We start from the raw sequence: 144,179 nt of genomic DNA, 5'->3' as shown, positions 1-144,179 counted from the left end.
TTCCATTCAACAAAAAATGACTGAATGCCCACTATGACAATGCAGTTAAAATAAAAAGAGAGATGGCCACTCCTCTCGTAGAACTCACAGGGAGTTTGACACAGCAAATAATCACCATTAAGCTCAGTGCTCTAATGAAAAGAGATATAATTCTCTGAGGGTATATGACAAAGGAAAATGGTTTAGACTATGCATTTCTCATTTCAGAGATGAGACTATAGAGGTTAAGTAACTTGATCAAGATTACACAGCCAAGGTGTCCTGGAGGTAGGATTCCTTCCCAATCCTGCCTGACTCCAGAGCCCTTGCTCTTTTCCTTGTTTCTCTCAATCTCATTAAGACAACTGCATGAGAAACAGCAAGCCAGAAAGATTCTTTACAGTGAATTATACTTCCCTTTCTTCCAGCCCTTCTAGTTTAATATTTCCTAAAAACGTCCCTCTAAGTTTGAGGAAAAGGTTTGCAAATCCTTGCAGTATTAATTAATTCTGCTTTTATTTAGATACCTTGCACCTCTCTGGCTCCATGCTGGGACTTGATGTGGCTAGCTGAGTCAGTCCACAAAACCTTGGTCAGTAGTTATCATGTGTATTATAAACACCAGGCAGGGGATAATGATGAAAATAGTCCTGAGACCTAGAGCAACTGCAGGTCTTATGGTAGAGAGCGTAGCTACTACCCTTTTGTGTAAATTAACATTAGAATTTAACATTCAGTTGATTCCACACTTCCTATATTAGTATTGGAGGTAGAACATATTGACCAACTTTTTCACATCTTGGTATGTCACCATTAAGGTGACCGACTGGTCCAACTTTTCCTGGAACTTCCCTGATTTTAAAACTGGAAGTCCTGATCTTGAGAAACTCAGGCCCAGGCAAACAAGGATGGTTGGTCACCCTAGTCACTGTGCTACTCAGGGATTAGAGAGCTATATATTTACTTGACCATTTATTTTGAAAATACAGGCAAATATATACTTATTTGGTGATATTGCATTAAAGTACATGGGGTGCTCAATGCATACATGAAAGTTCAAAGCATTGCCCCTCATTAGCAATGCATATCTCACTACAGTATGCAAAATAGCAATGAATGTAGTACATTAAATGCAGGATTTCCATCAATCCCTGCGTACACGTACACATACATATCTGTAATGCGTTGCCTCAGACGATTTGTACCTTTGCTATTTATTTTAAATAAAACTGTGCCTTTTGCCTACCCTGGAAGAAATAACTATGAGCTTCACGTCTGAGGAGCATGCATCCCACTGCACACAGCCACATATTCCAGTACAGTTTTGACAGACGTCATCCCACCAGTCCCTTAAACAACTCCAGGGAACTTTCCCCCAGCAGCAGCAACTTTCACCCAGCAGAAAAGCAGGAACTTTTCCCCAATGCAGTAATTACTGCGTGTCTTGATAAGAGTCAAACGTGGTGTGCTTCTAAACTTCATAGCTACACTATAAAGTTTACCAATTGGCAGGTAAAGTTTTTTGTTTGTTTTTATATTTTCCTAGAGAAAACAAAGTTAAAGGGTCAAAATTGGTACACATTTAATTCATGATTCTCTGCTTAGTTCAGTTTTACCAATATAAAAAGCTGCAAAAATGTTGAATACCAAAGCCAAATTGTTACGTTAGTGGAATTCTACAGCTTTGACAAACTGAGAATCGTATTATCAGTTTCTTCCAGAGCAAACAAATTACAATTATGACAGCAGGAGCTCTAACAGATGAAAGGGCATGTACGTGAGTACATGCAGTCATGCTATAGTCCACCATGTGAGTCAGCATCTATTTTCCAATAGGCACAATTTCCAGATTCAACTGGTGTATTATGTTATGGGCAAAATACAGCCTTTTGGAATCTTAGCACACCTCTAAGATAATCAAAGGAAATTGTACACAATCAAAAACAGATTTGGGACAAAAGTAAATAATTATTCCAGGGTGTTACAGGAAAAAAACCCATGGCCTGAAAAACATGTTCAACATGATTATTATAAGTGATTAAGATATTTTTCTCTCTTCCTTATGAAAAAAAAGTATAACTATGTCAACAACACAATGTTATTTTCTTAGTGTTGTTACTTTTGATATTTGATGTAAGTGAAAAACAATATTTAATAACTCTTGCTATTAAAAATAGACTCAAGTACCCATCTTTACATCCAGCTTCATCAGTCAGAGAGAAAGTCAGTCAAGCCAGAAGCATCCTAGAAGGAAGAGCCAGCTTGTTTTGCTGTCAGTATTACTCTTCCTCTCAATGCAACTTACCAAAGGTCCTTTGAGGATTCATGTTCAGCACACTTCTAGGCAAGCAGAGCATATAGTGTTGGTTTTGTTACTAATTCAACAGCTACCAATTATGGAATACTTAATGGGTACTTAGTGGCTTTGTCTCAGGCAAGCTGCATAAACTGTCATAAATCCTTACAACTATGAATGGTAGGAATTATTTTCTTTTAATTTTACAGATAGGGAAACAGACACAGAGGGTTGATTAACTCTGCAAAGATCACCCAGGAGGAAGCAGCAGCAACTGGATCAGAGCATGAATCTGTGGGATTCTGTCCATATATCCATGTATAAAGCACGATGCTTTAAAGTGTTAAAACACAGCATAAATTAATATTTTGCTTCTCTCAGACTTCTCTTTAGAAAACAGAAAAGTTCTAAATTTTATAAAACACTGGTTTTTGTTTTATTTTGTTTTATTTTTTAAGTGCGGCATGAATCAGTCATCCAGGCTATTTTTTCCTGTGATATTTGAAATATTTTCAACACTCGACACTACACTAAAAACATAAATAATACATAACATAAATTGACATAATTTATGTCATAAAAATAAAATCATTTTGTTTGGATGCATCCTAATGTCTATGAAAAATCTTAGGAGTTGGAGGTTTACAGCATTCTTTCTTGTTACTGTTTTGTTTTCATTATTCTCATCTCCTTCTAAAAACCACTTGAAGGTGATCAGAATGTTAAAGTCCAAATAAAATAAGATAGCTAATTTTTTACAATTGTAAAATGACTCGAAATAGATGTGTTAAGTATCTAGAATAAGATGATTATGGAAGTTAAGCACTAAATTTAGTTTTAAGTTTCTATCAGTTATAGAAAATAGGTAAACAAGTGAGAATATAATTCTCATCATTCATTCTATTAAAAAGCAAACAAGTTCCTCAGAAGAGTCAAATATTTTTCTGACAGTAACTCTTGAAAGAGATTTTTTTAAAATTACTACTATTTAGTGAGTGTCCACTCTGTGTTAGGCCCTGGCCTTGGCAGAACACATTTATTTCCTTTTAAGAAGAACAAACATTATTTCAATCTTTCTAATAGGCTTATGGAATAAAATATCTTTGACTACAGTTTTTTAATTGAGTCATTCTTCAAATGAGTATTTTTTAATCTGCCTTCTATTTAAAAAAAAAGACAATATAGCATTAACTATTTATTAATGCAGGAACAGCATTTCTGGAAATTGAGACAAATAAAAGATGATACAGCCTGGCAAGGTCTGATTTCTGAGGAGCTGGCTTAGTGCACGAATAGAATGAAAGAAACGACAGAAAGGAAGAAAGCTAATCCTTTCACGAGCTCTGTGAAATATCAAACACCTTAGGTAAGCCTTTGACATTTGCAAGACTACAGTCAGTTTATAGATGAATTCCTTAATATGTTCCTGCTTCATGGTGCTCTTTGTTGCCAAAAAAATCCCTGATATGCAAAAACTAATGTTAGAATTCGGTAGTATTGCTAAAAATTCTCATGGGTAGAGTCTGTCATCCTGCTTTTGTTTTAAATAAGCTGATGCCTATTTTGTAACTTTAAATAGGTAACATTCACTTTAGAACTTGAAAATATATACTGTTTTTAAAGTGGGAAATATGATTACTTAGGATGCAGTTTATATCGTTGCTGTAGGTAAACTTAGAAATTTGCCCTTGTATTTTATACTCCCCTCCGGTTTTGTTTTCAGTATTTAAGATAAGCAAAACCTACTTTCTGTGATTCTTTATTTCTTTGTGCTTTTTTAAATGAAATGAAGCAATTACTAATAAGGCATTTTCACTTTTATATTTTTGGTATTATAACATTTTTATGTTTAGACCTACTCGGTCATCCATTACAATACTTGAAGGAACGCAGAGTTTTTGAAGACCACAAATGGATTATATAGAAATAAATGGAAAATATACTATCCTAGAATATTAAATATATACATTTACGAAGCAGTTAACTTATGCTATATTTACATATATTATGAATGTGATTCAGAGGGTCTAGTTTCTGGTGAGAACCAAGACAACATCTTTGCTCTTGGGCCTCTGGACTCCTCCTTTTCTGGGTTCTGTAAATGTTTTCCTGCTGTGTGGCTCAGTTCTGAACTTGCATGTTTTGATCTTGTATTAGGATGCTTATTACAACAGACAAAAAACACTTAGCTTTTCATGAATTTGCTCAAAGCTCATTTGGAGTCATTATCTGTAATTGATTTGGGGAACAGTTTACATTGTCCAGAAATCACACTCAAATACCTCCCACTGCTTATTCAGAACCAAGGTGGGCCATTTTCTCTTTAAATGGAAAACAATGAATCCTCCCCATGTGTTGTATTTTGGGGACCAAGGAAACAGTCCCTCCAAGATCTCTTCCAGGTGGAGTCTGAGCTGACACTGGCTTCTCTCTTTCCAGGAACACGGAATCTTAACATGTCCAGGTAACCCAGTTAATTCCACTCCTCAACTGGTCTTCAGCTCAGGGCCTCTCTACTGTAAGCTATTCCACATCTGTCCGCTGGAGAAGTATGCTCCTTACGTTGCACTGAGCTCCTCTTCTGTGAGTCCCATAACTGAATTCTACTGCATTACTTTCAATTTATCTGAAATATCAAACGGCTGGTTTGAGAGGACTGAACACTATCCCACAGCAGTGCCATGTCCGTGAGCTCATGTCTTCATGTTCACAAGCTCATTCCCATTGGTCAGTGTTTCTCAAAGAGTAGTCCACATATCAGAATCTCCTTGTGAGTTCTTTAAAAATGCAGACCCGGCTTCCCTGGTGGCGCAGTGGTTGAGAGGCCGCCTGCCGATGCAGGGGACATGGGTTCGTGTCCCGGTCCGGGAAGATCCCACATGCAGCGGAGCGGCTGGGCCCGTGAGCCATGGCCGCTGAGCCTGCGCGTCCGGAGCCTGTGCTCCACAACGGGAGAGGCCACAACAGTGAGAGGCCCGTGTACCGCAAAAAAAAAAAAAAAATGCAGACCTCCAGGCCCCACTTCTTAAAATCTTTCACTAGTAGGAATAAATCTAGGTGTGTATTTTGTTTTGTTTTTTTAATTTCCTGGGATGAATCCCAGTTTATCCGTTTACGGTGTGTCTTCAGGAAAGTTACCTAATCCCTCTCAGTCTCCCTGAGCCTTAGTCTTTTCAACTGCAAAATGGGAAGACTAAAAACTATCATTCAGGCCTATTTGGTGTAACCTTAGTAGGCAGTTCATGTTCAGTTCAATAAATGATAGATTTTTGCTTTTGTTTTTGTTTTTTTTGCTGGATTGCTATTGGGTTTGGGGGTTTCAGAGGGCTTCCTGGTGACTATGGGCAGTTCATACTCAGCAGCCTTTGCTGCCTGGGAACTGAAATTAAAAGAACAAGGCCAACAGTTGTTCTAAATCCCTCTATGCACAATAAATTGTTTTAATTAAATTTAACTTATTTGGGGGCTTCCCTGGTGGCGCAGTGGTTGAGAATCTGCCTGCCAATGCAGGGGACACGGGTTCGAGCCCTGGTCTGGGAGGATCCCGCGTGCCGCGGAGCAACTGGCCCCGTGAGCCACAATTACTGAGCCTGCGCGTCTGGAGCCTGTGCTCCACAACAAGAGAGGCCGCGATAGTGAGAGGCCCACGCACCACAATGAGGAGTGGCCCCCACTTGCTGCAACTGGAGAAAGCCCTCGCACAGAAACGAAGACCCAACACAGCCATAAATAAATAAATAAAAATTAAAAAAAAATTTAACTTATTTGTTTTTTACTTATTTTTTAAAAAACCAAGAAGCACAGGGCTTCCCTGGTGGCACAGTGGTTAAGAATCCACCTGCCAATGCAGGGAACACAGGCTTGAGCCCTGGTCCGGAAAGATCCCACATGCCACGGAGCAACTAAGCCCGTGCACCACAACTACTGAGCCTGCGCTGTAGAGCCCCGGAGCCACAACTACTGAGCCTGGGAGCCACAACCACTGAAGCTCGTGTGCCTAGAGCCTGTGCTACACCACAAGAGAAGCCACAGCAATGAGAAGCCCACGCACTTCAATGAAGAGTAGCCCCCGCTCGCTGCAACTAGAGAAAGCCTGCGTGCAGCAATGAAGACCCAACGCAGCCATAAATAAATGAATAAATAAATCTAAAAAAAAAAAAAAACCAAGAAGCACAGTGGGTTGCTGATTTAAACTCCAAAATGAGCTAAATAAGAGTCACCAGTAAACAGCAAGTACTGGCCTACACAAAGGGGGTTGATTAAGATATTAGCTTTTAACTTTATGCATCAACTTAACTGGGCCACAGGGTGCCCAGATATTTGGTCAAACATTATTCTGGCTGTCTTGGGATGAGATTAACATTCAAATCAATGCACTTTGAGTAGATGCCCTCCACAACGTGAGTGGTCTCCTCCAACCATCAGAATACGACAAAAAGACCAGCGTCCTCTGAGCAAGAGAGAATTCTCCAGCACACTGCCTTCAGACTTCATCAGCAACGACGGCTCTTCCTACAGCATTCTACAGCAGAATGTGTTCAGATTCAAACTGGAACATCTGCTCTCCTGGGTCTCCAGACTGCCAGTCTTCCCACTGGAATTGCAGCAATGGCAGCCTGCTGGCCCACCCTGCAGGTTTTAGACTTGCCAGCTTCCATTAATATGTAAGCCAATTCCATGGAATAAATCATATATATATATATAATATATACAGTCATAATCATATACACACACATATCCTATTGGTTCTGTTTCTCTGGAAAATACTGACAAATACAGAGGCCTTAAATAACAGGCCAGGTCACAGAGCCTTTCTTCTGTAGGTGACAGGAAGATTTTAAAGACTTCTGAGTCCAGGAGTGGCATGACGAGGGCCGAGCTAGACTGCAGGAGTCTGAGAGTGGAAAACGGGATCCTTTAGAAAGGAGAAACCAGAAGCAGGACGGTCAGTTAGGAAGTTACTATGAGAGTTTAGTGTGCTGGCATTAAGGAAAGAGGGAGATCGATGGAAATTTTTAGAAACAACAGAACTTGGTGACTAATTAGAGGTGACATCTGAGCAAGAGTGAGGGCACAGGTGTGAGGACAGGCATCCTGAGAAACAGTGATGTCCTTAACCTGAACAGAAGTGCCAAGAAAAAGAGTTGGTTTGTTGGGAAGCGTTTATGAGTTCAGGTTGGAAATATCGAATTTGATTTGCCAGTGAGACATCTAGGACATCTGGAAAATTGAGAGTAGTATTAAAAGAGAAACAATAGTAAACATTTATTAATGAATTGCTGTATGCTAGGCACAGGCACAACACTTTACAAGCCTAATCCATTGTAATCTTCCCAAGCAACGTGAGACGAAAAATCTCAACTGTACAAATATCTCCTTTGTACAGTGGAAACAGAAGGAGCTTCAGGAGGTTAAGCTGCGTAGGAGACAGTCAGTCAGAGGAGCAGCAAGGCGGCCAGTGAAGCTGGAGAGCTGAGAGCAAGAGGTGACAGGGGTAGAAAACGAGACTGAAGACGTGCCGGGAGCCAGGTCAGGGAGGGCCTCTGCAAGGTATCTGCCTTGATTCTAAAGGAGACGAGAAGTCGCTGGAGGAGCAAAGGACTTAGGCTCTTTTCTTTTTTTTTTTTTGATTTTGTTCAACTTAAAATTTATTAACCAAATCATGTTACTTAAATTGTCAGGACTTAGGTTCTTAATGTAATTTAATGTTTCAGAAGAATCACTCTGGCTGCCGTGTGGGAACAGACTGTAGACAGCAAGAGAGGCAAAACGCCAAGGAAGAAGGCTCTTGGGGGAACCCAGGCCAGAGAAGAGGATGCTCTGGACCAGAGTAGGGGAGATAGGGTTGGGGTGGGGATACATTTTGAAATTAGAGCCCCCAGGCTTTATTCAGGAACTCAGTGTGGGGTAATAGAGAAAGAAAGAAATCAGGGATGATTCCAGGATCTCTTGACTCAGCAAGCTGGTGCCTGGCAGTACCATTTACCAATGGGGCGGGGGGGGGGGTGCAATAGGGAGGGGAAACCATGAGTTCTGTTTTAGACATGTGGAAGTTGTCAGTATAATTTAGTAAAAATAACAATATCCTACATTGTTACAGGGGCTGAGCATAGGCTGACAGGGTAGAATTTGAAATACTGAAAGGTGCTCTAGACGAATACTCTCTATTGTTACCCCTGAATGGTCATCACTTTGGGGGCTGAATCACTTTTATGTGTGTATCATAAACCTAACCTGACCCTCACTATCCCACAAACTGTAAACCAAACAGAACTGCCTAATATGTTATATTCAAGCCCTAAACAAAATCTTGGAGGCATGCAAATGATGGATGAGAGGCTAACCTTTCCCTCCTGGAGAGGGAGAAGCCAATGGAGGCTCTAGAATAACAGCATGGACCAATATTTAATGGGGACTTACTGTGCTAAATCTTTACCTGAAAGTTTCATTTAACCATATGGTAGTATTCTGGTCCTCACTCTGTGGCGAATTCAACCAAGCAACATACTGCAAAGATTTATTTGGTTGTAGTATGCTAAACAGAGTAAGGAAAGAAAGTTGAAACCAGGTAACCAGTTAGAAGTCTAGCTACAATAGCTCACATTTATTAATGAGGGATGGCAGTGATAGTGAAGAAAATGGAAACAGCATGGGAGAGATACTGATTAGAATGTAAGCCCCAGGAGGGCAGGAACCTCATCTGTCTTGATCACATCCGTCTTGTTGCACTCTGAGTGGGAACAATGACTGGAATACAGTAAACACCCAATAAATATGTGAGAAAGAATGAAAGGAAGAGAGAGAAGAAGAAAGGGAGGGAAGGAAAGAAGGAGAAAGGTAAGGGGATAAAACTGTTCTTTTAATGTGTGTATTTCGGAAGAAATTACACACTGGGAATTTTTACTGCCCGACTTCTCAAATTTTCTGAACATCTGTCTCATTCTCCTTATGTAAGCTCCAGTTTCTCCATTTAAACTTGCCACCTAGTATCATGTTTATTTTTTCAGTATTACAATCAAATAGGTGTTGGCAATTCAATATAATTACCATTAGAAGTTCCCCAATTTCTTCCTCCTTCCTCAGAAGCGCCCTAAATGTCTGAAGGCTTAATGCAGAGGTAAAACACCCAAACCAATTTTCCCCACAATTGTAAAATTTTTTATTGTTGCTCATATAATAGCTTTACTACAGCTCTCCATAGTTTTTCAAAAAGATTTATAATTATATACGTGTTTGATAATAAATAGGAATTATGAATGAATAGAATCCTCTGCCTGGAGACCTAATATTTTTTATTCAACATGTTTACCATACAAATAATTTATTTTTTAAGGACATAGGTAACTACTTTTGCCCTAAGGACAAGTATCTGGATATGCAAATACATAACTTAAAATTAAAGGATGTACTAATAGAAAAAATTCTCTGGGAATTCAAATATCTCAGTCAAAACTGTTCACAATATGCATTGAATTCAAGTGAGTTGTGTTAAAATAAATCTGACATATGTTGTTTTTCTACTCTGTCTTTTCAAGATCTCATTCTGTTGTTTCCATTTTTTTCTTTGTTTAAATTTTTCTCTTCTAACTGTCACTTATATGTGAGTTTAGGACTCACGATCTCAGTATCATCACTCTAGAGAATCCTTAGCACAAAGGAAAGTACTAGTCTTCCTGGGATATTGTCTTCACTGATGGCGCCAACAATGGACAAACAGGTTGTCATAGATATTCTCACTTTAAATGAAAGAAAACAATGTTTCCAAAAAAATTGCCTTTGAGAACTTTGGGTATTCTACACTCTACAGAATATAAATTTCATTGTTAGCAAAAGTTAAGATCAGAGATGATGCGGTGTTTCGGCAGCAACATGGAATACTGGTTAATGCATAGAATACTGGCCCTGGAATCAGGCTGCCCAGGTTCATGTTCAGGCTCAACTACCTGTAATTCCTCTGTGCCTCAGTTTCCTCTCTATAAAGCAGGGGTACTGGTGGTAATGGTGGTGCCTAACTCCTAAGACTGTTGTGAGGATTAAACGGGCTAATTTATGTAAAGCATGGGGACACCTGAACTTACTATCATTTCTTCCAGAAATACACACTGCTGGCAGGCAAGCCACTTTCAAGAAATCAAAAAGGTAAGAATCTTTACTGATCTGGGATTTAACAGGCATGGAGATTCTCACCCAGAGAAGCTTTCTGCATTTTCTGACTAGGATGAGAATTGTTTGCTGCTATGATATATAAAGTTCCAGGAAAAAAATTAAAAATTTTAAAAATGAAAGATCATCTGGGTTTGTTTTGGCAAATTTTAGAAGGCTTAGCAAATAAGTTAGCCTTTATTTACTTTAATGTCATACTTTTTAAATAATATGCCCCAGCTATTTTCTTGTCCTGCCCCAATAAAACTTTTTTTAAAGTTTTCCTTTGCTAAGTGTCCTCTGATTGTTTCCTGTCCTCAACTGAACGAAAAGTTCACTGAGACCTGAAGTCGTCTTAGGCTCCTCTCATCTCTCCTCTAGAGCCAAGCAACATATTTCAGGCTCTCAAAAATCTATGTTGATTGACTGCTAACAAGGCCTTAAATTTGTATAGTGCTTCATAATTTACAAAGTACTCCAGCATACAGCATTTCATTTCATCCTCACACACGAAAAAAATAAGGATCATTTTCCAGTTTAGGAAACTGGGGTTGAGAAAAATTAAATAATTTGCCCAAAGTCATAAAAGCTAGTAAGTATGAAAAGCCGAACTTTGAGTTTTGGTCCTCAGAGCAAGTCCAGTGCTCTTCACTCTATGCATTTCCCCACAGCTGACTCCCCATCCTCAATCCCAGCAAGTGGGAACTCCCATGTACACCAAGACCCTCGGTTTCACATATTTTGGGGTAAAATGGCTCGCCCCAGACCAAGGTTTGGAATTCAGGGTCCTGACTCCCAGTCCAGTGCTCTTTCCAGAGATGAGAAAGTGCATTCGCTGGATATGGAAGGGAAAGGACAACCAATCGGGAAGTAAGTCAATGACGCCCTCCCCATTCACACCTAAAACTTGCCCAAAATGATTGCAAACCCCTAGAATTTAAAAGTATGTACATTCTGTATAAGAAACTCTGACTAGGGTTTTGGAATCCTGAGTTTTTATAGAAAAACAAACCCTATATATTTACTTACGCTTTTTCCTTCTCTTCTCCCTTAATACATGAAATTAATACAATTCCTACTTTGGTCGGGGCTTACTCAAACATTTGCCTCTGGTGTGACAGATCAATGTTTTCCCCTCAAATCAATTAGCCATGAATTAATTCTAGTGTAGCAGATATGAATCTCAGTCCACAAGCTCAGGTGTTCAAGAAAGATTGCTGTTTTATTGCCTTTTAATCAACTTAATATGGCACCAAGCCTGCATTTCATCCCAGTCATGAAGAGCACCCCTTCCATTCCCAGGCTGCACCAGATCGATGGGGTCACTTGGAATGCAGAGAAGGCAGGAAGAGCTTTGGGTGAATGTCCTCCAAGCCCGGAGTGGTCCTGCAAGGGCAGGAGCCTTGGCCTCCGTGCCATACGTGGGCACTGGGGATCTTTACCTGGACTGGCAACCCTCATGCTTATTGTCTCTTCTCCCTGAGGTGCCGTTTTTCTGGGTCTTCCCAACTCAGCTACTACCCCCTACTAAGCAATGCATTTATTCCCCCATGAGACCTCAAACCTCTTACTTATGAGTTTGGGGAGACTCTTCTGCCTTGATTTCTCCAAGCCCTTAAAGGCCTTATCTATTTCCCTTTTCCTCATAGGACATTACCATTAGCTCTTTTTTCATTGAAATATAGTTGATTTACAATATTATATTAGTTTCAGGTGTACAACATAGTGATTCAATATTTTTATAGATTATATTCTATTTATCGTTATTACAAAATAATAGTTATATTTCCCTGTTCTGGCCATTAGCTAAGGAAGAAAGGAAGGAGGAAAGAAGGAAGGAAGGAAACATTGCTTCTCCTTTCTATCCAACAAAAATCTCTGAGCCAAAAAACAAAAACAACAACAACAAAAAACTAGACCAGGCTATATTCCTCAAATAGAGAAGAGGGGAAATAACAGGAGAAAATAATCAGCTAATATTTCAGTAAATTATCCCGTCACACTTTTTTGCTCCTAGGTCTTTGACGTAAGTAAGGCATTGATGCTAAACTATTTCACATGAAACAAGATTTAACAAGACTGGTTCCTCAAAACTATGACAGTGAGCATTGTTGAAAGCACTCATTAAGAAGCATCATGGAAATACAAACTTCCAACACGCCCTGCGGACGTGGTGCAAAGCTGTCAGAAAAACATGACCTCTTTTGGGAGGGACACAGGCCAGAGGCAATGTTGGCTGAGACCTTGCTTAACAAGAGTGCAAACCCCTGACACACCGACTGCCGCCTTCTCCCAGATCCTCTCCTGATCTCTTTCACACCTTCAAATACACCCATCTTTTCTAGGGCTGTCCAAAAGGGAAACAGAAATAAACTTTGGAGAATAACACGTATCTTTCATTTTTCCAAAAATATTTTCTTTAGCTAAAGGAAGAGTTGGTGAATAACCATAAAATAATACTCTGGTTGGGGGGCGTGGTGTTGGATGGGGAGAGTAGGGGACGGAGAGAAAGAGGAGGAATGACACTGTCAAAGTCTACTCTGACACCAGAAAAACACAACTACTCCAGCCTCATTTTTCTAAGTGAAAGGAAAAAATAAAGACTCTAAATGATCAGCCAAAACACTGTATTAAAGGATTGCGAACTTAAAAATCACTTAAACGTGAAAAAACTTCAAGTTTTTCAAAGTAGAAAGTTATTGGCGTTGTTTTTATAGTTTTTTGTTTGTTTGTTTGTTTGCAGTACGCGGGCCTCACTGCTGTGGCCCCTCCCGTCGCGGAGCACAGGCTCCGGACGCGCAGGCTCAGCGGCCATGGCTCACGGGCCCAGCTGCTCCCTGACATGTGGGATCTTCCCGGACCGGGGCACGAACCCGTGTCCCCTGCATCGGCAGGCAGACTCCCAACCACTGCGCCACCAGGGAAGCCCAATATTAATAATTTTTAAAACAGCAGTATAAAAGGCAACCCTATAAAATAAGAGACTATTATTATCCCCACCTTACAAAAGAGAAACTGAGGCTCAGAGATCTTAAGTAATTTTTCAAAAAGAGTGATTTGAACCCTTAGCTACAGGGGTCCAAGGCAAGTATAAATTTTACACACTGTTGCCACTAGTGTCCAACAGAAAAAACTGGAGAAAAGCCAAACTCGATGGTTGCATTGCACTGAAATGAAAAATCTGATATTCTACTAAAGCAGACTATTACAAGGCAGAAATGTAATATGTAATACGTGTAAAATGTAATATGAGCCAAAACATAGTCATTTAATATTATTCTATCTGGACATATATCAGATCTTACCCATTATCAAAGAGCAAGGAGATGCAGAAAAACACCAAATAAATGTCTACAAAGAGCGGGCTTCCCTGGTGGCACAGTGGTTAAGAATCCGCCTGCCAATGCAGGGGACACGGGTCCGAGACCTGATCCGGGAAGATCCCACATGCCACGGAGCAACTAAGCCTGTGCGCCACAACTACTGAGCCTGCGCTCTAGAGCCCACAAGCCACAACTACTGAGCCCACATGCCACAACTACTGAAGCCCATGTGCCTAGAGCCCATGCTCCACAACAAGAGATGCCACCACAATGAGAAGCCCACGCACTGCAACAAAGAGTAGCCCCAGCTCGCCACAACCAGAGAAAAGGCCACGTGCAGCAACAAAGACCCAACTCAGCCAAAAAAATAATAATAATAATAAAATAAATAAATTTATTTAAAAAAGAAGAAAAAAAGAATTCACCTGCCAATGCAGGGGGCACGGGTTCAACCCCTGAAAAATGTATCTACAAAGAGCAAAAATAACTTTGAGGACTAAAGTGAAGCAAGACTAATACTGCTAATCCAGGCATTACCACCTGGCTCCATGTCTCCAAATTTCAATAGGTCAAAAGTGACCAATTTGAATTTTCTCTCCTATTCCTCAACTTCTTCTACCTGTCCCTTTTTTTTTTTTTTTTTTTGTGGTATGCGGGTCTCTCACTGTTGTGGCCTCTCCCGTTGCGGGGCACAGGCTCCGGACGCGCAGGCTCAGTGGCCATGGCTCACGGGCCCAGCCACTCTGTGGCAGTGGGATCTTCCCGGACTGGGGCACGAACCCGCGTCCCCTGCATCGGCAGGCGGACTCTCAACCACTGCGCCACCAGGGAAGCCCTACCTGTCCCATTTTTAAAAGCTCCCCTTAAAACCCCTGGATTGCAGAGGTGAACTGAACCAACAGGGCAGAGCTGTAAATAGTGATTTTGGAAATTTTACAATTCCAAGTCAAATCTAAATCCCCCTGCTCTGAGTAGGAATTGTCCACAGTCCCCTGGCAGAGAAGCTTGTAGAGAAGAGGGGATGGGAGAGGGAGGGTGTGTTCAACCTTCATTTTCTCAGCCCCTCAGTGCACACTGGACCAGCCAAGCAGCTCTGAAAGAGGGATGCTTGGCAGAGAGGAATTCTAGTTCTACTCTCGCACTTGGGATTCCTGCTTTCCTGTGCACTTTCCCAAAGCCCACAGGCAATCTAAATCCTCCTGGTTAGAATCTCACCTCAGAAGACTGGAGTAGAAGGGCCTACCCCTTCCCCACTTCCCTCCTACATCTGCCTCACTACGATGTGTTCTCACTCTGATCTTGCCTGGTTCAGTCACCTTGTCTCCCACCCATCGTGCACCTATGTGTCACTTCACTTTGGATCCAGAGGATTTGGAATCTCAACTTTATTTCTAAGTCTACCCAGTTCTCAATGCTGCTCACTAATTGTTCTCCCTACCAGCCAAGTATAAGTGCTTTTAGAACCATTTAATATATATATATGTATGTATGTATATGTATGATTGCACGGGGTCTTGGTTGCAGCTCGGGCTCCTTAGCTGGGGCATGCGAACTCTCAGTTGTGGCAGGCACAAGGGATCCAGTTCCCCAACCAGGGATGAAACCCCAGCCCACTGCATTGGGAGCATGGAGTCCCATCCCCTGCACCACCAGGGAAGTCCCAGAACCATTTTAAAATAAGTCACTAACTCAGAATTGAATCCTTCAGGAAATATCCCTATGAAAAGACAGAGAACAGATTTCCAACAGCAGCTGTGCACTAAAATCACCTATTAAATCCTGAGGCCCAGGCCGTGATCAGGACCAATTAACTTAGAAGCCCTGGGAGAGACACTCAGGCACTGACATTTCTAAATATTCCCTCAGTGGTCCCAGTCGATGGCCACATTTGAGAACCACTGTGTGGAGACTCAGAACCTGCTGGTAGAAGCTAAGCAAGGTAGACATTCATTTCTACTTTGTTTCTGGAAAAAAAAAAACCACCAATGATGTGAAGCAAAAAGCCATTTTGGCTGCATTTGTAACACTCTTCTATAACACCTGGGGTTTTCCGCTCATGTCCCTTATGGGTAACTCTAGATAAAAAAAACCCAGAATTTGGCAAAGGCATGGCTGCAGGTTGTCGTGTCTAAGGATAGTGCTGGAGAAGAGATCCAAGGGTGAGAACTACTTCTGTGGAAGGAGGAGTACCCAGAGTCCTTTAAAAGAATGAAGGTGTACTTAGGACCTCCCTCTCTCTCTCTCTTTCTTTCTCTATCTCTCTCTCTGAAAGAAGTCACACCTGAGAGCAAAGATTGTACCCAGACAATGTCTATTAGAGGACTGCATCCCTCCCAAATCCAAAGATTTTAATAGTTTGGTCTTTTCACAGTTTTCTTTTGTAATCATTCCCTCTGTGGCAGAGATTGCTAACTATTCCTCAATATTCATTCTCCTCTTTTCATAGTAATAGAACCTTTGAGTTTCAGCTGGCTACTTGGCCACCCAGAATACAGACAGCATTCCCCAGCCTCCCTTGAAGCTAGGCAGGACCATGTGACTAAGTTCTGGCCAACAGGATGGTTGTGAAAGTGATGTGTGCAACTTCCAGGCCATTCCTTAAAAAGACTATTAGGATATAGACATGATGATGCACCACACTGGACCTTACATGCAGCTGCCTTACGATGGCATGGCAACAAGGTAGAAGTCTGGGCCCCTGTCCCTGTCATGAAGGAGAGCAACCCTAACAGTTCAGACTTTCATACGGTAGAGAAACTCCCGCCATACTTAAGCCATTACTAATGGTGGGTCTCTGTTTCTATGATTAAACCTACATCCAAACTAAGAAAACCTCCAGTTTATTCCTTCAGTAATGTTTCGTGTTGGTGATATAGTAAAGAATTAAGTAACAGAGCAGGAAAAGATACTGTGTCCTTCTCCACACCACCATTCAGCTGAAGCCAGCACAATGGCAGCAGCGTCATATCATGAGGGCAATGGTTGTAGTGTCCAAACAGTGACCACCCCTGAAATAAGCAGAACCTCAGGGCCAAGATGAAAGAAGTGAGCAGGAACGTGTGCTACAGAGAAATAACTCAGGGGAAACATGAGATAAAACCACCTATCTCTAAATATACTAAAGGAAGAGAAGTCTTCGAGAGAAATTGACACTTAGGTTATATTTCGTTTTGAACAAATTGGGATGGAAGCAGATGGGTTAGTGCACAGACTTTTGTGAGGGAGAGACTTGAGATCTGTTGCTGACAAGCTGTATGACTTTGGGCAAGTGACTTGACCTCCCTCACCTGAGTGTCCTCTCTGGATTTAGTAATAGCTATTTCATAGGGCAATAAGATGGATGAAGTTAAATGATGCACCTTAATACTTGACACAATGCCTGGCATGTAGTAAGTGCTCAATGAATAACCTTAGAAAAGAAAAATTAAAAACTCCAGCCAGGAAAAAATCATTACATTACCTCAAAAACAGATATTATTAATTCCAGCTTTGGGTCACAACACACCTCCACTTCTAAAGGAAACTCTTCTTCCCCTCCCTGCAATTCAAGTCCAAACAGAATCCTACCTTCCTCATCAGGCCTTAGCTGACCATCCTCTCCCTTCTCTGAAATATATGTAGATGTATCATCTTGTCTGTATCACTCACTGCCACTTAATTCCACACTGGTTTTCATTATAACTTAAGACTTTCATGTTCGGCAGGTCTGTCTTCCATTAGAGTCTAAATATCAGAGTCCTTTTCCTTTAGTTCACATATTCTATTTAGCCCAACATGGTGTGCTCCTAAAATACTCATTAAAGGGATAAATGACACCCTTCAAACAAATGTGCATGTGCAGCTTACAGAGAGCCAAGTAGAATAAATGCCATTCTATTCATATACTGAGTAAACAAATGGCAGAATACCTTAAACTTTAAAACACAAATTAATGGAATTTTGACATTTGCAATCATCCATGAAGCCAATACCATGTACTTTAAATTTTTCCTTGACAGGAATAGATGTTTTCCTTGACTTACCTCCCTAACAGCAGGTAAGTTCTAGCTGAAAACTCAGCTCCCCACACAGCTGTTTCCCCTGCCATTTCAAAGCCCATCATGATCCTATACTTTACTGGGCTCTAATGAAATAATATTCATTAATTTATTTCTCAAACATTTGTATGCCAAATAATAACTTGGGATATCAAAAATAAATAATCCTAGGAATTTCCAATCTAGTATAGTTTGCTACTCCCTTCTCGGTGAATTTTAATATTTGTGCCTTATATCCCAAGAGCAAACCCAGGAGAGGACAAGAGACACCTGCATCTATTGTTGGTCTAACTTCATGAGACGGTATAAAGTGTTACTCAGCACAGGAATTGACTGGAATTAATGTTTTGAGTGCCTAAGTCAATCTGTGTAAATCACTTTAAAAAATCCCTGGCAACATAGTAAGTACTTGACAAGTGTTAGCTACTATTAGTAGTAGTATTCATATTATTAGTGTTATTTACATTTAAAATCACAATATTCAATGTAATGTCAAAAATAATTCAATCCCAGCTATAAGTATTGACAATATTTGAAACCTAGAAAAGTGTGGAGGTAAAAAGCAAGAGTGTGATGAGCCTGATGCAGTTGTCCATAACTGGGAACTTATCAATTCAACTTGCAGGATCCAAAATTCATTAGGAACACAAAAATTAAAGTGTAATGAATTTATTATGTAAAAATATTCCTTATATGTGTTTTCAATTCTATCAAAAAACAGCAAAAAGGAAACAAGAATGTTCCAGTAGGATATATTTAATGATTGATACATGGAGCTCTATACATTTATGAAACATCAGAAATATAAAAAGAAATAAATGTATTCAGATTATTTAGCTCAAAACCTTGGAGATTTTAAAAGGATAGACAAATGGTTAAGATGGTAAGTTGTATGCTATGCGTATTTTATGAGAAAAAAACTTTAAGTGTACGTAAAACAATGCAATGTTCTCAAAAAAAGGCAACAAGCATGCTGATACCTATACATTTTTGTAACTTCTATATAAATAAAGTTTATGCAAAAGTGTTAGGAGTCCACCACAAGAGGAACTGATTTTTAAGCAAAATAGGATTAGGAAAATTGACCTGCTGACAAGCCTAAAAGGAGAGAAATTTACAGGTACACAATCAAGATTTCCTCGGCTTTAAAAGGAAGACCTACCCTAGATGTATAGTTAACTAGACTCTTCTGTTCAAGAAAAAGGGTACTGAGTGGAATTTGAAGAGATATGAAATATGATGTCATAATATGAAAATACCAGCTATTCCAAAGCAATGTCTGTTCACTAGTGAGACGAGTGGTGTGTACCTTAAGCACCACAGGAGTGTGGCCGGAGGGAGATGGTGCTGGAGGTCAGGGAGGCTTTTTGAAGAGGCAGGCTATGAGCCGTGTCTTTCGGGACCACAGAAGGCAGGAATAAGAGATGACACTGTACTTCAGGGAAAGGAGACGGAAGATGCAAGATTTTGAGGGACACTGAGCGCGCAGAGAATGAACAGATTAAAGTCTCACAATGGAGCGGCTGAATTTATCCATCCCCTTTCCCTTCAATTTCCCTTTCCATTTCTGGTGGTTTTAGTCACGTCCATGCGGTCCTGGGAGAGATACCAGTGTCTCAAGATTTCCACCCTGGCTCAACCCCTCAACTGACCCAGAGAACAAAAGAGGCTGAGAGACAAAAGCAAGAGCACAAAGTGACTCTACACATGGGATACCTGCCAAGTCTTACAAACCCAAACGGCGCTCATTGCTTCAATCAGTACTTGATTTATATTACTATTAAAAGAATTAAAAATTGCATTACCGAAGTAACCACAGTAGAGTGATACACCTTAACAGCAAAGTGAGTCACTGAGGAAGACAAGAGGTGCTTTTTCGTATTTTGATTGCTGGTGACTAAGCTATGGCTCCAGAGTTACTGTCTCATGCCTGGTGATGGCTCCCAGCTCCTCCAGGCAGCCAGCTCCAGGAGTCCTCTCTGTTTCCCCTTCCATCACAGTCCTGCTGGACTCTAGTTACAAATCTCTTTACATTTCTGTCCCCCCAACTAGGCTAGGAGCTTAGGGCAGGGACCCTGGGAAGGCCCGGGTTCTGGAGCCAGAACGCCTAAGTTTGAATCCTGTCACTGCTATTCTCTAGCAGTGTAACTTCAGGTTAAATCACCTAATCTCTCTGGACCTCCCTTTCTGATTTATCAGGGGAGGCTGTGAGTCTATGAGTTAACTCATAGAAAGCACTTTAAACAGTCAGTGTCTGTCCACAGTGAGCATTCAAAACGTTAGCTGTTTGATTCATCCAGAGCCTAGCACGGTACCTGGCAATATAGTGTGTGCTCAGGAAATACTTGTGGAAGGAAGGAGGGAGGGAGAAAAAAATTTATTTACTGGGTGGAAAGACACTTGTATTCTTCTTTGCACCTCTCCCAGAACCTAGCAGTGATTCGTAGATCTGTATTCAAAGAAAGACTGCAGGCAAAGATTCTACCTAAAATGAGGAAACAAAGCCATTGGGTGGCATTCCAGATGCCCACGAGATTTTTTTTTTTTTTTTGATCAGAGATCTTACCTTCAAGACGCTCTATTCAGGCATTTTTTTTTTTTTGGCTGCGTTGGCTCTTCGTTGCTGCACGCGGGCTTTCTCTGGTTGCAGCGGGCAGGGTTTACCCTTTGTTGAAGTGCATGGGCTTCTCATTGCGGTGGCTTCCCTTGTTGAGGAGCATGGGCTCTAGGTGCGTGGGTTTCAGTAGTTGTGGCACATGGGCTCAGTAGTTGTGGCTCACAGGCTCTAGAGCACAGGCTCACGGGCTTAGTTGCTCCGTGGCATGTGGGATCTTCCCGGGCCTGAGCTCGAACCCGTGTCCCCTGCATTGGCAGGCAGATTATTAACCACTGCGCCACCAGGGAAGCCTCATTGTTATTTTTTTAAAACCAAAACACTAGTTTTTTTTTTCCTTCACAGTAAATATCTGTAATTACATATGATTTGTTTACTTGTTTATTATTTATTTCTGCCACTAAACATGCATTCCATGAGGTCAGGGATTTTGTTCTTGTTGTCATATACTCAGCAGTACCTAGTAAAGTGCCTGGAGTATATTACATGCTCAATAAATATTTGTTTCGTAAAAGAATGAATGAAAAACCAGTCATGTCATAAAGAACCAGCCTAAGTGAAGAGAAACTAATGAGATGGCTTAGAAGTAATGAGACTAAAAATGAATTAGTGAAGATTTTAGACTCAAATTCTTGGTTAGTGTTAGTCTGTATTTGTTGTTTATTCAGAGGTATAAGAAAGCAAACGTTTCACCATATATCCATTATTTTGTTCAATTCTTATAAAAACAACTTTTCCAAGTACATATTATCCTCATTTTACAGATACGTAAACTGAGGCTCAGGGAAGACACTGGCTCAGATGGTGAGTGACACAGGCTGTTGCGCTGTGTTGTGTTTTGCCTTAACCACTTCCTCCCTGTAGGCTGATCATGAAGATTCCAGGAATAGTGGAGGAGAGAAAGCGGGAGGAGAGAGATCAAGGCACCAGAGTTCTTGCAGAGTAAGGAGATAAGAGCTGACAAAACACAGTAAACATTCACCTCCCCAAAGATCCGGAAGCACTGAGGCAGGATCCTCATCGTTCCCTACGTGATGAAACGCAGGCTTGCTCAGGGCAAGTGATTTGTCCAAAGTACTTGCACTCTGCGTTTCTCTACAGGTCAGCAGTGATTCTCGAGTCCAGACAATACCCTCTCTCTCTAGCTCTCTTTCTCTGCTTTTCGTCTGGTCTTTTCGTCGTTCTCGGTAAGAAAGCTGTTTAAAAGGCACAAAGACCAAGCAAGAAGAGACAGTGTCGCTGCACTGACAGAAACAGGGTTTGGCCTTCAATACAGCCTGAGCTGGGTGCTTTACAATCAGGTTTTCGTGGGTGTGTATTAACCCCCCCCCCGCCCCGCTTTGGAGAACTGACCTCTGGCCCAGAAGACTGCAGGAAATCAATTTGTTGCAATTTTTTGCGGAAAGCCACAGCCCTCCCCTTTGGCAAAACAGAAACTTCAGACTGAGGCAGTTTGCAAAAACTTCTCTAATGGTGTGCGAGCGCCATCTGACGCCCAGAGGCAGGGGTGGCTTCAATCTCTAGTTTCAGGCTTGACATCCTAATCACAAAATTTGGTTATCAAAATAAGCAGCCACGCACCCAGATTCCATGGATTTTCTTGTCAATAATGCATAGCCAGTAATAGCCATTATAACCACTAAAAACCTCAGCTGTAAATTTGGTATTCATATTTTTCTTTATATGAATTTCATTCTATATTTGTGACCTGAGTCTTATCAAGGCATAGCTCATATACTTATAAGTATATTATGTCACCTCCAATTTCACTGATTCAACTAATATTTGGTAAGCACCGACTGTGTGTGACACCCCATTCTTGGTACTTCAAAGGAAACAAAAATGAGTAGGGAGAAAAATGTCTTGCCCCTAGGAATTTCCACTCCTGCAGTAGAGATAAAACATCTGTACAACTTAGGGGGGAGAAGTCAACATTACAAGTTGACTATAAGAGGGAATTGAAGGAAGCTGGGGGAATATTCAGATAACGATCCACTCTCTTATAGCTGAAAAGGCTAAGAGGATCCGGGAGGTTTTATGAAATGTGGATATGGGCTCTCTTGGGGCAACTGCTGCCCTGGGGTGGGGGACAGGGTGGGTGGGATGCCTCTCCTGAGACTGGTGGGCTCAGCAAGGGCAAGACTGGTGCAGGTACAGATCAGCCTGCTATGCTGAAATCTGGGGGCTGGGGAAGGTAGGGGCACCTGATAACAGAGAGGAGGGTAAAGCAGAAGAATGCAACTCGGACACAATAAGAATTTCTTTCTTTTGTAACAGGATAAAACCCCAGGTGCTGATGATGGGCCCCCTCCCTCCCGACCCAAATGTCTGTGGCTTCCAGCTCTGGGTTCCTCACCCAGCAAATCCATCCCCCCAAGTGGGGGCTGAACTGGGCTTTGAATTTAGGAGCGCCTCCCGAGAAAGAATAAAGCCCCCAAGCCTCTGCACTGACCATGAGCTTAATCAGAAGTGGCTCCTTTCCATTACTCTCTGGCTAGTTCAGCAGTAGTGTTTTAACTGGGTACAAGTGTGTTAGGACATAGGAAGGCTTTCGCGGGACACGTGGGCATGGACATGAGATCCTCAGTGTCCATGTCTTTTCCTAAAAGTGACTGCCCCACACAGGCTCTGATGGGGGGCAGGGTCACCTGCCACCTCCCCTTTCACAAGAAGTCTCCCTCCTCACAAAGGAAAGACTCAGCCTTCCCCCAGTCTGACTTTGGAGCATTGCCCCAGGTCGGAAAAACCTCCAGGTCACTAAACCCATGGACAGTTTGAGAAAGCATCTCCCTTGAGGGCAAAGCAGAGCAAGTAAGGTAGGAAATACTGGAGGAGGTAACGCTCATTTCACCTCGGTGACACACTGATGGCAGTCTCTAAGCCTCTGCCTTCTACTGCTGGGTGCAATGCTGGGTGCAATATTGCTCCCTCCCCTTTAGGACAAGAATTCAGAAGAGGAACGGCTGTCAAAGGAATGTATCTGAATGGAACTGAAAAAGATGAAGAACACCACTTTTTTTCAGAAAGATTTGGCTGTTCGGGTTGGCAATGAGGAATCGTTTTGTGGATTAATTACACGGTGGGCATATTTCATGACTAGATAACTCAAATCTACAGCTTCAAAAATATATTTGAAGCACACATGCAATCATCTGGTAACTGCACATTTATAACTACTTAAGCTTACGCTTAAAAATGTTTAAATATCAAGTATACATGTGAGAGGGGAGATAGAGGTTTTCAAATGATTTGGAAACAATTCAAGCAGAAAGAGAGAGTGAGAGAGAGAGAGAGAGAGAAGGGCTCTGGAGGGTGGGAGCAATTCAGAATCTCTCTCTCTCACCTCACCCCCATTTGGTCTTTATCGTTGATTTATAAACACCTTCTGTGGTGTGCATTGTTTCTTTCTTTGTCTTTGTTTCAACTTGTTGAATGTCCTTTAGTCAGAGACCAAACAGCCATACCTCACCCTGCCAGCTTTCCTCCTACTTCTTTTCCTTTGATGTTGCAGTATCCCAAACACGAAAGGTGTTCCTCCAGAAAGGATTCATGGCATAAATTTGGGGAATGCTGAATACTCTACCCTTCCTCCTAGAGATTCACAGTCTATGTTAGCATTGTCTCCCCTTCTAGACCACCAGGACCATGCCTGTGGTGTTCACTGTACCTAGTTCACCTGATACGTAGTAGGTGCTCAAGGAATATAACTTGAATGGATCAGGACACCAGAGACCCTGAATAAAGGAGTCTATATACGAAAACCTGTTCAATGTTCTTTAACTCACTTTCCCAGATTATTTCACCCTAGAACTCGTGTGTGTGCATGTCCTGCTAAAACACTTTCCATGCAGAGACAATCCCAGAGACAGTAGCAGATGGTTGACCTGCTAGGGCTCCTGTGGCCTATTTAGGAACAATTTCTTCACCTGGTAACCATGTTGCCTCAGGTACAGCCTAGCTCATAGGGGCACCAGGGATCACAGGAATACTCATCACCCACATTTTGCTGGCTCTTACACTTAACTACCACACAATACCCTAAACCCCTCAAGGCCCCCTTGTGTATTTTTGAGAATCCCCATGCCCTGTCTTATATGTACTCACAGGAAAGCCTAGTCAGGTATCAGGTGGAGCCCCCCAAGCCCCCATCTCCTCTGGTGACGTAAGATACCACCACAGGGCTTCCCTGGTGGCGCAGTGGTTGAGAGTCCGCCTGCCGATGCAGGGGACACGGGTTCGTGACCCGGTCCAGGAAGATCCCACATGCCGCGGAGCGGCTGGGCCCGTGAGCCATGGCCACTGAGCCTGCGCGTCCGGAGCCTGTGCTCCGCAACGGGAGAGGCCACAACAGTGAGAGGCCCGCATACCGCAAAAAAAAAAAAAAAAAAAAAAAGATACCACCACACGTTTGGAACCTGCCTGCTCTGGGAAGCACCTATGTCATCTCCTCCAGGTACCACTGCATCCTCCAGCCACTGCTGCTGTCACTGAACAGCATGGCCATGCCTGGAACCTGCTTCTTCTGCCAGGTACTGTCCCATTTGCCAAGCACTGCAGCCTGAGAAACACCTTGTCCACTGTACTAATGTTCTGGAACCACTGAGAAGCCAAAGGTACTCTGCATTCTCTGGAATGCTCAGTGTGTCAAAGCCACCTTGCATTCCATCTCCAAGTGGGGAGATCCTCGTTGGGGGTACACTCTGTTGACTGCCTGCCAAGGGAGTATCTCAGCCCTCAATAGAAATAGGCTTAGATGTGGTCACCCACAGAAGAGTTTCCCAGAGATATATGTGAACCCCAGCCATGGATATTGTGTGGCTTTGAGCTATGAACCACCCACCAAGCCAACAGATAGCACGGCGCTCATCTCTATCCTCCCTGCAGAGCTGCTTTCTCCTTTCTCACCTCCCACTTGCACTGCAGTCAGCCCTCCTCTCCCACCCTCCAGTGGTGGAGCTGCTCCTGAGAGGACACCAGAGACCTTCTAATAGCTAACATCAGTGCACTTTTCCATCCCCAGCTCACTGGACCACTCTGTGGCACCTGCCTCTCCTGAAAACTCTTATCCTTGAGCTGTCTCCAATCCGGTGGCTTTCCATTTTCAGTTTAGCTTCATATGTATTTCCCCTCTCCTGCCACCCACTCACCCCACAAAAAATCCTCTTTATAGTGACCAGAGTGATTTTTCTGGGCCTTGAAACATTAAGGACCTAAGTAACATATTCATAAATCTCAATCTCTCCAAATTCCAGATCTGTATAATCAACTGCCCAACATACAACTCCATTTAGAGTTCCACAGACACTTTCAACTCAGCATGTCCAAATCTGAGCCTGTGTTCTCCCCCATCTACTATAGCTCTTCTTCCTGTATTTCCTGTTTCTGTTCATTTACTCAGAAATTCTTCTAAATGCTCTTATACATGTATTGTCCAATCTTCCCAAGAAACTTGTAAGAGGGTTACGATTAATTTCCAGATTTTCAAGGGGATAAAACTGAAATTTAGAAAGGTGACGTAAATTTTTCAAAGTCCCACAACAGGTAGGACACAAAGCCAAGGTTTGCCCCTGGTTCTCTCCAACTACAAAGTCCGTACAATATGAATGGACTTAAAAGTCCCTAAAGCTGGGGAACCTTATCTTAATCTTTGTACACCCAGTTCCTTCTACAACTTCCAACACAAAGAAGATCTGCAATAAGTGTTTGTCCCTTAAATTACTAAATATCTGCTTATTGCCAAATATAAGCAAGGCGCTGTGCTAGGAATCAAGGGAGAAAGAATAAAAGAACAAGACATGGAGCCTGCTCTCAAGGAGTTATTATCTTGTTTAAAGGAAACAATACAGGCAAGATTCAGAAACGGATGACCTCATCACCACTATTCTGTAACATTATTCTGAAAGTGCTAACCAAAGCAATAAGATGCAATGACAAAATAAAGGGCAAAAACATAGGAAAGGAGAAAAAGTCATCATTTGCAATGCTATGATTTGCATAGCTAAAAAACCCAATTTTAAACATTTTTGTAGAAATAGAGAGTTTGGTAAGGGGGTCAGTTACAAAATTAATATATCAAGGTCGAGAGTTTTCCTAAAAATTTAAGGTAATCAGCTATAAAATATAATGAAAAAATCCTACTTTTAATATAAAATACCCAAGCATCAATTTAATAAGAAATATGAGAAAGCTACATAAGGAAAACTATAAAATTCTTCTGAAATATATAAAATATGACAATAAATTACTCAAAAAATTGTATTTCTAGATAGCTCAGTATTTTTAAAATGTCAATACTTTTCAAATTTTATGTTAATAACACCCACACAAAAGCCCAACATATATATTTTTGTGATATGAAAAAATAATACCAAGTTCATCTGGAAGAATAAAAATACAAGAATATCTAAGAATTGTAGGAGAAAAGAGTAATGAAGTGAGACCTATCCTTCCAGATATTGAAACATATCATTGAGCAAGGCTATTAAACAAAGGAGAAACAAATCAACAGAACATAATGGAGAACCCAGAGGCAGAACCAAGACAATATATTTGGAATAAAAGTGACATTTCAGGGCTTCCCTGGTGGCGCAGTGGTTGAGAATCTGCCTGCCAATGCGGGGACACAGGTTCGAGCCCTGGTCTGGGAAGATCCCACATGCCGCAGAGCAAATGGGTCTGTGAGCCACAACTACTGAGCCTGCGCGTCTGGAGCCTGTGCTCTGCAACAAGAGAGGCCACGATAGTGAGAGGCCCGCACACGGCGATGAGGAGTGGCCCCCGTTCGCCACAACTAGAGAAAGCCCTCGCACAGAAACGAAGACCCAACACAGCCACAAATAAATAAATAAATAAATTTTTTTTTAAAAAAGTGACATTTCAAATCAGTGGGCAGAAGATGAACTATTCAGTGATGATGTTAGACCGTATGCTAACCCTTGGATAAATAAAATAGGATTCCCTACTTCATACATCAGTTACCTTTTGCTATATAACCAGGCAATCTCCAAACCTTAGGGACTTAAAAACCACCTCCATTTATTTAGTTCATTTTTCTGTGGGTCAGCAACTTGGGATGGACTCAGCAGAGCAGCTCTTCTTCAGGTCTTGGCTCTCATTCATGTGGCTGCTGCCCTCAGCTACTGCTCAGCTGATATCTTGGCTAGGGACCAACTGGTCTAAGATGACCTCACTCACATCTCTGTAAGCTGACTTGATGTCAACTGGAGTGATCGAGAGCAACAAGGCCCCCGTGCATCTCATCACCCAGCAGGCTTGTTCATGTGTGGCCCAGGAAGGTTCCCAGAGAGCAAGCAGAAGCACAAAGGGTTTCTTAAGGTCTAGCTTTAGATCTACACATTGTCACTCCCATTCCATTCTATTGGTCAAATCAAGTCACAAGGCCAGACCTCAGAGGTAGGGGAACAGATTCCACCTCCTCATGGGCAGAGCTCAACGTGACATTGCAGAGAGGGGTGGTACTGAGAAGCATGGAGAACTGTAGCTATTTTTGCGACCTATCACACCTATTAAACCTGAATAAACTCCAGCATATATAATGATTTCTGTGAAATGATAAAACCACAGAAAACTTAGATGAAAATATGGATAAATATTCATATGAAGAGGAGGGAGAGATACTTTTTAAAGCAAAACAAAACTAGATCCCATAAAAGAAAAGGTGGAGAGAATTAACTCTCTAAACGTTTAAAATTTTCACATGACCAGAAAAACACCATAAGAAAAGATAAAAAGGAAACCGGGTGCAACGTGAAATGCTAGGAAATGGTTAATGCATAAAGAGTTTTCATAATTTGCCAATTTAAAAAAAACAAACAACAATTCATAAAAGTAAAAATCACAAATTATCAATAAAGATGTTCATCCTCAACAGTAACCAAAGATACCAAAACGGTAATAACATATAATTGTTGGCCTATAGGATTGGCAAAGAATGATTTTTTTTTTAAATAAGACAGTGTTATCAAGGGTTTGGAGAAAGAAATTAACACACTGTTGGTGAAAATGTGAACTAGAGGAATCTTTCTGGATGGTAGTTTGGCAATAGCTGGCAAAAATTTAAGGACATATACTTGAACCCAGCTATTCCTTCTTTTTCTTTTCTCTCTCTCTTTTTTTTTTAATGAATGAGGCAATTTACTAACCCAGCATCACTTGCTGGAATGCTCCTTGTCGTCAGCCATCACCTTACCTGGCAATCCCATCCAGACGTCTCTGTTCCTGCGGTGTCAGTCTGTGGACCCCACCGGGCCTTTTCCACCATTTTCGGCGCCCCCGGAGCTGGGAGGACCACGGGCCACGCTCTTGGAGCCTGGGCTGAGGCAGGACGCCGCCTCCCTGCGGCCGCCCCCCTGCAACTCGGTCGCCGAGCCGCCCCAGCGCTGCCCTGGAGGGACAGGTGCCACGCGGTGTGCAGAACCAGTTCTCGCAGTCGGGAGCAAGCGCTTTAGGCCTGGGCAGCTGCAGCGCCCACCCATTCAGGCACTTTCGGCCTCCTGGACCTTCAGGAAGGCTGCTAGGGCTCTGACGGACTCCCGCGGGCCTCTCAGAGTCACTAAGCATCGTGCTGCTTTCGCGCCGCGGGCCAGGGAACAGGGAACAACAGGGACTTCCCGCGCACCGTTTGGGGTTCGGCTCTCGCGAGAGTTCCAAGCGCTCCTCCCGCAGGTCTCTCTCTGGAAATTCCGCTCGCTATGTATAGCCACAGGCAAGAATGCGTAGGGAGAGACATGTGTAGGTGGCAGGTATTTTTCCGCTTTAGCTAGGATGATTTTTTTCTTAAAAAAAAAGTTTTGGGTTTTTTTTTTTTTGCGGTACGCGGGCCTCTCACTGCTGTGGCCTCTCCCGTTGCGGAGCACAGGCTCCGGACGCGCAGGCTCAGCGGCCATGGCTCACGGGCCCAGCCGCTCCATGGCATGTGGGATCTTCCCAGACCGGGGCACAAACCCGTGTCCCTTTCATTGGCAGGCGGACTCTCAACCACTGTGCCACCAGGGAAGCCCTATTATTTTTTAATTGTAGTTGCCGTACAATATTATATATTACAGGGATACAATAGAGTGAACCACAATTTTTAAAGGTTATACTCCATTTATAGTTATAAAATATTGGCTATATTCCTCCTGTTGTACAATATATCCTTGTAGCTTTTTTTTTTTCTTTTCTTTTTTGCGGTACACGGGCCTCTCACTACTGGGGCCTCTCCCGTTGCAGAGCACAGGTCCCGGACGCGCAGGCTCAGCGGCCATGGTTCACGGGCCCAGCCGCTCCACGGAATGTGGGATCTTCCCGGACCGGGGCACGAACCCATGTCCTCTGCATCGGCAGGCGGACTCTCAACCACTGCGCCACCAGGGAAGCCCTTGTAACTTATTTTATACTTAAGAGTTTGTACCTCTTTTTCCCTTACCCCCATATGGCCCCTCCCCCTCCCCTCCCCCCACTGGTAACCACTAGTTCTCTGTATCTGTGAGTCTGCTTCTTTTTTGTTATATTCACTAATTAGTCATATTTTTTAGATTCCACATATAAGTGATATCGTACAGTATTTGTCTTTGTCTGACTTATTTCACTTAGCATAATGCCCTCCAAGTCCATCCATGTTGCTGCAAATGGCAAAATTTCATTCTTTTTTATGGCTGTGTAGTATTCTGTTGTATATATACACCACATCTTCTTTATCCACTCATCTGTTGATGGGCTCCTAGGTTGCTTCCATATTTTGGCAATTATAAATAATGCTGCTATGAACATTGGGGTGCATGTATCTTTTTGAATTAGTGTTTTTGTTTTTCTTGGATGTATCACCAAGAGTGGAATTGCAGGGTCATATGGTACTTCTATTTTTAGTTTTTTGAGAAACCTCCATAGTGTTTTTCACAGTGGCTGCACCAATTTACATTCCCACGAACAGTGTAGAGGGTTCCCTTTTCTCCACACCCTCACCAATGTTTGTTATTTGTGTTCTTTTTGATGATAGCCATTCTGACAGGTAAGAGGTGATATCTCATTGTGGTTTTTATTTATATTTCCCTGATGATTTAGCTAGGATGATTATTGAGAAAGGGACACTGGAGCAAAGCCCTGAGGCTGTAAGGGAGTTAGAAATCAGGGTAGAGTGATCCATGCAGAGGAGGACCACTGGTTAAATGGCCTAATTCAGAAGCACACCAAGGGAGTTTGAGGCTCAGCTCAGAGGCTGGTGTGGCCGGAGTGGAGTGATGGGGAGGGTCAAGAGTAGTAGTAGCGATGAGGCCAGAGAAGTTATGGGGGTGAGGCGTGGAGGGGGTGACCGTGGAAGAGGAAGGGCATGGAGGGACTTGGGGGTGGCTTGGAAGGGTGTGACTTGGATCAATGGGATATGGAAGAGGGTAGGGAATAAAGAAGGCAGATCTTTTAATTTCTGAGTGAAATGGGGAGTCATTGGAGCGTTCTGAAGAAAGGATGACATGATCTGACTTACTTATAAAAAGGACCTCTCTGACCACTTTGTTAGAATAGACTGAAGGTGAGATTCAGAGGCAGAAAGAAGCCAAGTTAAGAAGCTCCTGAAGCAAAACAGGAGAGGAGATGATAGTGGCTCAGCCTGCGGTGATAGCAGTGGAGGGAGTGAGAGCTGGTCAGATCCAGTGGATGGAGGGTGGGAGACAGAGAGGAGGCAAGGATGACCCTGAGGGTCTTGGCCTGAGTACTCAGAAGGATAGAGTTGCCATTATCCAGGGTGAAAAATGCTGGGGTGGAGCTGGTTTGGGGAGAAGACCAGAAATTCACCTTTTGTCATGTTAAGTCTGAGGTGTTTATTAGACAGGCAAGTGGAACTGTCAAGTAGACAGTTGATAATAGTCTGGACTTGGAGAGGGAGGGTCTAAAGGGGAGATGGATTTAGGCGGGGGGCCAATAACAATAAGGGTCTCAAGCACTATCGCAAGTCAAGCTGCCATCCAGGAACTATGGGACATGGATTAGGCATGTTTATCATTTCATCGTGGCCTTCTCTAAAGTGTGGGAAGGGAGGTTTGGACTAAGATAAGCCTTAGAAGCCACAGTCTTCACCATAGTTCCCTGTGTTTAGCCTCACATTGGCACGAGAAGCACTAGCTGAAAGTTGCTATTGAATTTTTTTCCTGAAACAGCACGTACAATTCTCCAAAGCTGTGTACCAGAAACCAAGAATCTAAAGAAGGTGGCAAGCACATCCTTAGAAAAGTTAAAATCTCTGAATGAAATCAAAGCTTTACAAAGTTAGTTTGCCCTTTATCTTTTTTTAACATCTTGGAGTATAATTGCTTTATAATGGTGTGTTAGTTTCTGCTTTATAACAAAGTGAATCAGTTATACGTATACATATATCCCCATATCTCTTCCCTCTTGCACCTCCCTCCCTCCCACCCTCCCTATCCCACCCCTCTAGGTGGTCACAAAGCACCCAGCTGATGTCCCTGTGCTATGCGGCTGCTTCCCACTAGATATCTATTTTACATTTGGTAGTGTATATATGTCCATGCCATTTTGTCACTTTGTCCCAGCTTACCCTTCCCCCTCCCCGTATCCTCAAGTCCATTCTCTAGTAGGACTGTGTCTTTATTCCCGTGTAGCCCCTAGGTTCTTCATGACCGTTTTTTTCTTTTTCTTTTAGATTCCATATATATGTGCTAGCATATGGTATTTATTTTTCTCTTTCTGACTTACTTCACACTGTATGACAGACTCTAGGTCCATCCACCTCACTACAAATAACTCAATTTCCTTTCTTTTTATGGCTGAGTAATATTCCATTGGATACATGTGCCACATCTTCTTTATCCATTCATCTGTTGATGGACACTTAGGTTGCTTCCATGTCCTGGCTATTGTAAGTAGAGCTGCAGTGAACATTGTGGTCCATGACTCTTTTTGAATTATGGTTTTCTCAGGGTATATGCCCACCAGTGGAATTGCTGGGTCATATGGTAGTTCTATTTTTAGTTTTTTAAGGAACCTCCATACTGTTCTCCATAGTGGCTGTATCAATTTACATTCCCACCAATGGTGCAAGAGTGTTCCCTTTTCTCCACACCCTCTCCAGCATTTATTGTTTCTAGATTTTTTGATGATGGCCATTCTGACTGGTGTGAGATGATATCTCATTGTAGTTTTGATTTGCATTTCTCTAATGATTAATGACGTTGAGCGTTCTTTCATGTGTTTGTTGGCAATCTGTATATCTTCTTTGGAGAAATATCTATTTAGGTCTTCTTCCCATTTTGGATTGGGTTGTTTGTTTTTTGGATATTGAGCTGCATGAGCTGCTTGTAACTTTTGGAGATTAATCCTTTGTCAGTTGCTTCATTTGCAAATATTTTCTCCCATTCTGAGGGTTGTCTTTTTGTCTTGTTTATGGGTTCCTTTGTTGTGCAAAAGCTTTTAAGTTTCATTAGGTCCCATTTGTTTATTTTTGTTTTTATTTCCATTTCTCTAGGAGGTGGGTCAAAAAGGATCTTGCTGTGATTTATGTCATAGAGTGTTCTGCCTATGTTTTCCTCTAAGAGTTTGATAGTGTCTGGCCTTACATTTAAGTCTTTAATCCAGTTTGAGTTTATTTTTGTGTATGGTGTTAGGGAGTGTTCTAATTTCCTTCTTTTACATGTAGCTGTCCAGTTTTCCCAGCATCACTTATTGAAGAGGCTGTCTTTTCTCCAATGTATATTCTTGCCTCCTTTATCAAAGAAAAGGTGATCATATGTCGTGGGTTTATCTCTGGGCTTTCTATCCTGTTCCATTGATCTATATTTTTGTTTTTGTGCCAGTATCATACTCTCTTGATTACTGTAGCTTTGTAGTAGAGTCAGAAGTCAGGGAGCCTGATTCCTCCAGCTCTGTTTTTCTTTCTCAAGATTGCTTTAGCTATTTGGGGTCTTTTGTGTTTCCATACAAATTGCGAATATTTTTGTTCTAGTTCTGTGAAAAATGCCAGTGGTAGTTTGATAGGGATTGCATTGTATATTGCTTTGGGTAGTAGAGTCATTTTCACAATGTTGATTCGTCCAATACAAGAACATGGTATATCTCTCCATCTATTTGTATCACCTTTCATTTCTTTCATCAGTGTCATAATTTTCTGCATACAGGTCTTTGTCTCCTTAGGTAGGTTTATTCCTAGATATTTTATTCTTTTTGTTGCAATGGTAAATGGGAGTGTTTTCTTAATTTCACTTTCAGATTTTTCATTATTAGTGTATAGGAATGCAAGAGATTTCTGTGCATTAATTTTGTATCCTGCAACTTTACCAAATTCATTGATTAGCTCTAGTAGTTTTCTGGTAGCATCTTTAGGATTCTGTATGTATAGTATCATGTCATCTGCAAGCAGTGTCAGCTTTACTTCTTCTTTTTTGGTTTGGATTCCTTTTATTTCTTCTTCTTCTCTGATTGCTGTGGCTAAAACTTCCAAAACTATGTTGAATAATAGTGGTGAGAGTGGGCAACCTTGTCTTGTTCCTGATCTTAGTCGAAATGGTTTCAGTTTTTCACCATTGAGGACGATGTTGGCTGTGGGTTTGTCATATATGGCCTTTATTATGTTGAGGTAAGTTCCCTCTATGCCTACTCTCTGGAGGATTTTTATCATAAATGGGTGTTGAATTTTGTAGAAAGCTTTCTCTGCCATCTATTGAGACGATCATATGGTTTTTCTCCTTCAATTTGTTAATATGGTGTATCACACTGATTGATTTGCATATATTGAAGAATCCTTGCATTCCTAGGATAAACCCCACTTGATCATGGTGTATGATCCTTTTAATGTGCTGTTGGATTCTGTTTACTAGTATTTTGTTGAGGATTTTTGCATCTATGTTCATCGGTGATGTTGGCCTGTAGTTTTCTCTCTTTCTGACATCCTTGTCTGGTTTTGGTATCAAGGTGATGGTGGCCTCGTAGAATGAGTTTGGGAGTGTTCCTCCCTCTGGTATATTTTGGAAGAGTTTGAGAAGGACAGGTGTTAGCTCTTCTCTAAATGTTTGATAGAATTCACCTGTGAAGCCATCTGGTCCTAGGCTTTTGTTTGTTGGAAGAGTTTTAATCACAGTTTCAATTTCAGTGCTTTTAATTGGTCTGTTCATATTTTCTATTTCTTCCCAGTTCTGTCTCGGAAGGTTTACGTTGCCCTTTAACTCCCTCCTTCACATGTGAGGGCTGGACTTGCGGTTCCCAGAAATCCTCCATTTCTAGAGCAGTTTTGTCACTGCCACACTGATGTGCTTTGTAGCTAGGAAGTCAACTCTTCAGATTCCAATTGCCTTACCTGGAAAGGAAAGTGAATAGACTATTAAGTCTGTTTCAAATCTTTTCCTGTTTTGTTTGAAGCAGGGCAGGGTGAAGGCTGGCAGGAGCATTGAGCACCCCTAGTTTGGCTCTCCTCAGCTCTAAGTCCCAACTCTGTGTAGGCTGCTTAGGGCACTGTAGGAGCACAGCTTGGAATTACTGGACTAGCTGGTCCCTTCCCAGCTCTGAAGGTCTCTTTTTCTCTTTACAGCCTTCGTGTATATGGCGGTAGGGTGAAGTCAAGCAATGGTGAGGATCAGGAAGGCAGAGAATACAGCAGCACATGGGGGCCTTTGACAAAGGAAGTATGGTTACCACAAGTAGGAATTCTCCAAAACAAAGTAACAAGCTATGTGGCATTCCAGACAGTTATGGAGATGCCATAGCAGGTGACAGAGTAATCTGGCCTGTGACACTTAATGGATGGGGTTTTTCTCTCCTTTAAACAAAGGTACTTTGAGGAAAGCCTTCAAATACTAATTCAAGTTAATGTTAATTTCTTACATGCCTATTGTGGATGCATGACTGATGGTTGGAGCCTCAGCCCTACATCTGGTTCATCATTCAGATCACACTGCCCTTACCAGCGACTGTCCCAAAATACTTAATACAAAATAAGTTCAAATTTTCCATGCATATTTTGTACTGAGGCTTCAAAAGGTGAGTCTCCTATTCTATTTGACCTTCACATTTTTTGGGTTTAGGGAATTTCAAGTGCCTACATATACAGAATTCTCAACATTTTATTTTGCAGCTCGAAATGGTTCTCATGCCCCAAGCAGAGGAGTACGGAGGGGGCCTCTCCAAATGAGCTGTTGTCTCTAGATGACTTTCCCAAATAGGCAGCCAGTATCAAGGACTATAAGAAGGGACCTGCCAAAAGGATTCACCACCCCCTGTACCATATTCCACCACCCTGACACCGCTTCCTGCAGTCAGTGCAGAGTTACAGGAGGGTCTGTAACTCCCTTAGCATCTAAAACCACAGCAACCATTACACTGCTTCCTCCCACTTCCTCCTACATTTTTCCCAGTGCTGCAAACGGTGATCATAAATATGTAAAGAAACATCAGAAAAGAAATGTACAATTCTCTTGTCTTCATTTTATCAATATAACCACTTTGGCTGTGACCTAAGAATCTAAGTTGACTTCATTCCAGTGAATATTCTCTGCCTTTGAGGTCAGAAGAATAAGTTGGAAAAGTGTTGAAACATCGTATTGATTTTCTTGATAATGCACTAGTATTTGAAGTTGACACATTCAGACAGCTATTGGCTTTACTTCTGCATAGTGCATGAAAATGAATGAATTGACAAGTACTTAGTAAAAAGATGACCTACAAAATTACAGAGCTACTATTATAAATTTCATACTGCAAAGAGATCTGGGGAAAAAATCTTTATAAAATCAGTTGCTCAAACTTGAATGGGTTGTTTCATCTACACTATATGCTTGTGAAGTTTAAATCTCTCTCTCTCTCTTAAAAAAGATGTTGCTAAATTTATTTTTGCATTTTATAGAGTATTAGCTCATTTCTCATGGGCAAGCACACCAGAGGAAGGAAAAAATCATGAACAAATTACCAGCCAAAGAAATCACCCCTTTATGAAAGCTGGTAATATGTTCCTAGGTCACTTTCCTCTACTCCTGCTCCCCTAATTAGAGGAAAATGACTCCTGTTTGGGAAAGTGTCTCCATGGAATTGAACCTGGCTGGTGTAGCCAGCATCGACATTGCTCCCACCTGAGGGACTGGGGTGGAAGGGGTTGGAGTGAGGAAGAGTGTTAAGGGAAAAGAAGCTTCATGCAGAGAGTGCTGACCTTGTCATTTTCTCCTGTCTCTTCTTAGCTCTCAGTTCTTCCAGATAACCATGCAGAGGAGAAAGAGCAGGGACAGCCCCAGCCATCAAGGCCACCAGGAGGACCTGACTTAGAGTCACTCTGCTTATACACATGTCATGGCTGGCAACACTGAATCAAGGAGGTGACCCATAAAAGCCAAGTGTTTATCTGAAGAGAAAGAAAAAAGATTAAGAAGCATAAAAGTTAAAAGAAGGAGCAGCAACATGAGTGAGTTTCAAAAATATAATGTTGGGGAAAATAAATCAGGTACCAAGAAACACAGAGAGTATGATTCCACTTACATAAAGTTCAAAAACAGGCACAAGTAAATTTTTCATATTGGCGGTGGTGATGGAAGCTGGACCCACAAGAGGACTTGCAGGCAATGTATTGTTTCTTGATCAAAGTGCTGGTTGCATGCGCATGTTCTGTCTGCAGAAATCACCAAGCTGTACACTTGTGCTTGGACACTTTTCTCCATGTATGCTATATTTAAGTGAGGAGCTAAAAGTTAAAAACCTAAGGGGTGGTAGCTAAAAACATGGGCTGAAGTAGATAGTGTCCGGTTAGAAAAGAATCCCATCCCAAAGCAAATATTTTAAGAGAAAATTGAAGATATCTCATGGGAAGGAAATTCAAGAGTTCTACTCCAGCCCTAAGTCATGATATTTTAAAACAACAATTAATCATAGGTTTCCCTTATCTTGTATGTGTTCCTGCTTCTCTCTGTTCTGTAGCTGTGTATTTAAGAACGCCTTCCCATACTATAAACTATAGTAGATATAGAACTATATATCTACTATATAAGTTTATAGAACTATAAACTTGTAAACCCATCTCCAATGGTTTACTTTACAACATTAGAGAAAGTACATTTTGAAGGACAATCCATCCTGGTTGATAGAAGTTTCTTCTTCTTGGTTCTACTATCTATAACTCCTTAACAAGAGAGACAAAATTGTCTCCCAGGGCAATAATCATCTGAGCAGTGCTGATTCTAGAGGAAAAGTTATCAAGGCACAGGAGACATTTAAAGGCTCTGCGTGAATCACTTGAGACCAACTTTACTAGTAATTGCTCTAATTTTTATTTAATTTATTCTTGACACTCACTAACAGCTACAGCATACTGCATGCTTAACACCAAACAAAAACAAATTAAAAACTCTGCCTCTGAGTTGTGCAATTTCCTGAAAAGACAAAAAAAAAAAAAAAAAAAAAAAAAAAGATGCTACTCTTTCCTTTGCAAATTTTTTTCTAGGTGATGGTTTTAAATTTCTTAAATATCTTCATTGACCCTACATCCAAAGTAGGCTTTTGGGATGTGTGCTAATGCCTTGGCTGACATTCCATGAGTCCAGGCCCCCACTCACTACAACGGGCCCACCTGGTACAATATCCATTTAGCCTGCACATCAAAGCTTGCTCCCTCTCAGCAAGAGCTACGCCACACTCTGAACCAAGGAAGAATCTGAATTCAACAGGCTAAGATACTAAAACAATAGATTTACTGCCAGTAGAATAAAGTTGGGCATTCCTGAACCAAGAGAAGAGATGTAAACAACACCTGCTGAGGCCACTGGGGTTTCTTGTTAACGTTTAAAACAAACAAACAAACAAACAAAACCCCCAGAACTCACTCTTGCCTGGATGTTTAAACTTCAGGGGCTAGAATGAGGTCCTGCCCTCAAAAAAAGTAGGGGAAAAGCGATTTTATGAGAGTTATGAAAAATCTGAGGACCAAGAACTGTTAGGACAGTGGAATGGGAACCACCAAAGGGATTGAGTGTTGCCTTCTCTGGAAATATGAACCCACAGTGTATACTCACCTCTGTAGCTCTTTTCATCTTGCTACTATGTACTCCTTAATATAGTCTGGATGAATAAATATTCTTTTGAATGTTCATGATAAGGGCTGGGTTCATACAGGGGTGGGGAGGGAAGAGAAATATAGAACTGAATAAGAAACATTTAAATTATAAATTTTTTGAGGCCACATCTTTTTTATGTCTCTTCTGTACCCTAGCACAATAATAAGCACACAGTAAAGGCATAATTTTTGAAAATGAGTAAAAAGTCATAAAAATAAGCATAGAGTAATAGTGTATGATTCCACTTATATGAGGTACCTAGAAGAGACAAATTCATAGACAGAAAATAAAATAAAGGTTACCAAGAGCTGTGGGGAGAGGGGACTGGGGAGTTATTGTTTAATAGGTATTGTGTTTCTGTTTGGAATGACGAAAAAGTTCTGGAAGTGGACAGTGGTGATGGCTGCATAACAATGTGAATATCCTTACTACCAATGAATTGTACACTTAAAGTGGTGAATTTTATGCTAGGTACATCTTGGCAGTGTAAAAAATTGTTAATAAAAATTTAAAATGAAAACGCAAGCAGAGAATACTTGGCTAGATAGGAACAGTGACCTGTGATGTCAGGAGGCTCTGATCACCTCTTTACAGAAGCAGCTGGGGCTGGGCATCTGGCACGTGGGAGGCTCAGAAAAGGAGAAGCAGTGCTGGCACTGGGGCTGCTGATGTGTGGGTGAACAGAAGCCGCCTCTCCCATTTGAATATGGTACATTTTCTTGTGTAGAGTTCTGCTTCAGGTGGAGGACTCGTTTATATACGTGAAGACAGTAATCACATAACTCTACACAGGAGGTGGGAAGCACCTCAGAAGATCTGGACTTTGGTCTCAAATACCTCACTTGCAGTCTGGGTAGCTTACCCTTCTCAGGTCTCACTTTGTATTTCTGCAAATTAGAGCATCGAGACCACATGATACGTGGCCTCTACCAGCTGTACAACCTCATCGTTCTACGTCATCCTTTCTTTTTTCCAAACAGTTCCAATTTAAGTTCAGTGAATAAAACACAGTTTTTCATCTCTTCAGCATTGCTATTCTTTTCTGGACTCTCCAGTATCTTACTATTCTGTTCAAAGGAACAGTGTTCCAAAGTGAACATATGAGTTTCATGAAGCTATGGTGAGTGCAAAGCATGAAGAAACACCACTTGTAACTTCTAGTTATAACGTAAAATCACCGTGGCCTTTTTTTTTCTTTCTTTCTTTTCTTCGGTTTTTTTAAAAGTAATAATACTATACAGTTGAAAATCACTTTCAACCATTGATAAATTACGGTCATTAGGAATCGAGCTATGGAGAACAGTATGGAGACTCCTTAAAAAACTAAAAATAGAACTACCATACGACCCAGCAATCCCACTACTGGGCATATACCCTGAGAAAACCATAATTCAAAAAGAGTCATGTACCACAATGTTCACTGCAGCACTATTTACAATAGCCAGGACATGGAAGCAACCTAAGTGTCCATCGACAGATGAATGGATAAAGAAGATGTGGAACATATATACAATGGAATATTACTCAGCCATGAAAAGAAACGAAACTGAGGTATTTGTTGTGAGGTGGATGGACCTAGAGTCTGTCATACAGAGTGAAGTAAGTCAGAAAGAGAAAAACAAATACTGTATGCTAACACATATATATGGAATCTAAAAGAAAAAAAAAGGTTCTGATGAACCTAAGGGCAGGACAGGAAAAAAGACACAGACGTAGAGAATGGACTTGAGGACACGGGTAGGAGCAAGGGTAAGCTGGGACGAAGTGAGAGAGTAGCATTGACATATATACACTACCAAATATAAAATAGATAGCCAGTGGGAAGCAGTTGCATGGCACAGGGAGATCAGCTTGGTGCTTTGTGACCACCTAGAGGGGTGGGATAGGGAGGGTGGGAGGGAGACGCGAGAGGGAGGTGTTATGGGGATATATGTATGCATATAGCTGATTCACTTTTATACAGCAGAAACTAACATAACACTGTAAAGCAATTATACTCTAATAAAGATGTTAAAAAAATAAAGTAATAATACTATATTGTTGAAAATCACTTTCAACCACTGATAAATTATGGTCATTAGATATCGAGTTACATAGTAAAAGTAACTATTTTCCTTTTCCTAAATTGGTTGGACAATAAAAAGCAGCCTGATTACTCTTCATAGGAAAGGATGAGAATATGAACAAAGAAACTTTTTACACTACCTTGCACTATGTAGAAGCAATAAGGAACATTCAGTGGTGTTTACCTAATCTTGTAGTTCCTCTAGCCAAATTCATTCATTCCATTCAGTTATTCAAAGCTGCTGTTAAAAAGTTCTAAAGATTTTTTTTGAGATTTAAGAACTTTTTATGTACAATTCATACCATTTCAAATGAATCAAATGTGGCTGCATTATAGACTGCATATAAAGTGGTTAAGGTAGGTTCAGTTTTAAAGGAGGTTTTCAGTTAAATGTCTGGGTTTTGCCAGAATGATGACAAATAATCAGTCTGATTGAGCAATTCACTCTTCAATCTATTGATTTGGTAATAAATAAAGTAGAAATACCAAAAAGCCTAAAAGCACTTGAGTATAATGGATGAAGTTACCCTAAAGAATAAAATGGTATGAAAACTAGAAATCAGCTTTCCAAGGAGGGAAAAAGACTGAAATTAGAGCAACCAAGTGAAAATTAAGAACATATCTATCTATTCCCCGTCCTGGGGGATTCCCTTGCAGTCCAGTGGTTAGGACTCGGTGCTTTCACTGCCGTGACCCTGGGTTCAATTCCTGGTCAGGGAAGTAATAAGATTCCACAAGCCGAGTGGTGCAGCCAAAAAAAAAAAAAAACCCTTAAAATAACATACCAACAATATTCCAATTGACATGTCTTCATTAGATTAGTTATCTTTAACATTTTTTCTTTTTTAAATACATAGTAGGCTGGAAACCTAAGTCAGGCTTCCAGTATATTATTATCAGGAAACCCAGAAAGTTCCAACACCGTAACATATTTTCTTTAGATGATGATATATCATATTTCAAGGATGCATAGAGGGAATCCAATTATGCTTCAAATTCATAAAACCATAAAAACAGGTTTCACTTAAAATTAAATGAGAAGATAATATGCAAAGATACACAAAATCTTTATTAAATGACCACATAGTAATCTGATATACTACTTCCTGATACAAGAAAAGGGATTATGAACTAGTTCATAGTATATTAAAAATTTTCCAAAGTAAAACAAAATTTGCAAATAAAATATGTCTACACACATTGCCATTTCCTTTCATGACCAATTCCCCTCTATTTGGACATCCACCTTTCACATACCTATTGTCCTGTGCTGTTCCCTGCATCATGTTCCTCCTCCTGGATGGTGACACATCCCCTACAAGGTCTCTTCAAAACTATACCACCACCACAAAATTCCTTTTGCTACCAAGCTCTGATCTCAGCTGGCTCTCCTGGAAAATGGCAATAAGGTAAATACACAGTAAGGTAGTTTCAAGGGATGACAGGCCTTTTATGACCTGATTATGTACGTTATGTAGATGGCTACTTCCCCACACCAAAAGCGAGTCATTCCTAATTCTCATTGTCTTCTATATAGTCAATAGAGCTAGTTATGTAGAAGAGAGAGAAACACAGAGAAAGAGAGACAGAGAGAGAGAGAGAGAGAGAGAGAGGGAGAGAGAGAAATACATACAGATTTATTTTTAGGTTAAGAACAAACATCCTAAGATATCTAAAAATTCCATTATGTGTCAGGGAAATATAACTGAAAGAGGGTGATGGTTCAAGGCATTAAAAAGTGTCTGTACTGACTGGGTTTTATATATACCAGAACTGATGGTGATACCCAAGCAAAATGCAGGGGTACCAAATACCTATTCAAATAAGTTGTAAACAAAAATCAAGCACAGATGAGATCTGAACAAATTCTTCTCTACTTAAGACAATGACCCCCAACTTAGAGACCACTAGCCTCTACCAGTTTTCAAGTGATGACAAGTAGTCCTCAAATTCATATACACACCCAGCCAACAGACTAAATAAAACACATGCTTCTCAACCATAGGGATGACTATTCCTCATATGTAAATAGTTCATGATGCGATTAATAAAATCCAAATACATTCAAAGAAAGTATTGAATTCATAATTAGCTTGTCATTAAGTATTTTCTCAGCTAATAAATATTCAACTACTCGTATGAGTGAGTCCTTGAAATTTTGGGCTTTATAAAAAGTATCTTCATGTTCACAAAAGGGTTGAGAATGGCTAACCTAAGGTTCTATACTAAACTCTCCAGACAAAGTTAGATGTACCCGGGTTCCAGTGCCTCCGTATGTACAACATACATAAGCTGATCTCCCTACTTCCTTCCACAGTGATGAATAACCAAAATACAAGCATGGCACTAAGTTTCAGTGATATGCAAAAGAATGGATTTTCCTCTGGAGTAATAAATTTGAAGTAACAAAAGGATGATAAACAAATATAAACATGTGACTAAAATCCATACAAAAATATATTAATTTATCAGATCCCCTCCATAGATAATCTGCACAGAGTACACTGAAATGTTCCCTTAGCATGAATTGACTATGATCTTATGAGCTAAATGAGCCCACAGGGCTGCTTCACACCTGCTTTCCCAATATCACCCTGTAAAGAGCTCCAAGCTCATTAGCCAAGTGGACCTTCTTTAAAAACAGCAAGAATAACATATGAAGAGCAAAGAATAGATATGAAATCATCAGCAAATCTAAGGCAGGTTGATTGCCTAGTCCTCCTTGAATTTGGGGATCTTCTTAAACTCACTTTGCTTGAAGAAAAGCTGGGCCAGGATGTGGTCTGCTATGGCCTGGAGATAATCGTCCATGTCAAGGGTTTGCAACTGACAGTGGAAACAAAAAGAAGATGTATCAGTACCAAATTACTCAGGTTCCTACAAAGATCTTACAGCCATCAAGGCATTTTCAAGACTGTAGGTACATAGCTGTGTAACATTAGGAGCTATGAAATCCTGCGAATGGTCCCCTTGTACACTTGTCTTCTCTTGCCATGGGGAGCTCACCATTTCGACTCTGGGAATAAGGAAAGTCTGACTGATAGCTAGAGATGCTGAGGCATCTGAAGCTTTCTTTATTTTTTTTTTATTATTTTTTTTTGCGGTACGCAGGCCTCTCACTGTTGTGGCCTCTCCCGTTGCAGAGCACAGGCTCCGGATGCGCAGGCTCAGCGGCCATGGCTCACGGGCCCAGCCACTCCGCGGCATGTGGGATCTTCCCAGACCGGGGCACGAACCTGTGTCCCCTGCATCGGCAGGCGGACCCTCAACCACTGCCCCACCAGGGAAGCCCTGAAGCTTTCTTTAGAAGGGACCTCCATCCCACTGGGAGGTAGTTCTCTTTAAAGAGGGAGCAAGACCTTTTGTCTACTTGTAAGCAGGGACTAGTGGCAAAAGGGCCTCTCAGAGCTCCATGCCCACAGGTACATGATGGAGGCTGACCTGGCTGCCAGATAAGTGGTCCTCCTCCTGCACAGCCAGAGACAGTCGTTCATCTCTGCCTAACTGGCCTGGCTGTCCAGTTGGTTGGCTCTGACTCTGTCTGTTTGTCCTTGTGCCCTCTCTCTATCATGGTCTTATTGTCCTTTCTGCACCCCTCCCCCTTGACACTACCTCTCTTTTTCTCAGCCAGCCTCTCAATTTCTGCATGTATGTGGGTCTCTCTGTGTCTCTCACTGTGTTTCTGTCTCTCTCTGTGTCTGTGTCTCTGAGCTTATCTGTCTCTGAATCTCTCTCCTAACTCTTTGTGTGTGTGTCTCTAGGTATGTCTGCCTTTCCCTGCCCCTCTGTGTATAGGTCTGTCTGGGTCTGGGTATGTGTGTATCTGTGTGTCTCTCCTTCTGTGTCTCTGTCTCTTTATGGGTCTCTGTCCCTCTCTGTGTCTATGTCTGTATGTCTCCTTCTATTTGTGTACCTGTGTTGTTTCTCTCTTTTTCTCTGTGTTTGTGTCATTCTCTTTGTAGATCTCTGTCTCTCTCTCTCTATGTCTCTCTGTGTGTCTCTGGGCACGTATGCCTCTCTCTGTGTCCCTATGGCTCATTCTGTGTTTCTCTCTAGGCATGTGTTTCTGTCTCTCAGCCTCTCTCTTATTCTTCCTCCTTCCTCTTTCCCTTCATACCCCTATGCAAAATAAATCCCCGTTAGAAACACCCCTAATACCCCTTCTACTGGGTTAGTCGGGGTTATACTCCCTCAAGATGCATATCAGACATTCCTGGCGGTGGGGGTAGATGTAAAAAAATTCCTCCTACCCCAAATTCTGATTCATTTTTTCCTTCCCTGTTGTGGATCACTCCCTTAAATTGCTTCTTTTCATTAAAAAAAAAAACAAACCTCTACTTCTATTCTCTTTTCAAAAGATTTATATTCTTTAATTCTTGACTTGTATTTAATAATTTTCAATTGTTATTTTTATCCTTCTTTCATATTTTTAAGTTTTAATTTGTTGGTATTAGCCTTTCACATCACATTAATCTTTAATTAATTTTTAAAATTCCCTTTTCTTGATCTTAATTTTTTTAACTCTAACTTGCTGTTTTAATGAGATTTCCCTTCTTTTCCTATTTACATTTGATTAGATTTCATTTTGCTTCATGATTTGTTCTTATAACAGCTGTAGAGAATGATGACCAAGGGGATGGCAGCAGCGGTGAGCCCACATCAACAGCAGGGGACACTGGAATCCTCTTCCCCCCGAGAGTCTACAGCTAGCTTTCCATTGCATCTCCTCCTCACAGAGCTCTTCACAAACCTCATCCCAGGCACCCCCAGGAAGGTTTAGAGACCCAGAGAAGCAGATGCTGGAATTTTCCAGTGTCCCTCAAAGAAGGAAAGTGTCATCATGGGAAATAAGCACCACTGAGCAGGATGGCGTAGGTTCTGTAGATGATAGTGCTGAATTCATGCTGTGCTCTCCCCTGGAGATCTTGTTGGGTCTCCATGTAGGAAGAACCATGGCCAAGAGAAATGCCTGTCTGTTCCTGGATTTGCCCCAGGAATACCCAGACTCTTATAATTCTCACCCAGTCTCAGCAGGGAACCTAGTCCTAAGGACTGTTCAAAAATCTAAATTCCACTATTTATTCTTGTTTTTCAAACACATTATTCATCTAATTAAGGAACACTGGGGTGAATTTTTAAAAGCAAACAACTATGTAATACAATAAACAATTCCTCTTAATGTATGTTTTATACTACAGATCATGATATATCAGATTTGCTTAAAACAAAGAATGATGGGAAGGAATGCTACTCCTTCTTGGTAGCACTGATCAATCATACTCAATGTTACTTCACGTCTCCTAAAGTTTCTTTTCATATGCAAGAGACTCTTCTTTTCCTCTCTCTGCCAAGTAAATTCCAGAAGAATAAACTAGCCATGCTCACTTCAGCTTCTCCCTCTCTGTCTGGGAACGGGCAAAGCTTCAACAATCATACTCTGCTTCTCTATGCTGTAAGGTAGTACAAGGGCCCACCTCAACGTCAGAAGGCCAGCCCATTTCTGGAGATAGATATTAGGAAATCCACTTGCCCACAGATATTAATCATAGTCTCTAATACCTGCTTGATTAGTAATAGAAATGATTTCCTGGATCTCTATATACTGCTCTTTGGTCTTTTTTCTCAGCTGGTTGAGAATTGGGGGAATTAAGAGGGAATGTGATGTATTGGATCCCTTTATAACTGAATGAAAAGATTATTTGATTTTTCTCTTCACACATTGGTTCAGCCAGTTCATTCATTCAATCATTTATTCAGCACACATACACTGAGGGCCCCCTATGATGCAGATACATTGCTTAGCAGAGTATTCTGCACATCACTGGCACTCAGCAATTTCTCTTAAACTGGCTTATTCTCACCTGGTCTCCAGTGCTGAAGGCAAGAACCAGAAGCAATTCCTTATCGCATGTACTCTTAATGTAATGCTGGGTTCCAGTGGGGAAAAATATCACATCTCCAATGTGAACGTTAAACTCTATCGTACACTGAGCATTGATAATGCCCACCTGAGGAGGGGAAAAAACTATGCTGAAGTTAAGCAAATAAAATCAAATATTCATTAAGGATAAGTATTCATAGTGAAGAACAGATGGATAAAAGCATATGGTTATAAAGGGACTTCTCAGAGAGGGTAAACAGCAGAAAAGAGGCAATCCTTCACATTAACTCTCCCGTTTCTGAGACAAAGTCCCACAAAAATTAAAAGATGCTCTATTTAAAGTAAATGTCCCATTGCAGCTCTATTCACAATAGCCCGGAGCTGGAAACAACCTAAGTGTCCATCATCGGATGAATGGATAAAGAAGATGTGGCACATATATACAATGGAATATTACTCAGCCATAAAAAGAAACGAAACTGAGCTATTTGTAATGAGGTGGATAGACCTAGAGTCTGTCATACAGAGTGAAGTTAGTCAGAAAGAGAAAGACAAATACCGTATGCTAACACATATATACGGAATTTAAAAAAAAATGTCATGAAGAACCTAGGGGCAAAACGGGAATAAAGACACAGACCTACTTGAGAATGGACTTGAGGATATGGGGAGGGGGAAGGGTAAGCTGTGACAAAGCGAAAGAGAGGCATGGACATATATACACTACCAAACGTAAGGTAGATAGATAGTGGGAAGCAGCCGCAGAGCACAGGGAGATCAGCTCGGTGCTTTGTGACCGCCTGGAGGGGTGGGATGGGGAGGGTGGGAGGGAGGGAGATGCATGAGGGAAGGGATGTGGGAACAGATGTATATGTATGACTGATTCACTTTGTTATAAAGCAGAAACTAATTAAAAAAAGAATAATAATAAAAAAATAAATAAATAAAATAAAATAAAGTAAATGTCCCTCAAAATGCATTAGTGAATTCAATAGTGTAGAACATCATGCAAAAAGAGCATTAATCACCATGTTCTAATTGAGGGCTATCAATTACATTCCCTAATTAGGCAGAGGATTTAAATTGCAGTGTTTTACCACCTCTATGCCCTCCTTTCTACTTGCTTGGGAAAATTCAGCCTTCTGGGAGAGCAGCATCCTAATGGTCTTTTAAAAAAGAGTTAGAGACTAAATGTGCATACAAACGCACACAGATGAGCACAAAGCACACCAAAAATAAAATCTGATCCTTGAAATTAAATTTGTGGAAGATTACAATGCCCTTTTCCAATTTATTAAAGCTTTCACTTCTAAAAACATAAAACTTTTGCTATGGGTGACAAAAAAGGTGGATTTCAGTCTGGTCTGATTCTTTCTGTCAAGACTGATTCAGGTACAAGCTAGAGAAGCCCATTTTACCTGTAGATCTCCCCAGGAGCCCTGTAGTAACATGCTACTTCGTGTGGTTTTTCTGCAGAATCAAAGGGGGTGATATTAATAACTTCACCAAGATGACAAGTATGCGTCAGAAGGATCCTGGATAAATGGGGATATATGGCCACCCTGCTGGTGCTCCACACCTCACCCCCACCAACTCATCTTACACTGAGGGGCAAACAGCCAATTTCACGGTCCCCAAAGTGGAGCACATTAAATGCTTGCATTACCTGAGAATGCAAAACTCTGAACATGTAGGCAGGTATTCCAGCCCCTCACCATTAGCGATAAACCTCTTTATCAGTTCTGAAATGTTCTTAGCCCCTTCTCATGCTAAGAGCAAACTTGGAAGTTACCTAGCAGGACCTGCATGGTATCCTCTGTGGAAATGGCCCAGAAAGCCATTGGCACAGAGTCCTATGATGTTACCAACAACTGAACCAAAACAAAGAAGTACCTCCTGTTTGCTTCTTTCTGCACTGAAAAGGAAAGTTCAAAAAAAACCTGTTCACAGAGAAATTACCTTTGCACATCCACTTATTACATATCCCATTTCATTTGCATTAAAATGAAAATGTGGCTATCTTAATCCATTGTTATAAATCCTAAGTGTACTCAAAGTGAGGGCATTTTTGTGCTTGAGAAAGAAAAAGAAAAATGAAATCCAGTTATTTAGCCAACATTCAACACAGCAACTTAACAATTCATATAATCATAATAATAACTAATATTTATAAAGCCCTCACTGAGAACATGCAATTTTTTATGTCCTTTACATTTATTATGTCACTTGTCCCTTATAATAATCTTATAAGGTTGCCACCAACCTCATGAGATGAAATTAAAATCTAGGTTGGTTGAGTATACTAGGGTCACCCAGTGGCAGAACTGGGATTTGAATCAGGGAATTTGATGCCACAGCTGTGCTCTTAGTCATTAAGTGATACAGCCAGTTGAGCATTTAAAACAAATGAAAATGAAAAGAGAAATGAATAGAGAAATCTCACGAGCATCCAGTCTCTTTGTTAATGTAACCACCCACGCCAAGAAGTTAAGCTCCCAAATTCACGAGGCCTCAATCAATAGTTTGCATCGATCAAATCAACCAGTGTTTGACTAGCTCTTTCCTTTTCCTTTGTCCAGAAAAATGATGAATCCAATCTAAATCTCATATTTCATCCATTTTAATAATAATTAAATAATAATAATTAAATAAATAATGTTTTAATAATTTCAAAACAGTTTTCTCAATTACCTGATTCAGGAATTCACTAAAAAAAATTTCATTGTTGCTTAGTTCACTTCTATTTTTCCAATATTGTGCCAATTGTATTATTCCCCCTGGAAATTGATATTCTTTTGAACTTAAATCAGATGAAGTTTAAAAAACAAAATAAGATAAAACTACTTCAAAATGGTACTACAAGAGGAGAGTCAAATGCAGTTCCAGTAAGGTACAGAGCCCTTCTATAGTCACAGAAAGTTTATGTGGTAGGAATTGCCAATACCACATCCTATGTTCCCCCAAGGTATTGATCTGATACTGTCAGATACTATCCTAACTTCCCAAACTCTCCTGAAATTTCTAACATAGAGTGACCTCTTTAAGACAGACATTCAAGTCAGGGGACCTGGCTGGAAAACGTGAGAGTCATCCTAAATAACAATCCCTACCTCTCCCCTCAATCGGTCAACGAGGCCCTGTCAGTCCTGCATCTCTAAATTCTCTGTTTCTCAACAATTCTTCCCCTCTCACATAGTGCAGGCCACCATCATCCCCTACTTGAGGGACTGCGGGAGCCCCCTAACTCATCACCCTGCCTCTCACCTGGCCACTTCCAATTATTCTCCACAATCCAGCTGGATCGGTCATCGTTTCAAAAAACAAAACTAACACCAACTCAAAAAGATATATGCACCCCATGTTCATCGCAGCATCATTTACAATAGCCAAGATACGGAAACAACCTAAGTGCCCAAGCTCACAGATACAAAGAACAGAGTGGTAGCTGCCAGCGGCAGGGGTGGGGGTGGGTGAAATGGCTGAAGGAAGTCAAGAGACACAAACTTCCAGTTACAAAATAAACACATCATGGGGATGTAATGTGGAGCAAGGTGGCTATAGTTAGTAACACTGTATTGCATACTTTAAAGTTGCTAAGATCTTGTAAGTTCTCGTGACAAGGAAAAAATCTGTAACTAACTATGTATAGTGATGGATGTTAACTAGACTTACTATGGTGATCATTTCACAGTATATACAAATATTGAATCATTGTGTTGTATACCTGAAACTAGCATAGTGTTCTATGTCAATTATACCTCAATAAAATAAATAAATTAAAAACCTCATTGTGTCACTCTCCTATTTAAAGCCCCTTAATTGCTACATGATTGGCCTCTCCTCTCTCATAAGCCTCTTCTCCTACAGCATCCCCCAGCCCCAGCACACCCCCCTCACACTCTGAGTTTTTTTTCCACATTCTCTTTTGTTTCCAGGCCTTTTCTCACATTTCCTACTCTGTTGAGAAATGTGTCTTTTCAAACTTCTCTTCACTGTGACCCACTGTAAAAAACACATTACATCTCAATCCAATACGCCTATATAATCATATATATAAATACTTAACTAAAAAGGCTCCACAAAACAACATACTATACCTTTCAGGTCATACAATTATCTCCACACAAGGCTATCTGGAGACTGTGAGTAATCAGCATTGACAACCAGTTCTGCCAAGTTGGGAGGAAGACTGACCCCCTCATCCTCTTTTTGCTTATGGAATGTTCTAATGAAACTAATTCCACCTTCAGGCTGAAACACATAAGACACCATATAAGGTATTTGTGAAACATTCTACAAATTTTCGCAATAGAAGGGGTGGTAGCTGAGGATAGGGCAGCACTGGCACCAGTGTGGTTTTCAGTGGCCCCATCAAAAGAGCTGAACTCGATTAGCCTAAGACTTGTGATCTTCATGAAAATCTTCCAAGTATTCAACGTATGGGCATTGGTATTTTATGGTCAATATAAACTCCTGCAAAAATATACACTGGTTCCCATGCTTACCAACACTCTCACTAATGAGTCATTTCTTCTACTTCTCCTTATAACATTAGAGCAGGATCTACTGCAAGATAACTCTCAAAATCTTACTATTTAGATTCCTAAATTTACCACAAAACCCCTTCCAGGTGCCACTTACGGGCCATCACCAATTCCGATCACCCATTTGCACTGTCAGCATCCACATCTGACCCTCTATACCCAGCATTATCAGCAATCCCTCTAGTGGTATATAACTACTGAAAGAGATCAGAGAGAGAAAAGCAGCCATTCCTCAGGAAAACTGTGGGAACCTCTGCATTAGATTAGGAAAACACAATTACATTATCTGTAGCAAAGCTATCCCTGGATGAGCATATGGCTTTTCAGAAATGAAAATTATAGTAATTTGTATTAACTATATCATAACCTTTCTACCAATTCACTATACAGTAGCTTCCTATAGCAGTCCTTCGTAAGGGAAAATAAAGAGCAATTCAACTTCAATGCTCTTGAGCCCAGTACCCAAATGTCACTTTGTTGACTGCTACCTTAGAAACCCGAATATTCATGCCCTCTTTGTACCCTCATGGGATTTGTTCTCAGCAGTGGTACAGACCTCAAGTGACCTGGAAGCAATGTCCTCAGGTATAGAAAAAATTACATCATCAGCTTCCAGGGTTTGAAGTTCATGATGTGTAGAAAAGAAGAGCAAGAAAAGCAGTCTTCACTCCCCACATTCTCTGTCCAGTGTACTGTGCTTTTAGGGAAGAAGATCACTTGGCCAGCTGTAACACTGTACGTGGTAACGACGGCACCATCATCAACCGCCCCAATCCATGCTGTCCCCTGAAACATAAACGGAAGAGCTCATCCAACACTACTTTAGGGCAATGTTCCTCAACCTTTTTTCATTACCTCCCTTCTAAGGTACCACGTTAGACTTCTTTTTCTAATCACCACCCTATGAAATGCTAACACTACAGAGGTGCTGTAGGTGTGTATACTGCATACACATACTGCTCATGTGCTACATGTACATCTATGCTTTACACATAAAAAGAGTAATATTTTTACCCTGCTAACAACCAGCTTTTGCCCCTTTTTGGGCAATACCACCTCCACTGAGCGTTTAGAGCTCTAAGTTCATGCTAGTTTGATAGTCTGAAAAAACTGCAGGCACACACATGCATGTGTGTGTTTGCATGTGTTTGTGTGTGTATGCATACAGAGGCGTATGTATTTACCAGATAAGAAAAAGTCTGCATACAATTTTGATAATAATAATAGGAATAGGAATAACATAGTGCTTTTCTGTGTGTCCAGGTATTCTTCTAAGAAGGGTTTAATCTCATATAGATAAAGCTCTAATCTCTCTTCTTGCTGTAAATTCTAAAATCAAGTGAATTGTCCAAGAATAAAAAAGGAGTTTTATTAACAACAACAGAAATATGTCACACACAAAAAACTGGCTGACCTATTAATAAGATCATCAGGGTAAGACCAAACTCTGAAAGTTCTATGAGAGCTTAGTCACTACAGCTTCCCCAGTGTCTGGAATACAGAAGCCATAAATACATTTCAGAATTAATGACTTATTTGAAATTCAAGTAAGTACACTAATTTCACTTCCAAAGAATTCTGAAAGGTCTAAACCACAAAAGGGCATCCAACTGGCTGATCTCAGAGACTCCAGGCTGAACTCAGCAAACTAGTTTATTATTACAGTCACTGCTTTATTCCTTAGAGGGAAGCTGTAGTTTCTTTGATCATTAGATCACAGCTACCAGTTTTAGCTTTGGCTCAAAGGATGGAACAGTGGGGATTTCCCTGGTGGCTCAGTGGTTAAAAATCTGCCTGCCAATGCAGGGGACACGGGTTCGATCCCTGGTCCAGGAAGATCCCACAGGCCACAGAGCAACTAAGCCCGTGCACCACTACTGAGCCTGCGCTCTAGAGCCCAAGAGCCACAACTACTGAAGCCCGTGCGCCTAGAGCCCGTGCTCCGCAACAAGAGAAGCCACCGTTATGAGAAGCCCATGCACCGCAACGAAGAGTAGCCCCTGCTCGCCGCAACTAAAGAAAGCCCGCGCACAGCAACGAAGATCCAACACAGCCAAAAATAAATAAATTAAATAAATAAATAAATAAATAAAGTTATATATTTTAAAAAAAGATGGAACAGTGATCTTAGCTTAACAATGTCTGAAAAATGATTTCATACTGAAGAGGAAGTTCAAAGTGGTACCAAGAATAATTAAAACAAACAGGTTAATGCTTCAAGGCACTGATAACTAATCTAACTGAGTACACAGCCAAATCCTGGATGTTGTCTACCACTTATTTAAGTAGGTTTTGCAACAACCTAAATACTAGCCTGAGGACACACAGCACAAATGCTTAAGGGCAGAACGTGGGCAAACTGGTGATACCTGTACAAGATAGCCGTGTTCGGAGGCCACTGCTTTTTATTCTCAGGGTCCCCAGACTCATCTGTGATCTCTGACTCTTCAGGCTGCTGCCAAAGGCGTCTTCTTCAATGCTGAGATAGTTTGTGGCATTGTTCCTGTACCAGGCCCACTGGATTGCAACACCGGGGAACTCAAACACCTGAGAAGCCATAAGCAAATCATCAGCATGGAGGCCATCTCCTGGAACGTGAGGCCACCATGGCCTACGGAGTAAGCGGGAAGCACAACGGAAAAGGCAAGGTGGTGTGGTGAGTACTGGAGCCCCTAAAAGGAAGAGAAAGAATAGGTCTGCGAGACTCCAGGAGACAACGTGGTACATGCAGTGCTGTCAGTCTCTGTTTGACATAAAAAAGAACACCTAGGGCTTCCCTGGTGGCGCAGTGGTTGAGAGAGTCTGCCTGCCGATGCAGGGGACACGGGTTTGTGCCCCGGTCCGGGAAGATCCCACATGCTGCAGAGCGGCTGGGCCCGTGAGCCATGGCCGCTGAGCCTGCGCGTCCGGAGCCTGTGCTCCGCGGCAGGAGAGGCCACAATGGTAAGAGGCCCGCGTACCGGAAAAAAAAAAAAAAAAAAAAAAGAACAGCTATCTTGGCAAGAGAACAGGGCTGTCCTGCACTTCTCCCCTCCAGCCAAACACAGAACTATCTACTAAAGAAAAATTCTGCCTGGAGCCAATATCCACCCAACTTTCCCCCTTCTCTATCCCTCACTTCCCTTCCTCCAAACAGCCCGCAGCTGCTTCCTTCCAATGAAGAGAGAACAAAGCTTAGAAAACAAGCAATGGAAACTTTGTTTTGGAATCACCATTTATAATAGATGATTCTTTTTCCTAATACGTGTGATCCATACCTTGGATTTAGGTAAATGATTAAGAAACTTGAATTTGGGATCAACAGCCTTTTGCACCATGGGAATTGCTGTTTGCAGAGGCGGGGCTCCAGGTTCTGAATGGGGCTGAGAGTTGTTAACATAAACCAGGGAGAGAATCAGGACTGCAGATGCTGTGGTAACGGTGCAGGCCAAGAGACCCACCAGGAAAACGCTCGTCAGTGACCACTGCCTCTTCCTTTCCTAGGAGAAATTATGAAGCCATTCTCTACTCTTTTTTTTTTTTTTTTTTTTTTGCGGTACGCGGGCCTCTCACTGTTGTGGCCTCTCCCATTGCGGAGCACAGGCTCCGGACGCACAGGCTCAGTGGCCATGGCTCACGGGCCCAGCTGCTCCGCGGCATGTGGGATCTTCCTGGACCGGGGCACGAACCCACATCCCCTGCATCGGCAGGCAGATTCTCAACCACTGCGCCACCAGGGAAGCCCCCTATTCTCTACTCTTGATGCATGAGAAATATTGCCTCCTTTCTCAATTTGGCTTGTTTTCTCTTTATTTAAAAAAATGCATTTGTGGGATAAACATACTGAGTAAAATACTGGATGTGTAAATAAATACACACATACGTACACTCACAGTATGGTCAGGCCCCGTAAGACGGCTGCTCTCTTGCTCTCCGTACACCCCCTGCCCCCCTCCCCAGCCCTGCCTCACGCTTACTTAATGCACATGACTGCCTCCCCTCCTAAGTGGAAAGTTTAATCAGTAACCACCTGCGTGATCGCCGCCCCCCCAGCCGCCCCCGCTAACCGTTGTTCTAGCCCTGGGACCAGACCAGCTCCAGTATGTTCAGTCATCAACAGGAAATCACCGCACTTGCGTTGGTTGCTAACCCAAAGAGCTGTGCGGAGATGTGTTCCGCAGTCCCCCTGGCAACCAAGGAGCCCTTTTGATGTCATGCCCCCTAACTGATAGCCTCTTCCTCCCCTATGCAGGGAAGACTGCTGTCGTGTCCTGCCTGTCGGCCTGCCCGTACATGGTGGGTGTCACTCCGGGACCTCAGCCTCTGACTTGTAAGTTTCCGTGTCCGGTGAATCACTGATGTCTCTGCCGCTGACTCAGGCTCTCTCTTCAGTCTAGCAGCTGGGCAAGTGCAAGGACTGCAGGCTGCGGGGCACAGCCCCACACTCACACACACCCCGTATACACAGATGACATCCAAATAAACAAGGATAAAAATAAAAATATAGGGCTTCCCTGGTGGCACAGTGGTTGAGAATCTGCCTGCTAATGCAGGGGACACAGGTTCGAGCCCTGGTCTGGGAGGATCCCACATGCCACAGAGCAACTAGGCCCGTGAGCCACAACTACTGAGCCTGCGCATCTGGAGCCTGTGCTCCGCAACAAGAGAGGTCGCAATAGTGAGAGGCCCACGCACTGCAATGAAGAGTGGCCCCCGCTTGCCGCAACTAGAGAAAGCCCTCACATAGAAACTAAGACCCAACACAGTAAAAATAAATAAATTAATTAATAAACTGCAAAAAAAAAAAAAACCATACACACAAACCAACTACCAAATAAATAAAAGCTTCACAGTCACTTGTCCCTAAGTAAACACCCCAACTTTGCTATATCCAACTTTGCTATATCCCTCAATTAATATTTAAATAAATATATATACATATATATATACATACATATATATATATATATATATATATATATATATATATATATATATATGGGGCTGGGGCACAGAATGATACTAGAAAATTAAGTACCCAGTTAAGTTTGTATATGAAATGCATTCCAAGTCAGTCAGTTAGCCCCTATTTACCAGTTTCTTCACCTGAAAATCAAAGAGGTTATAAGTAATATTTTCTAAGAACTTTTTGGTTCCAGAATGTACAAATGCATTTACATGTACAGCTACAGCATGGGAATAAGCAACATATCAGTAATCAATGGGCTTGACAGGTCTCTGTCTCTCTCTCCCCCTCCCTCCTTCATTAAATAGCTTCATTAAATTCCCTTTCTCCTGTGTATTACCTATATGAGCTTCCAAGTCACCACCCATCTCCAAGTCACAATATTTCCATGTATTTCTATGTTACTATTTCCTGGTTTCATATCACAAATGTATGCTATAAACAGCAGTATTATTTCTGAGTTACAATCCACATTACTGAAAGTTGTCAAGAAAATACACACCCTAACCTTTGGACCAATTTGCCCTCACTCCTCTGACCACTAAAATGACGTTTATAAGCAATGACGTCCAGGACTCCTTTTCCACTGCCCTCTGAGTTCCCAGTCTTTCTCTCTGAGCAAGCAAATCTTTGATCACTAATAATTCTAACAGACATTCTTACTTTAACATTCTTAAATATTCAAAAGAACACAAATAACTAATGTTGGTGAGGATGTGGAGAAAAGGGAATGTTGGTGGGAATGTAAACTGGTGCAGCCACTGTGGAAGTATGGAGGTTTCTCAAAAAAACTAGAAATATAACTACCATATGACCTGGCAATTCTACTCCTAGGTACATAATAATAAAAAAAAACCCCACACTTATTCAAAGAGGTACATGCACCCCAGTGTTCACAGCAGCATTATTTACAATTTCCAAGATATGGAAGTGTCCATCAACAGATGAATGGATAAAGAAGAGGTGGTATATATACAATGGAATACTACTCAACCATAAAAAGGAATAAAATTTTGCCATTTGTAGCAACGTGGTTGGACTTGGAGGGCATTATTGCTAAATGAAATAAGTCTGACAAAGACAAATACTGTATGATATCACTTATATGTAGAATCTAAAAAATACAACAAACTAGTCAACATAACAAAAAAGAAGCAGACTCACAGATATAGAGAACAAACTAGTGGTTACCAGTGGGGGGGGGCAAGGTAGGGTGGGGCAGTGGGAGGTACAAACTATTGGGTGTAAGATAGACTACAAGGATGTACTGTACAATACAGGGAATATAGCCAATATTTTGTAATAACTAAATGGAGAGTAATCTTTAAAACCTGTATAAAAATTTTTTAAATTATCAATTCTTAAATGGTATTTTTTTTTTTTTTTTTTGGTACGCAGGCCTCTCACTGTTGTGGCCTCTCCCATTGCAGAGCACAGGCTCCGGACGCGCAGGCTCAGCGGCCATGGCTCACGGGCCCAGCCACTCCGCGGCATGTGGGATCTTCCCGGACCAGGGCACGAACCCATGTCCCCTGCATCGGCAGGCAGACTCCCAACGACTGCGCCACCAGGGAAGCCCTTAAATGGTATATTTTGTATAGTATAATCATTTGCCAACATATTCAAGTTAACATTGTATAAGGGTAATATATTGAACAATAAACAACTCATTAATGCCATGAACAACAATTCATAGAAAGCCGGGCCATTAAATAGCTAAAGAAGTTAAGAGTTTATGAGAGATGGCAAGTCAGGAGATATTCAGAGCAGGAGATGCTACCTTTCTGAAGAAGGTCACTTGAAGAGAGCTGGTCTAAAGAGGGACTGTTTCCTGAGCTCTGCATAAAGGTTATGGGGGGAACTAATCTCAAGACTTAAGTCCCCATTTACATTCTTACCATTCTGGATATGGTATTCATCTTCCCCACAGACAACAACATTCTGCTTTGCATCTTCATGCATTTCAAATGCTAAGTTGCCCATTGGCGTAGATGGGCAAGCAATTCACTGAAAAAGAAAAACAGGGGAGGGACGTAGCTTTAGCAAATGGAGAGATCCCTGAGAGGAGAAGAATGATGATTCTTAAGGAAGGAAGTGCTTATAGAGAGCTGAAAGTTAAGGAAATGAAACAAGGAAGTTGTTTCTTAAACAATAATCTCAGTTGAAAAAAAAAACAAAAACCGTAGAAAGCATTGCCAAATTAGAGACCAACAAAACACTTCTTGTGGTCCCCAACTGTTTGCTCACTGATGGCACATACACAGATAATAACAACAATAGCTAACTAACACTTATTTCCTCCCTTCAACAAAGTACCAGGCACAGTACTAACTGCTTTCCATACATCATGGGATTTAATTCTTACAGCAATCTTGTCAGGTACTATGATGATTATTCCCATTTTGTAAATTAGGAACCTGAGGCACGGAGAGGTGCGATACCTGCCCGAAATCACACAACTAGTTTTAGTGCAGAAGCAAAGCACCCTTTATCAAAAGATTCTTCCATGGCATTGGTTCTCTGCAGAGTTTGATGGTGGGTGCTCAGTCTAGCACAACATTTTATCACCCAAATCAGTCCTGCCTCTAGATAATGTGACTGAGTTTTCTATGTGGTTTACTTATTAGATAATTTTGTTACCTGAACGTTAAATCTTCATTTAAAATTCATTTTGCATCAGCTTTCCTGGTGATGAGCTGTGGCCTGAGTAAGCTAAAAACTACTACTGTAATCCACAAAACAGTCACCCACCCTCCCTTCCTTTCTATCTTCCTACCTTTATTCCTTCCACAAACATGGTTGAATGCCTACTCTATTCCAGGCTGTGTACCACTCTGCACATTACGAAGCCTTTTATTACCTTATAATCTAGTAGGAGAAATGGAAAAGAAAGCAAATAATTTCCCCCCAAAATGTGCTGTGTTCTGATAGAAGTAGGTACAAGATCTTGTGAGGACGGAAAGAATAATTGTGTTTGAGATAGGAAGAAAAGGCAAGGCCTCTCTGAAACCATAATTTTGAGCTAAGTCTTCGAGTCCCAACACTGTTTCACTTGGTAGACACCCTTAGCCAGTTACACTCTATTTCATATTTCTGACTTGTCTGTAAGTAGTTTAGTAACAGATCATGTGGTAAAAATATAGATTCTATCTGGGTCAGGCAGCTCAAGCTCTGACAAGGCTGAAGGTTAATCTATGCTCAAGTGATGGGGAGTGACTTTGTGGCTTTCCTACCATATCTCATCAAATCTAAGACGCATCAGTGACTCATATCAATTTAGCCTTTTCTCACAGAGACCTGGAATTTAAACGTACGGCATTGATTTTTGAGGTAATAAAGTATTCAAAATAATTTATCTGTGGAGCCAGCAAGGTGATTTTCTCATCATGCTATCAGAGTACCATAAAACATATTTTTCCTATTAAATTTTCCTTGTGCATTTGTTAGAATGAATTCTACATTTTAACATCTCTAAAAATGGGATGTGCTTTACAATGAGTGGTCTCTAAGACTCAAATGGAAATATAGGTGGTGTGGTCACACCAGTATATACTAGATGAATATCAGTCCTGCCAGTGGCTATAACCAGGGCAGAAGTTTATAGTGTGTGATTAAGAGTGAAAATTCTAGAGCCAGACCACCAAGGTTTGAATCCCAATTCTGCCACTTATTAGCTGTGTGACCTGGGGCAAGGTACTTAACCTCCCTGTGCCTCAAGTTCTTTACCTTTACAATGGGGCTAACAATGTTGCCCTCATAAAGGTGCGAGAGGACTGAACTAGTTAATATAAGTAAAGCACTTAGCACAGTGCCCATACATAGTAAATGCCCAATGAATGTCAGGCTTTTCCTTTTTAATAAGCACAAGTAGACTCACTACTTTAATAAAACCCTTATCTTTTTTTTTTTTTTTTTTTTTTTGCGGTACGCGGGCCTCTCACTGTTGTGGCATTTCCCGTTGCAGAGCACAGGCTCCGGACGCGCAGGCTCAGCGGCCACGGCTCACGGGCCCAGCCACGCCGCGGCACACGGGATCCTCCCAGACCGGGACATGAACCCGTGTCCCCTGCATCAGCAGGTGGACTCTCAACCACTGCATCACCAGGGAAGCCCCACACCCTTATCTTAATATGGTAGAAGGACATCTGAATTCGTAAACCACCTATCATCCCTCCTAGTAAGTCAAATTACTACATCCTCACTCATTACCTTGAATCATTTATAGAATTGTCCTTATTTTGCAAATTAGAAAATCAGAATAAAAGACCTACTTATATTAAGATAACAGAATTGTAACTAAAACCCAGGTTTTCTTATTGCCATTACAGTGAACTTCCTATCTAGACCATACCTAAGTACCACTGGCAATATATTTCTTATCTTTTAACCCCTTCATCTTCTTCTAATCCACCCTTTCACCATTTAACATCATTTAAACCATGGTCACTTTAGTCTCCAAAATGGGCAGTGCTGGTGGGAAGGCAGGAGTCCTTAATATCTATGTAAGATATTCATCAGATATCCACCAAAAATTTATTTTTTAATGAAAGAAACAGAAAATCACCATTAGATTATCATAATAATAATTGTTTCAAGCAAAATCCCTTGGTGGGTGCTAAAATTACTGGTTGAAAGGTTAAGCAGAAAACAGAATATATCATATTGTTTCTGTTAGAAAATCTGAGCCAACTGGATTCTTCCTTTATGCCATGCTGGCATAGAAGAAAAGGCAGTGCTTCTTTGTTTCAATAAGAACATTTCCCCAGCGGCCCCCATCTCCAAGTTATCTGCCTTCTATGATTCAGGTGGAAAAAGCTGATAAGATAAAGTTGGCAATTATTTGATTACTTCCTTTGAAATGTCTACCAGTAACAAGATTGATCAATGCTCTTATTATGCAAATGTTCCTTATCTATTGCTAACTTTAAGATGACCAGACACTGGAGACAGTTACCAGTATCATAAAAGATACAGACCTTTGTCTCAAAGACAACAATGTAATGATTCGCACCAGTAACAAATACACAAGGAAAATTAAACAAGACAAAAGCTATGTTTGGGCTTCCCTGTTGGCGCGGTGGTTGACAGTCCGCCTGCCAGACGCAGGGGACACGGGTTCGTGCCCCGGTCCAGAAAGATCCCACATACCGCGGAGCAGCTGGGCCTGTGAGCCGTGGCCACTGAGCCTGCGTGTCCGGAGGGAGCCTGTACTCCACAACGGGAGAGGCCACAGCAGTGAGAGGCCTGCGCACTGCAGAAAAAACAAAAAACAAAAAACAACAACTATGTTTTATAGTACCCTGGTAACAAGATGAGGAAATCTCCTTACTGGTCCCACAGATAAAACTTAATTTATTTTAAATATTTTGTCACCTCAAAATCAATGCCATACATTTAATTTTCAGACATTTGTGGGAAAAGACTCAATACATGTTCCCACTGCTCCCATAGTCCACCATTACCCACTGCAGGATGTTCTCAGGAAGAATTCTAACAGGTGTTATGTGGGTATGGGCTCCTAAAATAAGTGTCAGAGAAGGGAAAGAGCTGGGAAGGAGCTCTGAACTTGTGAAGAAAATGAAAATATTCTATTCACGCAGCTCTACATGACAATCTGATCTTGGACAAGTTCCTTAACCTTGCTAAGTCAGTTTTCCTCATGTGTATAAAATTAAGGCTAGATTAAATAACCCTTAGGACTGTCTAGCTCTACTCACTTGAATTAGAGATATAATTATTTGGGGAAATAACACTGCTGGATTCCCAACACTCCCACTTTTTTCAAGATTTCATTGACATAATAATTCAAGATATTCAACATTCCAGCTTTTGTTTGTTCCCCAATATATTTGCTTCATATGTAATTTTTAGTGCCAATCCAACAGCATTTTAGAACAGAAGGCTATTGAGTGGTGATATGAACAACAAAATCAGCTGAGTCCAACTCCAGAAAACTTCTGTTACAGCTCATGTGCATTCATTCAACAAATATTGACTGTAATGGTTTATATCAGTGATATATCTGTTTAGAAGGGCATAGTTAACTTCTCCAAGAAGTAGACAACAGATAAGTGAGGAGAGATCACAGTGATCTTAAGTTAGTTAAGTATGAGCAACACTCTATTGCTCCAATGCAAAAGAAACATAGAAACATTATACCTAGTGACTAATAACAATTGTAATAATATAATAGTTAACATTTATCGAGGCTTCCTTTATGATCTATTTTACTGTCCCATTAAATGCTCATGACAATCCTCTGATGTAGGTACTATCACTAGCCCCACTTTACAAATGAGAAAGGCAAAGTGTAGAGAAGTTAACTAAACCAGGGTCATATAGCTATCATGTGGTAGAGCCTCAACACAGACAGGTCTGACTCCAGAGTCCCCACTTAGCCCTTGGAAACAAACAAAGAAACACCCAACATTTCTCGTCACATACAACCTTTGTTTTCTGAAATATATGTAACTATGAAGATATCTTGGTCAGCATTTAAGGATGAAAACATACAATGTAACAGAGGCTGTCAACTTCTTTTTGTCTCCAGACACTGACACTTGCAACACATTATCCCTCATCACAACCCAGTGATCGAGTTGAGGAAGAAATACCACCCAGCTAATCCTGATATACCCACCTTGAGAATTCCACAGTATACACACTCATATCTTTATTCATAAGCAACACTACATATGGCTCCACCTAAATCTTGCTTGTGGCTCCAAAAGATTTTTAAATAAAATGTATATTCAAAGATTTTTGCCACATTTCTCTTATGCAAGACTCGTGTTAAAAAATTTCATCATACTTCAATAGCAGCTTATAATAAAGAAAACTGAATTAATTTTAAAAATTTAAATGATATATCTGTTTATAAATTACAGGTATATTATTTCTACATAGATACTGTAGTAAACTAGGGAAGAGAACAATGAGTAAGAAGAGTAATCCAGGGAAAGCAGATACTGGACCCAAATCAGGAAGGACTGAGACATAGTCACATATAACTGGAAGGAAGAAGGTTCAACAATTAATCAAGCTAGCAGAAGAAGTATAACAGGGCTTCCCTGGTGGCGCAGTGGTTAAGAATCCACCTGCCTAATGCAGGGGACATGGGTTCAAGCCCTGGTCCGGGAAGATCCCACGTGCCGCGGAGCAGCTAAGCCCGTGTGCCACAATTGCTGAGCCTGCACTCCAGAGCCCGCGAGCTACAACTCCTCAAGCCCAGGCGCCTAGAGCCCGTGCTCTGCAACAAGAGAAGCCACCGCAATGAGGAGCCCGCACACCGCAACGAAGAGTAGCCCCCGCTCACCGCAACTAGAGAAAACACCGCGTCCAGCAACAAAGACCCAATGCAGCCAAAAATAAATAAATAAAATAAACAAAAATTTTAAAAATGTTATAAAAAAAGTATAACAATAATCCTTGGAAAATATAGGATCTAATACAGAAATAATGAATTAAAGTCATGATGTTGATGTTTAGGTTTAACCATAATGCTAGAAATATTTTTTAAATCATTGTATTTATATATTTTCTATCTGTTATTTAAAGTGGCCAAAAGAATCAGATATACTATTTTGAATTGCAGTTTAAATTACTTCAAGGAATTTAATTAGTCAATTTGTAATCATTATAATACTTGGAAAAGTTAGGTTTTAAAATTGCATATATTTACAAATTAAGCATTTATTATTGGTGGTGTTCCTATGTTAAGTCTCTGGAACAAAGGATCTATCAATAAGAATTTAAAATATGTAGAAAGCTTCAGGTCTTACACTGCAATTGAATCCCCACAGGGCTACAGATATTCAATATATAGTTTTGCTGTATACTTAGAGAATTATTCCTCAACCCTATATTCCAAAAATATTCCTCTAGAGCTGGAGTCAACAAAATCTTCCTGAAAACAGCCAGATAGTAAGTATTTTAGTCCTTGAGATCTAAGAAGCAAAACCAAAGATATTACATTGGTACTTATATAACAAGAGAGAAAATAAATTTCCACAAATGTTTGATAAAATTCAAAATATAATAATGTCTACAATTTTTCATGATACAAGTCTAATGAGAAAAACTGAATTCTTTGTGGGGAGACAACATTTTGCTTAATTGGGATTCAAAGTTATTGCTCCTTACCAGCAAAACCGATTACAAATGTTCATTTGTTAATGCTGACCTATGTGAGATGTTACATATTTCACCTTTGAACATGTCTTTTCACACAGATAGTTACTGACAAATACTGATACCAGTCCACAAGCATATTATTTTAGTTGAGCATATTCATCACTTGGAAAGCATGTAGAGAATTCTATTAGATTCTTCTCTTGACGGTTGCCATTTTAAAATACATTAATCTGGGACTTCCCTGGTGGCACAGTGGTTAAGAATCCGCTTGCCAATGCAGGGGACACGGGTTCGAGCCCTGGTCTGGGAAGATCCCACATGCTGTGGAGCAACGAAGCCCGTGCTCCACAACTACTGAGCCTGCGCTCTAGAGCTCATGAGCCACAACTACTGAAGCCCGTGCACCTAGAGCTCGTGCTCTGCAACAAGAGAAGCCACCGCAATGAGAAGTCCACACACCACAACAAAGAATAGCTCCCACTCGCCGCAACTAGAGAAAGCCCGCGTACAGCAATGAAGACCCAACGCAGTCAAAAATAAATTTAAAAAATTTTTAATTATATAAAAAAAGAATCAGTTAATCATCATTTATTAGCTTCTCTTCCAGGTAGGGTGAATCCTACTTTATTAAAAGGATGACTACTTCTACTAGACTGTTTATAAACTACTTCCTGTACAACCAGTGGTTGCTCACTTTTTTTTTTTTTAACATCTTTATTGGAGTATAATTGTTTTCCAATGGTGTGGTTTCTGCTGCATAACAAAGTGAACCAGCTATACATATACATATACCCCCATATCTCCTCCCTCTTGCATCTCCCCCCAACCCTCCCTATCCCACCCCCGGGTGGTCACAAAGAGCCAAGCCGATCTCCCTGTGCTATGCAGCTGCTTCCCACTAGCTAGCTATTTTACATTTGGCAGTATATATATGTCAATGCCACTCTCTCAGTTCGTCCTAGCCTACCCTTCTCCCTCCCTGTGTCCTCAGGTCCATTCTCTATGTCTGCGTCTTTATTCCTGTCCTGCCCTGGTTGCTCACTTTTAAAGTCAGTAGTGAAATTAATCATCTCTAATTTCACCCCTTATCTGAACTCTGCCAACATTAAAAGCATTCCTAACTTGCCCTCTTTTTATTCGAGGTCAGAAAATGTGGTTCTTTTTTTTTTTAATTTATTTTTGGCTGTGTTGGGTCTTCGTTTCTGCATGCAGGCTTTCTCTTGTTGTGGTGAGAGGGGCTTATTCTTTGTTGCAGTGCACGGGCTTCTTATTGCAGTGGATGGGCTTCTTATTGCAGTGGCTTCTCATCGCGGAGCACGGGCTCTAGGCGCACGGGCTCTAGGCGTACGGACTTCAGTAGTTGTGGCTTGCAGGCTCTAGAGCACAGGCTCAGTAGTTGTGGCGCACAGGCTTCGTTGCTCCATGGCATGTGGGATCTTCCTAGACCAGGGCTCGAACCTGTGTCCCCTTCATCGGTAGGGGATTCTCAACCACTGTGCCACCAGGGAAGCCCAGAATATGTGATTCTTGGACAAGATACTGTTCAAAGTACTGAACCAAAGCCCTCATTTGTGTCATTCTTGCCAAGTGAGGCCTTCCAACAGCCAGAAAGGCCCCTGCTACACAGGTAATGCTAAGTTTGGACTTTTCCACTTGAACCTGAGACTATGGGTCATAGAGAATGCTATAAAAACTCCGTGCTATAAAATCTAGACATTCTAGATCCTAGAACTGGGATACAGAGACATCAGCTCCTAGTTTTACAATTCCGAACTCTACAAAGGGGAGTCCCCCTTCTATCCCTACTAGACAATAGAGGATTCCTAGGCTTCCAATCACCCTGGCAGATCCTCCCCTCTACTCCTCACCCCTTACCTCTATACCTTACTCATCCTTTCATATTTGGGGGCTCCTCTTTGTGACCATGGCTAAGCAGAGAACTGACATTGAAACTGAGCCCCTCAAACTTGACATTCTACTGTATACGGAAAACAAGTCACATGCAAACCAGGATACAGATGTTGTAACATCCCCTGTAAAGTTACTTTGTAGGCATGGTCACCAGCTAGGAATCTGAAACTTCTAATCCATGAAAAAACTAAGCGAAACAGGGTCTGTTAGTTCAAAATAGTGATGCTATCAAAGTTCGTATTTCACCTCATTGTCCCTGTTTTTACTCGTTCCCCACCTCACACCTTCTCTTTTCTCTGACTTGAAGTGAGAGTGTTGGGGAGGCTATGGCCACTGGCTTAGTCTACCAGCTAAACTTGCTTTAATCTTATGTACGGTGAAGAGGTCTAAAGGATACGTAACAAGCGTGCTTCCCTTGAACCTCCACTCCCAACTCATGATGTCAAGCCTATACCTTGCTGAAGACCCAAAGCAAAGTATTCTTTCAAGGGCCACCACTTTACAATGGCAAAAGCATTGCCTAGGCTCAAACACCCTTCCATTATGTGAGTGTGGGGATGGTAGCTAGGAGAGACGGAGCACAAAGGACATCAGTGGTCTAACAGGAACCCTGGGCTGAAGCATCCTGAAGAGGAAGAAGAGAATTGGGATCCTAATCATAATGCTTACAGTCTAAAGAATGTATCTGGTCTACAGAATGGAGATGTTTTTTTCTCCTCAAAACAAAATAGTTATTCCTTGGTGTGGGAAGGGAGAGGGAGATAAGAGCATTTCTTAACATATTCCAGCACAGTTTTCAAGAGTTGTAACTGGTGAATGAATGCCAGGGGCTGAGCTCAAAGCCAGATTAATGGGTAGCAGGCCAATCACACAATTTATCTTGTTGCTGCCAAAATAGTGCCCTCTAGTGGGAGAAATTTTAAACAGTCCTTACTAACACTGACAGGCATCTATTTCTACAAAATATCCACACACAGGCAGCTAAATGGCAACAATTATAACTAGCTGAAACTCTGAAAACAAGTACTGACATAATTGTATTTATCAATAACTGCTAACGCTGGGCACTTTCTATGGTGAGGCACTGTGCTAGGCAAACACTTTACAGGCATTATCTCACTTAATCCTTACAAGTGTGTGAGGCAGCCCAATTAGCTCTGCTTTATAAATTGAATCTTACAGCTGTAACTCGCCCAAGGCACCCCAACTAACAAGGGGGGAAAATCTGACACTTAAATTTTAAACCCTCGTACAAAATCTGACTCAGAAAAACAAAGAATGAGAACTACAGCAGAAAATTTGGAAACGTTTGCTAAACTTTGTTCGTTTTTAATAGAATACTGATTCTGCTTTAACTGGGAATAATGAAATAAGTAAATCTCTTTCTGAATAAAATTCTTCATATTTCCCCCAGGTCCAAAAAAAAAAAAAGAAGACCGAAATGATTTGAGGTCCTTCCAGAGCTCCTGTCATCAGGGCTTCTGAATCCCACTCCAAGAGACTTCTTTGTGCTTGTTTCTGTTGTCTTCTTATACTCATGTCCAAAAGCCAACATATATCATTCAGTAAATCAAGTAACATCTAGTACTGCAAACTAAGACAAATAAATAGCTGTCTAAATATTATTATAAAAAAACCCCCTATATTCTAGGGACTTATTTTACAATGTCATAGGAACCTCAGTAAAACTGTATTTCTGAACAAAAACTAAATAAGGCCTACTTTCTAGCTTTATTTCCTGAAGAAATTACTAACATAATGCATTTATGTCATGGTATCAGGTTTTAAGGACTACCGGAAAGATGGAAAATTGTATTTGGAAAAAAGTTCAATTTGACTGCAGCCACAAATCAATGTAGGGACTAACAGTAACAGTAGCAAAAATTAACATTCACTTGAAGCTGCATCAAAAACACGGGCCCCCCCTCGGGCTTCCCTGGTGGCGCAGTGGTTGGGAGTCCGCCTGCCGATGCAGGGCACACGGGTTCGTGCCCCGGTCTCGGAGGATCCCACATGCCGCGGAGCGGCTGGGCCCGTGAGCCACAGCCGCTGAGACTGCGCGTCCGGAGCCTGTGTTCCACAACGGGAGAGGCTACAGCAGTGAGAGGCCCGCATACCGCAAAAAAAAAAAAAAAAAAAAAAAAAAAAACCCACAAAAAACTGGCCCCATTCCTTTTGCCTACAGAATAAAATACAAAATTCTTGGGGGCCATCCTCAGATGGCCCCCCAAACCAGTCTCTCAGCCTCATTCATTCAGAGAAGAACTATTTATGTAGCACTTTAATTACCCTTAGGTACTATTCTAGTCCTTGAGGGGTAAACAGTGAATAATGCAAAGCTCCTGCCCTCAACATTCAGTGAAGAAAAGGTAGGAGTAAAGGGGAAAGGCATACCAGCATGGGGCCTGGGCGGGGAGGGTTCAGGGTAGGCCTGCTTGGTAAAGTGGCATTTGAGCAGACACCTGAAGTGAGGGAGGGAATCATGGGGTGTTTGTGGAAAGTCTGACCAGATGGGAGGAAACACTGCAAAGGCCTGGAGGCAGAGGCATGTTTGTAGTTATTTGATAACAGCAAGACCAATGTGGCTGAATCAGAGGGCAAATGGGGTGACAGGAAAGGTCCCGGCCTTGCAGGGGTGAAGGGAGAGGTGTTGGCACACCTTACTGGGCTTTTTAGGCTAGGGAAGGAACTTCACAGTTACTCTGAGATGGGAAGCCACTGGAAAGTTTGAAGAGGTACAACATCGTCAGACATGTTTTTCAAGGATAATTCTTGCTACAATGTACAGAGTAGAATGGGGAACCACGACGGTAATTTCAGCCTTCTGTCTTATTCCTAGCGCCTCCCCCCACCTAGGTGTATTAAACATTATTAGCAGCTAGTGTTTACTGAAATCACATGTGTGAGGCATTACCATTTAATTCTTGAAACAAAACTGCCAAGTACCTACTACAAATGGAAGGGGAAATTTAAATAAAGCCTCAGGCAAGATCAAGGAGCTTGTTTACAACAAAGAGCTAATAAATCGTGGAATCATAAAACAAATCTGCCCATATTAAAGCACTGGTTTCTTCCACTACAACACACAACATACTCTTCCAAGTCAGTAATTTTGTATCAGACCTTTTTAATGACTCAAGTCTTTGCACGTCTTACTCTCTGCCTTCCATCCAATTTCTTTGATGGCAAATTTGTTCATTTTGGAGATCAGCTCAAGCATTCCCTCCTGAGCAAACTCATTCCTGATTCTTCGGGTCACTTGGCTGCTCCATCGCCCGTGCCTTAACAGCAGTTGCTCCGTCTTCATTTCTCTGAAACAATACTTACCTGGGGTAGTGTAATTGTATCCATTTATATATTTCCATCGAGTTCCTCAAATAGCCATACTTTGTCATCATCTCTCCCACCCTTACACTCCTCTCTCCTCCTTCCACCGCCACGCAGAGCCAAATAAATGAATGCTGAATGGAATAATAAATTATCAAAGAACAATATGTAGATCCTTTATGATCTACTCTATGCATCCTGGACATCTGATGCCACATTTCTTAAAAAATGAAAACAACTCACCAAAAAAAAAGAGAGATAAATATGAGGTGATGAATGTATTAACAAGATGGAGGAATCTTTTCACAATGTGTGTATATCAAATCATCATGACATACACTTTAAATACCTTACAATTTTGTCAATTATACCTCAACAAAGCTGGAAAAAAATTAGCTATGGGTGTCAATAAGAAAAAATACAGTGGATGGATGTTAACTAGACATATACAAATATCAAATATATAAATATCGAATCATTATGTTGTACATCTGAAACTAATATATGTCAATCATATATCACTACGAAAAATAAAGTGCGTACTCTAATAGAGTTTTGCTGTTAAGTAGGGCTCTGGATCATTTGTACAATGTAGACATTTAAACAACACAGGGAAAGCTAGACAGCATTCAAAAAAAAGTGAGACAATAATGAACATAAAACTTTGTCCAAAAAAATAATTTAGAAACTAGAAAACAGCCTGAAAGATGGAAGTAGCATTATTTTTGTTGGTTCCAATATTAGGAAGACCAAAATGTGAGACTGTCTTGAAAGGCAAAACTAAGAGTAATATGTGGAAGACACAGAAAAAATCATGGCTTAACTGAAGCAATATACTACAAAACAAAGCATTCCAATTGCAGGAAACGCTGAATTTCCAAAAACACTCAAAGTTATGTGGCACCTTGATGAAAAACAATTGAAGGAATGCAATCTACTCCCCTGATATTCTGATCTTCATTCATATAATTCCAGAGTATTTATAGTAGTCCCAGATTTCTAGTTCAGATCCGTTTTCTTTTACAAAGTTGACAAATTCATTAGATTTTGAAAATATTGGCCCAAGGTTTCTTACTGGGCCTGTTTCCCAAATGACCTGACATTTTTGCTATTTTACCTTTATTCCAGGTTTTGGTTTGGACAGGCTACACAGTTTATTGCAAAACAGGGAGGTCAGGGTTGGACAGGTGAAGCATTTTTTTAAATTTCCCTTATGATATTTTCTCCCACCAAAACCTTTCTAGAACCTGACAAGTTTCCATGCCAGTCATCAATTTATAGTCTCAGCTCCAAATTCACCCTGACGGGGCTCACCTGCTGCTTTCTGGCAGCTCCACCATCAGTAAACAAGGTGGGTATAAAGACACCAGGTAGTTCTCTGCCCCAGTCACAGTCCCAGAATGTATGGTTCTCCTTGGCGACCTCACAGACCTGGCCCAGGCTGGTGATCACCTTCCTTCAACTTTCCCAATACAAACCCCTTACCCTCCAGGTGTCCAGCCAGCACTGTCCAGCGTGCAGGAAGAATCCTCACTCCCTCTCCAGGCCCACACCCAGACACCACCTGCAGCTTCCCTGAACCTTGGAGAATGGCTTCCTGCTTGCCTAGTAACTGAAAACCGACTCTGGTCTGGACAAACCAGTGAACTGTGCCATCAAGTGGACTGCAGGTACCCCTTCAACAAGCTCTGAACCCAAATCTTAGCTCCTTCCTACAAGGTTGTCCTTCCTTGAGTACTCTCCCTTACCTCTGGGGTACCATATAGAGCTCTCTTATATCTTATCTCTTTTGTCACAATTTAAAACTTTTTTTCCCCCTGTGGAACCCGGGAGAGAGGGAGGCAGCCAGGTCCAGGGAAACACCACTTCTTCAGCTGCTGCAAATGCTGAACTCCTGGGAGTCTGACCAGTTTAAAACTTTTTTTAGATTAAGCTTCTCTTGTTTACAATCACTGTGTGGTTTCTGTTTCTAGATTGGACCCAGACTGATAGTTTCTCATCAAGCCAGGCTCAGAGAAGCAACACAATGAAAACCAGCCACTGAAAGTTTCCCTAGACTTAGTCCTAGATCTGTAAAATAGTTCATGTACCTGATGAAATGCAGAATATATAAAAACTCAAAAATCTTAAAAGTTTTCAGGGCTCAAGAGGTTAGAAAGCTTATAGCCAAGTCATCCAAAATACAAAAATGTTAATTTGATAAACTGCAATATCAAAAAAGAAATCTCTTCCATAATAGGTTTAATTTACCTCATTTTAAAAAGGATTTGCAGGACATCACATAAATAAAAGACATGGTTTCTCCTATCTTGAGCTTACAACCTTATATAGGAAATCAGGCTTAGAGTTATCAATTAACACTTTAAATTTACATGTTTCTGGTTATACATCATTATGTAAGAGACACTATCAAGGAGACAAAACAAAATCAATCATCTAATACTTTCTGAGACATTTTCTCCCCTAGGGATACAAATTTGCTACAAGAGGAATATAAAAAACATAAACAAGAAATATAACAGCTAAATGAGCAATGGGGAAGGAAAATGAAGAGCCAACCTACCAGAGTTTGGAAGGTGAGAATGTTTGGAAAAGTAAGTATAAACTCTGTCAGAGCTTTAAAGAAATGGAAGAGTAAGCTTTAAATAACCAGAATGAAAGAAAACTGAGTACTTCAAGTATGGGAAATAATATGCATAAAGGTGAGAATATACATAGAAAGTTTGGGAGAATCTGAGTAAAGCAATTTAGCTGCAGCAAACTTGCTGAAATAAATCAGTAAGATTACAGTGGTGGTGTGTACAACAGTATCTTGTAAACACTAGTCAGGATGTCTTTGGATGTATGAACTGAAAATGAGGGGAAGAATGGTTAAGGGTGAAATAAATATTAGGAGGCAAATGGACTAGTCTCGGTTAATGTAACGAAGTTGCTACATTGTAAAAAAAAGTTGTTACGCAGACATGTCTGGTCTACCATAAGGACAATGTAGAATAAACTGGGAGGGCAAAAAACTAATATTTTTGTTCAAAAAAGGAAAATGATCTTAGCCACAGATGAATTTTGTTCCCTTTCATGCTATTTTGTTGAAATGAATTTTGTTCCCTTTCACCTATTGTCAAATTTACTTCTTGAAAGCACTTCTAACAAAGAGGTTCTGAGACATAGTGAAAGGTGGGACAGGAAAAAAGGAAACAAATTCAAAGTTATGAGTGATTCCACATACTCAAAACACAGGGGGGAAAAAAAGAAATCTTGTCATGATTTATCTTCAGGCAACATTTTGGTATAACTGCATATGATTTAACAAGACATTATCCCAAACATTAAATACAAAATAATAACCCCCCCAAATCCACATTTATAAATTTCAACAAGAAATAACATAACTAGAGAGACATATAACCCAAACAAACCCAAGAAGACAGAGTTCCTCAGTTTGGTCAGAAATCTCTATGAAGCTGAAATGAATTGTCCCAGAAAAAACTGAGAGTTCTTACTGATAACAAAGAAAATACAGTTGAGTTTCAAGTCTTCACATATGCATCACACTTTTATCCCTTGATCTCAAATAATTTTTGGAATTAGGTTAAATTTTTTCATGTTCAACTAAAAATCTGAAATGTCTTATTAAAATTTTATCATTTTTCTATTTAATATTTTTCAATATACCTAAAAGAGAGAAAAAGGTTGATAAAACTTCATATTCACAATTCTATTTTTAAAATCTAATTGTTCTCATCTGCTTTAAATTCCCAACTCAGCAGTCTCAATACTGTTGTCTCCTTTTTTTCCTCTGGAAATCTCAAAATAAAAAATACTGAAATATTTAACAATTAACTAAATGAATTCCTTAAAGAATTTATTGAACATTTATCATTTACATTTTTTTCTTGTTTGAATCTCCTATATATTTTTTTGAAAGGTTAGAATTAATCATTTAGATAAAGTTCTTTTTGCTAAAAAACTTAAACTTCCATATTTAATACAAAAGGAAAAATACTCTAGGGTAAGTATAATCAAGTTTCTTAAAATACTAGTTATAACAAAATTTTAGAACAGGCTTATCTTACTTAGTACTGGATATATATGTTCTTGCAAATGGGAGCACTAACCAGATCAGTGCTACTCAGAGTTAACAAAGCATAATAATCCCTTTGGAGATGCTTTCTAGGTATACTAAACATATTATATCTGATCAACATATAATATGTAATTATCTGATATCTTTGTCTGCTCTGCCTTTAGAATTCGTGGAATACTGGATTTCACTGGAACATGCTCCGCTCAGATCTATGTTCATCCACTTAAAATCTATCTGCTCTTTTAACGGCCAACCACATTTCAATCATCAAAGTAATGTCTTGTTTGATTGTATGCAAACTATCTGCTGTGAAGCAGAAGACCATAATCAGAAATAGAATGTCTGCGGCAAAAACACCTCCACAGAGTAAACAAAACAAACTTATTAGCAAGTGACTCTTAAACTGGGCAAAAAGAATAGTACAGTGACTGACTCACTAGGCAAGGAAAAAAGACAGGTTTCACTCCACAGTCTTTGACATGTAAGTTCTATAACAAAGGTCTTTAGATAGTGCTTTAAATTGGGGGGGAAAATTCTTTGACCCAATGTACTTAGGAATTCCTATTTGACAGTGAAGCTACTTATTAGCAAAAACGCTCCAATTTGGGTAGTGTTAATTTGTACTATTTGTATACATACCTATTCTTTAATTTCATCAGGCTTTTTTAATATGCTTCACCATGGCTTATGAATTATTTCTTCATTTTGTTGGTAAAGATGTTTCCTGCTTAATAGACGCTCACTTGGTATAAGTTGCAAAATTATAGAGCTCTGTTCAGTCCTAGTTAGTGACAAACCTTAAAGAAAGTTTGCTTTAAAGAAAGTTCAGCACTTTTCTAATTTTCCATATTCATTTAAGTTATCAAATTTCATAAAGCAACTGGCCACTGATATAGTTTTTACTAGTTTGAGCTAACCTCAAAACTTAAATCTGGGAAATAATATCAAAATATTAAAATCTCAAATATCCCCCCAAAAATATTTTATAAACTGTCAAGTACTGTCAAGATTATCCTACATAGAATCAAAGCATTAATTAAATGAGGTTTTCCTGGAATTCACAATATAAAACATCCTTTTAGCACTGTACCAATTAATGTTATTTGCAAATATAACATATTCTTAAATGTTTGCTTTATGAAACTTGAAAGTAACATACTTCCATATGGTTAAGATACACCATAACAATTTTGACATTCCTCAAGCTCCTTAAGTGGATACTAACTTTATAAAAGAGTCTATTTAAGAGATTTTGGATAGAAACCAGGAAAAGCTTCTTAATGATCCAGAATCAGATGATAAAATGATGAGGATGCTGAAGAAGGTTAAGTCCATGTAAGCTTCAAGAACGGAAGTCATCCATCTTTGAATATTAGACATTTGACAGCCTGAAGACCAAAGTCAGACTAGGACATATAGTATGGGTCCTTCTAGTTCACCTCCTGGTATTCTGGCACAAAATGAGGATAGGCCACAAAAATCTATGGACATTGTCAAGTCTGGTTTTTAAAAAATACATAATACTTGAACCAATCACAGAATAATATATGGCTTCTAATTACTTTGTCAGTTTAAGCAATAGGAAAAAAAATACATTTTTGTTCTGTGGTGACTATTTATTGGTTAGACTTTTATTTTCCTCTTCATATTTTCGGTGACTGTTTCCCACTGGAATCATCAACCAGGTCTCTCAGGCGAGATAAATGGTGCAAAGCCCTTCATTAAAAAGTATAAAACACATTACAAACCAATATTAAGGAATGAATAGGTAATGCAAAAAGAAATGGTGATTACATTGTTTCTTAACTTCAAAATTAGTATGAGAGATAAGTTTATGGAATAGTTTTAGTATCAAAACTGAAAATTTTTCTTTACAAAACCTTGCAATCTGAATAACTGAGGGTTAAAATAATTCATCTAAAAATATAAACACTTACTTAAAAAAATTATATGTTTGACATTTAAGGGTTTTTTTTTTGTTGAAAGTGTGCCAAGTAGCCTAATAAGAAACAATAATAGGTATCATTTGTGTCACACTTAAAGCATCTTTTTCATGTACTTTGCAGAATGAAATGATACCTTCTGATATACTGTGTATATCATTTAAGAAGTAAAGGACATAATTCATTTTTAACATGTACATTCAAGGCAGCTAAATTTAAACAGCACTAAAGAATCAGTTACAACTGAGGAAAACTCATTTTTATTGAGCATGGGGGAAAACAAATGACAATTACATTGAATAACGTAGTATTATACCAACAACCTGGTTTTTCTCCATCATCCCTCAGACAAACCAAGAAGATAGGAGCCCTTAACTTTCCAGTCTTCCTCTAAAAGTATTCTTCCAGCTTTCCTTCTCCCTTACCCTTCAGATCCTTGAGGATCACTCAAAAATATGTTAATCAACCATATTTCAGATCTCTGATAAATAAGAGACCAAGAAAAACAGAAATAATATACCAGTAATCTCTAAGGTGAGAAATTAGTGAGAAGTTACTGAAAGGTGGTGACAACACTTTATTCTACAGTCTCCAACACAGGTTCAATTGATGTATATTAAATAAAATACATCTTCCACTTTATCAAGGATAAGGAGATGGAGGAAATTAATAGTGTTAATTACTGCATTATGTCTATTTCCCTGTACTCTATTTCTTAGACACTTTTACTCAAATGTATTAAGAATCTGAATTCTGCCATCCTTTTGGCAGCTTCTGTTAATTTTTGAGACTGTCATCTTCATTAACTAAATGACAATAACTCACCCAGGGTTACTAAGCAATCAGAGGTAAAATTAGACTTTATTATTTCTACATCCTACAGTAATCTCTCTCTACTTAAAGAATTATTTTCTTCCTACAGACATATTTATGAGGAAGAAGATAATCTGTAAATATACTTGGGGCTTATCTTCCTTTTTCTTTTCAGGCTGTTACTCAAGAGAAAGAAGATGACAAGTGGCTAGAATCTGATGTTACTGTTTACAAATCGGAGGGTCAACAGATCCTTTAGATTTAGAGGGTCTATGAAATTGGATGGGGAAAAAATCATCTTTATTTTCACAAAATGCTATCTCTAAATTAGCATTTCCTTCCATTATGAATGTAAGCAACAGCCAAAATCTGTGACCTCATATGCCATAGAAATCAGAGGTATTTTCATATCACATTATAGTCATTGCAAGTATGTTTTATACTCATCACTACTTCAAAATTACAATAGTTATATAATAGTTACAAAATTACAAGTTATTAAACCCACTGCTAAAACATACGTCCTCTAAGTCTTTCTGTCTACAGTCCAAAAGTTCATATGACATAACTGGCCAACTATTAGACAACTTTAAGTCTAGTTTTCATCCATCAAATAGTGAAGTCTCACTGGTAACCCAGACATCAATGCCTTCCAATATTCCCTTTCTTTAATTGTTTGCTGATCAATATGTGAAAGGTAAGTAAGAGAGCACACCATGGTTTAATGCTTTTATTCAAGTTATGCAAAAGGCCTTCACACTAATACATGTTTTTACAAAATGAATTTTAACTTACCTGTATTTTAAATGTATTGTCTTATTTTAAATGCAATAAAGAGAAGCATATATTACTAATTAGAAATGTATTTTAATATTTTCATAGTTAATGCACTATAACTGGTTTCCTTTCTAATCCCACGTAGTATATTTTATGTCTTTAAAACAAAATGTCAGATAGAAAGGGGAGTGGGTAATAATGGGAAGGGATAAAAAAGCTAAGTAGAAGTGTGAAATCTTCAGTCTCTCTACCTCAGCTACGCAATCATTTGGCAGTTCCTTTCATCTAACCTCTATCTCCCGTTTTGAGAATAAAGCGATCTGTTTAGAGAAGAGTCTATCAAAAGTGATTGGTATTTCAAAGTTAAGTGTAGGGAGAAGGGAAGAATAAAATTGTAGAAGGAAATTATTCTTGATTTTCTGCGCTCAAAAAATGAAAAAGCAGGCTAATGCGGAAAACATCAACCTAAGGGTTGTATTACAACATTGAATAGTCATTCACCTTAAAAACTGAAATTAAAAAACTCATTTCTTATTGTGACAATGTATCTATTGATGATCATTCAAGTAAATACTAATCAACCCACAGAAACTCAGTAACACTGATTATGTGATGGCAATTTAGCTATATTACTCATTGACATCTTACATTCGTTTTTCTACTAGTACTACTGTACTGGCTGTTCTCTTAAATACTATGTTTACTGGCCTCTATTCAGCCTAGTATCCAGCAAGAACTGAATGAAAGGCTTTTCAGAACAAACTGCCTACTATTTCCTAGATCTAAGTAAAATATGAGCACATTAGAATAAAGAAAAATATTTGCTTTAGGGTCAAGTTTTGCAAGTCTGAGAGCTAATTCTGTCTATCCCTAGTGTAGAATGAAGACCAGAAAATTGAGCAAGAAAAGAGATCTGAGAAATGAGACAATTTTCCAGCTATCATTAAGTTTGGTTTTCACAGCATGGCCTTTAGTATTGAGAATTACAAAATCTTACACATTCATCTCCAAATTACATGTAAAACAACACATTCTGAAGCCAAAAACAAATTATTTTTGGATGACTGATGATTCTGCAATTGTCTACTACTGCTCACCTTTATAGTATGCGAGCAATATACAATTGCTCATTTTTTACAACCAGCCTAAGCTTACATGAAATAATAAAAGATTCTAGAAAAGGACCTTGTTCAAACACTACAATTTTTTCACTTGCCTTAAGATAATAATTTTAGTATGTAAATGCATAAGACAAAGCTAAGTGTTACAGGGATACAAAACAATTACAACTTTGATTCCTACTAAAAGCAAAATCCCTCTGGGAAAAATAACATTTTAAGCTGCTACCAATCATTTTATACTTCAGATCCAATGAATCTTTCTCAGCTATTTCTAATGAGAGAACATAAGAAAACTGAGTTTCCAAGGGAATAAAAAGAACCCATACTAAGATCCTGGAGTTTCCTAAGGCTAATGAAAGATATTTTAAAACTGGTCAGCAATCCAAACAGTTAGAAAGAAAAGCAGTTATTTGAGGAATGGGGAGAAACATAATAAGAAAGCACCCAAGGTAAAATCTGTAACTTCTGAAAAAGTTGGGTCTATTTATTTTAAAATATGAAAAGACCATAAATCTAAACAGAACATTTTGCAGTCTAGAAAGAGGAATTCTGAGACTGAATTAATTTTAAATTATCCTAAAAACAGTCAATCTAAAGACTGAAAATAATGGGGAAAAATGTACTAACATGCTTTTGTAAGTCTAAACTTACTTTCTAACAGTAAAAATGCCTTACTGATAATACTTTTGAAATGTAAAGTAAAAGCCAAATTAAGATTGCTTCAGCTACTCCAACAGAATCAAAAGCTAAAAGCCATCTAACAAAACATGAATCTCACTCTCTAAAAATGGCATTCTATATGTAGCAAACTACTGATTGCCTACGCTAGAAAGAAGTTACTACTATCAAAAAAAATTACAGAAAATGGTAAAAGCACCTATAATCAGTATCAATTTTTGTGGTTATTTAATTACTTATGGTTCAGGGTTCATTTTCACCGAGAAAAACATCTTCCAGGGTATGAACTTTAACTCGGGAAACACATTTAAGTCTATGACACAGGTTCAGTATCAAAGCTTGAGGTCGGGCTTCCCTGGTGGCGCAGTGGTTGAGAGTCCGCCTGCCGATGCAGGGGACACGGGTTCGTGCCCCGGTCTGGGAGGATCCCACGTGCCGCAGAGCGGCTGGGCCCGTGAGCCATGGCTGCTGAGCCTGCGCATCCAGAGCCTGTGCTCCGCAACGGGAGAGGCCACAGCGGGCATGGGGTCTTTATCCTAGAGAATCAACTGAGGCACTGCACCTAGTCTAAAAGGATAATGTACCACTATCACTAATGAGAGGAGTGTTACGAACATAGGCTATAGAATCACACTGTCTGGTTTGAATCCCAGTGCTGTTTTACTAGCTATGTAACCTTGGGCAAGTTACTTTATTACTTGATTTTTATTACTTGATCTGTATTATGAAGATAATAATAGTACTTAACCTCATAGGGTTGTAAGAGCACATGAATTACATACAAAAGCACTCAGAACACTGATACTTGGTAAATGTTCAATAAATGTTAGTTATTAGTATCATTATTCACTGAATCCTATTAAATATGAAACACTATATCCAAGACTATGTCAAGCTACAAAGAAAGAGGCATTATTTCTACCCAGAATACTAGAAGTAGAGGGGGGAAAAAATCACACATATATACATATTTTTTAAGAATGAAAACAAAAATGATACATATATATCATGACAATTAGAGTCATAAGTTTACATGTCTAGTGTTTCACTTTTCCACTGCTTCCTTAGGTAAGAGAATCCTAAGCAAATTCTGAAAGGACAAAAGGCAGACCGTATTTGTTTAGCCACACTTACAGTCAAGCAAAATGGTGTTTGTTACAAAGTAAAAAATCTTAAACTCAGTATTCCATCTTTTGAGGGCACTTCATATTCACACAATCAAATCTGTAAAATAAATACTCATCTCTTCTACCAAGATCATGACTGTAGGAAATTCTTCCCAACTTTTTAAGGTATGTAACTAAGAAAATAAGTAGATTAACACCTTAGGGCATTTAGACCTATCTTTATATCCAGGACATCACATCCACTTAAATTTCTGTGGCGATATGTCACATAATGATATACTTACTTAGGATTATTTACCTCTTCTAGAGGGAATATATGACAACACATTGCACGTACAAGTTGTTCTTCCAGAAGATCCACACCGATACTATCTCAGATTGTTGGTATTACTCAGAAATGAAAAGAGAATTTCCCTAGGCCATTCACACCTATTAAATTTTAAGTGTCTACAGTTATCTCATTAGGTCCTAAGAACATTTTAAATAGAAAATAGCGCAAGTTTAAGAGAAAATCTCAGGATTAAACAATATGCTCCAAGAATCTTAAATATACCTAGCACACCTCCTCTTCCAGCGACTTTAATTCCATCCTGTAACCTTCTGATTTCAATCAGAGATGGTTGCATCCATAACATACTCAGAAATTAACAGAGAACACTTACTTTTGAAGTGACCTATTAATAGGAGCCATACTTTCCTTCAACTGTAATTTAGAGAAATCATCTTCTGAAACCTATTATTAAAAACACCAAATATAATAAAACAGTGAAAATATTATATAATTATAAACCTAAATGCTATTTAACATGTGTGATTAATAAGAACATTAAAAATATTGTCTGCATTCCCAAGGAAATAATTCTAAGCAAATAATTTTCAGTAAAGCATTAAATATATACATATATTTTTTATTCTAAAAATACTACAACTTTTTCATCTTGCAACTGTCCTAAAGTATGCTTCTAAATGTTTGTTCATTAAATATCAAATCTTGGCTTGAAACTATGACTTTACTGAACAAGGCTTTATCTCAAGAATGTTTAAAAGGGGAAGGAAAAGAAGGATGGATTGCACTGTATGTTAGTGTTATGATCATTAGAATGTAAGGAGAAAAATTAAGAAATACAACTTAAGTGAGTAGCATGTGATAGTTCCTAAAATCTAGTACACTCACTTGTGATGAAAACTGAATTTTGTAAAGCTCTACTGAATAACAAAATAAACAATATCAATTAAAATGTACTAAGTATTTTCCAGGCATTAAGTTTTTACCAGGTGCCAAGCACTATAAATAAGTACTTTCTATAGTTTGTTTCAATTTGTCTTCTCAACAATCTCATTTTACAGAAGAGGAAACTGAAATTAAGGAGGTTAAGTGATCTGTACAAATACCGCACTTGCTAGTAAGTGGCAGAATTAGAATTCACAATCAGGCTTGGGAGAACATAAGCTAGGTTTGTAAACACTACACTACTGTGAGGAAAATTCGACCCCTATGAAATATCAGCCCAAAGCAGAAACAGATTTCCAAATTCCTAGGAAATACACAAAAACACAATTACTTTAAAATAAAACTTTACATAACCGTATTAAGAGTCAATAAACACATGGTAACAAAATTAAACTTCAGATGACAAAGGTTATGGGGAGAAGTCTAATGTTGAAAGGTTCTCTAGGCCACCTCAAATATAAACACAAGAAGTTGGACTAGACAGAATACTTTTGTCGGGCATTAAAAAACAACTCTTACAATCCTTTCATCTACAGTTTTAATAACATCATATCTAAATACGATGTTGTATTTATAACCATAAACTTAATAGGACAATCCATTCAGGGGTACACAACTGCAAAAATCTTACAGTATTAAATTTGAGTAAGTTACTTTCTAAAAAAAAGAATAACAACAGTACAAATCTACGACTTGTGTTAATATCATGCTTATTAACATAAAGTTAGAGGTCAAGCTAAGAAAGATCTAGGAGGAAATCTTATCCTTCACAGATCTCAATCCACATTCATAGATTTCAATTCATAAATTAAGTTTGTGCTTACTTGTTTAATTTCACCTTTTGGCTCTGTGGTTTTATTCTGATTAAAACTTTCTTGCACTGCTTGAAGATTAAATAACATTTGTTTCAGGGCTTCAACAGGACCATGATGTTTCCCTCCAGAAAGGGTACAGCTCTAAAAGTTAAAACAGATGAATGAACCATCCAAATTCAGAAGGAGAAAAGTTATATTTTGTATTATTTCCCCACAATATAAAATTAATGCAAAATCCAAACAATACATGTCAATAAAGTGTTCCAACAAATGAAAACTGTAACTCATAAACCTCCCCTTACCCAGTCACTTAAAGACAATCACTATCAACAGCTTGGCACATCCTTCCCAGTCCTTGTTCTTTTAAAATGAATGGTACATGTTTACATTTGCAATGCATTCACTTAGTACACTTAAAATTATAGATTTTTAGAACTGAAAGGTCCTCAGAGAGCAGGTAAGTCAATATGCTCTTTTCAAGTGTGTAGATGACGCTGGTTATCAGCTGAACAAGGACTAGAATTTCAAATATCATATTCTCTGCACACTTCCAAATACGTTTTCACACAGGGAATGCTGGTTTTTCACCTCTTTATGGACCACACATTCCTTGCTACCTTAAAAACACTCACACATCGATTACCACTGATCTTATCTGCATCCAAAGAAGGCAACAGCACTTAAACACATAAGGTGGTCAGTTAAGAGAACCTGTACAGGATATTTTCAAACTTCTTTTTAAAAGTCTTACCTTTATTTTTACATCTTTCAAATGAGTTGCTGTGTCCTGATAATCATCCACAAAGTGGAAAATAGGCCTCTTAAGATGTCTATAATTTAAAATATTTCAACATAGACAGTATAACATATATACGGAGTTAAGCATAGTGGCCAAAAAGATTTTAAAGGCACTCTCCACAGTTATATGAACAGGGTATAAGAAACAAGGTGTGGGAATGTAATAAAATGGTGCAGTTCCTTTGGAAAACAGTATGGTAATTCCTCAAAAAACTAAATACTGAATTACCACAATGATCCTGCAACTCTCCTTCTGAGTATATACCCAAAAGAAGTGAAAGCAGAGATTCAAGCAGATATCTGTACACCTATGTTCACAGCAGCATTATTCACAATAGTCAAAAGGCCGAAGCAACCTAAGTGTCCATCAACAGATAAATGGATCAACAAAACATGATACATACACACAATGGTGTATTATTCAATCTAAGAAAGGAAGGAAATTTTGACAGATGATACAACATGGATGAACCTTGAAGACATTATGCTAAGTGAAATAAGCCAGTAACAAAAGGAACGATATAGTATGAGTCTTCTTATACGATGCTATGGATTGAATTGTGTCCCCCTCCAGAATTCATGGTGAAGCCCTAACCTTGAATGTGGCTGTATTTAGAGATAAGGTTATAAGGGGGTAATCAAGGTTAAGTGAGGTTATAAGGGTGGGACCCTGAAACCACAGGATTAGTATCCTCATAAAGAGACACTTAAGAGCTCAAGGAAAGGCCATGTGAGGACAAAGTGGGAAGATGGCTTGTATGCAAGCCAGGGAGAAAGCCTTCACCAGTAACAGAATCAGTCAGCACCTTGATCTAGATTCCCCCACCTCCAAAACTGTGAGAACCAAATATCTGTTGTTTAAGCCACCCAGCCTATGGTATTTTGTTATGGCAGCCTCAGCAGACTAAAACATATACGGTTCCTAGAATAATCAAATTCATAGAGACAGAAAGTAGAATGGTGCTAGCAGAGGCTGGGGGTAAAGGAGCATGGGGAGTTAGTGTTTAGTGGGTAGAGTTTCAGTTGGTAAAGCTGAAAAAGTTCTAGAGATAGATAGTGGTGATGGTTGCACAACAATGTGAAGGTATGGTACTTATTGCACAGAACTATACACTTAAAAATGGTCAGGGCTTCCCTGGTGGTGCAGTGGTTGAGAGTCCGCCTGCAGATGCAGGGGACACGGGTTTGTGCCCCGGTCTGGGAGGATCCCACACGCCGCGGAGTGGCTGGGCCTGTGAGCCATGGCCGCTGAGCCTGCGCATCCAGAGCCTGTGCTCCGCAATGGAAGAGTCCACAACAGTGAGAGGCCCATGTATCGCAAAAAAAAAAAAAAAGGTCAAAATAGTAAATATTATATATACTTTACCAAAATTTAAAAAAAAAGAAAGAAAGCAAAAGAAACAGGGCATAAGGATCCAGTTCCGCTTATACTCCTACAACCTTGGAGACAGCACCTGAGGCATTATCTCTAAATGATCTGCATCCAGCCACTGGTTTAGAAGAAATTCAGGTTGCCTAATGCCAACCATAAAAGTTACAAAAGCTTGCCTCTGCAATTTGCTATGTCTGCCTTGAGTGAACTTTTCAGGCAAAATTGTGGTCAGAATACCAAAAAAGAAAACTACAAAACAGATTATATGAACTGTTCTGTGCCATTCACGAATCAATATTTAATAAACGTTGGCATGTTTGATAGAATTTGTTCTGAGACTTCTCGTTAAATCCTTGTAGTGAATGTCTCTGAGTACGTCTTTTTGTATAGTATAGCTCTGACTCTCAGAACTATAGTAATGTTTCATGTATTCAAAAAACAATTATTTAAACCACATAAAATGTGGGAATAACCCAATTTACACAATAAAAAAATGAGCCACCTAACAGCATTACAAATGAACAACATGACCACACTGAAAGGAGCTGGGCAGAAAATAATTAACCACGGTAACTTTGGAAAAGAATAGTTTGACTGGATATTGTAAGGCAAAAGACAAAAAGAACCATACACAAATAATATCATCTAATTAGTAAATGTGTTTCTTACAGCAGTATGGGTTAGCAATTCTGAAACTATGCATATGCTAAGACTGAAAAATTAAGTAAACCTATTATAGATAATAAGAGTAAAGATTCTCACCAGATGAGAAAGAAGTTACAAATAAGGAACAGAGGGGCTAAAACAAACCCTGTGGTATTGGACTAGAATCAGTAGTATCAGTACGAACTCATGATTTTATACCTACATATAAAATATACATATGTAAATAGATATACAAATATATATGTGTGCATGCATGGCTTAGTAAACTTATGTTTCCTAAGTCTGCCTGCTGAGAAAGTCTAGAATAAATAAAAATCCAGCAGCAATAAGCACACCTAGTGCCTAGAGCTTAGTTTCTAAATACCATATTCCAATAAAAAGAACCATGGCTCCTCAGAGAAGTGCTCAAAAAAGCATAGGGACATGTCAAAAGGACACAGGAGCCAACCTGACGCAACTCTTTATGGCCTAAACTAAAACAATTTAAGCAACAAAATAAGTAATAATATTGTATTGTATTAAACCTAGAATAAAATAAATATCTATGAGTCCTAATATAAATAGTTTAATAAATAAATGGGGGAGAAGGAATAGCTCTTCATTACACAAGAATTTCAATTAATAATGCAGACAAAAAGTCAATATCCACCAATGGATACTAAATTAGTAGATGAAAGTTTGAGACTACTTGCATAGTCTCACAGTATCTCCCCTACAATATTTATTAATCTCAAGGGGAAACCATGATTTTACTAAAGAGAAAACCAGTAGGCACCACGTGTTCAAGACTAACATCACAAGTATTAATATAATTTTATATATTACATATTACTGTATTAACATATTGCTCTGGACTGAATGTTTGTGTCCCCCTACAATTCAAATGTTGAAGCCTAATCTCAATGTGACAGTATTTGGAGGAGGGGCTTCTGTGAGGTAACTAGGTCATAAAGGTGGAACTCTCATGAGTGGGATTAGTGCCCTTATAAGAAGAGAAACAGAGAGCTTTCACCCTCTCCGCTCTCTGCCATGTGAAGATACAAGGAGAAGATGACCATCTGCAAACTAGGAAGCAGGATCTCACCAGACACCTTCATCTGGACTTCTCAGCCTCCAGAACTGTGAAAAATAAATGTTTGTTGTTTAAGCCAACTGGTCTATGGCATATTTATTACAGCAGCCTGAACTAAGGGACATATCAATATTACCAATGATATCAATATATCATGAACCCTCTGATATGATGCACTGAGAAGGGCACAGCATGATTTCTGTCGCATTCTTGCCAAAAATTCATAATCTCATTCTAATCATGAGAAAACTTCAGATAAACCCAATTCAGGAACTATCTACAAAAAAACCAACTGACCAGTAACTCTTCAAAAGTGTCAAGGTCATGACAGAAAAGGAAAGACTGAGGAACTGTCAGACTGAAGTAAATTAAGAAGACATGACAACTAAATGCAATGCTGGATCCTGCAACAAGACATTGGTAGAAAAACTGGTGAAATCAGGATAAGGTCTATAGTTCAGGTAACAGTATTGGGCCTAAGTGATCATTATGATAAAAGATGTTAACATTAGGGAAGCTGGGAGAAGGGTGACAGGAACGACCTGTATTATTTTTGCAACTTTCTGTACATCTAAAATTATTTAAAAATAAAAAAACACCGTGGTAGTGAGGTTGTGTGTGTAAAGGCATAAGAAAAGGGATTAGTTGGTTAGTATTTAACAGTCATCCATCTCAAACTTTGAAAAACTTATGCAAATTTGTGCCTCTACCAGCGCTCCTTACCCAAGTAAATTGCACCACCCAATCCTTTAGTTGCTTGGCTCAAACATCTTGGACCCATCCTTTGAATCCTCTCTATCTCCATCCTACAAGGTCACCTTCAAAACACATCCCAAGTCTAACTATTTCTGACCACCTCCAATGTACCCACCGTTCCCAAGCCTTTACAATCCCTATCCTGGAAGACTGCAAAAGCCTCCTAACTGGGTTCCCTGTCCTTCTCTAGCTCCTTTCAAGGTCTATGTTCCATACAGCTGCCTGTTTATGTTTTAAAATGTAGATCTGATAATTTCATTCCTCCAAAGTACTCCAGTGACTTCTCCTCTCACTGAAATAAAACATAAAATCTTCATTCCATTGCTTACATACCTACATGATCTGACTCCTGGTTACCTCTCCATCTTCTCTCTTAACCATTCTTCCTTGTTCATTCTGATTGAACTACACTGACTGGACTCTGATATTCCTTGAACATGCCGAACACTTTTCTGCCTTGGGGTTTCTGCACTTACTATTCCCTCTACATGTAAAGTTACTTCCCTGTGGGTACATACACGGCTTATTCACTCATTTTAGGTTTTGGCGCAAATATCACCTCACTAGAGAAGCGATTCCTACCTACTCTAGTTAAAATTTCTCTATCCCAAGTAATTTTTCTTCATAACATTTGTAGTATTCCCTTATATATTACATTTTGATATAGCTTATCTCTCCAACTTGGAGTAAAAAGTCCAAGATGCAAGGTTTCTTCTCTCTTATTTACTATTAGGAATACAGTTCCTAGAAAAGTGCTTGGTATCCAAATATTTGGCAAATAAATATTTGATAATTAAGCTTCACTTAATCAGCATCTCCTATAGTATCTTATACAGAGCTCTAAGGTCAGGGACTTCCCCGGTGGTCCAGTGGGTAAGACTCTGCACTCCCAATGCAGGGGGCCGGGGTTCAAACCCTGGTCGGGGAACTAGATCCCACATGCATGCCGTGACTAAGTCTGCAACCCTGCATCCCACAACTAAGACCAGGTACGGACAAAATAAATATTAAAAAAAAAAAAAGAGAGCTCTAAGGTCAGACATATTCTGACAGCCTCTACTTTCTCTAGTAAATTTCACTGAAGGAAAAGATATATATTGTATTAAAATTTTTAGCTAATTTTTGCTTTGAGTGTTCAATCTCTCAAATCTTCCAGATGTTAAAATATCAAAAGTGTATTTCAATATTTAACAGCCATGGCTTATACTTCTAAATCATATTATGTATCATTCCTTATGTATATATATACACATTTACACTTTATTTTAGGGTTACTTGCAAGATACACATATGCTGATTTTATAAAACTGGAAAATAAATTTCCCATTTTAAATCATAGGGATGTATAATTGCATCTTAGAAACATAACTCTCAATAAGTAACTGCCCTATGGGAAAATATAATTTACTCTGTAAGGTTCTGTTTTGTATGTTTTCCAGAAGAAAAAAAAAAGTCATTGTAATGACAATTTAGGTTCCCTGTAGAGTTCAATCCCAGGTCCCTCTACTTTAGAATACTAAAATAAAATTATCAATAATTCTAGGAGTGATGGTTTTATGGATGTGTGTTGGGGAAGAATGGATTTGAGTCATTTTTTATTTTATACTATCTAAATAACTTAGAAATTAATATCTATATATATTAGTCATAAATATTCTTTTAATAAGTTAAAAAGATTTAACATCACCCACCTGATTATCATTATTTAAAAAGTCTTCAAGGAACCCGTCAGCATACTTTGCCCTTGAAGTTTGTTGAAGACTATCATCAGAGTTAACCGGAACAGGAGATTTGCTAGGATTTAAGGATACGAGACAGCAAATAAGTTCCCAATTTACAAAAATTAGACAGTATATAACTGATGGTTATCATTTAAATTAAAGTGGTCACCACTAAATAACCATTAGGATTCATACTGATGCTGTTTAGTGATTCCTTCACCTTCTCCCTAAACTTCTTCCTTCATCCCGCCCTATCTCCTTGCTTCTCCTTTAAAGCTTTAAGGAAAAACTATAAAGAAACTGAAGACATTAGACTTCAACTAAACAAATAAGCCTTCAAATATAAGTATCCTCCAAAAGCTCATTTGTTTGAAATAAGCAGTGCATTTTTCCAATTAAACATTGTTAGTTACTCAATATTAATACACAAAACTGCCAGAAATTTATTAAGTTTCTACTGGGATGGCAGTTACATGCTGTTCTACGTCAAAGCAATAGGACAGACTTCTCCCCCAGAACTGGCACACAGATTAAAGTGGGAGAAGGATCAATTTTGAAATTAAAATTCCTGAGTTCAAATACCACTCCCACTCACTTATATGACTTCACAAAACTTTATCTTAACTTCAGTTTCTACATTTGTAGTCCCACTTATGTCACAGAAGTATTGCATAAATTAACTCTATATACCTGGTACACGGAATAGAGCTCAATAAATAATAGTTTCTATCTTGATGTTCAAGCAGAAGGAAAGGGCATCCCCAGCAAAAGTAAAAATTTTCCCCAAACCAAATTCTATTAGTTACAGAGAATAAAGAAACTCATTTTATCTTTTTCATTTATATATCAATATAAGATGTGGCTCTAACTCAAGTACTCAGATATCTAAGAATCTTCTTAAAACATTTAAATGTCATAATGCTAATTTTTTCTCAATAATTAGCAGCATTTCATTATTGACTCATTTGATTTGTAATTTACTAGGAACTTTTTCTCGCTTCCAAGTAGTCTTTTCTCCCATTCTTTACCAAAGAGTTTGTACACCCACCAACTATCAACAAAAAAGCATTTACCTGATTATAGAAGATGGGTGCTGGATACATAGGGAATCATTATACTATTCTTATACTTTTGTATTTGTTTGAAATTTTCCATTATAAAAAGTTAAACCAAAAAAAAAAAAATTGTCTGGTTGTAGTTACTCTCTCAGTACACTACCTTTGAGTATTTCCCAGTCAATTTTGTTTCTGAGGACAGATTGATAATAATTTGTCATTATCACACTGAAGTCAGGTCTATTCCTTCTTCTCACACCATCATTAATTTAATGTAAAACATATCCATCATAATATGAATTTAATCTTCCAAAAATCAACAACTGTACCATAAGGTACTAGGGCAAACCATTAATAATAATTATACAAGTCAGAAGTCATAGTATCTAATTATAAAATACATTTGATGCATTCAAAAATTTTACTCTTAATTTAAGCATCTCAGATATGATTTGCTCACCCATTTTGGTTCCATTTGAAAGCAAAGTACTGCAGCTATAGGATTTTACAAATACAGATACAAATACAACCAACTGATAAGAAAATAAGAAATTACTAAAGATGAAAGATAAGTTTAAGAATTAAGTGAGCTAATTATTAACCCAAGTTTTTTTCTTTTTAAAGATATTAATGAACCAACAAGTGGGAATTGAAGCTAAACAAACAAAAAATACTCTGGATGATCATCGCCACTATTAATATTTTTAAGACAGCATCATAAATCAGAAACTGTCCTAAGTACCTTATATTTACTTATTTTGTAACATCTTTATTGGAGTATAATTGCTTTACAATGGTGTGTTAGTTCTGCTGTATAACAAAGTGAGTCAGCTATATGTATACATATATCCCCATATCCCCTCCCTCTTGGGTCTCCCTCCCACCCTCCCTACCCCACCCCTCTAGGTGTCCACAAAGCACTGAGCTGATCTCCCTGTGCTGTGCGGCTGCTCCCCACTAGCTATGTATTTTACATTTGTCAGTGTATATGTCGGTGCTCCTCTCACTTCGTCCCACCTTACCCTTCCTCCTCCCTGTATCCTCAAGTCCATTTCTACGTCTTTATTTCTGTCCTGCCCCTAGGTTCCTCAGAACCTTTTTGGTTTTTTTTTTTTTTAGATTCCACATATATGTGTTAGCATACGGTATTTGTTTTTCTCTTTCTGACTCACTTCACTCTGTATGACAGTCTCTAGGTCCATCCACCTCACTACAAATAACTCAATTTTACTTCTTATTATGGTTGAGTAATATTCCATTGTACATATGTGCCACATCTTCTTTATCCATTCATCTGTTGATGGACACTTAGGTTGCTTCCATGTCCTGGCTATCGTAAATAGTGCTGTATATTTATTTTCTAATCAACTGAATCCTCACAACCCCAAAGGAGAAGTAATTTGTACAGAGTCTCAGCAAGGAAGTGACAGAGCTAAGATTCCAAACTAGAATTAGTCAGTGTCCACTTGCAGAAAAATAAGATGTTCAACTGAGAAGGAATCAAGAAAAGGATTCAGGAATTAACAGACTCTGTCTGCAACAGAATGAAGGATTAGAAAACTGAAGATAATAAAGTATCAGAGCCTAAGGCAGGATACAGGATTACCAAGAATGCATTTCTGATGAATATACATGTAATAATGTCACTAAAAGAAACTTTCCTACCTCAGCTCTCGATTCTTCCTCTATACTCACATTCACGGGTATCTAGGTAAACACTTTTTAAATTATTCTGAGAAACTATGGCATAGAAAGGTTAAGTACACAAAGGAAAACAATCTTAGAAACTGAAAACATTTACCATACAAGAAAATGTGCCATTATTTACAGAAAATAATGACTAAGAAAGTAAACTGTAAATGAAAAGAAATGAATAACTCTAATATATGGAGAGAATATAGAGGAAGAAAAAAATTGAAGTCAAAAAAGTAACAAGAATTTCATAGCCTTCTCCATTTGCAAAATAGTTGCTCTTGGTTCTAATTCCTCATATTTAATATATATCAATATTTTACAGTGCAACAAAAGACAAAAATTATATAATGTACCTAAGATTATGAAATATTACGCCATCTTGTGGTAACAAATGAAAAATGCAATTTAAAGCAAGCAACACTGAAAGCTATGCTCTACAGAATTACCATGTTATTACCACTGTCAATTATCATTGTTATTTAAAAGATAAATCAGATGTTCACATGACATTCTTCATTTGGAAAACTGAATAGTTTTTCTATTGTAACTTACTTACAAAGTAACAGGAATATTTTCCCATGATCTTTCTGCTTCAAGTTTATCTAATGAACAAGGACTGTCATCCTTTTCCATAGACTTCGGTAATTCTTCAGTACAATGCTCTAGACTTCTCTTGGCCTTCAGGATAAGCAATTCAATTCTGTCACCTAATTTAAAAGATCACATTAATTCTTTAAGATATAAATGCAAAGCACAGCAAAACCTCACAAAGGCAACAAGAATTCAGATAATTTGGAATATACACGTATCTGTAATAGCAAGCTATGTTAAAATGTGACATCTGGGGCTTCCCTGGTGGTGCAGTGGTTGAAAGTCCACCTGCCGATGCAGGGGACACGGGTTCGTGCCCCGGTCTGGGAAGATCCCACATGCTGCGGAGTGGCTGGGCCTGTGAGCCATGGCCGCTGAGCCTGCGCGTCTGGAGCCTGTGCTCCGCAATGGGAGAGGCCACACCAGTGAGAGGCCCACGTACCGCAAAAAAAAAAAAAAAAAATGTGACATCTGTTGTGACACAAAGAAAAAAGAAAAGACATTTTCCAGTCACAAAATGCTACATAAATGAAGACCACAAGAGTTCAAAACAGATATATCACTTGATGGTTACATCAAGAATATGACATAAAAACCCCTAGATGTGAGGTCAAATTTACAGCACTTTCTTTGGTTCTTAAAAACAACAACAAAACAAAACAATTACCACTGAATGGCTTTTTGGATCCTAGGAGAAGTGGATTGTCACACTGACATTGGCTACATTCAGAATCACATTTATATTCATTAACTAATCCTTTATCATCACTCAAGGAATGTGAATTGTTTGAAGGTTCAAAAGAATATTCAAAACAATCTAATTTATTCATTAGCCGACAAGTTCTTTGTGCCTGGTAACTATGCCTACGGGAACAGTGATCTTCTTTAAATATTTGATAAATCCTTTGACTATTTGTATCGGGCAGCAAGTCTTGATTGTAGAGCCAGACTGGGTATTTGAAATCCGGTATACTCGTTATCCCTGAAACATTAAGGTCAGACTTCTGGCTAGTGAGCCATCTTGGGTAATTCTTTTCAAGATTGTGTTCTGAACTGTCCCTAAAAGATGATTTCTTGTTAAAAGGTAAAGATGGTACAGAAATACATTTATTAGCCTTATTCACAAGTTTTGGGTTTTTCAGCCTACCACACTGCTTTCCTTTTACATTTGTGTATACAACTGGGGTAACTAAGTTATCCTTGCCCAGGAGAGTGGCTGGTTCTTGAAAATTTTGATTCTTTTCATTGTTGGATGAACTCAGTCTTCCAGTATGTTTCTTGCTTTTCTTTCTAATTCCGTGACCTGCTCCAACATAAGTGAAAGAAAATGATCCATCTGCTGGAAGTTTTAATAGATCATCAGTTGTTAGGCTAATGGAGTCCATGTCATTAATAGTCTGTCCTCTACAGGATAAGGACAAATCTTTTTTGTCATCAAGATTTTCAAAAGCTGAAAAACAAAGCATAGTTCTGTTTATCTTCCTGTATCACATATAAAAATACTTTATAATATTCAACAGTAAATGAAAATTAAGAATTAAGAATCATGTTTGCCATTTTCCCTTCTGGAATATATTCTCCACTTCTAAGAGTAGAATGTAAACTTTTTCCACACTAGGGGCCATTCTGTAAGTGCTCAGTAAAGTGTTAACTGGATTATCAACAGATGCATTTTCCAAACTTGTATTCATGGAAACCTTACCAAGGAAAAACACTTAACATCTTGTGAATATTACTGTCCCACAGAATACAGATCAGGAAGACTAATATAGCCCTATCCCATCAATTGGAATTGATCAACTATAAATTCTGAAAGGCTGAGATTTGTTTAAAGTCATTAAGCTAGTTAATGAAAGCTAGAACCATCAAGTCAGTGCTATTTCCGTTATGCTATAACAGAATGGCTTAAGGGTTTAGGATCAGCCATCTACTATTATTAGTTACATTTCATGAGCTTCTCCTCCAAGGTCAAAAGGGGATCTTACCTGAAAACCCCTGAGAACCAGAAAATTACAGTATCATTTAAGAAATATATCCAGATCTCAATATTACAAGTCATTTTTACCCCAAAGAAGCATTTAGTTTTCCAAGGCTACAATACATCTCTCAAAATGCTTTAAATCGGTAGGCAAAAAGAAAACAAAGAATAAAGCATACCATTCTTTGGTTTATAAACATAGTTGGAGAATGCTGACATATTAGCAGAACATCTATCGATGTTAATCTTTCCAGTGCTTGCACCAAGATACATATGGCTTAGATCAAAATCATCAATATAGGCCTGTAGAGCCTGAGATGCAGAACTGTACAGTCTATCCTTATACTGAAAAGAGCCATCAGAGTTAGAGGAATTACTACCACTCAGGTTGCAGCTTGCTAACAGAGAAGATACTGAAGATTCCCGAGAACAAACTCTGCACTTTGTATTTAATTTTGCCATGGCTTCCTCAAAATGGGTTATTTCTACTCATTTCTCTTAGAAACAACTGTAATACAAAAACAAAAGGTTAAAGTTCCAATTAAAAGGAATAATAGCTATACACAGAGAAATTACTAAATCTGTAAACATTTTACAACTTTCTTTAAAAAATAAAATCCATTATCTATAAATTATTTTTAGGTAATGCACATTATAGATTATCTGTTTTAATTATTGTGAATTCCTTCATCATCAATTTAGAAAACATTTATTGATCACCTATTATGTGCCTGGAATTATGTATACAAAAATCATCTAAGACTATGTATAGAAAGTACCAAGGGAAGAATACTCACTTTTTTTTTTAAAGTCCTAAAAACTACTGATGTACAGTCTTTTCTTATGCTGATATAGTCTATGACATCACAATACCTAACATTCCCCTATACAAAATATTTTTCAATTCTTAAGCCTACCACCACGCGCTGCACATAGTAGGTGCTTGATAAATTTTTAAAAGGCATCAAATGACGTAGCTGAAACAAGAAGGAACAATGGAGAATACACACCTTCAACATTTTAAATGCCAATGTGTAACTTTAGCCAACCCCTTCTCCCAAGACTTGAGAAAACAAAATAATTTACAATATTCATTTATAAAGAAATAAACTGCAAGTCTTACCATATAATGAGCTAGCAAAATGTTCTTTTCCTAAAATAACACTGTCAATAATCATTTTCTGACATTCATTTTTGATACTATCCTCACTATTTTCAATTCTTATGTGAAATGGATTCAGCCCACCTCTCTTTCAAAGGAGACTTAATAGTTTGGAAATTGCCTTAATGTATTCATCTGTTTTTCCATTACTAAAACTGCGAGAATTCCAGTCTACCTTAATATAGCAACGATAGGATCTATATTTGAAAACCTAAGAAATAACAGAGTGAACAGGCACTGCTTCAGTAAATAATGACATTCTTTTAGAATTAAATCAATGGATTTTCCGAAGTAAAAATGAAAGCTTAATGTCTAGGACTTAACACATGCTATGATGTTATAAAATTAATGTTTAATTTTTGGCTATAATTTTTGGAATGTTTAAGTTTTAACAACTTTTAATGTAATCTTAATAACTGTCAAATTTGACTTTAAAATACTGAGAAAGTTTTCCGTTTACGAAGAAAAGAGTAAAAGGTCAGAGCTGACACTAGTCAGTGCAAGCAGCAGCAGAACATAAGATAATGGTTATTTAGCCTCTGATTTCCCTGAATGCTGTGATACTATTGGTATACCTCTAAAGACTGGCTAGGCCAAGTCAGCTCTGCCCTTTCTTCACCCCTCTCACTAATGATTTTAACTTTTCTCAAGTAAATATTGCTTGGATAACAAACTTGACCAAACGTTTCCTCCCTTATTCCAACACAGGACAGGTTACCGATTTTATAATTTATTTTACAAAACCTTGAAAACGAAAACAAAACCCTAAAAGGGAAAGCTGTTGGATTACAGTTCTCAGTAAGTGGGTAATAACATTTATCTTAATTCACAGGAGGCAAAAAGAAAATCCACAACTGAATTTTTATTGTGCAAAGTTTCCAAAAGTACACCAAAGAAGAAAGAAAAGTTTAATCAACTCCTATGCACCCATCATCCTGCTTCAACTACCAACACAACGAAACTCTATCCACCCACTTCTCCTCACTTCTGCCACAGAATTATTTGGAAGCAAATTCCCTGCATCTTACCATTTCTTCCGTTAACACTTCCGGGTGTATCTCCAAAAGGAAATCCATCATTCCGACGAATAGAACGTTAGCACGAGTGGCCAGAGATCTCTACTACCTTTCATTCAAAAACAGAACGTAGTGTTAAATTACCACACCAATGAGAATAGCTCACAGGAAATGAAGAACTCTTAGAAATAACAGCTATGATTTATGTTATGAAAATGAACATGTGTTTGTTCTGCAGCAAAAAGACAAGAATTAATGACCCTGGAAAGCGAAGATCGCTGGCGCCCCTGCAGCGGAGCATCTTCGGCTTCAAAGCTTCCGCCCTTAACTAGGAAACACCTCCCTTGGGGATTCCAGCACCCACCCACCCACCACAGTCCCAGACACAGGCTTCTCACAAACCATTCATCAGACAACAAGAGCGAGCAGACAGTTTTGCCGAGGTGACGGCCCCTAAAGCCCAAGACCCTGCCTCCCCGCCCGCTTCAATCGCCGACAGCGCCTCGAGGTCCAGGTCAGGTCTTCTCCGTCCTCTTCCGCGACCCTCCCCCTAAAGTTGCCCGCTTTCCACCGGGACTCTCATCCCGCCCCCTCCCTCGGGAGGCAGCCCACCCCTCCCCTCGGGCTGTCAAAGGATGGGACGCCTTTCGAAAATACACGCCCTTTTCCGGCCGAACTCACCGACGAAGGCCCGGAAAGAGAGAAAAGTGCACACGTCCTCAATTCTCCACCCAAAGCCCTGGCCTGCCACCCGACGGGAGACGCGACAACGCACCCAGACCCGGACGCCGCCCGGCCTCAGGTTCCGCTAGCTCGCAGGGTCCTCCGCCGTCACAGCCGAGCGCGGCGCCCGCGCTCCCTTTCAAACTGACCCAACATGGCGCTGGCTTGCGGTGCGCATGCGTGGCGCTCGGGCGCTGGGGCTAGCAGGGCTAGGGGCAGGGGGCGGGGCGGGGCGGTAGGTCGCTCTCCCTGCTGGGAAGTGTAGTTTCTCCCTCCTGGTCTTTCTTGGGCGAGGAGGTTCTCGACTACCTCCGCGTCGCTACCCCGCGTGCCCTCCCCACCTCGGTCACGGCTCTGCGCAGCCGGTCTGCGCATATGACAGGCTGAGCTTCCTTCGGCCAGTTTCCCGGGGCTTCGAGACGGGACGGGGCGGGGATGGGGACCTGGGGCCCTGGCGGCTGCCGTTTCGGTCGCTGAGAGCCAGCCCTACAGCCACAGTCCTTCCAACACGCTCGGCCTCCCCGCCTTCAGAGCACCCCCTCCCCGGATAAGACACCGACTCGGCCGGCGGGGGCAGATCCCCCGACCTCTTTTTTCCCTCCTCTTCAGGGCTTTCCCCTTCCCACCCCTGAGCCCAGCCTTCCTGGGTTTCCAGCCGGCCCCCTCACCTTCAAAGCAGACGCGGGATTGGAGGAGGGAGTTTGGCCAGGGATGGGACTTAACAAACTCCTTGGGGACCTTGATTCCCAGGGAACAATGGCAGTGACCCAGCACGGATTGGGGACCCAGTCGGGCAGCCCAGAAACAGGGAGATTATACAAACAGATGTAAAGACCCACTTAACAACATGTGTGAACCTGTCTACAAGGCTGGGACGGGATATGAGGTGCGAAGAATCCAGTTTCAACCGAGTGGTGTATCGGAAAAAGATGCCATCTCAGTGTTGGTTTGTGTTTATTTTCCACTGACCCTATGGGTGAAGATATCCTTGACCATTACTCTGTCTGAATATGTTCCAGCTCATCCGATGTTACATCACCAGGTAATACAACTGTAGTCTTGCTGTTTGCTCTTTTCTTCTCTTCACCCTCTCTAGCCCACTAAACTTAACCTTCCCTTTTTTTCTTAGCAAATGAAAAAGTCCAGAAGCTACAAAATTTAGTTGAGTGCTTCAATTAAACACGTTTATTGTGGCAGTAAGTAGTGCTAGTGATTTGAAAATGAGTAAGACAAAGTCCCTGCAGGAAGTTTACATGCTAGTGGTATGTTCCAAAAATCTGCAATTTCTTGATCCTTCAGTATCAAGTATGTTGCTGGTAGGAAATAAAGAACCGTGTTATATATGCTGGGACAAGCCCAGGTCAGGGACCAGCCAGGATTGTTAATGGCGTGACCTTAAAAACTTCGACATTTTTATCCACATTCAACCTAAGTATCTTTTTAACCTATTCTTTTTAAAGATAATTTCTTAAAGGTTCTTTTTCATAAACATTATCTCTAATGTTTCTCTTACTACCTTTTTCCTTCGTTGAGGAAAGATATATCAAATGTTTCCAAATGAGTACATAAAGTATAAATAAAGGACACTGAGAAAATATTAAGGAAATTATCAAATATATTTACCTAATTCATGGATCAAAATAATTCTACTTCCACTTCATTCCTTCACAGGTTGAAAGCTGTGGAGATCTCCACAAGGATTTGGAGAAGAGTCCTAATAGTTATTAAAATTCTGGACTAGATCTACTAGGAAAGGTAAAGTAACCATGAGTCTCCTAGGAAGGAGGAATTATAATGGTTTACTAATGCTTTTCAAATATACATGTCAACTACGTGCTGTGCCTTGCCGGAGAACTAAACACGAGAAAGTAGATTTATGATCCCACCTAAAGGCCTTTAGGTAAGAGCTAAGGAAGACGTGTGCTGATAATTAAACTTTAAGAAGGTTTATTCAGGCAGCTCTTAGGAGAGTTTTTTTTAAGGTAGATTTAAATGTGTCCATTTTAAGAAAAAAACTAACTTTTTGATCACCAAGAAGGGGCCCGACACTGTTTCAATCACTTCTATGTATATTAACTCACTTAATCCTTACAATGACCCCATGAGATAGGTATTACTATCCCCAATCTATAGAAGTGAAAATTGAAGTTCAAAGTTTAAGCAGTTTACTCAGAATGGTAAAGCTGGTGGTGAGTGGCAAAACCGAGATTTGAATCCAGCTCTGTGTTGTCATATTCTTTCCACCACACCAGCCAGCTTCCCTTAATTGAAAACTGGGTGATGGGCCAAAGGACCAATGAGACTCCACCTTCCTGAGCTCATTCAAAGCAGAAACAGCATCTTACTCAACCTTTTTTGCCACATCTACCACAATATCTAACCCTTAGCAAGGATTCAGTAAATGTGTTTGAGTTGAATTTGATGTGAATTTGATCCTCTCTGAAGAGGTAACATTTAAGCAAAGACACCAATGAAGAGGAGTCAGTCCTGTGAATATATTGGGGAAGAACATTACAAACAGAGGGAACAGCAAGTACAAAGACCCTGAGGTAGGAAGTTGCTTGGTTGTATTTGAGGAACAGCCAGGAGGTCAGTATGAGTGGAGCTAAGTGGGAAAGAAGGAGACAGGTAGGAATTGCCTTGGAGAGGAAGGCAGGGGTCAGATCATTTAGTGCCACTGCCACTCACTTTAAAAAGATGAATTCCCAGTAACACATGATCAACAGATTATGCTGCTTTACAAGAGAAAGGAAGCATGATTTATCTGTTAGAAATAATTTATTGAATAACTATTATGTGCCAGGCAAAGGGGTAAGACATTTAAGTGCCTTATTTCATTTAATCCCCATATCAGTTCTACCAGGTTAGGTATTGTCCCAGCTTTACAACTTGAGAAAATGAGGAAAGAGAAATATGAAATAACATGGTTCACAATTAGTCTGTGGCAGAGACAGGATTTGACCCAGGTCTCTTTGACTCCAAAGCCAAAGCCTGCTCTTTTTACTGTATCACATTTTCTCACTTGAAAGACTATGAATAAAAAGGAAGAGATTCATGTATGCATGCATTCCAGAAGTAGTTATTGTTCATTGCTATGTGACAGACATAGAAATAGTATTAAAATGTAACACACCATTTTAAAAGAATGTTGTACGATTACATTCTCATCAGTCATTTGTTTTTAAAACTTTGCAGGTAGATGGACTATAAGGCACTTGCCCAACAAACTGCTCAAGAAATTTTAGGTTACTATCAAGATACATCAGGCTGGAAAGTGGTTAAGACTTCTGTAAGAAAAGAAGTTAAATATGTTTCAAGAGTTTGTTTTTTAATGAGAAACAATTCATTGCAAAGACATTTTAAAAAATATTTTCTTTTACAAGCCAAAAAAAAGTTTTTACTTTTGCTTTATTTTTTGCTTTTTGTTTTTCATTTTTTCTGTATCTGACAGCTAATTTATCTGTGGATTTTTATTCCCCTTTGAGAAAAAGATAACTGTTTCCATCAAGGCTTCTAAGAAATTCCATGGAAATCTGTAAGTACAATCTCCTATTTACAATCATTGTTTTGAATTCAATGACATTGATGTATCTAGAGTTCAATGCTACTTCATTAGCTATAAAATGTTATTTGATAGTGAACAGGAAGTAGAAATTAATTATAAAGTCACTTGTTTGAAATGTAAAATTAATAAAATGAGCAATATATACCATCTAATTTCCAAATCGGAAGACAATCAGAAAAGAAAATCACTTCTAGTGAATAATTCACTAAGATAGGAAATTTCCACTTCAAGAAATAATTACTATAAAAATAGATGGATATTTTCTTTCTAACAGTATTTCGTGGTCTTTTAAACACTTCACCTTTCCATTAAATGAACCACTTAAAGATAAAGTTTATTTTCCCAATATATTCCTCTTGCTAACATATATAATTTATTCTGTAAGCTGCTTTTAAGGGTATTTTTGAGGATCCTGTTATTTCAGATACAAGTACTCTAAGGGAAATTGTGCTGATATTTTTAACCTTCTTTTTAAGAGTTGTTCCTTTGTTGCTCGTGATATCACATTAATGCCATCAGATCGTCATATGCTATTGAGAAAACCAAATATTATTTAGTTTATTTTTGAGGGGTAGGGGTCCACTCCTTCTTTTCACTACTCTGTTTTGTGCTTATTGCTCTTTTTTTCATCTGACTAAATGATCTATCTTGTGTTTCATTTCAATTTTTTTACTGTAGGACAAAGCTGGTATACTTTCTCCTATTCATTTTAATAATTATCAGGAAGGTAATCCCTACCTTTGTTATCTAAAGAATTAATGATTCTAATAGTGGCACTTGAAAAAATAGATTGAGCAGGGAGTGGGGAACGTCAAGCCCAGGCACACTATGGGAATAAACTTTTGGATGTTGTAGTTTTTTGGTGCCTTCCAGGTCAGACCAGTGTGGACAGCAAGCTATGCATCAAAGAAACCTTGGAAGGTATTTATTCTACAAATACTTGCTGGGTATTTTTATACAAGGTGCTCTGCACAATGCCTAGAGCCATTCAAAAAATAGCCTCAATAAGGCTGTTTTAAAGCTTTATTCAAATTTTTCATCAATGATATTGTACTCTTACATGCCATACTACACAGACAAAAAAAATTGAAACTTTTTGCACTTGCTTTAAGAGAAATTTATATGCACTGCATACTAGTTTATTTATTAATACACAGTAATATCTTATCCCAAATCTTAGTGAGTTAAAAGACACTGTCTCATGGTTTATGTCATCAGGAATCCAGATGTAGCTTAGCTTGGTGCCTGTGCCTCAAGGATGCTCACAAGGCTGCAGTCACGGTGTGATCTGGGGCTTAGTTCGCACCTGAAGGCAGCTCTGCTTCCAAGCTCACTTACACAGTCACTGGCAGTCAGTTCTTCATGAGCTTGTTAGACTGGGGACCTCAGCTACTTGCCAGCTCTAGGCTAGAAGCCTTCCTCAATTCTTGACATATGGGCCTCTCCATAGGGCTATTCACAACATGCCAGTTTGCCTCCCTCAGAGGGAGGGATTTAAGAGAGAGCCAAAGAGCAAACAAGATAGAAGCCAGAGTCTTTCTGTAACCTAATCTTGGAAGTGACCCCCCCCGCATCATTTTGGCAGTATTCAGTTTATTAGAAGTGAATCACTAGATCCAACCCTGACTCAGGGGAAGGGGATTACATAAGTGTGTCAATAGCAGGAAGTGGAGATCACTGGGGGCCATTTTAGAGGCTGCCTATCACATGATGATTTTAGCAAACTCTCTTTTAATTCTTCTTTACAGTTCAACTACCATCCAATAAATATCAAGCACAGCTTCAAAATTAAGACTGCTAGAAGATACACAAATCTCAATTTTGCATGCTTGTTTTGTCAAGCACAGCCCACTGATTCTTCTAAATTTAGCATGTTTATGTACAGCAGGAGAGTGTGACTGGAGCAGTTAATATTTTTCAAAATATCTATATTATTCTAAATCAGCTGGGGCAGATATTTAGGTTCTTCCAAAGGAAATCAATCTGAACATGTTGATCAGGTTGGTCCGCCTCAGTCGAAACGTTTACCTCCCCCAGCTTGGAATGAGAAGAAGGTGAGATTGCCGTCAAATAAATCAAGGGAAAAAGCTAGGGAAGCTTAAAATTTTCCAGTACTTCAAGCTTCACAGTTTTATTTATAGGGTTATAAATAATCAAAGCAAGAAACATATGTGTGTTAATTTAGACTGACAACCAAGTGTAAATATTGCACACTTTGGGGATATATAGCATGGTCTAATATGGTTTGCCAAGCTAGTGTCTGGGAGAAATTATCCTTCAAAATGCCCTGTGGGGAAAATGGGTTGCATTGTCAAGTTTCTCAAAACACTCTAGACTATTTTCTCTTCTCTAAGGTTCAGAGAAGTCCTAAAGTAAAGACATCTGTCAAACTGTAATTCAGACTCTTCCAGATGTTTTCAACCAAGAACATGCTTGCAAAACATTGACCTAGATACATAATGGGTCACTCGTCTCACATTTGGATTCTAATAGAAGCTCTAATTGACTAGGTATGTACAGAGAGAAGTGATTTATTTTTCATTATCTCCCTGCTATCATTCTCTTGCATCTCATGGATTATTTCAGTAACTTCCTAGTGGATTCCTCATATATACCTTTACTCAACTACATCCTATTCTTCACACAATGGTTAAAGTAGACTTTTGAAATATAATTCAGTGTTTCTCCCCTGCCTAAAATCTTCTAAAGGCTTTATTATGCTCTGCAAGGCACTCTCTGGCCCCCACCTACCTCTCTGACCTCTCCTACCACTGCATCCTTGCTCTCCTTAAGCTACAGCCACGTAGGACTACTGTTTGCACAAATGCACTGAACTTAAAGCCGTCTCAGAGCCTTCGTAGTTGCTCTTTTCTTGCCTAGCGTGCTCTTCACCCAAATCTTTCTAAGGCTGATGTCATTTTTGTTTTCAAGATCTCAGCTTCATTGCTTCTCTGCAGAGTGACCTTCTTGGCCAATTGGTCAAAGTTCTCAAATACACCAAGCCACAGTTTACTACCCTATTCTGCTGTTACCTTCTTCATAGCATCTATCACTAGATGAAATTTATCTTCTTCATTTGTTGTCTTATTTATTACGTCTCTCTTATTAGAATATAAACTTGAGAATAGGAACTTGAACAAGAAGCAGACTAGAAATAAACTCTTGTTCATCGTAGTATCCCTAACACCAGAACAGTGTCTGTCACATAAACACTTAATAAGTATTTCCTGAATGAATTTATGGACTTTAGTTATGTTATATTGGCTGCCAAATAGAAAGCATTTAAACATATTTGTTTCCCTTATAACTACAGAACAACAACAACAAAACCTGAAGATATTTTCTCAGCACTTTCAGCTTTTCTTATTAATTTCCCACCCAAAAAGCTCCTTTTGTGGTTAGCTTTGAGCACTTGCCTATATGCATGAGAAGGGGGCCAGTTCTTTGGTTGGAATTTTTTTCCTTTCTACCCTCAAGAGATGAAATACAGACCTACCAGCACACAGTTCAGCTGACACATTCCCCTATGTTCCCTATTAATTCCCCTATTAATCTACTGTATGTCACACACTAAGCTAAATAATTTAATTTTTAAATTTACCCATATATCCCACAAATAGTTTCTATTGCCTGTTGTTTTTCCAGTGTATAGATCACACTTGCCATGTTTCTCTGCATGCATGCCTCACAGTTTTCTTGAAAACTGGACATTTTAGGGAATTCCTTGGAGGTCCAGTGGTTAGGACTCTGCACTTGCACTGCCGAGGGTGCAGGTTCGATCCCTGGTCAGGGAACTGAGATCCTGCATGCTGCATGGCTCGGCCAAAATCAATCAATTTTTTTTAATCCTTGAAAAAAAAAGAAACCTGAACATTTTAGGTAATATAGCAACTCTGGATACAGATTCCACTCACTCACCCAGGGCTGCTTCTTGCTTGGGCGTTTATTTGTTTAGTGATTTGTCTGGACCAATTCCGTGAAGTCTGTTCCCCACCCAGTCTGCAGCCTCAGATATACCTGCCCTGATTTTTGTCCTTGTTTTTATCTTTCAGCCTGGCGTCCTATAGGTCATCCCTAGGTTAACACAAGCCATTATTGGTCACAAGTTGTGCTTAGCACCCAAAGCCAGTACGATTTTTACCCTTTACTGTCAATTCTGTGTGTGGCTTGGAAACTGTTTTCACAGTTCAGGGAGTTTTATGGTTTTGCCCTGCCCTGTAGCCAGCGGGGCCGGTAGCTTGGAAGTTGTGTCACCAGTCACTCCCCAGAGGACATAGCCTTGAGGTACACACATTCTTCCAAACCACCAGCGATGAGTATGATTTTATTTTAAAGTGGTCAGAATAGCTTATTGCTCCGTCAGTGATGACTCAGAGATTATGCTTAAGTCTCTTGAGCCAGTAAGACTTCAGCCCTTCGCCACTTAATCTGTGTATGGCTTGGGGAATGCTTGCAAGTCGTTCAAGCCACATATTGGACTGATTGCTCCTAAGTAGGGGCAGCCTAGCATATCCAGCGTGATTTGCCTGAGTAAGGGCAGCCTAGTACAAAGCTCCCATTGCTTCTCGGTTAGGGACAGCCTGGTACATCACTCTGAATGTTCCTTAGGAGGGGCAGCCTAGTACACCCACTCTGATTTCTCCTGAGTGGGCAACCTCGTATATCTACTCTCATTACTCTGATGAAGGGCAGCCTAACATTCCCTCTGATGGCTCTGAGTAGGGACCTATGCACTAATACACTGAAGCCAAGTAACACTTCTATTCCATGAGCAAGTGGGTAGCATAGGGGAAGGATGGTACCATGACTTTCTCAGTTTGCTCCTGTTATTCGGGAGGTGAGGGGCAATTTAGGCCCCAGGATTCACAGCCTACTGTGCCTTGGCAAAGCCCTCACCCTACCAGTGAGATCAGGGTGTCAGGAAACCCTAGTCTTCTGAGCAGTGCATGTGGGGAATAGAGCTTCTACAACATGAGCTGAGAGTTTCGGTGATGAGAGATGTCAGTGTCCTGCTGATCCCAGGATGAAACCATAGCCCTAGCCTGGATCTCGTGGGGAGAGGGAACCCCTGTCTTCTAGTCTGCACCCAGCTGGAGCAGGGCTACCGTAGAGTGAGGGGGGTGGCTGGAAGGAGGTGGTGGCTCAAATGCTACAGACTCTGACTTTTCCTACCTAGATTTAGTAGGTTTTCTTGAATAAATGTTTCTTCATTTCCTGTGTGCTGTTAGGTCGATTTCTAGGGAATTTAAGTAGGTTTTAAAAGTAATGTTCACCAGTTCAGTGGCTGTGGAAGAGGGTTTCCTTAGCTCCTCACATAGCCACTCTGGAAGTCCCACTCCCGACTCTAATTATCACATAGGAAATGCCAAAAATAAGGTCACTAAAAAGCCTATCATCTTACAGGTGCTTCCCCAGGTTTATAATTTCTAGTATGCAAAAACAGGCACTTTCTACTGTTTTCTCTTCCCTTATCCTCCTAGTTTACTGTTCAGCAGTACTCATTCACAGAAGCCATAAAAGGCTATAAAATGATTTAGAGATGCATGTTCAAATAAGCATGTTGAAACAAATGCACATTTCCTAAAAGGTGTTCATTGCTTCATGAAATGATGATCTGTAAGAAACAATTTCATGTATCAATTATCCCACATACCAGCTAAAGCTTGTCAGAAACTGTGAGAGACAAGAGAGAATCATTAAAATATTTTTAATTTGACTTGGTCACTTTATTCATAATGAGCATGAAGCTTTATTATAGATCTTAGTAAAATATCCAAAGAACCATTCATTTTAATGATCAATAGATATAAAAATATAGTTCTTAGATTCAAATATGACAAAATTGATATCTCTGAAGAGTCTTGAACACAGTAGATACTGAATTGCTCATTCAGTGATAGATTCAAGTATTCAAGACATAGAGATGTTTTATGTTTTCAAAGAGGCATGATATTTACATATTTTTAAAAAGCCAGTAACTCCAATACACCTCTAACTAGTGAATTAAGATAAGGTACTTTTTTTTAAAGATAGATTTAATTCATTTTTTAAAATTTGGTTTGTTTATTTTTGACTGCGTTGGGTCTTCGTTGCTGCCCAAGGGCTTTCTCTAGTTGCGGCGAGTGGGGGCTACTCTTTGTTGAGGTGCGCGGGCTTCTCATTTTGGTGGCTTCTCTTGTTGCGGAGCACGGGCTGTAGGTGCACGGGCTTCAGTAGTTGTGGCACGCAGACTCAGTAGTTGTGGCTCACGGGCTCTAGAGCACAGACTCAGAAGTTGTGGCGCACGGGCTTAGTTGCTCCACGGCATGTGTCCCCTGCATTGGCAGGCAGATTCTTAACCACTGTGCCACCAGGGAAGGCTAAGCTAAGGTACTTTTTAACTAGTAACCTACCCTCTACCCAAGACACAACTTTAATTATATTTCATAATCTTATAGGAAGCAAAATAAATAATTTCTGCCTTGCAGTCATATAATACCAATAACTCAAACTTTTCTCACCTTTACAAATGACTGGAAAATGAACAATTAGCCATTGAGTAGACAGTCTAAACCAGGAGTTGGCAAACTTTTTCAGTAGAGAAACAGAGAGTAAATATTTTAGGCTTTGCAGCTCCTGTGGCCTCTGTTCTAACTACTTAGCTCTGCCATGATAGCACAAAAGCACAATACGTAAGTAGACATAGACAATACATGAATGAATAAGTATGGCTGTGTCTCAAAAAAACTATTTACAAAAGCAGGAAGTAGGCTAGATTTGACCTATGGGACATAGTTTGCCAACCCCTATCCTAAACAGAGGATATGAAAAATCACAAATCCTCAAATACTGATAAACTTATATGTATATTAGGGACTCTTCTTTCCTCCCATAACAATTTTCATATCCAAGTCATAGAAACACATATGTAAACTACCCCCCAATGTATTAGTATAATATAGTGAAAAGAGTATGGGATTGGGAGGCAGTCAGAGTTTCAATCATGCATTATTATGAACTCAAACACATTCTTTTTCTCTTCCATTATAGTTTATTAAAAGATATTGAATATAGTTCCCTGTGCTATAAACCTTTTTGTTTATCTATTTTATATATAGTAGTTTATATCTGCTTATCCCAAACTCCTAATTTATCCCTACCACTGCCCCCCTTTCCCCTTTGGTAACCATAAGTTGGTTTTCTATGTCTGTGAGTCTGTTTCTGTTTTGTAAATAAGTTCATTTGTATTATTTTTTAGATTCCACATATAAGTGATGTCAAATCACATTTGTCTTTCTCTGTCTGGCTTACTTCACTTAGTATGAAAGTCTCTAGGTCCATCCATGTTGCTGCAAATGGCATTAGTTCATTCTTTTTTATGGCCGAGTAATATTCCAAAAACTATTGTTAAGGGCTCAGTACTGCTGACTTTCATGTTGTTCAAGCGTCAACATAATAAATAGTAAATGTTTGATCACTCAGTCAATAAAATAGTGCTATTAAAAGATTAAGGGTAGTCATTATCAGTAAATATATAGTAAGTGGTTAATAAAAGATACCTAATTCGATGTTAGTTAGAAATACAAAAAGGTCAAAAACTCTTTATCCTCAAAATTTACAATATTAGAGAGAGAACAGATTAATTTAAAAAAGCAATCTAGGGAGGTATATACAAACCCCTTAACAATAGTTTTGTGCTTAAATTTTAACTGTTTTATATCTGCCTTCTTTTTCAAAGGACCTGATAATTATTCAGGTTGTTTTGTCACTGTCTTCTATAGAGTTTAATAATAAGCTCTTAAAAACTTTGTAGATCTGAAGGAAGGAAACCTTACATACTAAGAAAATTTTAGGATATCTCACAGAGAAAACTAGGGACCAGCTGAGCTTTTAAAGAGAGACTAACATAGAAAAAAAATAGTCTAATGACTTACTTGTTTACCAAATCATAAAAACAAGGTTCAGAGGAAGAACTCTTCATAAATATAACAGCTATTTTCTGTAATTATAGCATTTAGTTTTTACCTCACTTCCTCCAAAAATTTTAACTTTTTAGAGGTTTAAAATTTTGATTTTACTTAAACCTATCTCCTTAGTTTAGAAAGAATGATTAACAGAGAGAGGAAGTATGGCCAATATTATTCAGATTTCATTTTCATTTAACAACCTACTGCTAATAGTGGGTTTTAATCCAGTTTTCTCACATTGTCGTAACTTCATTGATTGTGATAGCCCAACCCAATTCTATTGATGAATTAACATAAAGGTTAGTTACTTCTCAAATCTTGACATGTGAAAAATAAATGAAATTCAGAAGTCAGTGTCCATAAATGGAGTTTAATTGTAACACAAGCGTGCCCATTATATATTGTCTATGGCTGCTTCACTGATACACTAGCAAAGTTGAATAGTTGCAACATAGAACATGAAGCTTGCAAAGCCTTAATTATTTACCATCTGGCCCTTTACTGAAAAGTTTGCTGACCACTGCTTTAGACCATATTACATCCTTCAATTAAGAATTAAGGCCACGGGCTTCCCTGGTGGCGCAGTGGTTGAGAGTCCGCCTGCCGATGCAGGGGACACGGGTTCGTGCCCCGGTCCGCGAAGATCCCACATGCCGCGGAGCGGCTGGGCCCGTGAGCCATGGCTGCTGAGCCTGCGCATCCGGAGCCTGTGCTCCGTGACGGGAGAGGCCCCAACAGTGAGAGGCCCGCGAATTAAGACCACAAGATATTGCACAACCACACAAACTTCTCATCAATTACTGTTGGCTTATGATAAATACAGTAGGTAAATGTTTGTGAGAAAGAGTTTAGAAAAATTCTAAATGAAAGTAGCCCCTTTAAAAAGACAACTATAGAGGGGCCTCCCTGGTGGCGCAGTGGTTGAGAGTCCGCCTGCCGATGCAGGGGATGCGGGTTCGTGCCCCGGTCTGGGAGGATCCCACATGCCGCGGAGCGGCTGGGCCCGTGAGCCATGGCCGCTGGGCCTGCGCGTCCGGAGCCTGTGCTCCGCAACGGGAGAGGCCACAGCAGTGAGAGGCCCACATACCGCAAAAAGAAAAAAAAAAAAAAGACAACTATAGAAACATTATAAACAAAATTTGTAGAAAAATGAATTTTTAAATAATTTATATTAATTATTACAATGCATATTTATATAAACCTGGCTACTTCCAATTGAATATTACTATTTTAAATTGCTGATATTACCTTCAAGTTTTCTTTACATTATTTGCTAAATTAGTGTGCTTTATACTGTGATAGCATTATATTTTCAACTTAGACTAAACTTATTAAATTTTGAATTTTCTTTATTTTGTTAACTATAGATATCGTGTTGAAGGAATAATTCCAGAATCAACATCTAAACTATCCGATTTCCTCTACAAACCTGAAAACAGGGTCACATGGGACAAATCATTGAAACTGTACAGCATGGTACAAAAAATTGATTCGGTAATTTACTGTTTAATATTGGACTTTCACTGTATGAGTACACTTTTAGTTTTCTATCTTAGTGATTTGAGTTTATTAAATCTGTATTATGTGGACACTTTGTATTTTATAGGTTCAAATCAAGTTGAAATTTTTATAAAAAGCTTAAAACTTCCTCCTTTATTAGTCAAGAGTTCAATTCCAATTACATTTATTCTGTTTTAAATGAATACCACACTCTGAACTTGGTCAGCTGTCCTGCAGATGTGTGCCTTCGGTTACTGAGGGGACTGAACTCGTGGATTCACCTCCTCCATTAGGTGGAATAAAAAGATTAAGCATGCCTTGTTGATGGGAAGTCAGTAGATTTATCTTAGTCATAATACACTAGATAACAGGAACACTGTAGACACTTACTGTAAGGACTTAGGAACAAACAGCATGTGACTTTTTTAAAGAGTAAGTGTGAAATAACATTATATTGTGGTTTTAGAAACACTTTCAAATACATTATCTCAGAAATGAAGAGGGAGAATAAAAACAGAGAAAAGAAAAATACAGGTAATGGAGTAGAAATTTAAAGTCATAGAGGTGAGAGAAAGAAAGACAGAATGCAAGAGGCAAATAGGGCTTAAAAGGGGAGAGAAGATCAGGGTGAGGTGAGGGTAGAGTGAAAGCTCAGGAGGAGAAAAACATGAATGAAATGAGAAAGACTGTTAGCTGGTAGAAAGAAGGAGGAACAGGAAGAAGACAGGAGTGGGGTGAGGGATTCTGAACTCTGGTACAGCACAGTATAGGCCTGACACTTATTAAGACTGCTAGACGTCACGGTATGTAAATTATACCTCATAAGCGGCTTTTAAAAATTGAGTCCTACTGTTTGGCTAATAATAACTTTATTAGAAGGAGCTGGTAAATGTGAATGTTGGAGTAATGCAAACTTAAACAGCTGCATTTGTAAAATTCCACATCACGGAGTCTTTGGTTCTTAGAGTCTCCAAGCTGCATTTCACTCATCAAAACAAATGGCCCACATATCTGCCATCACCTTATCATTTATTTAGAACTCTGTAGGTTAACTTTACCTCCTTTTATTAAACTGATTTTGAAATCTGGGATGGGGGTGAGATTGTAGAAAAGCCCAGAAAGGTAAGGCAGTTTCATCTTGTAGAGAGGCCTTGAAGTTCTTATCCACAAAGAACACCTGTCCATGACCTTCTTGGGATTTGAACATGGCCCATAACAAATGAAAATCCAAACATTGGACTGTTTCATTAATGATTGTATGATACTAATAATACAGTTTCATTAGCATTTCAGATATTTCTGCTGTTGCTGCAAGTCAGCTGTAATAATGGAAAGTATACTAGATTTGGCATCAAAAAACTTGAAAACAGGTTCAGAGGAATTTTGTGATATGCCCAAGGTCACCACCGCCAATGTATGGTATAACCAGGACTTATACCTGATCTCCTGATTCCAAATTTGATGCCTTTTCCAGTATACCACAGTGTCTCTGAATCACATTGTACTGTGAGAAGAATTAGTCTGCCTTCCAGTGAATGTTTGTAGCATTCACTTCCAGAGGTGCATTTTTTTTTTTTTTTTTAAGAAGCGGTACGCGGGCCTCTCACTGCTGTGGCCTCGCCCGCTGCGGAGCACAGGCTCCAGATGTGCAGGCTCAGCGGCCATGGCTTATGGGCCCAGCCGATCCGCGGCATGTGGGATCCTCCCGGACCGGGGCACGAACCCGTGTCCCCTGCATCGGCAGGCGGACTCTCAACCACTGCGCCACCAGGGAAGCCCCAGGGGTGCATTTTAATTGACTCATTCACCCCATTGGTGAGGAAGGGATTCCTGCTCTAGGGTTATGGTGGTGGTCAAACACATGACACCAGCACTAGACAAATGAGATCAACAGCACTTTGTTAATCCTTAATCACAGCCCAGGAAGGACTGTTAAGACTTTGTTAAATTAACATTTGTTAGTGGAGTGCAGGGTGCCAATAGCGAGCCAGGTTCTACAAATGACCACAAGAGAAATTGAAATAGAGAAGTTTATTACTCACGGGTCGAGGAGGAAGTGTACAGCACACCTCCAGGGCCCCATGTGGGGAGGTCAAGGCAGGCTGCAGACAGAGAGAGGCAGGACCTGAGGCACATGCCTGTATTAGTGTCTGTGGGTGGAGTGCTTTGGGGTTCCTGGGCTAAGGCCAGATTGATCAGTTGGAACCAAAAAGAGCAGGGTTTCCAGTAAGCTCCACAGGGGGCATCTTACCTAAGGTGCTCACAAGGGGAAGGCCCTGGGAAGTGGGAGAGACAGTTGAGCAGAAGTGCTGTTGGGGAAGTCGTATCAGGAACTTACATTGGCTTGACTCTGAGGGCTGTTATCTGGGGGTGTCCTTACATGAGAGGACTAGTGTTAGTTTAAGGCCCCTGCAGGCTGCTCGGCCAAACAAAACGGATACTCAGGCAGCAGCACCATGGAGTAGCTTAGCTCAGCTCTCAAGGATGCACCGTGTCATGCAGTGCGACATGGGAGTTGCACTCAGGAACAGAGTGAATCACTAGGGGTTGTGCAAGGCAGGCTTTGTAGTGTCAAGACGTTGAGGTGACCCCTGATTTCTGCAGGAGGATCTGATTGGTTGTTGGAATAATTCTGCAGGGTAGCCGGGAACTGAAATGCACTACTCAGGTATAAGTAGGCATCGTGTCTGATCCTGCTGATAAGGAGGGTTGTTGGACTAAGGGTTCTTATCTGTGGGAACAGAGTGGGGAGAGGAACTTGCACTTCGGCCATTCACAACCCTCCCAGTTTTACCAGATGTCAAAGCAGCACATATATTGGCCTTTAATTTTAGGCCTTACACCACAGGCCGCTAAGGCAATATATTTTTCAGAATATATTACCTAGTCAGTGTGGGGTAGTAGACACAATACTGTACTGGAAATCCAGGTTCTAGTTCTATACATATCTCTAGTTCTACATGTAATTTAATGTTAGGCTTCAATTTCTTCATCTAAAAGTTCAAAGGTTAGATAATATCAAGATTCCTTTCTGATTCTGTCACACTTATGATTATATTAACCCGTGTTAGATATATGATTTGCAAATATCTTCTCCCATTCTGTAGGTCACCTTTTCATTTTGTTGATAGTTTCCTTTTCTGTGCAGACGCATTTTAGTTTGATGTAGTCCCACTCGTTTATTTTTGCTTTTGTTGCCTTGCACTTATAATTATACATCTAATGTTTCTTTAACACTGAAAATGCAAGTTGACTTGGTGATAAATTCTTAAAACTTCAAAGCCCTGCTTTTTCCAAATACAGTCCAACCTTATGCAGTGAAATTCTTTGGGGAGCAGTACAAAGAACAATATTAAATAATTGTTGCAATCTTTATGATTTGATTTGTTTCAGGACACATTCATATGTCATACCATTACACAAAGTTTTGCCATGGGCTCAATATCCCCCTGAGACTTTATCGACTTAGTGTATTTGAAGCACTACGAAGGGAATATGGATATTATCAGTTGTAAGTTGAAACATTTTGCCCACACTTTGGAATTACTACGAGTCATTAATAAATTTTTTTACTTTTTTTTTTTTTTTTTTTTGCAGTACGCGGGCCTCTCACTGATGTGGCCTCTCCCGTTGCGGAGCACAGGCTCCGGACGCACAGGCCTAGCGGCCATGGCTCACGGGCCTATCCGCTCCGCAGCATGTGGGATCTTCCCAGACTGGGGCACGAACCCATGTCCCCTGCCTCGGCAGGAGGACTCTCAACCACTGCGCCACCAGGGAAGCCCTAAATTTTTTTTACTTTTAACTCACAGTTTGAAAGAAACAATATTTTCAATTAATTATTTTTGTATTTACTTAGTGAGACCAATAAATGCATGTTAATATAGATAAGCCTGAAGTTTTACCTAATTCTAGAGGTGCCATTTATATCATAGTCAATGATTATGGCATCTCCTGGCCTTTTTGCAGCATATACCCTGCAGCACTCAGTATAGATAGATACTTGCAGGCTAAAACATCATAGCATACATTATAAAACTACTAAGAAACAAAATTGATCTTTGGATATATACTTTTGTATTTAAATTACATAGAATGGGTATATCTAGAAACTGAAAAAACTCATGAAGAAAATTTCAATAGATAGGTGTTTTCATAAATGTGCTTATATTTCTTTTAAAAACTGGAGGTTTTGATATGCCCTTATCCACCCTCTGCCAAAAAAAAATGTGTCACTCTGTAAAATACAAATACATAACCACTTCCTAATTTGCGTTATTCATTTAAAACGTACCAGTTCACACCCCAAAGATCTTTGGACTCCAAGAACTCAAGATAATTCATGGTGAAGGGACTTTGGTAGGACAATGGCCTAGAGCCCTTTTTTCCCCTATAATTCAATTTAATCTCACTATTCCTATGTGAATAGTTTCCCCTACTGTAAACTACTCGGGGAGGGACAGTTAAGTGTTGTTAATTATTATTTTCCAACGAGGTTGCAGTTACTTTGATATATCTGTAGGACTCTTAAGTTTCTGAGTCCAGGACTGAGTCATTGCTCTGCTGATAGCACTCATGCACACAGTTAGCTCTCTTGCCCATACCACTGGGGACTGATGTTCATCACTTTCACATAGTTGTCTCATAGAGTTTCATACAGTTGTCATTTAGTTGTCTCATTTTTAAATGAGGGCACATAAAAATTTATTCACTGCCTATAACACAAAATACTGTTCATTTGAAGCATAGATCTGTTATTATCTATATTTTGAAAGCATTCAATTTGTATATCATTTTTGGTGGTCAGAGGGAGGGTAAAAAGTAAGTATGGAAGATAAAATCAATAAATAGTTATAATCAGTCTTTCAGTGATCACTACTGAATTTGCTTTAAGTGATTTTCTTTGAATGAGTTTTTCATGATTACTGATAGTTTTCTTCTTAATGTTTCGGTTGTTGTCTAGCTTACTGTGTACCTTGCTTTGAGCTACATATTTTGCATGCATTTCCTCACCAATGAGGAAACCGAAGTTCACAGAAATCAAGTTACATAGCTAATAAGCAGCTCAAGTCTTTCTGATTTTCCAAAATCTGTACTAACTATCATACTATGTGCCTCACAAAAGACCCATACTTGTTTGTGGAATATAACAAATTTTTTAAAAATAAAGAAATATAATCTCCATATCTTAAACAGTGAAAAAATATGTTAATATCACTTCTGGCAGTACCATTTTGCCAACATAATTGGCTCTGTTAAGATGATGAAACAGGTAATGAAAATGGGAAATTGATTCCACCACATTTGTCTCCTAAGCTAGTCCTAAGCTAGTGCTTAACGTTATATTTCTACAGAAGTGTTTGCTTATGTTAAAATCATATAGGAAAATTCTCTGACAAGAGCAGGATTCAGTTGCACAGAATAAACAAATATATTCTGTTGCACAGAATAAATAGTTGCACAGAGTAAACAAATATATTTGGAAGAGTATATATAATTATCATAAACATAATCATAATCAGATCACCTCCCTTCTAACTTCACATACAATATGCAGTTATGCTGCATAATTCCCAAAACAAAATCTACTGATTTTTAATTATATATTGAAGTTAGCTACAGGGAATTGGCAGAAAGGGGCATTTAAACTACTTCTATTGACAGACCAAATAACTACATCAAATATTTTATTTTAAAAATTTATAAACCAAAATGTCTATAAACCCACTATCCTAATAGAATAGTCTCTTTCTTTGTGATTTCTGCTTCAAATCTCAGAAAGTAACTGAACAATACTTTTAACAGTTTTTCCTGTATGTGAAAGATAACAGCATCTTTCAAAGTATTACATGAAAAAGTTTGAGAGGACAATAGTGATCATACTGATATTCTTTCATTTTTGGCCTGTGTACACATTCAAATGTGCAAACATACATACATATGTATAAAACTAATGTCACTGCTGATAATAACTAAGTTAAATCAAGTGCTATGTCATACATTTTTTTAAATATGCTACTGGAAACAGAATTTTTCATCTTTGTGGAATAAGTTTCATTTTAATTCTTTTTAATCACTTAGCTACTAGTGTGGATTTTCCAGCATATCCTCCATCTTCAAATTATATCCGTGGTTGTAACCATGCTTGTGGCTATATATGTTCACCTCTGCAAAAGTGTTATTTCCATATATTTATTTTTTAACAGTTTTTTAGTTCAGTTTGTAATTTGTTAACTAACTCACCAGAAATATGTTCTGGTATATTCTGTTGGGAAAAAAATTGCCCCTAAATACAATTTTTAAAATAATTTTTTAAGTATTTTTGTCTTAAGTATAATCAGAATGGATAATTCCCTATAAAGTATGATTTGAGGTTTCTGGCACTAGTCACGTATATACAAACATCCTCACCCCCTCCTATTAACCTTAACCTGATGTTTTATGTTTCTCCATTAGAGTCACTTCTGTCTCTAATGGAATTAGAATTTTTGCAAATTAAAAATAAATTCCCTAGAATTATAATGCAGTTACGTTTATCAGCAATGAGTGCTTTACCTTGAATAAATTCTTTCCAATGGACTACCTACTGAGAACAGATACCTGCAGAATGAGCCATCCAGTAGGTAAATTCAGAAAGGGAAGAGCTGGAGAAATTAGAGATGAGTCACTGCCCACAGTTGGCCAGCCTAGGGATAAGATGGTAGCATCCAACACACATAGTCTTTAAATGCATATATATTAATTCAATGTATATCATTCTACAAATTCATTACGTTTTAATTTTTGGTAAATGATTTTATATTAAATAAAAGATACTGACACATAAAACCAGGTGTAAAACTTTATAGTGGTCAGATATAAACCACTCAATATGAGAAAAATAATTTTGTGAAGGAAGTCAAAATAAAATTACATTTAGACCTGTACTCCTTAATATTTTCTCTACTGAATTAGAGAACTAAAAGATATCCACAAATGTTTACGTTAATGGACAGGATCATTGATGCAGATGATTATGTTGATAACGATATGGCCTTTCTGACCATCCATCAGTTTTATATCTATGGCCAGGACTTTATTCTCCACAGCAGGAAAGAACAAAACAGGGAAGGATTATTACTCCAAATCAGCTAGGTACATCAGCTGCTGGTGGGGACTCTAGTTGGGAAGCTACACAACCTAAAGTGTGCTTCACAGGCAAAGTCCCCTTCTTGCACCTTGTCACCATTCCCTTTCCACTGCAAAAAGCATAGGACAAAAGGTCTGATTTAGATATCCCACCTAGGGTGGAAACTCTGCCTAGCATCCTGCTGGAGAAGGGTAGTGACAAAAAAGTAATTTTGTACCTTCTCTTTCCATGCAGCCCAAGTCCTGTAGTAAACTTATAAAACATATTATCTGTAGTAAAGGTACTCTACAGTAAATGTTGGAAAGGCTTTGTTAAGTGTGTAAAGCCCTAGTAAACGCAAATAGAGATTTAAGACCATACAAACTGCTAGTGAGTCCAGCCACTTGAGACAATGTAAAAATAGTCTAAACTCTGCATAGAGAGGGTGTAAGAATATAGACACTCACGGTTTGTTGGAGCAGTGGTCTTCAAACCCCCCAAGAGAATTTTGTAAAACTGTATACTGCCTTGCACATTTTTAAGTTGATATTAAAATTTTTCATAGCATTATATTATGAGGGTGCAATTTCCAGCATACTCTAAATCCTGACATTTAAAAAAAATGGTTGTATCACCCTTCTAAGTGCATCCAATGGAATCTAAATACCATAACAACTTGAAACCCACCATTACATTATCAATTTCAAAATACATATAACCTTTAACAGAAAGTTTATGTCATTTATTTTCTCCTTGATCCCGTATTTTTACTCTTTTTCCCTTGCATAATTTTATCCTAATAGAATATATTTTATGCTTTGGGTTCTTTAATTAATCACTATCTATCTATTTTCTATCATACCTCAGTAAAAATAAGTAGCTAATTTTTAAAATTTGTTTTATTTTCTATGACCCCAAGTATCTAAATGTTAAAATATATATACGATAAAGATAAATATGTGAGCCCCAAGATAAATATGTGAGCAAACCCGAACATTAACTATATAAAATACTAACAATATCCAATTTGGAGGCTATATAAAGAGGAATTTGGAGGAATTTGATTAAAATTAATATATTTTAACATCTTTGTGTTGTTTGGAAAGAGGGTACAGATATATACAATTTTTAGATGTTAAGTATGTTAAATGTTTAAGGATAATCAAAAACTTAGAATGTTTAAATTTCAAATCAGTAGAAAGAAAATAGAAAATTCAACCAAGCCAAAAGGAAGACCAGGAAAGGGATAAGGATGGGAAAGAAGCATAGCATAGAAAAAGAAAAAAATAGAAAGCACAAAATAAGATGGAAAAAGTCAATCCAAACAGACTTGCACTTCTGCACTATGGTGGGACAGATACTCTTAAGTGTTCTCCCAATACAAAACACTAGATTCTGAAGAAAACAAACGATTTAATTCATTGCTGCGTTGTGCTATATAAGAGAAATTTCCAGGTCCCATCCCTCTACACTCACACAAGGGGAAAAAAAAATTGAGCTGAAACAAAAGCAGGAAATGAGCAGGAAGTATCAGGCAAGAAGCAAACTTGTCTGAGTGCTGAAAATAAGACAAAGACAAACTGCATTCAGTCAGGAACCTTGCCAGGGCTACAGTGGTGCCAATGGGTTTGGAACTGCCTCACTGGAAGCAAATGCAAAATCACATCTGAAGGAAAGCATACACAATTTAGGTCCTTTGTTTTCCCACAGATTTAGCTTAGCCACACACTAAAGAAAACAAGCCAAAGTAGTACCCAACAGTATTTAGTACACAATGGTACACACAAAAAATTAGACTTACAAGACTTAAAATACCGAAATGATCAGAAATAGAATATGAAATATTTATGAAAATTTTAAAATTAGAAATGAACTTACAAGAGACTATAATGAATAAACAGGAAGATTAGAAAAAGAATAAAATGAAGAATATAATTATTGACATTAAAACCATCATTAGTGTTTTTAAATCGATCAGACATTGCTGAAAAATGAATTACTAAATAAGACAGCTGATGAAATTAACCAAAATGCAGCACAGATAAACAAGATGATGAAAAATATGAAAGATTAAAGGACATGATAGAGTAAGAAAGTCCATCATTTGTGCAATCAGAGTCCTAGAAGAATAGAGAAGCAATATTTGAAGAGTGGCTAAAAATTTAACAGAACTAAAATGAATTGAAAGAATCAGAAAGCCAGCATACACCAAGAATAAAAAGAAATTCACATCTCCAAACATTACAGTAAACCTGTAGAACACCAAAGAAAAAAGAGATTATTTTATTAAAAGTAGATAGAGATAAAAGATAATCTAAAAAGTCAGACGCTGAGGCACAAAGATGTTGAAATACCAACTTAAGGCCACAGAATAAATAAATAGCAGAGCGGGGATATACGCATTCTCACTTAAGAAAGTGTACTTTTTACTACTTTATTTTCTCTTTTTAAACTGTCCCAAACTGTTTACTTTACTTTTCTTAACCTTTCTTTTTTTTTTTTCTAACTTTCCAGTTGTCCAATGATTTCTGGCTGAAACAATTACAAGGATTATTAGAAAATTTGTAAAAATGTATTATCTAAAAAAGTAATATACACCTTCATATGAATTTTAACTACCTTACCAGAATACTGCATGTAGAAAATTCTATAGTCTTTGATCCTAAGCACTAAATATTTGCATGGTAAATAATTTCTGATATTCTTGCTCCAGGTTATTGTTTTTGATAACCCCAACTCCCTGTTAAAAATCCTTGATAGTTAGGGAATTTTCAGATGTCAAGAAATCTAAAACTAATTAAAAGTCCTCACCAGGAAGAAACTATTTTTAAACAACTTTTATTCATGTTTGTACACTATTTTTATCATCCTTTCTTTCTTATATCTGGAAAGGATATAAACTTGAGAACAGACCTACTCCAATCCAGTGCTGACCCACACTTTGGTGTCTTCTAGAAACATCCTCTATGTCTTGCAAATTATAAAATGTCCACAAGCTTATATCTGATTCTTAATCTGGAAGGCAAAAGGGGAACGCAACAACAATGGGGGAAATAGTATACCCATCACTTTAGTCACTGTGTATATTTGTTGTGGGTATGATATCCTTAATCTCATCTCCAAATCTTCATCTACAAAATTGTAGAGAAGATTAAAACACACCTAATCCATTGTTTTTAGACCCTACAGACTGGCCAGAGGAAATGGACTTCTTCCATTATCTGACATTCTTAAAGACCTATCACTTTGAATTTCTAGTGTCATCCTTCCCTTAATCAACTTGTATGGAGAGTTCCTTCTAGTTCTTTACAACAAATACACTCCCCAGCCCAATTCCCTGCTGGGCCTCTGCCACACAACTCATTCGTTCAATACTTAACTGAGCACCCTCTGTATGCCAGGCATTGTGGTAGGTTCTAGGTATACTAAGAATCATTAATTGAATATACACTGCTTTGGTATTTTTTTTAAATCAACTTATCGAATGGTACATAGTACTTCAGTCAAAGACATACATTTTTAGCAGGTTAGCTGGCAATAGAATTTCTTATAGCTATTTCCTAATGAGGTGAACTTCTTGAGCAACTCCATAGTTCACAGAAAAAACCTGCTCTTTGGTACAGCATACCAATGGTTTGGCCACTCTATTTTTTATGTACAGTCATATATATCTTCCTCCCAATGTTTCCACAATGAATGGAAAATGTACTAATGCTGACCATAATATTCTTTTTATTGAAAAGCAATATAAAATAGCTTTAGAAATAAGAGGAAGGTAATATTTTACATTATTTCTGTTATGAATATGTTTATGCTTTGTGCCAGAATTTACTTCCCATAACTATATTTGCTTTATTTGGAACATTTTATATTGTGTTTCTACATTATTGAAAGTATTAGGGTTTAATTTAGAAGAGCTTAATAAACTTAATCTGAGAACAACCGTCTTCCCCTTTTTTCTGAGCATGCTTATTTATGTTCAGTGTGGAAATCTGATCCTGTTCTCTTCCAATCAGCCAACAGTTCTTTTTGTACCTCTTCTGGTAGTTCATAGAAAACTTCAGGATCAATGTCAGAAGGAAAAGTAATTTTCTCTTTGGTAGAATCTTGCTCTCTATTTTCTGTGAGTCCTTCATGAATAAAGACTGTTGCCATCGGTTGTTTATGGCTGTCTGTAGTGCAGTTTTTGGAGAAAAGTTGCTCACTCTGCACATTTGGAAATGAATGGAAAACAGATACAGCAGGGTCTGTTTTTGAAAAGTGGAATCCTTGAGACTCTTTAGGTCCTTGACTCATTAGTTCATCTTTTAAGTTACTGTCTATATAATGTGAATAATCCTTTTGGTTAGACACATAAGAGGAACTACTGCTATTTAAGCCTGATGTTCCTGGTTCACAGGGAGATACAGAGGATATCTGTTTGGTATTGGATAAATGATCCCTAGGATTTAAGGAACCAGCTTGCATTTGTTTTGTAGAAAAGAAAGATAATACTCCTCTAGAAGCATGTAATGGACAGCTCAAACTTCCTTTCCCTTGAACTTTTTCTCTAGATTTTCCAGAAAGGATTTCTTCTTGAATATCTACTGGAAGCTGCTTAAAGACCTCTTGGTCAATACCCTCAGGAAGTGAGGAGAGTGGAAATTCATTACTGTCTTTTTCTTTAGAAAAACCTGTAGTATCTGGTGGAGATTCCCCAGTTCTTTCAATTCTTCCAGTTGGTAGAAAATCCCAATTTGTTTCCTTGTCTTTAGAAAACTCCTCCATATGAGTGTCTTTCATTTTCTAGAATACAAGGATAACAGAAAAATTTAGATAACTGGTATCTTTTAAACATTCATGCTGCTGAAGTGTGATTGTAGCTATTATCCGACCAACATGTTCCTGTCCTACTCCATAACTTCAATCCTTTTGGCCAGTTCCAAACAACTAGAAATGATCAATCCACCACAATTAGTCACACAACTGTGTGGATCTTTACTCACTATTCCAGGAAGACGGCTTCCTTCCTAGAAAGCACTGAGCTAGAAAGTAGGTATGTACTGGAAACCTGAAAAGGACCTTAACAATCACGTATTCAAACTTCCAATTCTGTGAATAAAAAGACTGGTGGCCTATAAAAATAAAATGATTCACCAAGGGTATCTAAAATATATGTATATGCCCAGATAGCATCAAGGGCTGGTTTTCTAAAATTCCCTATTTTGAAGTGTAACATTTAACAGAAAAAAAAAATACTTCTATGGTAAAAACCCAGTATCATTATTAAGATGTAACACTATTCAATATTTACATGAAATAAAAATTTTAAAACACCTTCCATTTTAATTTGCCTAATTTTCCCTCTGCTTTCAAGCACCATAAAAATGTACAGATAGTCAAATACAATTCAGGAAACATCAACACATTAGTAACTTCCAAAAAGTAAGAGGAGAAGAGATTTGGGTCACTGTTTTTATTGAGCACAAACTGTGTGCCAGACATGTACAAGGTACTTTCACTTATGTTTACTCTCTAATACTACTGTGAATGAAAGACCTTTAATTCTCATTCTACAGACTGATTAAAAAGTAAAAAGTAAACATCTTTTTAAATGTCAGTTAATAAACAGAATAAAAAGGGCCACTGAAAAAAAGTAATTTGAAGAGGGCACTAATTCCGTATTTCCATAACACTATTCTGTTCTCATTATAAGCTTAAATGTAAATGAAAATATTACTAAAATTATAATGACTGATTAAACAATAAAAATAAAGAAAATAATAAAAACATTTTAAATTAAGAGTTGGACTTCCCTGCTGGCGCAGTGGTTAAGAATCTGCCTGCCAATGCAGGGGACATGAGTTCGATCCCTGGTCCAGGAAGATCCCACTGCAGCGGAGCAACTAAGCCCATGAGCCACAACTACTGAGCCCATGTGCCACAACTACTGAAGCCCACGCACCTAGAGCCCATGCTCTGCAACAAGAGGAGCCACTGCAATGAGAAGCCTGCGCACCACAACGAAGAGCGGCCCCCGCTCGCTACAACTAGAGAAAGCCTGCGTGGAACAACGAAGACCCAATGCAGCCAAAAATAAATAATAAATAAAATCTATAGATAAATAAATAAAATAAAATTAAGAGTTAACTGTAGGCATAAACAATTTAGTAAAAGATGATTATATTTTAAAGCATTTGGTAAACAAAAGTTTGCATTTTCTTTTAGTCATGTGAAAATATGACTAGCCTCTGCCTCTCTATTGCCACACTCTTAATTTCTACAATTGTAAAATGAGGAGTCATATTCTATCAATATTGCTACCAGAATTTTATGTAATTTCAAAACGAAGAAAATTTAAATATTTGAACAAAGACATCTGGGGGGGCTGTCACTGGTAGCTTATGTATAAATTGACAAGATTAGATTTCCAGTATTTGAAAATATTTTCATATGAGCTAATCATCGTATTCCTATATACTGTTATAAATGTTTTAACAGTTCCAAAACAGAGAACTTCTATCAAGGTTTTCTCTTTTATCCAACGATGTTTATGTTTTATTCTTAGATCACAGTACCGTATACTTAAGGCTAGAAACCATAATATGAAAGGCACTATTATAAGTAAGTCATTAAAATATCACCCAAAAGAATCTCTAAATTATATCAGTTAAACACAAATTTATATCTCTAAATTTAACCATACAAATCTAGTAACAGTGTACTTACAAAACTGTGCTTGCCAGAGCGTGAAGTTGTTGATAATGATGGTGTTAAATAATAATCAATAGTCCCTTTCTTAGCAGTATTTAGGGCTTTAAGGTTGCAGAAGCACACACTTAAAAGGGTAAGATGAAATGGCATCTTCACATTCACCATATTTCGAAAAAGTTTCATAAGTACATCAACCATTGGGGTCATCACATCATAATTTCCTAAATAAAATGTTTAAGAAGACAATATCTAAACACATTATATCATAATTGATATTAAGAGCTTAATCTAATTTATATTGCTTAGATTAAGAAGTTAAAATCCTAAATAGATATCATTGGGACATCTTGACATTATTTACTGAACTGGGACATCTCAACATTAACACCAACTGCCAAATGAGTTAAAGTTTTCAGAAGATTTGAAATATGGAACTTTTAGTTATGGGAGAATGATGAGGTCAGAAAATCTCCCCATAAAATTAAAATAAAACTGAACAAAATGGTCAAAAATAATCATTCTGAGATTCTGGAATGAACCAAAGGCAAATGAAGTGAGAAGCACTGATTTATGAAAAGCTGCTGGAACTTAGGTAATGAAGTGGGGACAGCAGCCTTATTGGTTGGAGTTGCTTGTATCCCCATTTACACAGTGCAGTTTGTATAGTAGTTTTACCAGGATGAGGCTGGCTGTGAAAGCCGGAAGCTTTGCTGCCAGAAAGGACTGACCTGATTTGAGGTAGAGGGCAAAAGCCCACACCCAGCAGTGTTGCCAGAAAAATGAACAAACTTGGTAGGAAACAAAGGAAATCACATAGCTCTTGAGCCTGAGGTTGCAACTGTGGTTGGGATGAGTGAAAGATCAGTGGACCAGCCATAAACTTAACCAGGAGATCTGAAAATGAGAGAACCACAGAGGGACTAGATAAGCTCTCCTCACAACCCCAGCTGACTGAGAGCTGCACACACAGAGAGGAGCCAAGCTTTCCACACATCTCTCACCAGAATGGCAGCAAGCATACCAGGGGAGATGCAAGAAGGATGAGCCGAAAATAAAGGCCAAGGCAGATTTGAAAAAGGCCTAAATTTTGAAAGTGCTCTCCAACCCAAGCACTTGTCTGCTGACAGAAAATGAAAGCCTTCCAGGCTGTAGTATTTGAGCTAACCTTTGACCAATTATTGTCTAACCACCAAACTATGCAGACACAGGGTAATCTCCTAAGAAAACAAAATTAAAAATTTAAATTTAAATTAAAAAGAAAAAAAGTTAAGCAGAGAGATCAGGGGCAACACATCACAGGGGAGGTAGCTTAAGTCCAGACAGGTTACAAAGAAAGAAAAGGAAAAAAAAGCCCACAGGGAAAAAAATCCAAATCCAGAGTTTCTAGAGTACGTTATCTAGTCCAATTTTCAACAAAACATTATAGGGCTTCCCTGGTGGCACAGTGGTTGAGAGTCCGCCTGCCGATGCAGGGGACACGGGTTCGTGCCCCGTTCCGGGAGGATCCCACATGCCACGGAGCGGCTGGGCCCATGAGCCATGGCCGCTGAGCCTGCGCATCCGGAGCCTGTGCTCCACAACGGGAGAGGCCACAACAGTGAGAGGCCCGCGTACCGCAAAAAAAAAAAAAAAAAAAAAAAAAAAAACATTATAATACATACCAAAAGAAAAAAAAACAGGAATGTGATTCATACTTAGGCAGAAAAAGCAGTCAATAGAAACTGACTTTAAGTTCAATTTAGCAAAGACTTCAAAGTTGCTCTTATAGATATTTTCAAAGAAAGAAGATCATTTTAAGGAATTAAAGTAAGATAATAACCACTACCAAAAAAGAGGGAGTCTCAATAAAGAAACAGAATCAAACATACAAACAAAACAAAACAAATGGAAATTCTAGAGTTATAAAGTATAGTAACCAAAACAACAACAACAAAATCACTAGATGTGTAACAACAGTTTTGAAGTGACAGATGAATCAGAGAACTTGAATACAGCTCAAAAGAAATTATCTAACCTGATAAAGAAGAAAAAAAGTCTGAAGGAAAATGAATAGAATTGCACACACCTATAGGACATTATTATCAAGCATACCATCATATGTGCAATGAGAGTCCCAGAAGGAAAGGAAAGAAAAAGAAGAGAGAATATTTGAAGAAATAAGAGCCCCAAACTCGCCATATTTCATTTAAAAATTTAGTCTACAGAATTAAGAATCTCAATAAATCCCAAGTAGGATAAATACACACACACACACACACACACACACACACACACACACACAAAACCACTTAGATATACCATAGTCAAACTGCTGAAAAAGACAGAGAGGTAAATAACTCATCACGTAAAGGAGAACAACAATACAACTGTGCCTGGTAACAATTTATTGCCTCTCAGCTACAAATCACCCTTCAGTAACTGCTGTGTGATGATGCGTTGGACTCTAAAATTTTTTTTACATTGAACTCAACTGTTAAGTTTTGTCAGTAGGGAGAACTGGAGGACCATTAAAGGAGAAAGGGTGTTTCTCCTCCTGGTTCTGATGTACTGTCATTTACCTTTTCTTGCTCCCATAACATGGTCTGTGTGCAGTACATATGTGTGGAAATATCCAATAGTGCTGTGCCATACCACATGTTTGTGGAACGCTCCGTCCCTCAGCAACCTCCAGCCCCAGTCCAAGCCTAGTGACCATGTTACCATGGCACTAGCAACTCAAACACTGCACATACCAGGCCTGTGCCATAAACAGCACCCTGACTATTCCTGCATACCCACCTAATAGGCTTGACTTGCATATGCCACAGAAAGTTGTTTCCTCCAGCTCTTCCTATGCAGACACCATACCCTCCACCTTTGCACTAGCAGAAGAATGAAGATTCCTTCAGCATAAACACCTACCAGTCTCAGCTTGCCCACATCCTGGAGGATTGTTAACAGAAGCCCTCCCAACATGGACACCTGCATACCCCAGCTCGTGCGCTGCCCTGCCGGTGAGCAAACTCCCAACATCCCAACACCTCCTGTGCACCCACCAATCAGCCTCAGCTCATCTGTAGATCAGAGCGTGGTATTCTCTTTGCCCAATAACTATGGACCAGCTCTGGGCCAGGTAACTCAAAGGATTTCTCTACCATTTAGTGTTCTGCAACCACACCTTCTCCTTGAGGGGTAAGAGGACTCTCTTTTCCAAGTTTGCCCTTCCTTGGATACTTTTCCTTAGCCCTCAGGTACCTCTTAGAGTAGCTTTATATCTTTATAGTCACTCCCCTATCATAATTTAGTAATTCTTTGAAACTTTCCCTGTCCAGATTTCTGTGTGGTTATTCTCTCTTGATTGGAACTATTAACAGGAATCTCTCCTGATTAAGCTATTAACAGCTGCCTCCTCATCAAAAATAATGAAAAGCAGAAAGCAATGGAATACTGTATTCAAAGTATAGAAAGAAACCAGTAAAGGGTTATATATCCAGACAAACTGTCATTCAAAAATGCTATTTTGGAGAAGTAGTCCATAAATTTTAGTTAAGTAGAATGGTGTTGCTCAACTCTTCTTTTCAAATGCAAATGGAACATTCTCCAGGGTAGACCATATGCTAGGCAACAAAATAAGGCACAATATATGTAAAAGGATTGAAGTTACTTTAAGTATGTTCTCTGATCAACTAAAATCAAAATGGAAATCAGCAACAAAAAGAAATTTGAAAAATAATCAAATATTTGGAAATTAAACAGCAAATTTCTAAATAAGTTTAAGGGTCAAGGAGGAAATCACAATGGATATTAGAAACTACTTTAGTGTTAATGAAAAAGAAACACAACAGGGGCTTCCCTGGTGGCACAGTGGTTGAGAGTCCGCCTGCCGATGCAGGGGACACGGGTTCCTGCCCCGGTCCGGGAAGGTCCTACATGCCGCGGAGCAGCTGGGCCTGTGAGCCATGGCAGCTGGGCCTGCATGTCCGAGCCTGTGCTCCGCAACGGGAGAGGCCACAACAGTGAGAGGCCCGTGTACCACAAAAAGAGAGAAAAAAAAAAAAAAAAGAAACACAACAAAATTTATGGAATGCAGCTAAAGCACTGCTTAGAAGGAAATGTATAACTTTAAACTTGAATTATTAGAAAAGAAGGTAAGTATAAAATAAATAATGTAAGCTTCCATCTTAAGAAACAAGGAGTGGAAAGGCAAATTAAACCTAAAGCAAGCAGAAAGAAGAAAATAACAAAGATCAGAGCAGAAATAAATGAAATAGAAAGTAGAAAGACAATTGAGAAATCAATGACACCAAAAGTTGAATCTTGGAAAAGATTAACAAACTGATAAACCTTTGCTAGAATGACCAAGGGAAAAAAAAAAAAGAATACACAAACTACCAAAATCAAGAATGAAAGAGAGGACATCACTATAGACCCTACAAAAATTAGGATTATAAGGGAATATTAACAACTTCATGACAACAAATTAGACAACTTGGATGAAATGCATACATTCCTAGAAGATACAAATGACCAAAACTGACTCAAAATGAATAGAAAATCAGAATAAACTTATAACAAATAAAGAAATCAAATTCTTATTCATAAAAGAACAAAGCTAGAGAACTTACACTACCTAATTTCAAAACTTACAACAAAGTATCAAGGCAGGATAGAACTGGTGTAAGGATAAACATATAGATCAATGGAATAAGAAGGTCAAAAATAAACCCTTACATTTACAGTCAATTAGTTTTTGACAATGGTGCTATGGCTATTTAAAGAGGAGAGAACATTCTTTTCAACAAATTCTGTGGAACAACTGGATACCCACATGGAAAACAACTGGATACCCAAAACTCCCTGTGAAGACTACCCATCTTTGGATCATATTTCTAACTCAAAGTTTGTTTTTTTAAGAGTTCGACCTGCCAATTAAATTATCAGAAAATTAGTCCATTACCTGTCCCTAACTTCTGAATTATGTGGGATGGAATTGGGCACTGACGACTCTCACGGCTATAGTGCTTCTCAGATGAATACCGACGGATTATTAATCTTACTGTATGTGGCTTCCTTCCATCTTGGCAGACTCTAAAAATCAAGAGAAAGAGGAAACAAGGAATTAGAAAAAGTATTATCTAAAGTTTTTTTAATGGTCCAATATACCTCATTTACCTAAAGGTGCCAGATTTAGTAACTGTAACAATTTTAAATACAGTTGATAATTAGGCAGTAGGCAATAAAGGTCCCTGAATAGTCCAAGCAAACTTCACAAAGTCTACATAATAAAGATCTGAAACTTAAATAAGGCTCTCAGGCCTCATGCAGAATTGATTGCTATCAGAAAAAGAACAGAGATAAGATATAATAATAAGACATTTTACAATCTAAATCCAAAACGTAACTAAAAGCAACATATTAAAATCAGCAGGAAATTTAAGAAACAGAGAATCATTTACTGACAGAAGCAAATATACAAAAAGTGACAATTTTTTACACATGTAAAAAAAATAAGATTACAAAAAGAAAAAAAAATTTAATGAGATTATTTCTGTCAAAAAGCACTCCTCAAATAGATCCAAGGGAGTCAGTAATATCACCATTATATGGCTTTAGAGAAATAATGTGAAAGATTAATTATACACTATATTTAGGAAGGTAAGTACTTGTCCATGCATCTTAAAAAGTGTTCCATCCAAATAATCTTGGTTTTAGTGTTGAAAACAAAACTTTTAATGACATGGAAAATCCACTTATAAAGTAGAAAATCTAATTACTAGAGAAAACAAATGTCATCAAAGAATAACATTTTCCTTTCTATATGTGTCACAAACATAAAATACAAGTATTATTAAATATACTCAAACTGATTTTGAATTAGAAAATTTGGATTTTTGTAGTAAACAATTTTTTTCTTATTGCTTTATCACAAAACTTCTTGACTGCTGCTTTATTAAGATAATATCTTAAATGGTTCCTGTAAACATGTTACTAGTTTAAATATCTTCCAGTTCTATTAAGTTAATATGCAACTCAAAGAGTGTAATTTGGTTCCTATAACTAATTAAGACATACTAGAAAAAGGTTATACTCTAAGCAATCTTAAGACCAGTGCCTAGAGAATGGATTAATGGACCAGTGCCTAGATGTATGATTTTATACCTCTTACATATCTATAGTATTAATCATTATATGCTTGAGAACATTCACACACATGCACAATTTTTTTTTTGCCAGTTACTTAGATGGCATTATACAACTCAGTCACTGATATAAGGGGCCATTATATAGAAAAGGGAATGCCAAGCAGAGATAAGGAGAAATGGTTAATAGTTATTTCACAGGTTTAGAGCATCTAGAGTCATTTCTGGGTTGATGCTTCAAATAAGAGAACCTATAAAATGTATACTTCTTGTGGTTTCTCTATGTGCACAACTTTTTCCAGTGACCAGGCATTTCACAGTAGTCTTATATTTAGCTGAAACAAAGCAGATAACCCAGTTTCACTAGCATAGTCACAGGCTCAGCCTGAGTCATATCACTGAAGCTGGGTCATATAGCCAGACAGTTGCATGCAGCAAATGATGAGCTGCACGGCCATGCTCAAGACATGGGATTGCAATGCATGTTGCATGACTGCAAAGTTGAAGGAAATTTCACTCTATCAGTTTTCTGAGAGTTACAGTCATCCAAAAACCATCTTCTCTAGTCACATTAGCCATCCTAGCATCATTACAGAAGCACACCTACCCAGAACTGTTAGACCCCTGACACCTCACTTTGAGAAATCAAAGAAATGGGAGGAAAAGAAATGGAGTACTGAGAAATATATATATGATGGCAAAGGAGCATCAGAAAACTCAATGTCTTGTTCAGTTTATGCAATGCTATTTGTATACTCATAATCCCAATTGACACTCTTTATGTATTTATAGGCCAGTAACCCTGCACATACCCACAATCACTCTCACTGCTCACACATAATCCCATTAAGCTATTCCTTCATCTGACTCCATTTTCTTTCACATGGTCCGAGGCACAGGAGATAAAAGGGTTCTTCTGCTTTCTCCATCAATTTCCTATCCTCAATCATCACAAAGTTTATAGGTGCCGTGATTCTAGAGATACCCATACAACTCCCTTAGGTTAATGATCAGCAGCTTAAGATCCACAGTAAACCACAATGTTACTAAAATTAAGACCAATGGAAGTAGATGAATTAAATTTAGTTAAAAACATCTGTTACTTTATAATGATCTATCTTTGCATGTTTAGTCTCCAGTTAATCGGTAAGTTCCAAGATAGAACATCAAGTATTCTTTCCATGTACTATACACAGAATCTATAAGATGATATGGCAAAATGGAAAAATCACCTGTTCAAAAGACTAGCAAGTAGTTCTTCAATCTTATTTTTAGCTTCAACTTCTGATGAACATTTTTTGAATGAATCTTCCTCACTAAAGGACTACCAAAGAAGCACAAATAAGGATTAATAAAAACCCAAATAAACATATCCAATTATCAGTGTATATGTCAAATAAATGTTCAACACATTCTTTACTAACTTACCTCATGTACTTAGTTTGAGCCATTTAGTTCACTTTTATATTAAATCTTTTTATCTGCAAGTTATTGTACTCCACTAGAAAGTGCACTGGAAGTCAAGAAAATTACAAAGCTCTAGTACCAATGCCACGCTTTCTTGTACGATTACAGTGAGGCTCTTAATCTCCTAGGACTTGAATCTGAGTTTAACCTTGGGCAAGTTATTTAACCTTTCTAAAGTACAGTATCTTCATCTTAAAAAAATAATGGGAGGAAGAGGGAGTAAGGGAGGGGGGAAAAGGTATGAACAAACTATAATACTACCTACCTGGAAGATTCACTGTGAAGATTAAATGAGATAATGTATATATTATTATCCCTCAGGAAAAAAATTAATCAATGTTATCTGGGTGATTATACCTTTCTCCATTTCCTAAACCATTAGACTACTCTGAAAACAAGATTTTTAAAAATTAAAATATCTTGCCTCCTGTATACAATATAGGCTATTAAAATTTTAATATAGGCTATTAAAATTAAGTAGTGTTCAATCACAGTGGCTAACTTGAGACTTAAATACTAATTCTTAGATTCAATTTAAGAATATTTATTAATCTACTATAATAAATAGCCTTCTCATAGGAAAGGGATCATGTACTAACCTAAAAAGCAAATTAGAATAGTAAGAACACAGTAGTAAAACTAGAAATCTTTACCTCAAATAATGTGACAACCAGTATTCAATTAAAATGAACATCATCGCCACATACCTGAGGAGGTCCTGAGGGTGTCACAGGAGAGTTATCCTCTCCAAAACTGAGCTTCTGGATACGCTGAGCAACTGAAATTCCTAATTCCCTTTCTAATATTTTGGATGAAAAGGTTTGAAGATCACGCACACTACTGATACCCAGTGCTTCCAGACGTTTAGTAGTTTTATAGCCAATACCTAAGCAAAAAGAGATGCATACGGTGTTACAATAGTTTTTCTCTTTAAAATTAGCCAATTAAAATATTATAAAGATATCAACCACGTCTTTTGATACCATAATTGGTATTTTGCTAAGATCAAACTTTATTAAAAATTAGGTTGTTGTTCTGCTCAAGGCCTCTGAGTTATGAACCACCTTGAAAACCTAACAACCGTAGTATAATATAATGAATAAGGAGACAACCAATAAATGCTGTCTTGATATTGATAAAATGAAAATTTTACCACCTGTTACATAACAATGTGGAAGTATTGAAGAATCATAGTTATTATTCATGTAAAGAAAGACTGTCACTAGAGCAATTAAAATTCATTACCATTTGCTAATTATTAGCTAACTTGACTGATTTCTATACACAATACCACACATTTACATCTGGAGGTAGTAACCATCCCAAATACAACTTCGATCCAGAAAGCAAACAAACAAATCTTCTCATTAGAGAAACTCCTATGACAAAGTTCTTACACTAAAACTCAGTCATACTTTATCACAGGAAAAAAATTAATGCTGTGATAAAGGACCATACGCTTCCAGGTTATAACTTTCATGATCATATTCAAACTATACAAAAGTAGGTAAAACTAGGAAAATACTTTCATATATATAGATTCCTAATATAGATTCCCTCCAGAAAACGTCAGGTTTTTTGGTTTTCACCAAGAGCCAAGTACACAGGCTCTAAGAATTAATTACACGTAGCTGTAATTTTTAAACTTAAAGAAATACAATAAAACCAATATATATTTTTCAAATATACTTGTCTTACCAGGCATTTCCTTTATGTGGTTCAAACTATGAATGAGATCTTGAGAACTTTCAGGTAGTAAGAGTGTTTGCTGATTTGGTTTAAAGATGCCAGACACTAATTTTGCCAATAATTTATTAGAAGCCACTCCGGCACAGCCTGTGAGACCCAACTGGTTATACATGGCTTCCCGCATCTCAGCTGCAATCTGAGATCCAATAAGTAGTCTGATGTGCAAGATGTCATGCAGGTTTATAGCTATAAAAACAGCCAATGTTGTTAAAAGTCACCATCACAAATTTTAATTTTCTTTTTAACAAATGAGTTTTAAAAAGATAAAGGGCTTAATCTATATCCAACCCCCCTTCCCTACCACCATACTGCTACACACTTAACTAATCTCTCTTGTCCTTCACAGGAATTCTGTAAAGTAACTACCACAAGTGAATTCCAAGGCCTGTGATAGCAAATGCATACTGGGAATGCTGAATGATTAACAGATTACAAAAATTGATCTCATAAAAAATTCCGACAGACATTAGTAGAACTTTTACTCATGTTTATCTGGAAGTAAGCATAAAAGTAAAAGTGTTACATTAATGATAAAGCTAACATTACAGCTTTAAAGATCTGAATCTAAACTTTACACACTAGTGGTATGTGCTATTAAAAACAATTTTGGATTTGTATATAGTTTAAGAGATCTTTTATTAAAAGTATAGGGAAATTATATAGAAACAAATTTCCTTAGGTGTGAAAATGACACTAGAGTTATATGAGACAGTCTTTATCCTCAGGAGTATTTACATTTCAAGTGTTATGATGTCTGTAATAGTGGCTCACAATCTATCAACCAGTCAATAAACAGCAAGATAAAGCAAATGTGGCAAAATGATAACAACGGGAGTATCTACAAGGAAGGGCATACTGACTGTTCTCATTGTACCATTCTGTCAACTTTTCTGTAGGTTTAAAAAAAATTTTTAATACAATCTTATGTGGAGGAGAAAGAAGAATTCAGGAAGAATTAGATATTTTAGGATATAAGACCTAGCTCTCTGTAATATGTTCTAACAAATAGAATCTAAGTTTGCTTTAAAAATTATACAGAAACACATTTGGAACCTTCTTGCTACCCAGACCTTGTAAGTGACAAAAGAGCACAGGTACAAAAGACACATGAAAGCTTCATATCTTCTTCTAAGACAGAATGGTAGCTCTACTTCTTTTCTTCTTTAATATCAGGGAGGTGGATAATGACTGAAGATTGATCCACCAGCACTCAAAAAAGGGGAATAAGAGAAAGCACATGCTGGCTGAGACCTATGAGCAAGTATGTCAGGACAAGTCTTAGAGAAAAGCAGCGTAGCTTGCCTTCTACGTGGTATGATTTGGAAGTCACCAGCAGTCACAAGATGTTTGAAAGCCTAATTAGATATTCAGTAGAGTTGATTGCAGCTTATCTTCAAATGCAAATACCCCTGGAAATACCATCAGTCATTCATACTTTAATACGCGAAGGAGAGGAACCATTCTGTTTTCTTGCTAAGAGTTGGCAAAGATTATTTGAACTGATTAAATATGAGCTTGCAAAAGATGGCAGGTAGGCCTGGACAAGCTTCCACAAGGGCTATCTTGAGAGGGTCTTGATGCCTTTGGAGAATAGAAGTGAACAAGCAAAGAGGCAGCAAAGGCAAATTTAGTCTACCTAAAATTTTGCTTAAAAATGGTTTTAAGAAAATCAAAAATTACTCTAAAAAGCCAACTCCTGTAACTTAAGGATGACCTAAAGAGTCATCCTCTTTAAAAACGATAACACAGGGACTTCCCTAGTGGCGCAGTGGTTAAGAATCCGCCTGCCAATGCAGGGAACACGGGTTCGATCCCCGGTCCAGGAAGATCCCACAGACCACAGAGCAACTAAGCCCGTGCACCACAACTACTGAGCCTGCACTCTAGAGCCCGCAAGCCACAACTACTGAGCCCACGTGCCACAACTACTGAAGCCTATGCACCTAGAGCCCGTGCTCCGCAACAAGAGAAGCCACTGCAATGAGAAGTCCGTGCACCGCAACAAAGAGTAGCCCCACTCACAACTAGAGAAAGCCTGCGCACAGCAACAAAGATGCAATGCAGCCAAAAAATAAAATAAAAACCGTAATACAGGACTGTGTCAGAGAAATGAAAAGTGCGCAAAGCACAGAGCTAAATGTCATCAAAATACAATTTTCTGCCTATTTAATATGGAATAGCAATACCTGATTCTAATCATCTTAGACTGCTGAAATATGGCTAATACATCCAACAAAAGCCAGAATACTTTCAGAAAGACATAATCAACTCTCTGAACTGACTGAACATTAAGAAATGTAGATACTTTTAGTTACTAAATAGAATGAATAAGAACCCACTTACACTGATTACCGTATACATGACCCGACACAGTCAGTGCTGAGGGTTCATCACTTTGAAGCTGCTCTAGTCTCTTCTCAACCATTTCTGTTAGATCCACAAAATTTTCATCAAATCCGAGTCTCTCAACAACTGGACTAAATTCTTCCAACAACTCTAAATTAAAATAACATTGGAGCACAGATGTAACTGAAGTTGTAACTAGAATAGATTTACCTCTTTTATACTTAAAAAATAACAAAGTATGTTGTTAAAGGTTTTACATATATTCACAGTCCCATAATATCTTTAATGAAGTCCTCAGTTAACTGGAATTTTTTTTTCTGTACCACATTCTGAGTAAAGGCAGTATTTTCCAACAAAATAAGTCCAAACATAACATTTCCTGGGCAGATACTCATAGCAATAAATTTCTCAATCCCCTATACCTATAATTTCTCTATCTGTACTACATTAAACATCAATGCTTATAGTTAATTATGATCTTGAAGCAGTAGGTCAAAGAATAAATTATAGTCTGCTTAGAAAAGTAAAAACAAGTAATAATATATTCTAGCTATGTTTTTCATAAGAATTTTAAAAAGGCAAAACAAAATAAAATTTTAAATTTCCAGTTAATACTAATCCAAAGAGAAAAGTTACTTAATTTTCAAAATATACTACAATGCAATACTTTTTGATTAGTCACCCTCTAGCACATTCCTAAGGGCAGAGATGGACCATGACTTACATGTATTTGAATGCCCAGCCTCTAACAGAATGCCTAGTCCGTAACTCAAATGTTTACTAAATCAAGCTGAACCAAGATTTGAAATAAGTTCAAAAAGACTTACCAATTCTCATTTTTAGGATTAAAACTAATAATTTGAAATCATTAAGAAGAATTTTCACTTCTCTCTAAATCACCTATGATACCAGCTGGATGGCAGAAAACAAATTATTAGCCTCTTATTATATAAAAATGCATAGGTTCTTAAAGTCCTATAATATGAAAGCTCTGTTTTATTGATGCCAACACTGATAACAGCAGGAGAAAACAATTAATAAAGACAACAGTGTGATCTGGTGACCACCAAAAATCACTTTCAACCTACCTAGAGAAAACTATATATCTACTCTGAGGAAAAACTGACAAGGTGTCTGACCATATAAAAGGATTCTTTTGAATTTCCCTCATCAATTTCTGCTTTTCTTCCCCAAAAGTAGATACCTGATGTCCAGCAGTAACAGGTAGAAAATAAACGTTTATCAAAACAATACTATATAAAAAACAAAGAACAAGTTAAGTGCTAAGGAGAAAAGCAAGTTAAGTACAAAATCATGCACAAAGCTGGTGGATCGCTGAATATTGATTGATTATATTGGTTCTATTACTAGGTCATAGGAATAAATCACTTATCCATTCCTGAAGTTAACCTCTTTTTTGCTGTCAACTTGTCAACTCCATAAACAAGAGGCATTTATTAAACATATGATTACACAAGGCCAAAGAGAGGAGTTATAATTAGAGAAAAAACTATCTAGACAAAAATGTAATACTGTAGAATAAAAATATGAAGTAAACAATAAGGTTATACATCATAAATTGGTCTGAAATAAATTCAGTATAGGACTGTTAGGCTATGTTCCTATTTCAACTCAGAAAATACCATGAAAAAAATTAACAAAATAACATTTTATCGATGCATAAATCATGCTTAGAATATTTATTGTTATTCTATTAGTGCATTTTTAATTCTTTCAAGATACTACTTTATAAGTTAAGAATCAGCATAAAAACTGAGATTTACTCATTGAATTTCCAGTAGATATTTTCACTGTGAAGAGTTGCAGTGGCACAGAAATCATAAGAGAAAGACTGATAAGTCTGACACCATAATGTCAGACAAAACACAAATTGGAAAAGTAAAAAAGATGAAACACAAATTGGAAATATATTTATAACACATGGCCATCAAAGGGCTAACTTCCTTAACTTCCCCAAACAATGACACAAACCAATCAGAAAAGAGAGGAGCAATCTAAATAAAAACGGGCCCAAGTGAAAAGGCCATTCACAGAAAACATATATAAATGACCAAAAATACATGAAAAAATGCTCACACTTACTTATAGAGAAATGCAAATCAAAACAATGATTTACTATTTTTTCTACCTATAGGCAAAATCTTTATGAATATCTAATACTGTCATACATACTAGCAATATGTTGGGACAACCTCAAGTGCAACATATAGCAGTATTTCTAATACAAATTATCTTTGATCTAGCAATTAAACTTTAGGAACTTACTTTAAGGATATCTTCATGAAAGTATGTGAAAATTCCTGTATGAAAATGTCTACTGAAGCATATATTTGTAAGAGCAAAAAGTTGGTAACAGAGAGATAATCCCTCACTATCAGGGAAACCACATAATTTACAAGATATCTTTTGAATAAAAGGAGGTGCTATTAATAATTACGTAGGGACAATGGGCATAAAGTGGGACATACTGTCTTCATATCAGTAAAGGAATGGTTAAATAAGTTTGGGACAAAATACAACAGAATACTGTGCAGGCACTAAAAAGAATGAGGAAGAGCTATATGAATGAGATGAAAGATCACCAAGAACAAAGGCAAGATGCACACTGTCTGTATTATATCATCTCTTCTATGTACAGTAAAAATTAACTTCTGAATATTCAGATACACACACATAATTGTGCACATTGTCTATTCACACACAGACATATACACATATGTGGCGGAAGGGGTTTGGGTCATTGTTTTACACATATGGAAAAACCTGATACTGGTTTTTGCATCTTGCCTTTTACTCACTCAACAAGGCAATCTCAATGAGTCAAACAGTACAGCACCAATGCATTCTTTTTAATGGCCATATAATATTCTATCATAGAGAAGTCTTAGGTTATTTAGCCATTCTCATCCTGGTGAGCAATTGTTTTCATTCTATATTTTTAGCAATTATGAACCATGCTACAAGAAACATTTTTGTACATATACATTATTTTAGTTCTATTAGATAAATCCCCAGCAGTGGTATTATTGGGTTAAAGAATATAATAGGTATCTTTAATTTCAAAACATGTTTCTAGATTGCTTTCTTGAAAAGGCTGTAATACTTTGTTTCTACTTTTTCTCACATTCTTATTTTTGGTACTAATGAATTTGAGCATTCTTTTTCCACATTGTTGAATTTGTTCTTTTTGTTAATTGCCTATTCATATCCTTTGTCCATTTTTCTTAAGTTTCTTTTTCTTGTTAATTCCTAAGAGCTCTTGGATATTATATTTAATGCTTTCATCTGAAAACTGCTACAAATAACCAAAGAACAAGTAAACAAAAACAATAGCAGGGCTTCCCTGGTGGCGCAGTGGTTGAGAGTCCACCTGCCAATGCAGGGGACACAGGTTCGTGCCCCAGTCTGGGAAGATCCCACATGCCGTGGAGCGGCTTAGCCCGTGAGCCATGGCTGCTGAGTCTGCACGTCCAGAGCCTGTGCTCCGCAACGGGAGAGGCCACAACAGTGAGAGGCCCGCGTACCGCAAAAAAAAAAAAAAAAAAAAAAAAGGAATTTACTAAAACAATAACAAACAAGATAAATAAAAAGCTGATCCTTATACATTTTAAAACTGTATATATTTGCCATATGCCAGTACAACACATGGTTTCATTTTTCCTGTAATTTATTAAAACACTAAGATTCAAACCCAAACCTTAGTAAGGGGGAGTTTATCTACACTGAAATATTTAATATATACATAAAATCTAAGAAAAAATATACTCCTTATCTTTGCTAATACTTCCTAACAAATTGATTTTTAATTATGTTAATCAAACATTACAGAAGCCTCTCTCAACTACCATTAGTGCATTAGAGTACAGCATATTTCTTCATAGTTTATTTAAACTTGGCATTTAAACTTATAATTTAAAATATCTGGTTCTTTTTGGTTTATCTTCTCCCATTTTCTCACTTAAAAATTATTTTACATTTTCTCATATTTATGTAAACATCAGTGTGACAGAGTTCAAATTCCTTCCAACTATACATTTTTGTCACCATTACTCATAATATATTAAGTCATTCTCATATAAATTTGTTTTAAATGGGAAAGCCCCAAAATAAAAGGAAACTGACTTATGCATTTTACATTTATTAAAAGATTCATGTAGTTAACAGGCATCCTATATAAAAATTAATGCTGAAAGTGTATTGCCCATAATCTGTACCTGTAACGTACCTGTAACCTTATATGACATCTCTCTGTAACGAGTCAAATCTTCTCCATTAACTAATACTAGCTGTGGACACTTTTCTTTTGCATCTCTGACATTCATAAGTTTCTTAACTCCAAGTTTCCTAGCTTCATAGTTGCAGGTAACCACCAAACATTTCTGCTGAACCCCTATAAGAAATAAATATTTTATGAGAAAAATAAATATTTTATGAGCAGGATTAAAAATTAAAATATAATTTACTTATTCCATATTATAATTGTAAGTTGTAATATCATCTGTTTTGATAAGAATAAAAAGCTCTCAGTTAAAAAATACAGCCTCCATTCATCAAAGCTCTATGAAGTACAATTTAACAAAAATTACCACAAACAAGCAATTCTATGAAGTCTTCTGCAAAAAGATACAAATAAAATCCTTCGAGGATTTTTTTCAAACAATACAAAACCAAATTAAGTTACATTGAATTAACTCTATATAACTTTATATATAACTCTAGGCCATGTTTTACCAAAAAATAAAGCAGATGAAAATAACTGAGTACGATTAACTACCGGTTGCTGCTAGAAAACCTAACTTGTCTCCTGAGTAACTTTCCAATGAATATAAAGCAATGTTCTGTTACAAGTGCCAACCTACAGCAATTACTAGGGATCTCCCCCAATCAGTGTTCTAATTATTGAACTGTTCTTCATAGTAATCTTCAGAAAAGATTATAGACAGTGAGGTGGCATTATGAGCCCCCTCCTTATCAAAATGATTAAGTTATGATCATCTACAGACTTTAAAAATTTTAGTTTTCCAGTAGCTTAAAATTGCTAAAATTATTTGCTTTTCTCTTTACACAAGTTGACTACTTGTTTACCATTATTAAAGTAACGTTCATCTAAAATATGTAAAACACAAATATGTAGATGGGAAAAAAAGGTTATGTCCATTCCCCTAATGTAAGACATTTTGTTTCTAAAATGTTGATACTATAAACAAGGCAAAGAAACATTATTTCATACATTTTTGATATATCAGATTATGCTCAAAAATAGAAGCACTGAGTCAAAAGTAATAATTTACGATTCACCAGTGAACTATGTAAAAAATCAGATTAGTAACTTCCTTAACTAAAAAAGCAGTCTTTTAATGCAGGATTAATGGACTCACCATTATGTCACCAGCCCAAGTTAAGTAGTCATATATCTGCTGAGTATAAACGGAAGACTATGCTGCTTTCTCCTAGAAACTTTCAGCATTATATCCCTCACTTCCTGGTAATCATTCATTCCTGCATCTTAATTACACAATACCTTTTTACTAATCATTACTTACAGAACATCTTGTTACCATGCTACTAGTTAGAAATGCCTTCAGAAGAAAATTGAGGTCCCCTAATCCTAACTCCTTGACAGCCTTAATTTTAAAGATCCTAGACTGACCTTGGCATACCAAAAACTAGTCATCAGTCATCCCTCTGTTCCTTAGTAAATCGACTAGGCTGAGCTGAACTGGGGACTTATCAAAACCAAAATAGACACCAGAGGGAAGCAGCAGGTGAACCAAAATTGCTCTTTATGCTTTTACTAAAAGATAAATCCTTACTACATGCATAAAAGAAATTTTTAGAAATTTAAATTACTTTCCCAATTTAAGATATAATAAAAAAAAGAAAGTTTTTTTTAAAAAGCCAACATAATAGTAAGTAAATCCCCAATGTAAAATTTCTCTTTGCCTTTTATTTTAAAAGATACTTATTATTTTATGGAAAGCTTGTACTGTATGCCTTAACATTTTGGGTTCTGTTCAAAATCCAACTATTTTGTCGAATATTACACAATTCAAGAGTTGATTTCAAAGTGGGAGAACAGATGACAACTTCCATTAAAATTAATGAGAGATTGTTCTTAAGATAAGACGGTTGTAAAATTCCAAACATTGAGAAAAAGACTAAAAGTTTATCATGGTCTCTCTGTTCATCCGTTTGGTTAACTATACTACTTGTGTCATGTTCACCATTTATTAAACGATTATAAAGTTTACACCTGTAGTGAAGCAAAGATTACTGTCTATAAAGCATCATAGAACTGCTTCCAACATTTATTAATATGGTTAATAAATCATAATATAATAAACATAATAAATAATGAATCCTATTACACAAAGAAAATAGTATCAAACTCCAGAATTACCTAAAGGTTTGCCCTTTAGTTCTGGATTTGAGATCATTTCTACTTGTGCGTAAAAGCAATCCAGATCCACGTGTACTATGACTCTAGATGAAGAACTTCCTGCTGGCACCACTTGATCATGGACTGCGGCACAATATGCAAAGAAATATAAAAATACATTCAGGCTGTTTATCTCCTCTGAGCAACTGCCAGCCCCTTAAAACATGGCAACTGAGAAAGAAGAATGCAGAGTGATTTTTAAAGTTTTTTTCCTGGATTTATCACGTGTCAAAGCATCTAAAAATTACAGACATGAGAGAAACTCCACCCACAGTAGAGTCTTCAGTCCTGTTTACTTACTATTTCTTTGTATACTATATTTTTCTCAGGATAGTAATAAATTTAAGGAAAAAACTTTATCAATAATGGAAGATTGCAAGAGGTAATCCTAGGACTTGGAAGTTTATGAGAACATTTAGAGTAAGTTGCAAGGGGCAGAAAAGTTTAAACACTGATCTTTCAACCAACTTAAAAGGTATTCTAAGTGGCATGTCCTTAAAATAAAAAAATAATCTGAAATACAAAGCAGCACAAGACGGAACCTATGGGTCCCAATGGACTACATTTAGCTCCCATATGAGATCAAGATTAGCTGGTTCAATGCTGAATACCCAATACTTAAAACAGAGCCTGGCATATAATAGACTACCAATAAATACTTGCTACATTGAAAGACAGAGTAAATATTTCCTGGATTTTAAAAAGTGGTTCATGTCTTGAGGCAAGGGGCAGAGGGATAAGACAGAGGAGATTCCAGCTCTTAACACCAGTTAAAAACAAGGCAGGGGGCTCCCCTGGTGGCGCAGTGGTTGAGAGTCTGCCTGCCCATGCAGGGGACACGGGTTCGTGCCCCGGTCCGGGAAGATCCCACATGCCGCGGAGCGGCTAGGCCCGTGAGCCATGGCCGCTGAGCCTGCGCGTCCGGAGCCTGTGCTCCGCAACGGGAGAGGCCACAGCAGTGAGAGGCCCGCGTACCGCAAAAAAAAACCCAAAAAACAAACAAATAAAAAAACAAGGCAGGTTAAATGCAATGTGGTTTTCTGGTTTGGAGCCCGGACAGAAAAAAATTAAGTGGAAAAAAACTGGTAAAATCTGAATAAAGCTTGTCCTTTCATTAATAGTATGCCAATGTTACTTTCTTAGTTTTGACAAATGTATCATGGTGATGTAAGATATTAAAGTTACGAAAAGCTATCTGTGCATCTCTCTGTAAATCTAAAATTATTACAAAATTTAAGTTTTTAAAAAAGGGGGCGGGGGTCTAGGAGGCAGGGAAGGAGAGCCTTGGCCCCAGGCCCGGGGGTTGGCGCGCTGCAAAGTAGGGTCCAGAGGTTGGAAGTGGGTCACCGGAGAGGCGGCCACTGCAGACGTGCCTCGTCCCCGGTTCCGAGCGGAGCCGTCCCTTCCCGTCTGGGCTGAGCCCGGGCCCCAACCTTTGCCAAACGGGCGACAAGTTCCCCCGCTTCTGCAACCTTTAGGCGGCCGGGGACTCTTCCGCTTTCACTGGGCTGTTTGAGGGATTACAAATGCAACCTCGATTAACCAACTGACGCGCCCACCCTACTCCTACTGGTCAAAAAAATCCCTCTCGGGATCTTGGCCTCAAAACACCGGGCAGCGAAGGGCAGCTCTCTCAGCGGAGCCGGGAAGACGAAAGGACCCGAGCCGGGCGGGACGGTCGCACCCCAACGGCCGCCGCCACTGCCCCGGGAGTCCTCCCGCCCCGCGCTGCTCATTTACACCAAGGGAGGCCGCCGGGCTCCTCAGGCCCCAGCGCACCCGGAGAGCTGCCGGCTGCCCCCGCCTCGGCCCGCTCCATGGCCCGAGCCGCGTCCTCTTCCTCGTCGCGGTCGCCTTCTTCCTCGGGCTCCACCCCCTGCTTCTGTGTCCCGCCCCAACGGCCAACCGCAGGGCAGCTTCCGACCGCTTCCGCCCGGTCTCCAGGGAAGCCGCTCCGCGCTGGCGCCTGCGCGGTCTGCGCCGACCCGCGGGCTGCTCCGAAGGACTCGCCGGCTGGGAATCCTCCGGACCAGCGTGCGGGGGTTCCCGCCCGCCCGGCAGTGAATGAGAGATTGCCGTACCAAACAGCTCATTTTTTTCTTAAGGTCTTCGGATTGAGTCCCACACCACAAATTTTAACTGTTTATCTTTACTTAGAAGCCAGCCTGTTCTCCTGATCAACTGTTAGCAGAATTGCTAACCCTTAGACGCTGAATGATTTATGCTGATGGAGTTGGAGGAAAGGATGGAAATTATGGTGACAGCAAGGCGACCATGTAAACTAATATGATTAGCAAGTATGTTAAAGTTTGCGTTTTGTTTGTTTGGTGTTTGATTCAAAGATACTGTGACAGATTGGACCCCTGAATTTTTAATCATTTAAACTGAATAGGATTTTGATACATGAGCTTTGGAGTCGGGTAAAATTCTCAATCCAGACCCTCCAACTTGCTAACTGTGACTTTGGGCAGGTTAAATAACTGCTCTGAACCTGTTTCTCCACTGTTTAAAAAAAAAAAAGGTCTTGTGTGTATTGGGATTAAATGTACGAATGAAAACTAACGTACGCTTTAATATTCCAATGAATATAAAACACCTGGGACATGGAAGGTTAGAAGGTGCTCAATAAATGTTCATTCTCTTTGCTTTCTGTTAAGATGACTTTTGTGCCTGTGTGTGTTTCTTCCAACAGAGAAAATTTGGAAATTTCTGTGCGTGTGTGTGAATGAATATATATATATATATATATATACACACACACACAAAAGTATTTTGATTTTTTACAGGACTTTTTCTTAAATAG

At 38.7% G+C, this 144,179-nt stretch overlaps 3 protein-coding genes and 1 pseudogene across 12 annotated transcripts; 1 reads left to right on the top strand and 3 right to left on the bottom strand.

Annotated features, from left to right (window-relative positions):
* Window positions 1-43,182: 43,182 nt before the first annotated feature.
* On the bottom strand, window positions 43,183-57,841 carry LOC308627344 (oxalate decarboxylase OxdD-like; annotated as a pseudogene). The gene is made up of 9 exons: window positions 57,757-57,841; window positions 54,171-54,392; window positions 53,283-53,460; window positions 51,470-51,699; window positions 50,458-50,620; window positions 49,061-49,161; window positions 48,329-48,442; window positions 46,350-46,496; window positions 43,183-43,314 (listed from the first exon to the last, which is right to left on the bottom strand). The product of its transcript is annotated as an oxalate decarboxylase OxdD-like (transcript).
* A 13,612-nt stretch (window positions 57,842-71,453) lies between these two features.
* On the bottom strand, window positions 71,454-96,597 carry LOC308626791 (lung adenoma susceptibility protein 2 homolog). 4 transcript variants are annotated; one of them, XM_081252239.1, is made up of 9 exons: window positions 96,382-96,597; window positions 95,713-95,809; window positions 93,702-94,030; window positions 92,212-92,994; window positions 91,510-91,660; window positions 88,174-88,276; window positions 81,828-81,959; window positions 80,435-80,505; window positions 71,454-75,029 (listed from the first exon to the last, which is right to left on the bottom strand). In XM_081252239.1, exons 3-9 carry the CDS (start codon window positions 93,982-93,984, stop codon window positions 74,957-74,959), a joined length of 1,596 nt encoding a protein of 531 aa, XP_081108365.1. In that variant the 5' UTR covers window positions 93,985-94,030; window positions 95,713-95,809; window positions 96,382-96,597; the 3' UTR covers window positions 71,454-74,956. The 4 variants fall into 4 exon arrangements, with proteins under 4 accessions (XP_081108365.1, XP_081108368.1, XP_081108366.1 ...); XM_081252242.1 differs by having other exon boundaries at window positions 92,749-92,994; XM_081252240.1 differs by having other exon boundaries at window positions 96,476-96,597.
* Window positions 96,598-96,841: 244 nt separating this feature from the next.
* On the top strand, window positions 96,842-115,637 carry STARD6 (StAR related lipid transfer domain containing 6; the record flags this gene model as incomplete). Its single annotated transcript, XM_081252145.1, is given in 9 exon segments — window positions 96,842-97,465; window positions 98,095-98,178; window positions 99,619-99,712; window positions 99,875-99,880; window positions 99,882-99,958; window positions 109,302-109,428; window positions 112,828-112,884; window positions 112,888-112,945; window positions 115,516-115,637. Coding segments are annotated over 7 exon segments (537 nt in total). The 5' UTR covers window positions 96,842-97,465; window positions 98,095-98,178; window positions 99,619-99,622.
* A 3,549-nt stretch (window positions 115,638-119,186) lies between these two features.
* On the bottom strand, window positions 119,187-143,419 carry POLI (DNA polymerase iota). Of its 6 annotated transcripts, none has more exons than XM_081251865.1 (10): window positions 143,117-143,419; window positions 141,338-141,460; window positions 139,163-139,327; window positions 134,914-135,066; window positions 132,520-132,756; window positions 131,529-131,707; window positions 130,587-130,678; window positions 128,172-128,302; window positions 123,251-123,456; window positions 119,187-121,327 (listed from the first exon to the last, which is right to left on the bottom strand). In XM_081251865.1, the coding sequence occupies exons 1-10, from the start codon at window positions 143,193-143,195 to the stop codon at window positions 120,512-120,514; spliced, it is 2,181 nt and encodes a 726-aa protein (XP_081107991.1). In that variant the 5' UTR covers window positions 143,196-143,419; the 3' UTR covers window positions 119,187-120,511. The 6 variants fall into 6 exon arrangements, with proteins under 6 accessions (XP_081107991.1, XP_081107993.1, XP_081107990.1 ...); XM_081251866.1 differs by having other exon boundaries at window positions 119,188-121,327; window positions 143,156-143,418; XM_081251862.1 differs by having other exon boundaries at window positions 119,188-121,327; window positions 143,061-143,214.
* Between the last annotated feature and the right edge of the window lie 760 nt (window positions 143,420-144,179).

The sequence above is a fragment of the Mesoplodon bidens genome (assembly GCF_964165515.1).
Source record: "Mesoplodon bidens genome assembly, chromosome: 13".
NCBI classification, from domain to species: Eukaryota; Metazoa; Chordata; class Mammalia; order Artiodactyla; family Ziphiidae; genus Mesoplodon; species Mesoplodon bidens.
This window is presented reverse-complemented; position numbering and strand designations above follow the sequence as displayed.

Bases quoted from the DNA above. Each gene is read 5' to 3' on its own strand.
- POLI (XM_081251865.1), bottom strand. From the start codon at position 143,195: ATGGAGCGGGCCGAGGCGGGGGCAGCCGGCAGCTCTCCGGGTGCGCTG. The intron at 128,303-130,586 runs GTGATTTTTCCA...CTTGATTTTTAG, and splicing joins CTTGCTAGTCTTTTGAACAG to AGTCTGCCAAGATGGAAGGA. The intron at 121,328-123,250 runs GTAAGTACACTG...CTTGTATTCTAG, and splicing joins GCTCTGGCAAGCACAGTTTT to AAAATGAAAGACACTCATAT.
- LOC308626791 (XM_081252239.1), bottom strand. From the start codon at position 93,984: ATGGCAAAATTAAATACAAAGTGCAGAGTTTGTTCTCGGGAATCTTCA. The intron at 92,995-93,701 runs GTATGCTTTATT...TTTGTTTTTCAG, and splicing joins TGTTTATAAACCAAAGAATG to CTTTTGAAAATCTTGATGAC. The intron at 88,277-91,509 runs GTAAGTAAGTTA...CTTAAATCCTAG, and splicing joins GAAAATATTCCTGTTACTTT to CAAATCTCCTGTTCCGGTTA.